The sequence below is a fragment of the Chaetodon auriga genome, chromosome 19 (assembly GCF_051107435.1).
Source record: "Chaetodon auriga isolate fChaAug3 chromosome 19, fChaAug3.hap1, whole genome shotgun sequence".
In the NCBI taxonomy this organism is placed as follows: Eukaryota; Metazoa; Chordata; class Actinopteri; order Chaetodontiformes; family Chaetodontidae; genus Chaetodon; species Chaetodon auriga.
This window is the reverse complement of record NC_135092.1, coordinates 774,249-918,427: the sequence shown is the minus strand read 5'-3', so window position 1 is coordinate 918,427 and position 144,179 is coordinate 774,249. Positions and strand designations below refer to the sequence as shown.

Below are 144,179 nucleotides of genomic sequence, written 5' to 3'. Positions count from 1 at the left end.
CCAGCAGACTGGACCACTGCTCTTCTGTCTGGTGTGTTTAAGAAAGCTATTGGTCAGTTACAGTTCATATAGAATGCAGTAGCACGTTTTGTGATGAAAATCAGACAGACAGCCCAATTGTGAAATCTTTATATTGGTTACCTGTCCAGGATAAATTTTGATATTCTTTTATTGGTTTTTAAATCACTGAATGGCTTTGCCCTGTCCTATCTATCTGACATGGTTGACATATGTGCCTGCTAGTTCACTTAGATCCTCTTAAACCTCTTGATTATTCCTGAGGCCAGAACGAAAAGGTACAGAGAGGCAGCCTTCAATTACGCTTCAAAACTCTGGAACAGTCTCCCTGAAGGTCTTAGGGGTTTTAAATCTGTTGATACCTTTTAATGAAATCTTAAGACATATCTTTTTAACATTACTTTTCTTTTTACGACTGTTTTATTTTGTCTTATCGTTATTATATTTCTTCTTTTATAGTATACTGTCATTGTATTTTATTTTGTTTCTTTAGGAAAGTTCTGTATGCTCTATGCTTAGCAAATACTATGTAAGTAAAATTAATTCATTCATTCATTCATCTTCTGTACCTGCGTATCCCTTTCGGGGTTGCGGGGGGCTGGAGCCTATCCCAGCTGGCAATGGGCGAAAGGCAGGGTACACCCTGAACTGGTCGCCAGCCGATTGCATGGCAACATAGACAGACACACAGACATACAACCATTCACACTCACACTCACACCTATGGACAATTTAGAGTCACCAGTTCACCTAATGAGCATGTTTTTGGTCTGTGGGAGGAAGCCGGAGTGCCCGGAGAGAACCCACGCGTGCACGGGAAGAACATGCAAACTTCACACCAGAGACCTCCTTGCTGTGAGGCACGTGCACCACCTGCTGCGCCACCGTGCCGCCTAAGTAAAATTAATGATTATCATTATTATTCATTTATAAAGTGAATTCCTTTTATCTTGTGAAAAATTTTAACCATTGCTGCCTGAACACCAATAACTTAACAGCCTGAACACTAACAACACAAATAGTAGCCCTTAAAATCCAGGCTGAAATTTACCTCAATGTACATTTGAAGGTTAGAGTCAAGATTTACTGACTCTTCTAAGTTTATCACACAATAGGCTACTTAGCCCTTGTACAAGTAATATTAAGTGGAGTTTTTCATGAGGCTTATCACACACTGTGTGAGGTAGTACAGCAGATGATGTGACAGTCCATTTGAGCTAAAGTTGGTAAATACTGTACCAGTACACAGCTTCTCAGACCAAAATCGCCTCCAAGTGCAGTCTGCCATATTGCTTTTGCAATACTGTGCAGGAGGTCACTCTCATAGTCTCTTTATAAACATGGTGAAGGGACAATAGTTCCACGGGGAAACGAGCAAGCAAACATGTCAACTTTAGCGACTGAACCAAACATGCTAACGAATTGAACATTATTCAATAATTTAGCTGGTAAGAAAGCAATGTTAATCTATAAACCTGATAAAAACTACCACAGTTACCAGCCAGCATTGAGTAACATTTCCATCTGAAGGAACAGCATGTGCTGTCATGTGAAGTGACTTTTGGGTGTGTTCACACAAGATAATTGAAAGCAGCCTATTCAAAGTAACTGCCATTTCAATGTTAATAAGATCCTGAACATAACTTAGTCTATCAGATGTTTACTTTCATATGGTATCCATTTTTGGGAGCTCTGATTTATAGCCTAGTGGTTCATTCTCTGCTACAGAAAGCTAAGCTAAGCTAAGGTTTTAGGCAAGGCCTGCATCTGTTGCAATCAATGCATTTCCCTGTGTATGGCCTGTTAGTAGCTGGGACAACAATAAGACTTAAAAGCCCCAGTAGTTGATGACTGCTAACAAAATAAGCATAGCTTATGTTAAAATTATAAGTTACCAAGCTGGAGCTGTGTAAACCAGTGGACTAGCACTGACAGCCACTGGATGGACAAATCGAAATGTCATTTGTCATTTGTCATTGGCCTTCGTCACAGTCATGAATATAACTTCTGTTCCCTGAAGGAGAGGAACGAGGTACAACACATCTTGTATGGGATATCACACCCCCACGTGGCCTGACTGAAGACACCTCTATTCACGCCTTTTCATAACATTTTGTTCCCTTTCAGTCAATTCACTCGGTACAACACATCTTTTATGGGACATGTATACACGCCCCGCAGAGCAGCCACTGAACTGGAGCCAAACCTCCAATACTCTAGTGCATCGTAGACCCAGCAGAAAGGACAGAGTGAGCCACTGAAGGGGCTGTCACGTCCAAACGATAAAACCGAACAAAAGTATGCGGTAATGACCGACTGGCTGCAGCGCAGATATCACTCACAGAAACCCCTTTAAACAAGGCCCATGAGGCCGCCATGCCTCTGGTTAAATGTGCCCTCACACCTTGGGGCAACGGAAGACCCCTTCTGCTCTATGCTTGGGAGATAGCCTCCACAATCCAGTGGGAAAGCCGCTGTTTAGACAGCGCCTTGCTCTTAGCTAGATTAGCAAAACAGACAAACAACTGGTCACATAAACACACACCTTGGGTGCGGTCTATGTAAGTGCGTAGTGCACGCACAGGGCTCAAGGAATGTAACCTCCTCTGCTCCTCAGATGCAAAAGGAGGGGGGCAGAAGCTCAAGAGCTCAAAAGCCATAGAGCTATAGGCTGCAGGGATAATCTTAGGCAAATACGCCGCATTCTGGCGCAACGTAACCTTAGATCCATCCTGAGTGAACTGGGTACAAGAGGGATGCACACACAAAGCATTAAGGTCACCCACTCGCTTTGCAGAAGTCAAAGCAAGTAGCAATGCAGTCTTGGATGAAAGAAATTTCTTATCTGCAGACTCAATAGGCTCAAATGGGGGTCCACAAAGAGCCTCAAGCACCAACGCTAAATCCCATGAGGGAACGCTGGGTTTAAACACAGGCCTCAGCCTGCGGACTCCCTTCAGGAAGCGCATAGCAAGAGGGTGAGTGCCTGGCATCACTCCATCAAAACCAATGTGGCATGCAAACATCCACAATACAACTGAAATGGGAGTACATTTCGGTGCTGACACCACTGCTCAAATGCCCACCATTTGTAGGCATATAAGCCCCTAGTAGATGATGCCCTCGAACTCTGGATCGTTGCCACCACATTTGGGGGCAGACCATGAGCTATTAAACTGGACCTCTCAACAGGTAGGCTTGTAGACGCCACAGTTCTGGGCATGGGTGAATCACCTCTCCTCCCGTCTGGGAGAGGAGGTCCCTGCAAAGAGGGAGCTGCCAGGGCCTTGCCGCTAGCAGACTGATTATCTCTACGTACCACGGCTTCGCCTGCCAGTGAGGGGCCACCAGGATCAGGGAGAGCCCCTGCTGGTGCACCCTCTCCAGAACAGACAAAATCATTTCCACTGGGGGAGATGCATACGGCAGCGTGTTGGGCCATGTGTGTGCTAGTGCATCTGTTCCCAAGGTAGGAAACCACCGTTGTGTTGTCTGTCCTGATCAGGACATGATGGCCTGTCAGAATGGGATGAAAATGCTTCAGAGCTAAAAGGGTCGCTAATAGCTCCAGGTTGTTGATGTGGAGCCTGTATTGTGTTGGCGTCCAAACCCCTCTCACTGCTATGCCCTCGCACAGCGCCCCCCACGCCCTCAGGGATGCCTCTGTGGACAACCTTGCGGAAAAACACCCTCCCTATAGGAGACCCTCGTTGTGGTAAACCAGGTTCTCTCCACAGGAGAAGAGCCGACATGCAAGACGGAGTGATCATCAGCCTTCTCTGGAGGTGACGTGGCGTGCACAGCTGGTGAGGTAGAGTCCACCATTGAAACGCTTGCATCTTTAACAGCCCGAGTGCACTACAGCGATCATAGATGCCATCATGCCTGTCAGCTGTAAAATCGTCCGGAAACGTAGTTTGCATCCCAACTGAAATTGAGCGAGGCAGCAGTGAAACGCAGCCACCCTGTGCTCTGACAGACGCGCTCGGCTCCGACCGGAGCATATTTCTAAATCGAGGAAAGAAAACCATTGGCTCGGTGTCAGTGAACTTTTCTGTAGATTTACTGAAAAGGCCAACGTTTGGATGTGCGACAGGGTCAGTGACAGCTGAGCTGCTGCTCGCTCTCTGGAGCTCGCAATAAGAGCCCAATCGTCCAGATAGGCTAATATGCGAACGCCTTTCTCCCGCCGCCTCGACACATTTGGTGAATGTTCAGGGGGCAAGTGACAAGCCGAATGGCAGCACCAGGTATTTGTAGGCTATGCCCTCGAATGTGAACCTTAGAAACTGCCTGTGGTCCGGGTGAATCGCTAGGTGAAAGTAAGCGTCTGTCAGATCGACAGTTGTAAACCAATCTCCCCGTCTGATCGCGCTTAGTAGCTGTCTGAGTGTAAGCATCTTGAACTTGTAAGTCCATAGATATTTGTTTAACACTCGCAAATCTAGAATAGGACGGAGCCACCCTCCTTTCTTCAGAACAACAAAATAACGGCTGTTCGTTCCTGAAGCGGGAACAACTCATATCGCTCTTTTGTTCAACAAGCTGTTTATTTCTTCCCTCAGAACAGCTGCCGCTTTGTCTCCTACTACTGTGTCTACTACAGAGTGGAAACGAGGCAGCCGGGCCACGAACTGTAGACGGTAACCCATGGCCACGGTACGCTCTACCTCTATCTAAGGTGAGACTGCGCGTGCGCGCCACCGAGGGAGGTGAACCACCAGCTGACTGACCTGCAGCACTGTGGGGGAGGAGCTGTCGCCCTCTGGCGTGCCGGAGGGGAACAGCATCACTGGTCTGCTCCGGCTCATTTGATTTGCAATGTTTTGAGAACAAAACAAAGTCTTTCTGGAATTCAACAAATGCACATTTACATTCACACAGTGAATAACAGGCACCATTTTTGGGGCACTTGCGTGTGAGAGGGTGTTATGTTTGGGGGGTGCAGCGCCTCATGGGACTGGACGCCTGAGCAGAAAGGTGGCCTCTTTGGCGGCAACAACTGAGGGGCAGCAGTCTCTCCCTGCTGCAGAAGTCCATCTAGAGTCGACCCTGACACTAGGATGACTGCTTCTTCTTCCTCCAGGGCGCTGAACCCGTCTGGAGGCCTGGTGGCGGACCCTTGTTCCAGGCTGATGGGCGTGGGTTCTGGCCGGTTGTTTGCTGCTTCACCGACTGGGGCCCCGAACTCACGGGCAGCACAATCCTCTTGTGAGGAGGCAACGGTGCCGGTTTGTGCAGACTGGCTGGCAGCTTGGGCTTAGCATCACCTCCAGATAGACTGCTCTGTCCCGGTCCAGAACGTCAGAGAGTCAGCCACAGGTGCCTCTGCGCCACCACCGTGGTAGCCATGCCTGTTCCCAGGGAAAGCGCTGCACAGCGGGACACGCAGAGGATGTAATCCGAGTGACCCAAGTTCTGCCAGACACATAGCTTGATATGTCTGCAGCATGGTGACGGAGCTCAGTGCACGGGCCGTGCTCGCCTGTGTACGGTAAATCTTCTCCAGCTGCGACGCGGAGAACCTGCAGTGCTTCGTGCCGGTGGAGGAGAGGGCCAATTTACTTCCAGTTTCTCAGCTGCACAACGGTGCAGTGAGAGGAAGGATGTGTCGACCTGGTCAATCACCACAGCAGCGGTGGCATACTGACCCGACGACAACGGCTCATGTTTGTCCCAGGCTCAGTCAATGCTCTCCTGGTGTGGACAATCCCCAGGCAGACGGGACATGCTTTGTGGAAGTCCTTCTCGTGTAGGGAGAAGCCGCACCCCTCAGGACAGGGGCGAACGGAAGACCTTCCCTTCGCTTAGGTTGTGTGCTCATATTGAGACACAATGAGCCAGAACAAGCAGGCGAAATCAGCGCTCCGCGGGTAGCAGAAGCTAACACCAACAGGGGCAGTTAAGCTAATTTCAAGTCAGCAGTAGCCACAACAAGACCAAGCTAACTAGCAGCAGCTAATTAGCCTGACTTGGTAGAGGTGTTCTTAGCAAGGTGAAGAGCGTAAGAATTGAAGGATGACTGTGGTGGTGCACGTATATATGTGTAGACGGAGCCTCACGTACGTCACCACCGGTCATCTGCCGTAAAGGCGTGAATAGTGGTGTCTTCAGTCAGGCCACAAGGGTGCGTAATATTTCATACAAGATGTGTTGTACCGAGTGAATCGACTGAAAGGGAACTGGGTTTGGCAGATGGCAGAACTCTACCTGTCTGAATGTACTGTGTGCAACGTAAATTTTGGTGGAGGTAGAACGATGGTCTGGGGACCCTTAGTTCCAATGAAGTAAAATCTTGATTCTACAGCATATCGTAATGTTTCATACAATAACGTACCTCAAACTTTGTTTGTTCGATCTTTTCCTGTTGACATAACGATGCACAAAGACAACTCCATAAAGAAATAGTTGATGTTGCCTACAGCTTATTATTTCAGAGGATAATAAAGCATATATATAAAGCATAGCCCTTATTCTCACATTCTTTTGCTGTTCCCTGTACTCTTGTGGCCTAAAAGGTGTGCAACACCAAATACTAATACCGGGAAAAAAACCTGGGTATATCGAGGAAACATAACTTCCCAGCACTAGCCAAAACACATCTTCCCTGACTCGCACACTTTGCCCAAAAATTCGATGAAACCATAACTAAAAATGGACCAGTGATCTGAGTTTTAGTGTCTTTTAATGTGAAGCCATCAGTTTGTGTCAGCCTCAGTACCTTTTTCCAGGAGTGACTCCATTTATGAGCAGGAGACACCCATTCAGACTCTGCTCCATACACTTTTGGTTTATACTTCTTGTTGTTATTCAGCTCTATGGTTGTGAATCTTTGAATCCTGGTTTTCAACTCTTTGGCTTTTAGATAAAGGTACTTTGGAGGCTTCAGGCTCATCCAAGACTCTCTCCAACATAGCCGGAACACATCTACCTCAACTTTGCGTTTTGGCCTGCGAGGTTTGGGCAAAGTTGTCTTCGTGGGAGAAGGTGGAGGAGGAGGCTCTGGTTTTGGCTTGGGAGGAGGTGGAACAATTTTGAATTTGATTTTTGGCTTGTTTTTTCCCTCTTCATCTGTGCTGCTGGTGAGCTTTTTGAAGTCTCCATTGGAAACAAGTGACCAGTGATAATTCCACTTTGAGACAGATCTGCAGATTAAAAAAACAATGAGAAAAAAAAAACATATAAAATCATATGTCACAATGACACTGAGACATGTAGCTCTGACAAGTATAGATGAATCCAGAGGATTATTAATGTTTTGCGCTCTCAAGTGCCACCACCAATATAGTGGTGGCAGAGTTCAACTCTGGCAGTTGTCTCCAGCAGATGAAGGTAGCCTGTGTGAATGTGGAGTTTTAAAGCATACATCTAAACAAGGTTATGTCACAGGCTTTAGAAAAGAATGTCATCAGTTTGCTGCTTTTGTCTGACTTACACAATGTGGGTGTGAAAGTTTTGTGTTCTAATTAGCTAATAAAACCCAACAGGAATTACTTGCTATCTCATTAAAAAAAATAATTCCATGATTTCAGAAATGCATGCTTGAGTCTATTACCATTCTTGTAAAATCAGCCTAAAAAAGCCCATCCAAGGCATACCCAAAGTAAATTGAAAGCAGTTCTTGTACCATTTGGAGTACATGCCAAGTTTTAGTCTCTTTTGAAAGGTAACACTCACAATCACTTTAAGTGCTACTTACATTGAGTAGTAGATGTTTGAACACACTGAAGTAGGTTTTTATTTCCCCTTAACATTTTATTGCAAATAGATGCCTGCAGATAACTGTGCTTTATTAGCTGGAAAATACAATGAAGCCTTAAGTCCAAGTTATACAAAAAAATTATAACAATAACAGAGAAAATGAATATTTTCCAGCTTTCTCCAGAAATTCAAACCCCTTGAAATATATTTATTTGCTCTGAATTCCTTGATTTAACTGTAAATTACCCTCTGAAGAAGCATATCCTCATTGGCTATATGAAGCACCAGTAATCTGCCCTATCAGTTGCAAATGGCTCAATCTTTACACAAATGAATAGAACGAGGCTCTTCTTTTCATTGTGGACTCTCGTTGGCTCTTGTCAGTTGTATAGATGGATAGAATCAGGGTGAAACTTAATCAGTGAGTTGCCTCGATTTTAGAATCGGTTGTTTCCTTTTTTGGTGGCATTGATTGTACCTGCTGTGATTGTGTCTCTAAATGGTTTGCATCAATCAATTCATAGATATCTTAGCTTTCCAGTTATGTATGACATGAGTACAAACTTAAATGCAGCATTTGTGTCAACAGACCTTTCAAAACTCCTGTGTATGTAATGTATGTCTATCTCCAACTTAGTTCAGATGAAACCACACCCACTTCTGTATAACAAGGCCTTGACTACTGCATTCATATACAAACAACACTCATGCTTCTCGGGAACTATGGGATAATGGGAAATGATTGAGTCAAACATAGACGTTATATTATGTGTAGCTGTGGTTGGCTCTGTTTTTATTGCAGGTGGCTTGCAAAACAAACAGCTGGCAGTGACGCTGATACAGAGGATTATACCCTGGTAAACAAATAGACATCTTGCACTGTAAGGGTCCTCCTGTCCAGCCAGCTCCACACCTATTTTGGAGCTACCCTTTGCTGCCAGACTCTCTCTGGGGTAGACAAAGTGGACAGGCTGGGGATTCAGAGTGGGCTGCCACTGGGCTGCCCCATCTGCGAGTACCCCTTCACCTCATTCGCTAGTGGACTGCATCTAGTCCCAGACTGAAACCTGCCAGCGGCTGTGCTGACCAATCTGCCAGGCTGTTCTGCCAAAAATCCAGATTTTTCTATCCTGAAGAATACAGAGCCTGACCTGCTTAAAAACTGCTGAAATTATGGTTTTCCTAGTTATTTCAAGGGTCAAACCAGCTTCCTGAGGGCAAACCTCCAGGGTTATCACCAGGGGTTTGACTGCATTAAATGTCTAACAAACTTGCTTGTTTCTATTTTTTGCACTGAGATGCACTGCATTTACCAAGCGCATTTACCAAGCACATAAAAGTGGTCACATTTTCTCATGATTATGACTTTTGTAGTTTTTGTATGAATTTTGTAGTTTTGAAAAAAGGGTTAGAGTAGCTATGACTTACTGGGGCGCTTAAATGAAATGTAGCCATCATTAACAATATGGCACAGGAACACAGACAATATTAAAACTACTGAGAGTCTATATCCTTGCTGAAGCCAGATACTGATCTGGCCGTTGATGAGCCAGCACTGATAACTTAGAGTTCGTTGGAGTAAAAATGAACCTACTACTCATTCAACCGATGTGGTAACTGATGCATCTAACATAGGAACCCACTGGATCCACTGGTAATTAGCATGCTGAGGCTAGCTGCATTAGCTTATGATTTGGCAGGTAATTCACTAACTGGAGCCAAATGCAGTGTATTACCACCAGCAACTGTAGACAAATAAGATTTATCTAGATTCTATCATTTTTATTTTTGATATTATTATTTTGTCTGAGATGCCCAAGCAGCTGTACCAGTTGTTGACCAGCTCAAGAGACTACCTGTGTTTATTGTGACATCGATTAGCAGTTAAGCAAAGCTGTAGGTTATGTAGCAGGATGAACAAGACCTCTAACTGACCTGTCTCCCTTTGCATTCCTTCAGGAGAAATGGAGTCGTAAAACATCCCAACTTTTAAGAATTATTGACCAATTGGACTGTTTACAGCAGGCATGTCCAAACTATTCCACAAAGGGCTGTGTGGCTGCAGGTTTTTCCTCCAACCAATCAAGAGCACGAAGTCTGACCAATCAGCTTTCTTGAGACTGAGATCAGCTGATGAAATGAGTCAAGTCTGGTATGCTGCTGCTTGGCTGGAAAGAAAACCTTCAGCCACTCGGCCCTTTGTGGAATAGTTTGGACATGCCTGCTTTACAGGGAGGTGTGATTTCAGAGGGGCTGGATGTCTGACCCGGAACACCTTACCCCCATTCTTTCAGGGGACCGGGAAGCACAGACAGTTCAACTTCAAAGGTTACCTTTCACCTAGTGTGTTTTTCATGGAGAGGCTAATTTTTTCTTTACAACTACACCAGATAAAGGTAATAAAACCGTTTCAATGGATTATCGCCAGGCCTCAGAGGGACCTCCAACATGAGATAGTGCTGACAAGTTGTAAATCAGACATTCCTGTAGCAAACTGTTTTTGTGTGTCTGTGTGCTTTCTTTTCTATCACACCAGGATAATGCAGTCAATACATTTGATTCAACTTTGGGTGTTCTTACAGTACTAAACACATAATCTGTATGATATCAATGCTTTTCCTGTGTTTCTTGCTTCTAAAATGACAAAACTATGATCTTAGTTCTCCTAGAAAGTTTTTCTGAGTTTCTACTATGGAACCATACTGCCATCTGTAGTCTGCCTTTCCTGATTTCTTTGTTCTATTAGTTAGTTATACTATTACTTATCATATATGTTAGTATGATTATTGAAGAATGTTGTCATTATTCATTAAAAGGTATCTGACACATGTTGTGAACGATGTTGAAATATCATTGAAAATTGATATTTTAAAATCTATGTGATTGATCATAGTGAGAAGCAGATGAGTCCATTGCACGCAGGCATGGACAGGCCATCGGGCGTACCGGGCAATGCCTGGTGGGCCGACGCACATTTTTGGGCCGGAGCTGTCATAATTTAATTTAAAAAAAAGTTAGAAATAGTTTTTTTTATTGGCTGCAATGGTATTTGAGACATGAAACATGGCCCATTGGTTGATTTTCTTGAAGGACAATGGGTTAGTCCAGTGAAATCTCTCAGCTCTCCCCTCCAGGCAAAGTTATCAAATTATGGCATTGGAGTTAGAGAGAAATGAGTGTCTGGAGCTGCGGGACAAGAGGCTCAAAAGCCTACAAGTGGACGCAGCGAAATGTGTCAAAATCACAAACATGTTTGCGGCCACAAGTTCGATTGCAGCAGCGGGGACATCAAGTGCAGAAGCAGTCCCTGGTGTAAAGGCTGTCGGAGAGGCACACAGCTCTAATGTGCAACAGAGTCGTAAAACAGAGGAAGGACAAGTAGCTAATCAGGTTGATTCAGAGGAGGAGAGAGACATGACCCAGCAGGGACAGATTGAGGAGGTCAGAATAGCTACTGTCAGCCCGGTAAGAAGTAGCCAAAATGTTAGCAGAATGAAGAGGGACTTTTCATGTAGGGAGGGCGGAGGGCTGTGTGTGTGTGTGTGTGTGTGTGTCACTCTCGATTAGCATGCATTTGAGCGTTTGTCTGCAACCTGTACCAGCAGCAAATATAAGCCAACTGCATTTTATATTGCGCGTTTCGATTGTTGTCAATGCGGAGAGACAACTTTAAATAAGTTATCCACAACAAATTAACGACTGGTCAGCATCAGAACACCCTCAGCTTTCTGAGATCTGAAGTCAGTCATGATTGGTCGAAATTGTTGTCAATCTTGAAGCAGTACAACAAATAAACCTATCAAATTTCTTTGCGCAGACAGGCAGGCACACACATAGGCTACACACGCACGCAGTCAGAAAGACACTGACTGGAATGAAACAGAAATGATGTGGAATTAACAATGAACATGTTTTGGGATGTGAGTACATCTTCACTAAATAGTATCTAGGGAAAGTGTAGGCTAAAATTGTGCAAATGCTTAACATAGGAAATTATTACAGGACTCATTTTATTCAGTTAGACTTAAAACATTTAATAGTAGCCTATAGAGTTTTGTTCACAACCTCGTCCTTGCTGGTTTGGAGGTGGTCACCCTAGACTGTGTGAGTGTGTGTGTGTGTGTGTGTGTGTGTCTGTGTGTCTGTGAGAGAGAGAGAAAGAGAGAGAGTTTCTCTCTCTCTCTCTCTCTCTCTCTCTCTCTCTCTCTCTCTCATTCACTCTCTTCCATGTAGGCTACTGTGCTTTATTTTAATTTTTGAAACAACACAATGTGCGCATATATCCTCTGGTATGTCGTGTGCCTTATCAAATAAATAAACATGGTGGGCTGCCATGGCTAAAAATGTCAGGGCCATTTTTTGGTCCCAGTCCAGCCCTGATCGCACGCAATCATTAGTTAATGTTTTCTCTGTATAAGATGAAATCACAGCGTTCACCTGTTAATCATCCCACATGTACAATGGTCTGTTCGTCAGATACCCACCCTGGAGCGCCGGATATCTCGGCCTCTCAGTCTTCTGTTAGTCTTCTGTTCAGTCTTCTGTGAGTCTTCTGTTAGTTATCACTCTGTTCTCTTACTCTCTCTCTTAGTCATTGTTTCCTACTACGTTTTTGTTACTCTCAAATTTTTACTTCGTTTTTGTTTTATACCTCGAGTTGAGTCCATACGCGTCTAGTTGCTTGACTCCTTTTATTCAGAAAAACGTTTTTTTCTAGTTTTTCAATCTTCGTGCAACTTTAATTTTTGCTCACCACATTAAGCCGCAGAACTTTTCAAAGTTAAAGCCGAATCAAGTAACAGTAATTTTGCAGATGCTCTCGAACGGTCATTGAAAGTATTTTCAATTTTATTATTAGCGGAAAGGTTTTGCCGTACGATTGCCAACCTCTTGGGACCTAAGTCCTGCAGCCAGCCTAAGCCCATCTGTCTGGGTCAAACAACCATCGAAAAGACGCTTCTCGCCTGTTGCCGACACAGGAGATCGAAAGCCCTGAAACATCTCTGTCCAGGATTGGCTCAGCACCATGGTTCGACTGGTTTCCCCCGTGGGACCTCAGAGCAGACCGAAGATATGAGCAACAGCCTGGGGCCCCCTTTGCAGCAGTTCGGAGCAGACATCCACTGGAGCGTCACTGGCACAAAAGTAGGCATTTTATGCAGTTTTGAACAAAGAGTTGGTGTCTTATGGCTATAACAATCTAAATTCTCATTAGAATTGTTTAGTCATTCATTCAAGACATTAACTTTACGTTTATGTCCCCATTTTTCCTCAAAATTACTTCTCACTATTGCCAAACTCATGCTACTATTATTTTGCCATAGTTTCTTCATTCAGTTGTTTGTGTTACATCATATCATCCATATTACTTGTCATATTATTAACTGTTCGTATCCATTCTCATCGTTGTGTCAAATAAATAATATGTCTCATTTAAGTCGTTGTCAGATGGTGTCCTTTTGAGCTGGAGATAGACGATCCCTTCAGGATTCAGGACGATCGCTTCAGATTATCAGACTAAACTACCGTTAATTCATTAATAATTATAAAATCAGCATTGAAAAAAATAATAAATAAAATCCTTCTGAGCTGAGGAAGGTTGGTGCCCCTTTCATATTAACGAGTGCAACATTAAACTTAAAGGTTTAGTGATCTGATTCCCCTACAGTTACATGTACTCCAGTGCAGATTTAGACAAACCCTGCTGTACCAGATCTTTCTCAGACACAGTTGAATTGTAGATTACTTATAACCTACAGAGGAAACAAAAGGGCAACTTGACAGCTGGGCTTGAGTGAATCAGAGTCAGAAATACTTGATCCTTGAGGGGAAATTGGGTCACATTACAGTTGTTCCATTCTAGAATAGAAATATGTAACAGCATGGTGTAATTATAACAAAAATAGAAAATTGAGATTGAGAAAAAATTAGAAGATGGAAAAATATTTGTGATGTATCATTGGCCTGATCAGTAGCTGGCTTCAACAAGGATGTAGCCTCCGCTGACTTCTCAGTATTCTTATTTTGTCTGAGAGAGAGAGAATGCCAGGTAGCAAAGGACCAGACTGGAATTGAACCCAGGCTACTGTGGTGAGCACTCAGCCTTAATAAACAGTATGTGCTCTACCAGGTGAGCTATTTAGGCACCCCTATCCCCAATTTTTAATATGATTCTAGCCACAGTCTAGCAAAGGTTTTAAGCTCCTTACTGTGCGGTATTGTGCTAAAGTTATGTTTACTGTAAAAACTGTCACCTAACTATTTTGATAGAAAAACACCTAAAAGCATTACATATTCTCACAGTTTGAGGGAACTTTTCTCCTTCCATTCAGTCTCCTGTTTGCACTGGTCCGCCATGCTCTGAGCTCTCTTCTCCCATTGGTCTCTCAATGGTCCGTTGCTGAATGATCTCCGCTCCTCCTTTTTTGACAACATTCTGTTTCATAAAAATCACCCAAAAATAAACAATAGACATCAGAAACAGTAACAAGCATGCCATTCATGGCCATTAAATTGCATTTCTACACCATAACTTGTGGTGTGTTCAAGTGCTGGTAAAGGATCGGGTCAGTTGTGTTCACAAGCTTGATTAGCACAGGTTTCTTCTGCCACTTAAGGATATTGTTAATTTGTTATTTTGTTATTTATTTGTTTTTCGAACAGGTTAAAAGAAAAACAAAATAAATTAAATATACAATGTGCTTTGGCAAAAAAAAACAAAACAATTAAAGAGACAGCTCTGTAGCAACATAGATAATCATACCTTGTTCGAAAGGGTGTAGGATGACGTTAATAAAATTTAACTAATCCTACCCCTTTATTGTTGTGTTTATATAATTTAATCAGTCAGAGCATGTGTAGGAGCACAGAAGAAAAGAAAATGTATCAGAAAAAAAGGCACATTGCCCATTGTTATAAATTCATGTTTCTGTTTCTCCTTGTATCCGTTCAGAATGTGGTTTATAAAAATTTGTTTGAACTTATTTAGTGATCTGCAGGTTTTCATTTCTTCGCTGCAGCTGTTCCACAGATTAAATCCTTTGACTGATATACAGTGCATTTTTGTGTTGGTACGTACAGGTTGTTTTTTAAAAATGCATATTTGTTTTCTCTTATTTGAAACAACTTTTGGATGCCCTGTGGTAACTGATTCTGATTTGCTTTGTACATGATCTCAATTGTTTTGAGGTTGACCAAATCCTTGAATTTTAGTGCCTTCAGTTTGATGAAGAGTGGGTTTGATGGTTCTCTGTAGGTGCTTTTATTTACAATTTTTATTGCTCTTTTTTTGGAGTTTGTATATTGTTTCCGTATTTGTTTTGTGTTCCCCCACACTTTTACACAGTAGGTGATGTATGCTCTTGAGCTTGTTTACAATGTCAATAATTTCTTTTTTGTTGGTTCCCTTTAGAAACATAGATTCACTTACATTCAAAGTTTTACTTTCCACTTCATTCATATTTCCAGTGTTTGCAATCTCTCCGGCTAGACCAGGACCGACACCAACAAAGAACTCATTAAACTCATTTACAATTTCGGCTGTGGCATTACTAGTTATCTTGTTTTTGGTTATGAAGTAATTTGGGTATCCATTTTTGTTTTTTCTTTTTTTGATAATGTCCTTCAATACCTTCCATGTATTTTTTATGTTGTTTTTATTGTCCTCTAGTAAGTTACTGCAATGCTCCTTTTTGCTGCTTCTCATAATCCTTGTTAGTTTATTTTTATAGGTCTTGTTTCTGCTTCTTTCGTTCTTTTCTTGAGAAATAAACTTTTCTTCTGGCATGCATTTAATATACCTTTAGTTAACAACAGCTTTTTGCAAGTTTGTGTTTCACTTGTTTCTTTACTAAAGGACAATTTTTTTTGTAGAGAGCCATTGTTATTGATATGAATGTGTCATAGGCTTCATCTACATTGTCAACATAGACTTTGTTCCAGTCTTGTTTCATTAAATCATATTTAAATGATTTAACAGATTTTTCGGTTCTTTGTCTTATTGTCTTATATTTTGTATTTTCTTTGTTTGTTCCTGTGTAGCTCTGGATAGTTGCAAACACTGGCAAATGATCACTCGTGTCATTAATTATTATTCCACTCATTATATTCTCATCAATTCCATTAGTGAAGATGTTGACTATTAGTGCCGCACTATGGGTGGTTATCCTGGTTGGGCATGTTATTAATGGATAAAGGCTCATGTTGTACATTGAGTTAATGAATTCCTTAGTGTTATTGTTTTCTTGTGGGTTTAACAAATCAATATTGAAATCCCCGCATGCAAAAAACAATTAGTTTTTATTTATTTTCTCATATATACTCAGTAGCTTTTCTTTAAATACTTCAACACATGATCCTGGTGTTCTGTATACACAGCTTATCAGTATGTTTTTTTATTTCTCTGTTTCTGTTTCTACAGTGATACATTCCATTATCTTGCTTATTGCTTCAGACATGTTTTTAATAGTTTTACTTCTGTATGTTTTTTCAATGTATACAGCAACTCCTCTGCCCTTTTTCTGTTTTCTGTTCATATAATACATCTCATATCCTTCTGTTTCAACCAAAGCTGTTTGTTCTTCACTTTGCCAAGTTTCAGAGATTGCTATTACTGTAAATTTGTTCTTTAGCTGGTTTAGACAATGTTTGATTTTTGACAGGTTTGAGTTTAAGCTTCTGCTGTTGAAGTGTATGATTGAAATTTCTCTTTCCTTTGTAAACTTATTGCTAAACTGTTCTTCAGTGTAATATGTGCTCTGGATGTTTATAAAGAAGTTGTTCTCGGGGTCAATATCGTTTTCAATATCATAGTCTCTGTGTTCAGTGTATTCAAATGTTTTCAGTCCAAGTGTCTCATATTCAGTGATCTTTGCTTGATGTAGCGTCATATCTCCAATCGGAGATGACTGGTTTTTGTCAGGGCTTGTCATGGGTTATTAGTGTCCGAGGTGACAGTTCTTGTTACTTTTCCATGAGTTGTCATTTATTGTACTTGTCCAGCTCTGTGATGTCTTTGATGGCCAGCACTTTGGCTTCCTCTGGTGATCCGTTGAGTTTTTCTATAAGTGTTCGTTCAGGTAGATGTTTGATCCTTTCAGTTTCTTCCCCCTGTTTGAGTAGCGCAGTCTTTTGTTTTCTGCTCACAAGATGCATAATTATGGCAGGTTTGACATTTTTGTCTCTTCGGGGGAGAGGGTGACAGGCCCCTATGTCATTTATGTCCAGAGTTCTCCCCTTGCTGTCCAGGAATACTATCACCTGCTGTTCCAGGGAGTCCTGATCAGCCTCGGTGACCTCTCCCTCTCTTGCTGCCGCGCTGGCGTATAACCAGGGCTTTATGTCCAGGCCGCTGACAATCAGGTCATTTATCCTGGAATATTGTTCCAGGTCTGCCACATGGCGTTCCAGCATGGATATTGTTTTGTCCTTTCAGCATTTTGTCTTTTTAATTCTTTTATTTCTTCCATCAGATTCATAATCACTTTTTGTTGTCAGGAGATGTTTGTTATTTCCTCTGACATAAAGTTCAAAGATCTTTTTATTTCTTCTACTTCTTCTTCTGAGATTGTTGGTTTGACTCTTGGTAGCAGGTTAGTCAAGTCCGTATTTTTAAATCACTGTCTCAATCTCGGCGTGGGTCAAAGCCAATGTATCCGTCAGGTAGTCCAAACCATCAAACTCTGCACCGAAACACAGTAGCTTATTCGTCAGACGTGCATGTCCCTATTTACACGGGCAAGTGGTAGTGAAGTTACCCTAGCCTCCCGGAGGTTAACCCGGTGTGTTGTTATGGGACACCGATCACCAAAGCCACTAGGGCAAGCCACAGCCAGCAACCATCAATCCGCTATATCGACCACATATGAGACAATTTGCAACTTACCTCAGTGAAGTCGACCGCTTAGGAGAGGACCGGCTAGCCGGCGAGTTACAGCTCCCGGAGCCAGCACCGGAGAAAGTGGAAGCTTCCCCCGGGCCACCAACAGGGAGAGCACAGCAACTCGAGCCGGGGCAGGATTAAACCCAGAGGATGAGTCAGATCCGTAGTGTTATCCAAAAAACAAAACAACCAGGGCTTCCCACACAGGTAGGCAACAGGTAGCAAACACAACACCAAACACAACAACAGCGCACTTGTTATTTTTTGACGACGAATTGCCTGCAGTGTCTGCGCTTTCCCGTTCTCGTCTCCAGCAGCAGAAACTTAAATGTGCATGGTCACAACTCCCAATAGCACATTAACACACCATAACACAACAACAAGGGTGCGGTGTTTCAGTAATGACTATACATTTAGGTCATTGCTGACCACATTTCAATAAATACTATTTCCTTCACAGGTTAGTCAGCAGTTTCAGTTGAATTTAGTACAGCACAAATGTCAACTTGTAGAGATATCAGACATATTTAAGTAATCCATCATAATAGGGCAGCAACTATTATTTTCATTAATAGTTAATCCGCTGTTTAGTCTATGAAACCACAGCCCAAAGTGACATCTTTAAATGTCTTGTTTGCTCACCAAAGATATTCAGTTTACAGTGAGATATGTGAAGAAAAGCAAAAAAAAAAAAAAGAAAAGAAAAATTGCCTCACCTGAGAAGCTTGACACAGAGAATATTTCACTTTTTTTTTTCTTTTTCCTTGAAAAATTTGATTAATTGTTTTATCAAAGTGAACATCATGTCTTTCTTATTTGCATTGTTATTAAAGTTATGTTTTGCATGATAATGCAGTGCAGTGTGCTCAAAGAGTTCAAACATTAACATATTTCTAGTAAAGGGACTGAGACACTAAGTTTTTTATTATTATTATTAAAATAATGGCACTGTATACACCTCAAACTAAATATATCAACCTTGACAAAAGTGTTAAGGTTTTGCGGCCGTGCAGAAGGCAAGGTGAGAACCCAAAGATGCAGACTCAACAAAAAAAGGCTTAGCGGAAATGGTCCAAGTGATTTATTTGCCAAAACAAGGGCAAACAAAATTCACTAAGTCCAAAATCCAGAAACAAAGCAAGACCAGGAAAACAACAAACTTTTACCAAACAGAGAAACCAAGGACTAGACCAGAATTACTGATGGGAATAAGGAGGAACAAGGAAAGTCACACAGAAGGGTATGATGCCACAACAACAAAGGATACACACAGACTTAAATAGACAGGGAACTAATCAGACTCAGGTGAACACAATCACACAATCACAAGGGTGGGAAAAATACAGGAAGTAAAGTAAACTAAGACATATGAGGGATGGCTACCAAAATAAAACAGGAACTAACAACAAAAGTCTAGATCCTAACAAAAAGATGTTGAAAAATCCGTATGATCCCTAAAAATTATTTTTTAAGATGCTAGATCATGAAGTAAACAGTAAATTCTCATTGGGCTTAATATATAAATAGTAAGAAATATTATACTTCTCTGGACATGTGTCATGCTCATTTTCTGACCCCCTCCTGTTTCTCCCATCTTGTTTTCAAGATACTCTACACAAATATCCTTATAACAGACATATGAAACCTTAATCATAAATAGGGAGAATTAATCACTGGTATTCATACATACCTACAATACAAGACAGATAATGTATAGTCCAGTTTTGTTGCAGTTCTCAGAGCAATGTCTTGCTGAAGACTGACTGAAAACTAGGACACAAGACGACAGCCATCATTCTAAAATTAAACATAGCTCAACAATGTGCCCCAAGGAGAAACGGCAAGAAAACACTGCTGCTCTGAGTCTATAAAGACGGAGATACTGATTCTATTGGGGAGTTTGACAATGAAAAATTACGATTTGTCATTATTGAATACAACTACTAAATTTTTCTATCAACTCAATTTGAACAAGCCAACAAAAAAACTTCCTCTCATCTGCATTATCATGCAAAGATAAACTAAGTTACACACACACGCACACACACACACACACACACACACACACACACACACACAAAACGTTGACTAAACAGAGATAGATTATCTGTCTCCAATAGGTTTCAGGTCTCTGTCAGTTGATAGAAATGAAGTGAAACCAAAGGAAATCAATTTTAAAGTGATGAAAGATTTGGTAAATTGTCTTTAATTAATGAGCAAAAAAATATTGTTATTATTCTTTAAACAACAACAGTAATATACTCTAGACAAGGCATAGAATCAAAGGTGTTTCAGAGAATTCTGTATAAAACAAATGCCACAGTGTTATCTTAGCACAGAGACTGCTAGCATAATAGCTTGCTCAATTAATAGTTGTAATTGAGCATACAGGATGAGTTATACAGATGGAAGGATTACAGTACATTAACCTGCATGTTTTGAATCAGAGATGAATATGATACATTTTTTGCTTTTGTGGAGAATTTACAGAAGTTTACCAACAATGACGAGCCTCAAATTGCTCTGTATGTGCAGGCTTACACAGGAAAAAAATTAAAAGATGTTTTGATATGCAACACATGTCACCTGTTTGTGTGTGTGTGTGTGTGTGTGTGTGTGTGTGTGTGTGTGCGTGCGTGCGTGTGTGTGTGTGTGCGCACGCGCGCGCACCCATGTATCACTCTCATGTGGGAACATACCTCTGTTACACAGTCAGATTGTGGGGACTTGCTATACTTGTAGGGACAAAATGCAGGTCCCAATAATGTAAATCATTAAATTTTAGGGTGAAGACTTAGGTTAAGGTTAGGGTAAGATAATCCACAGACCTTGTTGTGAGCAGTTCAATGTAGGAAATATCTATGGTACTACACCCACCAACCTTATCAATTCAGAGGGAGGCATGCACTTACTCCCCAAACCCTGGTAAGACATAGCTCGTTGGACATTAGCTTATAGTTAACCAATAATGCTAGCTAAGGTTACACTTTGTGCTGTAAAAGAGCACGAGCCTCTCATCCAGGAGTAGATGCACACTTCCCTCTGTGCAGTGATAGGCTGGCAGCTGCAGTTCACAGAAAACAAAGATACGGTGGTCTTGAGGGTCAAAACACAACATTTCACAAAACACAGTCGCTTTTGACAAAACACAACAACCTCTCACAAAACACACCATCTCAGAAAAAATATCTCAAAAAACACAACTTTCACAAAACACATTTCGCCAAACTCAACATTTCACATAATATGACATTTTACAAAACTCATCTCAAAAAACACAATATTTCACAAAACACATTTCACCAAAGTCAACATTTCACAGAATGTGACATTTCACAAATCACAACAACTAAACACATTTCACAAAAAATAACAGTTCAGATTACAGAAATAGTGAACAGACTTTTTTGTGACACAGTTCAAAAACTTCCTCTGTCTGCTTACTAATTACTATTGCTTACTACTCCCGGCAGCTTCTATTATTTTCCCAGTCTAGTTTAGAAACCAAGCTAGCTAGTGGTGGTGTTATGTCCAATAACTTGTGGGTGCAATTGAGTTCACCCCCCCACCCCCCAATAATAACATTATGCAACACAACATTGAACATATATATATTTTCCCAACAGCAGGAGTGGTTTTTTTTTGTTTTTTTTTTAGTTCTCACTAAGTAAACCGGGCAGACTGCCAGTCACCTGTGTAGCCATGTGGATTATTCTGCCACGTGACAGCCTGCACTCTATGCTACTGTGAGTAGTTAAAAGTCTGTGACATAATCCCTGAGATAATGTGGCCTGACTCGGACCCGGGCCTGAGAGGCTTCTGGTGCACCCAGAGTTGCCAGTAGTGGAGTGTGGTGTTGCCCGGTAGTGCAGCAGGGTGCCGAGCAATGCCACTGAGAAACTGAGACCATCCACCAGGTGTGCTTTGAGCCTGTTTTTTAGTGTCTGGTTGAATCGTTCCACGCCGTCATTGGCCTTCGGATGATAGAAGGCAGTGCGTATGTGTTTGATTCCCTTTTCCTCCACAAAGCTAGCAAACTCAGCCAAAAAACAAACTGCGGGCCGTTATCCCTAGTGATGGTGTCCGGGACACTCCACATGCTCTCAGGGTGCTAGGGACGACTGTGCAGAGTCCCTGGGCCACACAAGCCTCCCAGATGTAAGTGTGGAGATGGGAGAGTGTGGCGTCCTCCCCAGATGTGAGATGGAGTTCCTGAAGGAAGACTGTGCCTTGGAGTGGGGTGTGGAGCATAAGGATCAGCTCCAGTTCTGTAGTGTCTTGGTCTGGGGCAGGAGCTGGGCTGGGGGTGGCTCGGGAGAGGAGGTCAGCCACCACGTTCTCCCTGTCAGGAGTAAACACTGTGGTGAAATTGTACGGCTGGAGCCTCTCCGCCCAGCAATAGATCCTCAGTGGTTTGTGCCCCAACCCTAATGTAGCCATCAGGGCTGTGAGGGCCTGACAGTCTGTCCACAGTGTAAAGTGGTGTCCATATGTACCTGACATGTGCCATCGCTCACATGCCCAGACGCAGACCAGTGCCTCCCGCTCCTCCACTGAGTATTTCTGCTTGGCTGTGTTAAGAGACCGGGGGGCAAATGCCACTGGGCTTTCCAGCCCTTGCAGGTGGGGCTCGCCAGATCAAAGTGTGCGAGCGCCTGACAGCGGCTAAGCAGGCAGAGGTCCATGTCCAGGCTGTGTCCTGTTTCAGCAGGTCACATAGAGGGGTGGTGGTCGTGGAGTATTGGGGAAGGAAGAGCAGATACAAAGCTGTCATCCCCAGGAATGATGACAGCTGGGCGGGGCGGGGCAGGACGGCTCTGAGAGACATTGCACGGCCTCCACGTTACAATGAGTGGGCCGAGGCCATTAGCGGTAAGGCGAAACCCCACAAACTCAATGGTGGGCACAGCGAAAAAAGCACTTCTCCCCGTTCAGCATGAGGTTGTGGCTGGCAAGGACATTGAGGACCCTAGTCAGATGCTCGTCATGAAGGCCTGGTGTCGAGCTGTGCATCACAATGTTGTCCAGGTAGATGACCACGCTGGGGATGCCAGCAAAGATGGTAGCAATTCCCTTCTGAAAACAGCTGGGGGTGGATCTGAGGCTGAAGGGCATGCAGGTGTAGCGAAAACCCCCCATGTGAGTCACGAAAGCCGTGAGGTTGCAGCTGTCTGGGTGCAGCAGGACCTGCAAGGAGCCCTGGGAGATGTCGAGCTTGGAGAAGACAGAGGAGCTGTAGAATTTAGCGGACAGCTCCTCCACTGTGGGCAGCAGATATAGCGGATATTTATCAGGAATCACGGCTTTGTTCACTGGCCTAAGATCAATGCACAGTTGCAGGTCCCCAGACTTCTTTTTCGCCACCACCAGGTTGGAAATCCAAGGGGAGGTGTCCACCTGCTCAATGATGTCCACGTCCAAGAGCTGCTGCAGTTCTGCAGTGACATCACGTAGGGCAGACAGCGCAGGGGCTGGATGACAGGGCACACCTCAGAGGTTCCACATAGGCTGAAGCCCAGTCACCAGGTGGACTCCTCATTAACCTTCTGTCCTCCTCTGGCTACAGTCATTGGGGCTGGTGGTTGAATGCAGTGAGGCAGCCCAAGCCCATGAAGAGGGAGAGGGCCAGCGCTGCTGCCAGGATGAGGCAGAAGTCAAGATAACGGTTCAAGTGTTGTCTGTGACGGAGAAACCCAGGGCGCAAAACAGATCAAAGCACAGGAGGTTGGCACCATGGCGAAACACTTAGAAGGAGAACAATGGGAGAGCTCTAGTCCCATAACACACAGCAAAGTTGATTGTGCCCACCATGGCAGTTTTAGTGTTTCTCTAGCCATAGAGATCCTAAGTGTCGGCGGTGATCATCTGGTATGGGAAGAGTCGCCCGACAATGGACTCGTTTAGAAGGGACTTCAAAGCTGCAGTATCAAGCAGAAGCGGCAGACACACTCCATCTAGTTCCACAGTGAACCACTTCAGCTGCCGGGAGGCGGAGCCCACTGAATGGATTGTCGTTGTGGTCAGAGGGCCAGGTGAGTATGGTTTCAAGTTAGTGGTTGCGGGGGCAGAGCGGCAAACCCTGGCGAAATGGTTCTGTTTGCCACAACGTCGACACTGTTGCCCCTTGGCAGGGAAGGCACGGTTAGCATGAGAGGAGGAGCCGCAATTACCACATGTCGTACCACATGGCGTGCTGTAGCCCCCTGGTGTCCCATGAAATTAATCTGAAGGCAGTCCTGGGAGGGTGCGGGGTCAGGAGGGTCCGTGGCTGGCACCATGGTCTGTGCCAGTAGCATGGGTGTGAAGGGACGGGGCTGGAGGGTGCTAGTTGAGAAGCTAAACTAGCGGCCAATTAGAGCTGGAAAGCCATTGCCATAGCTAGTGTTGTTTTTGGCGGCCTGTTTTAATTTTAGTCTTAGTCTAGTCTTTGTGTCAAACTGTCATTTTAGTTTTTATTAGTTTTAGTCACGGTCATACTCTTTTTAGTCTAGTCAGGTTTCAGTCGACTAAAAATCTGAGCATTTTCGTCTTATTTTAGTCAGAATTATCCGTGACTACTTTCGTCTTGTTTTAGTCAACGAAAACTGATGACATTTTAGTCTAATTTTAGTCAATGAAAACTTTATTTTAGTCTCTTTTTAGTAATGCAATTCTATTTAACCCAGTCAATATAGTATAAGTACCTAAATAGTAAATAGTAGAGACGAAACCAAAATTTTCTTTTAACCAAACCCATTTCACATTTCAAACAAGGTTGTCTTATTATTATATTATTGTTACCTTATAGACTCAAGAATACATCCATTCCAGACACAGAAGACGCTCCTATTTGAATTTACAAAATATTTATTTTATCGACCAAAGCTGGATGGCCAGCCATTGGTCCCGTTCTCTGTGTCAGTTGTCTGTCATAACCTACTGCAGCTGCATCTTCTAAATAATGCCATGAGTGGGGATTGAGGAAGTGACGTCGCCTGGGACTGCGCAGTGCGACTTGATGCAGCCCCTGAAGTGAGACACAGGAAACAAAAATACTGCAAAATAATAATAACAATGTGACTAAATGAGACAAAATAACGTTATAACATTTCGTGTCGTCTCGTTTTTAGTCAATGACAATGAAGAGACATTTTAGGAGAGTTTTTATTTTGTTAACCCTTAGATGCATGACCTACCAGTACCTACACTCTTCCATGAGTGGGGTCAAAAATGACCCCAATTAGAATGAATGCATTTTAAGCTGTAAATTTAAGAAATTTCTTTCCTTTTGGTTAAAGATGATTATTTTAATTATATTTTGGTCAACAAAAGAATTATTTCATGTTTGACATGTTCCTTTATCACTTTTTATTAACATTTTATTCCAAAACAACTTTGAGAAAAGTAAAAAAAAAGTAAACATCCAAAATGATCCCAACATGAGAATGATTTCATATTTTACATGTTAATTTCTTATCATGTCTCATTTGAACACAAACTTGCATCAATACAGCTATCAAAACATTAACATTCAGTGTTTGTGTGTCCCTCTGTCGCACGTCCACACATGGCCTGACAACACCAGGTGAACAATAGTCTGGGTCCTCTATTGGGTCCTCTTCCTCTGAGATGTCAGATCCTGAGTCAAACCCCATGATGGGTTCATCATCTTCCAGGATCATTTCTATGGCAAGGTCCAAAGAAATCTTAGCAGGCATCCTAGCAGCCATGATACTCTAGATGAGAACATAAAAGAAGATTTTTTGATTGGCACACAAAACTATGAATCAGTATGTAGCTACATGCACACACATACACATGCACGCACACACACTTATGATATCATTGAGTAATCAATAATAGTATAATAGGCCACCTAATGGGTTAGATTTTATTACTGGAGGCTTTAAATATCATAGTAAGAGTCTGTTTCTCTACACAACAAATGCAATGTTTGCTATCTTAGTTACCTAGTGTTAGCTTAGTTAGCTTAGTTTGCTTAGTGTTAGCTTAGTGTAGCTAACTACAAAATAGTAGTTTGATGACAAAAATTCATGGATGTGGAAAATAAGTTCATATTTTAAAACAGCACATATATTATGAGGTATAAAAATGATGATTATACTTACAGGTATGCTGCTGTGTAAAAATAACCTTCAGGGTGGTGAGACTGCTGGCATAAGATGTGTGGATTGACAGTAAATGTATACCTGACAGTCACAGTTGATAAAAATCAAAGGTTCCTAGGGTTGAACTTCCCCATATTCCATAGAATTCCATAGAAAATGCTTGGGGTCATTTTTGACCCCACGTATGGAAGAGTGTGGTACTGATACAAAAAATGCAATTACTTCAAAAATATAACAATTAGATACAAATCCAAATGGCTTCATGTCAAAGACAACCTGAGGAATACATGGAAGATCAAATGATAAAAAATTAAAATGACAAAGATATTGCAAAAAAACAACCACTGGGGTCATTTTTGACCCCACTTATGCATCTAAGGGTTAACAATATAGCATTATATATTTAATTATAGTTATCGTCTCATGACCAGTATTTACATCGTATCTTGTCTTGTTTTTATCATGTGATAAAGGTTCGATGACGACAATATTTAGTCACAATTTTCGTTGACGAAAGCAACACTAGCCAAACCTCTCAGGTCGGCTATGTAATGGTGCACTAACTTACCCGTATGTTGTCGACGCTGGTGGAAGACAATCTGACGCTGCCCAGGTTGTGAATGAGCATAGTTTTCCAACGTTCAGCGCTAGCATCGGCTAAGACCACAGCTGTGATGAATGTTTCGAACGATTCATGCCAGCGAACCCATGGGATCAGCGGCTCACCGGGCAAGGAGAGGAACGATTGGAAGCAGTGGGAATGAAAACCACAGCTTCATCGCCAATGTTATATCCGATAACTTGCGGGTGCAACTGAGTTCTTGCTGTTAACTTTTGTTCACACCTGATAAACACAGCACTCTGGCTTCATTTTTCTTACATTCTCAGTTTATGTTAAGCCGTTACACTTGTTGCCTTAACATGAGCCACACCTGTCATGATTCATACACAACAGGTGGCACTTCTGGTGGCAGGCTCAGCTGCCACTGACCTACCACTACTGGTGGACCTTCACCTTGAAGATTGGGGTTTATTTCCCATATGAGTTAGTTCTTATGTTGATGACTTAGTATTGGGTGCCTTTTTTCTCCGCTTTTCTTTTTGTCTGTCTCAACAGCACAGTTGTTCAGTTGGGAGAGGACCTAATTAGAACCTGATCATGTAAAGCTTGATCATCATTCCAGCTATTGTCAGTTGCAGATAAGAAATCACAGAAACAGATGCCAAAACCCCAAACTATGTTTCTTGTTTTTTTGAAAGTGGAATCGTGTCATTTGCCTTGAGTAAAACTTACCTGTGGGCCTTAACGATGCCTTAGGTTTAAAAATACTTCCTGGGGTGAAATTTCCCAGGTGGCATTGTTGGCAACAATTCAATCAGTGCGAATTTGATTAGTTTTACAAAAACCCTCCTATACCGACCAACATCCCCTCGCATCGCCACAAATCAAATGGTAGTCAGAACACACTTTATGTGACTGACTTGACTGAATTTATACCCAAGATTCATTTTCTTCGCACTCGAACACCAAATTTGTAAATAATTGTAGTATAACTGTATTGTAATATTGTGGGTTTTGTATAGGTGTGACAGCAAAGCACTGCTACTAAGTCAGAACCATTAAATAACCACAGAATGTAGATATAGCCAACAAAATACAATGATAATCATTGTTGTGAAAATAGTAATCATTCAACAATTCATAAAAAGGGACAAGGGTTATATCAAGAGAGAATTTGCTCCCAGCCAGACTGCCGCGTCTCCGCTGCCCTGAACCCACCATCCTTTCAATCAGACACACTTGTCGGTGCATTCAATTAGTCTCACAGCACATTCACAGTATAAACTCCTTGCTTAAAAAACAATGATAATGAATGCCAAATAGTTCACCTTCAGATATGCTGACAGATTACTCAAGGAAACATAAATTGATATAAAAATCACATCATGGAAATGCTACGTCGGGTCTAACACAACTTTGATAACTGATAACCAGAGAAGTTTCCTCATGTCACTAGCTGAAACAAATAGTAACAATGATTGTGGTATGCCCTCGGCATCTCCTCCGCAGTGATGGCAGCTGCCCAAAGCAGCAGCAGGTCAGTGGCAGCTGCCTAAAACAGCACCAGCTGCCATAGCAGGTCAGAGGCAGCTGAGTCTGCCACCAGAAGTGCCACTCTTAACTGTCACTGTGTGAGGGGTCTGGAAAGCATCCCCCTCACTAAGGTGAAAACTGAACATTATTGTCAAATAAGAAAGAATGGACTAATGCAGGAAGTTTGTTATTTTGGTTTGGTGCTTTTATTTTGACTAACTTCTCTCTCTTTGAGGTTGACTTCCGGGTGGGGTGTGTTTTCATGGAGTGCACACATGAGAATGCAGCCACAGGACTCCAGCAGTTCCAAATCACCTCGTTAGGGCATACCAAGGTGGAAGGTAGAGAGAGGGAGAAAGGTGTTAAGTTGGGCTTTTGTTTGTTGTTTCTTCAGTTTATTAGGTACTTTAGGTTAACCTGTGTTAGATAAAAGTTCTTTACATTTGGCACAAAGTGGTATTTGACAACACTGAATGAGAACGGTATGGTTTTAAACAAGTTTGTGTCGGGAGGGGGGCCCCTTCACATGAAGAATGGTATGGGAAAAACTTAAGTGATGAGGATAGCTTGCAGGTGAGGAAGAGTCCTTTTGTTTTTAGTCCTATAGGTAGACTGGTATTGTCAGTTATTGCAGGCTGCCCAGTTGGAACCCTCCTTTGTCCAACATTCTGCCAACCTTTGGGGGAGACTGAATTCTTTTTCTTGTTGCATGTTTGTGGTCACCATCAAATAAAAAAAAGAATCAGAGCTCTGAAGGGAAAACCTGGTTGTCTGATGCTGCTTTTTTCCACACCACGCTCGACACCTCAATCCCTCCGGCTCTCATCCTGTTTGTAGAGGTTCACCACCATCAAAACCCTACACACTGCCACTATTTGATCCACATGAGGGCACTTACCATGGGAAGTGGTCATGGTTTCCACAAAACTGCATTGAAAAAATTATAGAAGCTGCTGGGAGTAGTATGCATTAAAAACAAGAAATGACATTGAATTGTTGCTAGGGACTTGAGTCTTGTTCAAGCACAAACAAGTGTTGTTGAATCTTTTCCACAATATGAAATGTTGTGTTTTGTCAGCCAGGGCCACTGTAGAGAGTAGTTCCTACGTGGAACTACTCATAACAAGATCTTTGGATTATCTTGACTAACCAGCTCATGATTTCTGGAAAGAGACATTGTGTTTTTTGTTGCTTGAGGAAGACAATTCAAAAGAAATTAGACATCACTACAGCCAATATCTCCAGAAATTTGCAACTCACACCAAAACAATCTACATGAATAAACAGCATTACGAGTAAGAGGAAAAAATGGGGGGTTTTTTTATATTGGGGTGAACTACCCCTTGAAAAGAGTACTCCACCAATTTATTACTGCATTCCAACATTGTCGCGCTCACAGTAGTAGTTGTCAAAAACTGATCAAAAGCAGCAGAACCACAGATCATCTCTCTTATTCCATACATTCTTCTTCCTTGTCAAAATATTTGACCTATTGTACACAGTGCAATTCCACTGCTGACAGTTCACTTAGAAATAAGATAACTGACACTGACAGTGACATCCCTTGAGGCATTTGACTGACTTCACACAGCTTCCTCTAAAGGCACTTAAGGTTTTATCCAACTACTTTCACATATGCAATCATACTTTATATCACCTGTAAACTGAGTTCCTTTTCAAATTTACTGAACTGCTTTAATTAGTCACATGACCCTCAGCTTGCACTGTATAGCAGTCCGGCTAGAGCTCAGTCTAGCTCTAGCTCAGCACAAAGATTCCTTCAAAATTTAAAAAAATATTCATTGCACTGTTTTGAAATTATAGATTCAAAGCAAAAACAAAAACAAAATTGAATTCTTAATTTTCAGGTTCAGTAAATTCAGAGAAATCACTAAAGTGATACTGACTTACCTGATGTCTCTGTGTGTCTCTCTCACAGTCTGCTGTCTCTCCGTTTACGTCCCCTGCTGTAACCAGTGATAGTATACATTAAACTGAACCACAGTACATGTCCACTTTCTTTCTCTCTCAGCCTGTCTGTCTCTAATCTTTACAGTAGCTAAAAAGGTACTTGTCTGTCTCTGTGTCTGTTTATCTGTCACTCTCTGTCTGTCTTCAGTCTGTCCGCAGGTAACTTTTATTGGCTTACACACACTTGGTTGGGAGCAAGTTTCGCCCTCTTTGCTATTTTTACATCATATGTTGACAGGTCCAGAGCTGCAGCTCTAAATTTAGTGTTGGGGTGAGGCAAACATGAGGAGAGCAGCCAGCAGCCTGGAAATGCAGAGTGATTTGAATTGAGTGAATACGCTTGTGAAATTAATGTATTCAACAGGTGCAACAAAAAGCTAAGCAGAGACGTTATGCATGCTGAAACATAGCATTGAAATACGTTAATTCAGCAAGGATCCAAGAGGCTTTCTCCACCTAACTAACACCAGGTTAGTTGTCTCGGGCCTGGCATCAAGGGAGGGTCCCTCTAAACTTTAAATAATTTGTCAAAAATACAAAAAAGCAAAAAAAAAAAGTGTAGTATTTGTGAGTCACATAGAAAGCTTGTATTTTTAATCTTCCTTATTTTCCATGACAGTGGTTTTACTTTCACACTACGGAAATACAGAACATTTATGGAGACCTATGCATTCTGCTGCACATTTTCCTGTTTCTGCTCATGACTGTGGCTGGAAGCAAGCAGGCCTTCAGTAAAATGAAACTCTTCCACTGCACCAAGTCCCAGGGGAGGTTAAACGGTTGGGCAGTGTTCTCCATAGAGCATCAACTTGCCCAGCAACTGGACTTTAAAGACATGATCAGTGGTATACTGCAGGGTATACACAGGTATACTGTGTGGTGGTATACCACTTATTTGTCAGGCAGCATTGCGTATACACACTTAAAAATCCCCTCTGATGTGCACCATTCAGTATTGTGCTGCAATTATGCAATTATTATTTTTTCCTAGGATGGCAAAGGTATGACCCACCTTACTCTGCCTGCGATTGGCTACTACTTGTTTTTGCCTATACGCCAATGCCATCCTAGGAAAATAAATGTCGCCTGTGGTCTACTTGCTTGCCCTGTTGGATAACAAAGGAAATGAAGCAAATTTGAAGCGAACAACTCAGCTCATCTGCTTTCAGAAAAAACGATGTTGTGATGCTACGTCGGTGCTATTTACCAGCAGCTCAGTTAACGATGATGATGCTAACATTACATCGGTGCTAGCCAGCAGCTCAGCAAACAATAGTTCATTTCCTGCCCCTGCTCATGGATCTGTTGCTGCCCCTCCGTCTTTCTGTTGCTAATGTTAATTTCATAATGATTGTTGCTGTCAAGCAGCAGAAGTTAAGTGGCAATGTGCAAATACTACTGGCCCATTTTTGGGTAAAGTAAATATGCAAAAGTAGTTCTAGTGTTAATAACACAGGGTGTTTATCCTTTGCTGGACTGGTCGCTTTAAGAAAAAAAAAAAAAAAAAGGTGGCATAAATTAAGAGTATACCCAATTCTTCAGGCACCACTATAACACTGGACATCATAAATGATTCTGCAATAAGGAAAGTTTGGCACTTGACTTTTGGAATTCAACACTAAATGTGCCATACCAACAGTAGTCTATAAGACACTGGAACTAATGAGATTATTTGGGTTGTCCTGTGTGGTAAAGAAAAGGTTAGTAATCTATGGGCATATGTAACACAAGTAGTACCTGTTTTACACATACATACGAAAGAGTGACCGTGGTGACTGAAAAAACACAGCAATGAATTATGTGATGTGTGTCATAATAATGTATGTACGTTGTTTGAGCTATTTAAAGTCCCAATATGTTTTCATTCTTTTGCTTTTTTTTCATGTAAATCTGAAGAAAGCATATTCAGATCTTTAAATAAGAAGTTTGCTATCAATTTTTCATAGACCGCTTCAAAGCATTAAACCCAGCTAGCAAAATTTGTTTCTGGGGACATTTTTTGTTTGTGGGAATGTGTATTGGATATTCCTCCACAACATTCCTTACATGTACAAGTTTTTCTGATGTAAATCCAATGTTATTGATATATTGTTATATTGTTATTTTACGGTGGGAAGGTTACTTGAATGTTCCTAAAAGGTTACTGGAATGTTTTCCCCTAACATTCTCTAGATGTTAAAAGGACAGTTTTTTTTTTTTCGTTTTTTTTTTTGACATAGAAGGAACATGAGGCTACATTCTCAGAACATTCTTGACAGCCAGCCTTTCCCTCTCTTTCCGGTATTTATGCTATGCTAAGCTAACCTACTGGTGGCTGTAGCTTCTCATTTACTCTACAGACATGGGAGTGGTACTGACCGCCTTAACTAACTCTTGGCAAGAAAGCATATAAGCATATTTTCCAAAGAGTCAACTTTTTCTTTTAAATGATACAAGGTCAGCTAACAAATGATGTCACTGGACCCTAGCATATCTTTGAAAAAGCGATGAAGGTACCCATTGACTGATGGGTGTTTAAAGTTATTTCCTGTACATCAAAAAGTGGGGGTTGCTGATACAATGCTAATCTGATTTGACTTACAAAATTATGAGTCTGGTACAGGCCCAACTTTTCAACTCTATCTGCTCATTTATACTTTCAAATGGAAACTCCACTCAAATGTTAACATGTTTTTCAGACATTATGGGACTGATTCAACTTTTCATTCCCATTCATACTAATTAGACCTTTTCTCGCTTCTCCAACTCATCAGCTACATCTTCATACAAGGTTAGGATTAGATTCAACTTTATTGTCATTGCCAGAGTGCAACACAGCGACAACGAAATGCAATTTAGCATCTAACCAGAAGTGCAAATAGTCATAACATCCAAAAACATATATAAATCATGTAAGTAGTGCAAAGAGTTGAGGTAGGTGCAGTTAGTGCAAGTAATTTCTATGAAACCATGCCCTAATCGTTCATCATATTTTGCAAATAGTCTAAGAAATGAATACTACTTTAAGAAGTGAATGTTCTGCCTTTAAAACTAGCCTAACTAATGAGTTTTCTCCTGAAATACATACCTTACAAATTTGAAATTAAGAAATACAACATCCCTAGAATGCTGTTCTGTATATGATGTGATCCAAACTTGTAAAACAGGCACTGCGCACTAAACCACGTATTGTTGGCAGATATTAGTATTATTAGGTTGTTAAAAAATTAGTTTTGCATGTGAACTATATAAACACACATTTTAATAACTGAAAAACGAGTAGTAAAAAAAGGCTACCAGCAGAAAACCTTGAGAGAATGTTACAAAAATTACCCCCAAAAAACATTATTATAAGAAGGTTTTAGGAATGTTATGCTGACCAAAAAACATTTGCAAAACATTCTAGGCACACTGTGGGATGGTTACCACCATGGAACCTTAAGGGAATATTGTCAAAAAATACTATCAAAAAACATGACTTCATGTGGTTATTAGAACAATTAAGGAATGCTATGTTGACCAAAAACATTTGCCCAACAATCTTAGAACATTGTGGGAAAGTTACCAAATAGAAACCTGTAAGGAACATTCCAGGAATGTTATTGGAATGTGTTGTGTTAGCTGGGAAGCTTAGAATGACAGAATGTCTCTAACATGATTAATTTTGATGGTGGCGCTGCCCTCTCAGTTATCGCCTTTAGCCAATAGCTTTTTAATGCCGTTGTCCTAGGCATGTGCAAGACCCATGGTGGGCCTGACAGTGAAGACTGTCATAGACTCATATAGAGTTACAGGTGTTCAGGTTTCCTGCTGTAAAAAACTTGTACTTTTTCTCACAGTTTCAGATGACTGCCAGTTGGAGGACCTCAAGGCTCAGATGGACCCGAAACCCTTCTTTGTTTGCATGTGGCCTATGTTATATTATATATTATTATATAACAGTGGGCCTGTTGTGTAATCACATTAAACAAGCATCACAACGGTATCGGACTTCAGGTTTACACCTCTTTGCTTTTTGCTGTAAAAACCTGAACAGGCAGGAACAACAAGACAGTAGTGGATCATTTATGTCATTGCTCTGGACTAACAGTTGTGAACACAAGCTAATGTGACGAACTGAAGTTTCTTGGTGCATATTAAACAGAAGGGCTGTTACTGCTGCTGTTCACAAGTTTTCTATGAGGTCATGCAGCAGCAGGAGACCCCTTGACCTGTAACAGGATCCTCAGGTCACCCTGCTGCTGATTACAGAAAACTGCAGCAGGTCAACTTGAGCTGCAGACCAAGCGGCCTTACGACTATTTTTATAACAAGCACTCTGTGTCAATCTGCAATGACCCTCTGTGAAACCATTAGATTTTCAGGTGCTTATATATCTGAAAACAAGACATGAATTTCATCAATATATTTACATTTATAAGTGTTTGATATCTTTGTTTGGGTGGTTTATTTCCAGCAGCTATCCAGCTATCCTTTTTTTCTGACAAATCCTGTTTTTCTTTCAGTTTGGCAGATGACTCTAAATTCTATAATACCCATGTGCCTCAGCTGCAGCTGGGTCAATGACAGTCCAGCAGTCCAGCACTTTGTACTAGATGAATTGAAATTTTGCACTCACATTCATGCCCCCCTCAGGATAAATTGTAATAATTTTGATGATCCTCTGACTTTTCATCCAGTGCCATCAACCAGTGTCTTGGTTTATAACCATATACCTGCAAAACTAATTATATTCCCATCAACCTCAGCTGTACTTTGTACTTAGTGCTAGTTCACTAATAAGCCTATGTTACAATGCAAACACTTTATTCTAAGATGGCAAACATGTTAAACATTATACATGCTAGTCATCACCATGTCATATTTTTCATTGTGAACATGTTAGCTTGCTGATGTTAGCATTTAGCTAAAACCACTGCTGTGCAGAGCAACCTCACAGAGCTGCTAGCATTGCTATAGACTCTCAAGTCTTGATATCAAAGAACTAAGTACAGTATTTTATAACACATTTGTTCATCTTTTATGATGGTAACACTGACAGCTGTCACCTCCAGAATTTCTCCAATGATACAGCCGTCATGGGACATGTATCACAGGGGGACGAACTGGAATATGGGGAGATCTTCACCAACTTCGTCGACTGGTGTGGACTGAACCACCTGCACATAAACACCAGCAGATGAAGGAGATAGGAGAGAAATTTGTCTTCGGCTCACCAAACACAGTAATAATAATAATTATAATAAAAGAAAATAAGAAAAAAATGAAAATACAATAAAATTAAAAAAAAATGTACACTGATAAAATTAGATACATTATAAACATTAACCATTAAGTATTGAGAGCAGTTCATGTCATGGCTGTGATCCGCATCCCATCAGTCAACTTTACAGAGTTAAGAATACTAATAGCACTAGGGACAAAGGATTTCTTAAATACATTTTTAGTTGCCAGAGGGACTCTGTAGCGTCTCTCGGAATTTAAAGGCTCAAACTGGCTGGAGAGAGGATGACAGCGATCTGACAGGATGCTTCTTGCCTTCTTAGAGTTAATATTAAGATCAGTGAGCCTTTTCAGAAGGATATGTGTCTTCATTTAATTAAGAGCAGAGCTAAAATCTATGAATAAAATCCTGGCATATCCTTTGGGGTGCATAAGGTGTTTTGTCACTGTAGTAAGCAGAGTCAGCACAGCATCATCTGTGTCTCTGTCCCTCTTATATGCAAACTGTAAAGGGTCTAACATAGCGACCACAGTAGTGGTCAAATGACTGGCTAAAACCTGCTCCATAGTTTTACACATTATGGAGATTAATGCAATAGGAGGAAAATCATTGGGTGTGTTTGCACCTGGCTTTTTAGGAATGGGCCTGATTACTGAGAATTTCCACAATTTTGGTACTGTGTGTGTAGCCCATGTGTTCATTTGATAATTATATTTCACCAAAAATCCCCTAGTTCCCATTTTGTTAATGTTTTGCTGGTAAATGGCTATTTTCTGCAAATAATTCATATTAGGGAGCTTTTATATTGATATTGGCATTTTATTTTGGCGGTCCCGATCTTCTGGTCTGACATCGTTTCCTATGAATCCGCGGTACTTTCCTCAGTCGCTAGATGCGCTCTTGAGGAGAGGTGAGACTATGCAATTGTTCTTGTTCTTGCTGTGTAAAATGTGTTAAAAATGCTAAATAGAAGTACAAATATTACTTTCTAAAGTCGCCAACTTTATGCTTTGCAGTAAGAATGTTATTTTGGTGTGTATAAGAATCATTTTTTGTGTGTACAGTACTTTTGATAAACTTGCTGAGTTGCCGTTCTCAAGCTAGGCTGTATGAGCGCGGCTATGGGTTTTCATGCGGTCGCTATTTTCTCCCCCTTTTCTAAGGTATGCATGAGAGAAACCAGAGCTTGTGAAGTGCTGTACTGATATTACTGTGTTTTACACAGGTATGTGAGCTCCCTATTTATTTATTATTTTGTTTTGCTAATTTATTTTGTATTCCTAATTTTGTCCTTTTCCCTTTTTTTGTTCGTTCTCATGCTCAGTGTTTTTGTATGGAGTGTGTTCATGTTCAGTGATCCATATTAATTCATTAAATGTAAACTTGCCGCTAGTCGGTGATAAAAATACTCTCAGTCGCTAGATGCGTTCTTGAGACCATCTGGGCCAGTGGTTTTATTGGGCTTCAGCTTAAAAAGACTTGAGGAGACATCATCCTCACTGATAACTATAGATGTCTCTGCAGGGGGATTTTGGCAGATCTCATCACATTCAGTTCTGTCATCCACAGTATCAAATCTACAATAAAATTTGTTCAGTTCATTAATAAAAAATTGGCTGTTACATACAGGAGAATCACCCTTTTTATTTGACCTTCTCATTAATGTATTTAGTCCATGTATTTAGTCCATCCCACACTTCTTATATTGCCAGTTAAAAATTTTGCCTCTGTCTTATTTTTAAAATTGACAGATTTCTCCCTTTAATTGCCTCCTTTTTTCACACAGTAACTTCATATTACCAGTGCAGAAAGCAATCTTCCTTTCATTAAGGCAGCTTTTCAGCTGCTTGGAAACCCAGAGTTTATTATTTGGGAAAATTTTCACGATTTTAGTTTCAGACACAAAGTCTTCACAAAATTTAATATATGACGTAATAGTGTCTGTGAGTTCATCAACATCCTGGCAGGATTGGAAGAATATGTCCCAAATGGTGTCCTCAAAGCAGTCCCTAAATTGCTCTTTATATCGGTAGGACCACACCTGTATTTGCCTAATGACAGGTTTCACTCTCTTCACCATAGCCTTATATTTAGGCAAGAGATGAATTACATTGTGGTCTGATTTCCCAATAGGGGGTCTACATACCGCTTTGTAAGCATCAGGAATATTGCCATAGCAACAGTCAATAGTCCGACTGAGACGAGTGGGGCAGTCCACATATTGCTGAAGAGTGGGCAAGTGTTTAGATAAGGTGCATGTGCTGAGGGACAGCCTCAGAAGGAGGAATGTGATATTGAGTGGTAGAGCTGCGCCCCCTCGTGACTAAAGATAGTCGCAGCAGAGTGGACCAATGAGTCGGGGGAAGTGTGCTACGGAGAGAAAAGAGACTTTCGCTGGGATTATTATTGCTGTTGTTCCTGTTGGGAGCTAGACGTGTGCGTTCATATACCAGTGAGTGTAATGTTTATGGTTGCCAAATCACGTTATGCTGTTTATTGTGGTCTATTTCTGTGTTGATAACCTGGCTAACCCGGTAGCTCGTTAAAGTTAATAATTGCTAATAGCAAGCAGTTGCTCACACGTGTGTATTCATAGTATTAGCCTAAGCTAAGAGGAGGATATTTACCATATTATTTTATTGGTTAATTACCAGTACAGTGTACAGTTAAAAATAATATGCTGTACTGATCATTTCTTTTCTTATTCTCTGTGTTACAGAACCACACATAAACCTACACACATGCTCCTCAGACACAGTTTCATACTGTACTTTATTAGTGATGGACAATAAAAGAATGAAAGGAACATCATCTGGACTCATGCATTTTAACTGATGCCCCCCAGCGGCCACAAGTGTTTCCGTCCAGCACATATACAGTCCTTAGAATAATCTCCAGAACAAATTGGTCCTTCGAGCCGGATGCAGTGTGGTTACTGTGGGATAAAGCCAAGATGTTCCAGGATCAGCGTAGCACTCCCCGCCCAGCAGATGTTCGGCCTCGTCGCAGAACACGACTCCCAGCCTGGATGGACGACTATGAGGTCTCCCAGCCAGGAGAAAGACACCAGCCCTATCACAGCGTGGAGAGATCATTGGAGAGACACGTCAGGATGACGCCTCTCACACTGCTATCGCTAGATGATGAATATGGTTCAGAGTATGGAGCAGCATCTCCACATCCATATTCCCATCAGTCAGATTACATGGACTCAGATTACCTGTCCCCGAGCAGACCAGTCTCGTCCCAGCGGATGCTTCCTCGAGAAACCCCCCCTGAAGTCATGGAGACTTTGCACAGGCTGTTTGAAGACAATCAGAGGTTACACCAACAAATGAGAGACATGCACAGGAGACTTGACACCCATGTCCCTGTACAGGATCCACCACAATCCACATTCCACGCACTACCAGCAGACGTACCTGAGCAGCGTAGTGGTCATCATCAGCCTGTGGGAGAAGAGGACGACTGGCCACCACCACCTCCCCCTTTGGCAGATGATGATGAGATCTACCAACCAGCGCCAACATCACAGGTCCCAGCGACAGAACTGGCAATGCTCCTGAGAAACATGAGGCCAAAACATAAGGAACCACCTTCGTTTCTGCCAGATTTACATTACCCAGCATCACGAGTGCAGACACCAGAGTACTGTGCACCTCCTACTCCACCCAGAGTTGAGTCACTGCGTAGCCAGCCATCGCCCTCCCTCCTACATGAGTCCATATACCGTGGCCCCCAGCCTACAATCCCCTACTTCACCAAAGGGGATCCAAGAGAATTCGCCAGGCTTAAGGTTGCACTCGACAATCTGCTGCCAGCGGACGCTACAGAGCGCTTCAAATACCAAATCCTGGTGGATCATTTGAAGTATGAGGAGGCATTGCTCGTAGCAGATTCTTACACCAACTCACCACAGCCGTATACTGACACCATGTCCAGCCTCACTGAGCACTACGGGCAACCACACCAACTGGCTCTCAGGAGGATCGCTGAACTGATGGATGCCCCAAACATCACACGTGGAGACACCCGTGGATTCAAGCTGTTTTTTGCCCTCAAAGTGAGAGCTCTGGTTGGAATGTTGGACCGGCTTGGAGACAACAGCCAGACAGAGCTCCACTGCGGGTCACACGTGACACGGCTGTTGTGTAAGCTGCCACAGGACATGAGAGCAGAGTTCAAGAGGTTCTTGTATCCCATGCAGGTCCATGTTCCCAGCCTCTTGCATTTTTCTGACTTGCTCAACTACAAGCTAAAGATCCAAGAGACAGTTTATGAGACATTGCATAATGAAAGCAAGAGCAGGTCTGGATCTAAGGAAGAACATTGACGTGATCATAAAACCGGTAAGAGCACCAACATCCTGCAAACTACAGATCACGTCACAACTACAGCAGAGAAACAGCCCACAAACACCAAGCCGTCAGAGAAGACAGCATACTGCCCCTATTGTGACAACACATATCACTTCCTTGACCACTGCTCTAACTTTGCGCAGCTGACTGTTGACCAGATAACTGCCTGGATTAAAACCAACAAAAGATGCTGGAGAAGTGGTCGCTCACACCAAGCTGCACAGTGCCGCCTAAAGGTTACATGTCAGAAATGCAACGGGAAACATCTTCAAGCTCTACACGAAGTAAATGCAAAACCTGCGACTGTGGACACATCCTGCCTTGTCAGCACCACAAATGAAGTCCTGTATTGGAAAGACGGTCTGGGTGCAGTCAGGTCCTGCTTAAAGTGAGCAAGGTGTTGCTGCGGAACGGTAAGCATACTTAGAGTCGTTCACCATCCTGGATGATGGATCTGAGCGGACTATCATTCTCCCTGCAGCAGCTCAGAGACTACAGCTCACAGGTGAACCAGAGGATCTGCTCCTCAGGACTGTCGGTCAGGATCTTAGGACACTGCATGGGACCGCTGTGTCATTCTCCATATCCCCAGCTGGCCAGCCCCAGAAATCATTCAAGATAAGTAAAGCATTCACCTCAGACCAGCTGGGCCTGGCTGAGCACACATACCCTGTGAAAGCTCTTCAGAGAAAACATAAGCACTTAAAGGGTCTCTCTCTCCCGTCCTTTAACAAAGTGGAGCCCCTGTTGTTGATCGGGTCAGACTACCCCCACCTCATTACTCCAGTAGCACCTGTGCAACTGGGGTCACCTGGGGGACCAGCAGCAGTGAAGACAAGGTTGGGCTGGACGCTTCAGGGCCCAACCAAGCACATCAAGCAGCAGTCAACACAAACACAATGCCTGCACATCTCATTCCACTCACCCACTATGGAGCTCCTGCAGAATGTAGAGAGAATGTGGCAGTTGGATGTCATCCCTTACTGGAATGAGAAGCTGGTAACACGCTCCAGGCAGGATCAGGAGGCAGTCCAACTGTTGGAGACAAAGACTACGCGTGTTGAAGCAGGAGGGATCCAACGCTACGCCACACCTCTTCTCAGAAAAAAGAACATGCCCCATCTTCAGGCGCCAAAGGAGGCTGTGTTAGCCAATCTCCGGAGCACAGAGAGGCGCCTGCTACGTGATCCTGAAAGAGCAGCAGCATACGGTGCAGAGATTGCAAAGCTGGAAAAGGCAGGCTATGCAGTGAAGGTGTCAGAAGAGGAGTTGAACGCATCAGCGGAGTCCTGGTTCATCCCTCATCACATGGTGAGTCACAATGGAAAGAACAGGATTGTTTTCAATTGTTCTTTTTCATACAAGGGAGACAGTCTCAATTGGTTGCTGCTGCCTGGCCCCACCTTGAGTTCCAGTTTGATGGGTGTATTGCTGCACTTCAGAGAGCACTCCATCGCCGTCAGCAGCGATATCAAAGGTATGTTTCATCAGGTGAAGCTGCTTCCAGAGGATAAACCCCTGCTTCGCTTCCTGTGGCGAGAGCTCAAGACAGAGGAACCACCCAGTGTCTACCAGTGTTAATTTTGACAAGAATTTTTAATTTAGTTTTAGTCTTAGTCACTCACTGGACTGGATTTAGTTAAAGTCACATTTTAGTCTTTTAGTTTTGTTTTGTTTTAGTTAAAATTTAGTCAGTGGAAATCACTTTTAGTTTTAGTCTCATTTTTAGTCTTAGTCTTTTAGTCTTTTTAAGTAATTTGACAGTTTTGTTACACTGTAATAGATTTTGCAAAATTATGTTTGTCATGGTAGTGAAAACTCCATTGTAAGCATACCTTTAACTGTGTTTAGTCATTTAAATTAAGACTGTACCATATTACTCTTGTATAATAAAAAATGTCTAAGGCCTGTTAGAAAAAGTGCAATACATAATCATGTTCTTCACAAATTCCTGTTTATTTTTTGTATATTAGCAAAACAACAAACCATTTAACCGTGCAAAACCCATTTTCACTGTTTACAAGAACTTTCTTCACAAATGGACCGTATAAAACAGTGTAGAAAAATATAACAGTAATGAGACAGGAAAAAGGTACATGAGTGTGGCACAGAGGCCTAACAATTAAGCCTATCTGTATCTTTGTTTACTTATCCCAGTTTAGTTTTAGAAAGGCACTTCTCTCCAAGATGACTCTTGCCCTGTTGCGGCGGGCCCTTGTCAAGTCACCCGTAATGCTGAACACTCGTTCAGCAAAAGCCTGAGATGCAGGCATTGCAAGCAAATCAAGGGCCAGAGGCTTCAAAGTCACATACGCCACTGAGTTCTGTGCCAACCAAAAGTCCAAGCCATGCTGAAGATCTGGGATCTGCTGAGACAAAAGCTCATCTGTGTATTTCCTCACTTCCTGTTGAACACTGTTGGCCCTGGGTTGTTTTGACTGTTGGGAGGATGAAAACCTTTTGGCCAAAAACCTAAATCGTGGTCGTTTTGGGGGCATCTCTTCAACATCCCTTGATGGATCCCCATCATCTCTCCCCAACTCACCCTCCCCTCTGTGTTGCTGATGTGGAGGCAGTGGCACTTAGGATGTATTTTTCTGCTTCTTTCAAAAGTTCCTCCTGGACTCCATCATCTGAGTTTTCAATGAGTGTGTCTCCAGCCACAGTTGGATCAAGGAAGCAGGCTGCAGCTGCAAGTGGAGAGAATCTGGCCTCACTAGGATTTAGGAAGCAGCTGAACCTTCGTTCCAGGTCAGCTTTCATTTTGTCTGCCAGACCACGCATGTCTCTGTGACAGGACTCCACAGCAAACTGGGAGAGGTGAGTTATCAAATCCAGTAGAGCTGGCACAATCAAAGACAGCGACATTGTGTCACTCTGAAGTGTTTTTGTGTGGTCAGCAAAGGGCAACAACAGATCTCTGATAGCAGTTATCTTGATCCATTCACTTGGGAGGAGACAATCCCATCCCATCTCATCGGCAACCTGGGCCACAGAATCCTTCACCTGAAGAAGGCGTGAAACCATTTGAAATGTGCTGGACCATCTTGTCACACAACTGGGAATTAGCGCCAGTCCACAGAGGTGGTGAAGTTTCTCCGTTGCAACTGAAGACCTACGAAACTGTTTCACAATGGCTTTCACCTTTTCCAACAGACGTTTAACAGAGGCGTCCTTGTGGATCATGTTGACGACCAGTTGTAGGGTCTGGACAAAGCAGCATGTTCGCGCCATAAAGCCTCCATACCTGAAAAACAGACAGAGTATTTAATTATTTATTCAATGGAAAATGTGTACACATACCTCAAAGTACAACATCTGAGTATTTTGACTAACAAAGGTATACAAAATGTAATTAAATTAGTTAATATAGTTTGTTTTTAAGGTTAGCAACAGATCCAATACTATGAGCTAATACTATGATAGCTGTTCAGGAATATTTTAAGTGACCACATTATTTATAAATATTGCATGAGTAGTCTTGTATTTCTGATTTTATTAAGTTCTGTGTATTTTGTTGTAAAACAAATGTACCCCCATGAAACAATACAATGAACTGAATTAGACTAACTTCATAATGGGTCTTACCTTTCCTCCTCATGCTCTCCATCACTGCTCCCCTCGTGTTCTCCGTCACTGCTCCCCTCGTCTTCGTCTGCAGAGCTGGCCTCCTCTTCCTCCTCTGGTCTGAATGCAGCAACCATGTTGCTCCCATTGTCCGTGATCACTGTAAGGATCTTGTTGTCTGGTATACCCCATCTCTCAGTGCACTTGTCAACACACACTTTGATAGAACTAGCAGTATGTGGATGGGAGATTTGTTCGAGACTTAGTAGTATGTGCTCAAGTTTGTTCAGGACAGTGCAAAAATAAGATGCACTTATAGCAAGGAAGGAGGCATTAAGTCCCTTGGTTGTCCAAATGTCAAGGCCAATTGTAATCTTGCGTGCAGAGGCCAGTCTCTCTTTATACTTCTCTTTTTCATCCTTGTAAATACTCTCAATGAGGTTGTTCATTTTGGTTTTTTTGGGGATTATGAAACTCTTGTCAACCACTTCCATCATTTTAATGAAGTCCTTGTCTTCCACTGTGCGGACTGGCAGACCAGTACGACCTATCCACAAAGCCAGAGCTCTCTCTCTTGTTTTTTGTTCTTTTCCATCTGGATGGTACTTTAATGTAGAAGTGAACGTGCTTGGAATTGTTATCTGTTTTGGCAGTTTCTCCTTTTCACTGTCCATTTTCTGTAGTACAGGTACAGTCTGAGTCTCTGGAATCTGAAGGGAGGAGAGGAAAAAAGATGTTACTTGTACTGACTCTGAATTATTTCATAATCATATCTATGTAGTACACTGTAGCAAGCAGATTTGTAGGCTAAAACATAAAGAATACAGTCATCTCAAATAAGATTACAAACATTAACCATAACACTGGTGCTGGGGAAGCTAAGAATTTTGTAACACAGGCCAAAAAGTTGTAGAGCAAGTAAAAAATATCTAGTACAATGTCTAAAAACCACCCCAGGGAGTGGAGTTAATCACTTTAACATACATTACTGGCAAGGATGTTAATCGTACAGGGAGGGCACACAAAACTGAAAACTTAAATGTTCTTGAGTTCTTAAGATATGTAAACATTACATATTCAGAAATTAAAGAAAAAGAAAATCCTCTGACTGAATTTTTTTCCTGGCCACAGCAATGTGTCTTTTATTATTCCAAATATGAAAAGAAAATCAGAAAAAAGCACTCTTTAATTTCTGCTCATTCCTTTTTCTTTTTGACCGGGAAATAGAAAAAAAGTTTGTAATTAAATTAATTTCAATTCAATTATCATTTCAATTCAAATAACCACTCGTTTTTTTGTGGATTAAATTTTAAGCATTCTTCTTAATTTGTTACTCTGGTAGATTTTATTGCACATACAGTAACATAACAAGTGTAGCTGCCACCTCCAGTTTTCACCTGGTTCACTGTCTGTGTGTGACATACGGCTCTTTAAAGCAGAGATGATAATTTTGCTGCTGTGTTTTAAACAGCACAGCACATTTCAGATTCAGAGGTTTGAGGTGGAGCTGCAGGGTTGGGTGGAGGTGTGTGGGGAAGTTTATTTGTGCTGTTGAACGTAACCACTGTGAAACAATCATTAAATAATATGTTATTGATTTGATGCCTCCACCACAGCTAACACAACAGCATCCTGTAGCCGCTTTTTCTGACCGAGATGTGAGGGCTAACAATATTAGTTAGCTAGCTAAGACTAAAAGTTAGGTGTTGGCTTGCAAGTTAATTGCTAGCACATTCTCAAATAGTGTCAGCAGTAAGCACACCCATATATCAAGTTTCAGCTTCACCGTTAGCTTAACGTTACTTTGGTCTACATGCAATTTAATCCTAAAACTCACTGCACATGCCTTCTTATCAAGCTCCATTTTTACATTTACCTTGTCAGACACTGCAGGATGGCGGGCCTTCAGGTGCCTTTTTAGATTCGTTGTGTTTTTTCCACTGAATTTATATCCACAAGGCTCTCCATTGTCGTTGGGAACGATACACTTAGTCTTTCGTTCGGCCGGAAGGTAACAGAAGTGTGTCCATAAATCCTCTCTTCTTTTTCTTCCCACTTGAAACGCTGCAGCCGCAGATGGAGATAACCCGCTCATCGCGCCTTTCTCACTGTGGAGCTAGGGCGTCTGTGGCAAAACTGGACGTGCACCGCCACCGCGCGGAGGGCGGGGGGAGGTCATCCAAACAGAACGACAGACTGAGAGTTTAAATTTGATTTAAGATAATTAATTGGTTAAAAAGGAAAGCAATCAAGGCATGGTGGATGTCAGTAATCCTGATTGTCCGGCCGGCCAGCGTAATCTTTCTTGTCACGTTTTTACTCGTCAGTTGATAATGAACAGAGATTTCGTTTTAATTTTTGTTGTCAGTGCTTCTTAAATTTACGTTCCTGTCACAAATTAGTCACGGATTAAAGGTTCGTCAACGAAAAGTTTTCGTTTTCGTTTTAGTTGACAAAATTAACACTGGTGTCTACACCTGGCAAGTACTCCCATTTGGCACAACATGTAGCCCCTGCTGTGCTACTTTTGCTTTTCAGAAGCATGTGTTCGATCATAGCCAGCCAGATGAAGATGTCCATGTGTCCATTGAAAGGTCGTTCTATGTAGATAACTGCCTTCAGAGCCTCTCTTCTGTTGATGCAGCCCGTCACCTAGTGAACAAACTAATCTCCCTTCTGGCGACCGGGGGATTTGAGCTACGCCAGTGGGCCAGTAACACCCCTGATGTCATCAGCCACCTACCGAGAGAAGCCAGGTCTGAAAGCAGTGAGTTATGGACCAGCGAGAGCAGCGCTGACCCGCAGGAGCTTGCCTTGGGACTCCGCTGGCTCTGCAACTCAGACACCTTGAGGTATAAATACCAAATGCAGGATCAACCAGTACCCACCATGAGAAACATCTACCGAGTCCTGGCACGCCTGTATGACCCCTTAGGCTTCATCGTTCCCTTCACGACACGAGCCAAGGTGTTAGTACAGCAGATGTGGGTCAAACAAAGAGAGTGGGATGATCCATCACTCCCAAAGGACATGCTTCAGGCGTGGAGGAGCTGGGAAGAGGAGCTGCAGCATCTTTCTCAGGTTTCACTTCCTCGCTGCTACTTAAGCCCCTGAGATGGACAGTTCCAATCCCCACATTGACTTACACATCTTTGCTGATGCATCAGAGAGAGCCTACGGATCAGTAGCCTACTTACGTGCAGAGAGTGAAGATGGTCAAGTTGAAGTGTCTTTCCTGGCCACCAGATCCAGAGTTGCTCCAAAGGAACAGCAGACGATGCCAAGGTTAGAGCTTTGTGCTGCTCTGACCGCTGCACAGTTGGCCTCACTACTACAAAGCGAGCTGACCATGACCATAAGAGATGTCATCCTGTGGACTGATTCCACCACTGTCCTCACATGGATCATGTCAGACTCCTGTAGATAGAAAATCTTCGTTGGAACTCGGGTAGCAGAAGTTCAGGAGCTGACAGATGTGCGGGCCTGGTGGTATGTTGATTCAGTCAACAACCCAGCTGACGACATTACAAGAGGCAAGAAACTGCTGGAGCTGTCTTGCAACAGTAGGTGGCGCCAGGGCCCTGCCTTCCTGCAACAATCACCTGAGCTTTGGCCCACTCCGCCAGTGATGGATAAGGCAGAAGACTCTATGGAACTGCGAAAGCCAGTTGTTTGTTGTTTTGCCACAACTACACAGACTGTTTTGCTGCCAAATGCTGACCAGTTCTCTTCTTTTAGAGCTTTCACAGAGGCTGTTGCACGGTCCTGTCATGGGGCGGCAGGGACCAAAGCATGTCTTTCTGCTGGGGAGATCCAGGAGGCAGAGAGGGAAATGCTGAGCCGAGCACAGCAGGACAGCTTCGCAGAGGAATTCCATCTCCTGAGTTCTGGTAAGCCAGTGCATGCCACCAGCCGACTGCTCTCTCTAGCCCCAGAGTATGATGAGACTGTGGAACTCATTCGTGTTGAAGGAAGGTTGCGGCGGAGCGACCAGCTGGAGCCAGAATCTGTTCACCCGATGATACTGGATCCTCGTCATCGAGTGACTCAGCTCATTATCCAAGACACGGATAAGGATCTTCACCATCCAGGAGCAGAACGACTGTTTGCAGAGCTACGTCGCAAATACTGGATTCTTCAAGGACGTGAAGCAGTTAGACGGCATCAGCGTTGTTGCTCTGACTGTCAGAGGTGGAGAGCAACTCCGACAGTGCCTAAAATGGCAGATCTCCCACCAGCCAGACTGAGACTGATGAAACCCCCCTTCTTTTCAACAGGCATGGACTGTTTCGGGCCCTTTACTGTCACAGTAGGCCGTCGCCGTGAAAAGAGATGGGGGATAGTGTTTAAGTGTCTGACCACTCGTGCAGTGCACTTAGATGTGCTTTCTAGTCTGGATACAGACTCCTTCCTGATGGCCCTCCGTCGCTTTATTGCACCAAGAGGAAAACCAGCTGAGCTCCTGTCTGATCAGGGCACTAATTTTAAAGGAGGAGAGAGAGAACTTCAGGAAGCGTTCCAGGCCATGCACCCCACACTCCAGGCTCATCGGGCTAAACACCAGATAAAGTTCCAGTTCAGTCCCCCCAGTGCACCTCCCTTTGGAGGTGTATGGGAAAGGGAAGTGAGACCTGTTAAAGCTGCACTGTACACCACCATCCAAACTCAGCCCGTTCCAGAGGAGGTATTGAGAACAGTAGTGATCGAAGTGGAAGGGATTCTAAACTCCAAGCCCTTAGGCTATGTGTCAACAGATGTAGCAGATGCTGACCCTGTGACTCCTAACCTGCTTCTCATGGGGCGGCTGGATCCCTCGCTTCCACAGGCTGTATACGGAGAGACTGAGATGCTGAGTCGGCACCGCTGGAGACATATGCAGGTTTTAGCTGACCATTGTTATGACAGTGGACCCCCAGCTGCCAAGAGCACACTGGCCACTCGGCCAGATCACTCAAGTCATTCCATGACAAGATGGTTTAGTCAGAACTGCACTAGTCAAGATCAAAGACAAGACCTACACCAGACCAGTCGCCCATCTTGTTGCCCTGCCTGCCATCCCAGACACTGATACTGTCTGTCCTTCTTAAGGTGACAAATTTGATGGACAAATTTGGGGGCGGCTGTGCTGAGGGACAGCCTCAGAAGGAGGAATGTGATATTGAGTGGTAGAGTTGCGCCCCCTCATGACTAAAGAGAGTCGCAGCAGAGTGGACCAATGAGTCGGGGGAAGCGTGCTACGGAGAGAAAAGAGACTTTCGCTGAGATAATTATTGCTGTTGTTCCTGTCGGGAGCTAGACGTGTGCGTTCATATACCAGTGAGTGTAATGTTTATGGTTGCCAAATCACGTTATGCTGTTTATTGTGGTCTATTTCTGTGTTGATAACCTGGCTAACCCGGTAGCTCGTTAAAGTTAATAATTGCTAATAGCAAGCAGTTGCTCACACGTGTATATTCATAGTATTAGCCTATAACATCGGTTGATGTAAGCTAAGAGGAGGATATTTACCATATTTTATTGGTTAATTACCACTACTGGTAGCCCAGTGTACAGTTAAAAATAATGTGCTGTACTGATCATTTCTTTTCTTATTCTCTGTGTTACAGAACCACACATAAACCTACACACATGCTCCTCAGACACAGTTTCATACTGTACTTTATTAGTGATGGACAATAAAAGAATGAAAGGAACATCATCTGGACTTGTGCATTTTAACTGATGCCCCCCAGCAGCCACAAGTGTTTCCGCCCAGCACATATACAGTCCTTAGAATAATCTCCAGAACATTACAGGAATTAAAATCCCCAAGAATCAAGATGGGTTGATCTGCGGAGTGAGTGAGTGTGTCATAACTTTCCGCTATTCTTGCACCTGCAGCATCATCATCCAGCCCAGGCACATAAATGAGTATGACAGTAATCTGGCCAAATTCTCGCGGAAGATACCCACTCCGTGGGTAAATTAAGAGATGAGGAGCCCACGGTTGAGCGTAATGACAGCAGGTGTTTGTCTTGTCGGCCCATCCAGCCATAATAATATAAGAATAATTTCAGAATAATAATATTGGCAATAGTACTTTCTATGGCAGTATTTTTTATGGCATTTAGTATTTTCATAATCTGTACATAATGTGCATATACATAGCTGTTTTTCTATTCCTGTGCCACTGTTTTGCTTTTTGTGGTACTTGCTGTAACGACTGAATTTCCCCAGTGTGGGATCAAAAAAGTCTTACCTCAATAACATAGTTTTGGTGCGTAATCCAACAGTTTGACAGTTTCACAAAGTTAGCATTGTGCTTATTGTTCTCAGCAGGCTTTATTTTAGAAATCTAACTGGACACTGCTTGCTGACTGGAGCCCTGCAAGCCAAGTCTCATTCCCTAAGTCTCAAATGCCGCCACTTTGTGACGCTCCTCTGTGCATTGAGCTTTCAATTACTCTCAACACACAACCTTCATCCAAGGGACCAGGATTCATGTAACCAGTCATGTAACCAAGTAGTTTTGATGCCTAAACCTAAGTAAGTAGTTTTGGTGCATATACCTAACCAAACTACAACCATTTCACAACATAACCACATTTAGCAATGTTAAACAGGCTTCCTGGTAGGAAGGGATTTGTGTATCGCTGGGAGAGAGAACTTGTCATACGGCCATAGCAGTTGCTCTGGCTAGTCTTTCAAAGATTTTGAAATGTCAGTATTGTGCTTTTGTGATTGCTTGGTCAAGATAATGTGACTTTCATACTGTGTGCTACAGGCTACTAAGTTTCATTTGTTGTCAATGCATATCTGTCATATCCAGACAAGTAGTAAGTAAGGGGGGGGGGAGCAAACGAGACAAATGTTATGATAGCACACATGAAGATTTGAAAAGATGAATCACTGATGGATTTTAAAATTCGTTTTTGTTACAGGTCTCACAGCTGGTGTGGCCGGTGACAGGTGTGGGTCCTGTTATTACAGGTAAAGCAGAGACATTAGACTTCAGCTGCATTCACTCAGCAGCCCATTGTCTGTCTTTATTCACAGAATTCAGATTTTTCTTTTTTTTCTGTTTGTTTCTCTGGGTTTTTTTAATGAATGTACAAATCTGTGTAATACAGGAACACAGGATCAAAACACTCCCGCCATGTTTTATCATGTACACTTTGTTATGAGTTGGTTTTCTTTGTGATTTATTGTTATTGCTTATGCTCATGTTTTCCTTTTTTTTCTCCTCCTGTGTCGGCAGTGGAGGTGTGGCCTGGCGGTGCTGCAGGCAGACAGCGCACCTGAGGCTCGTCTCCCTAATTTCACCTGCTCTTAAGCAGCGTGGCGGCTTCGCCTCGCTGCCAGATTGCCTATGGTCCTTGCCAGACTTTCCAGCCTTTTCTCTTGTCCTAGATCTCTTGTTCGTGCTCTTGTCACCTTGTGCAGGTTTTCTGTTGTTGGTTTTCTTCTCTGTGTTGTAGATTTGATCTGTTATTGTATAGTTCCCTTAGTGGTTCCTACCTTAGTTAGTTTATCCTTAGTGTTTGTCTGTTTTCCTACCCGCTCGCCACTGTGTAGTACAGGGGTGTCAAACATACGGCCCGCGGGCCGGAACCGGCCCCCAAGGAGGTTCGATCAGGCCCGCAGGATAATTTAAAAGTGGAAAAAATGCACAAACGACATGGAATTCATATTTTTAATGAGGTGCAATTCACGGATTGTCCACAGAGTGGTGCTGTTTTGATCAGCGTAGAAGAAAACAGCGGTGTTTTTTTTCAACAGCGGTCTCTGGTCTCTACCAACACCCTCATTAGCCAAAATGTCATTATCCAAACGGAGAAAAGTAGATAAGGAGTGTAGAATTTTCAATGAAAAATGGACCACGTCATATTTTTTTACAGAGATGCGTGGGAAACCTTTGTGCTTGGTGTGTTTTCAACAAGTTTCGGTATTGAAGGAATATAATATTCGACGCCACTACGAGACTCATCACAGCGAAAAATATGACGGCTTGCAAGGACAACTGAGAAGAGACAAGGTCGACGAATTGCTGGCGGGTCTGAGGAAACAGCAGTCAACTTTCACCCAGAGCCGAGAAGTCAGTGAAGCAGCAGTAAAAGCCAGCTATCTAATTGCTAGCGAAATAGCATTAGCATCAAAGCCGTATTCCGACGGTGACTTTGTTAAACGATGCATGTTGAAGGCAGCTGAACTTGTATGTCCCGAGAAGCGACACGCTTTTGCCAATATTAGCCTGACGAGGAATACTATAGCAGAGAGGATTTCTGACCTATCAGCAGATTTAGACAGCCAATTGAAACAGAGAGTCAAGTCATTTATTGCATTTTCCGTTGCAATTGACGAGAGCACTGATATCACAGACGTGGCACAACTGGCCTTATTTATTCGTGGACTTGATGAGACATTGACTGTTACTGAGGAGTTTCTTGAGTTGGTGCCAATGATGGACACCACAACAGCTGAGGACATTTTCGGCTCTGTCGTTGCTGCGCTGGACAGAGTTGGAGTGGACTGGTCCCGTGCTGTCAGCCTGGCTACAGACGGCGCGCCATCCATGGTAGGAAAGAAAGCAGGTGTCGCGACAAAGTTCAGAGAGAAAGTACAAGCCCTTAATGGAGGAGATCGTTTCTGGACGTTTCACTGTATTTTGCACCAGGAGGCATTGTGTTGTAAGTCCTTGAAGATGGACCACGTCATGGAGGTGGTTGTTCGCACTGTAAATTTCATTCGATCCAGAGGTCTGAACCATCGTCAGTTTGACAAACTTCTCAGTGACAGCAACATTACCCACAGCCTGCCATACCACACTGAGGTGAGATGGCTAAGCAGAGGCGCTGTGCTGAGGCATTTCTTTGATCTACGAGAGGAAATCGGACAGTTCATGAAAAACAAAGGAAAACTGGTGTTGGAATTACAATCTCAGGAATGGCTACAGGACCTTGCATTTTTGGTGGATATTACTGAACACTTGAACAATCTGAACAAAATGTTGCAAGGCCGCAAAAAAGTTGTCACACAGTTTTCTGACAACATACATGCATTTAAGTTGAAGCTGACTTTGTGGGAGACGCAACTGGCAAGTGGCAACCCCGCTCATTTCCCCTGTCTGAGAGATGTGTGTGTGACCAGACCTGATGCGGACGTGAAGCGGTACAAAGACAAGATTGCAGGATTACTGTGGGAGTTTGAGAAACGTTTTCAGGTATTTGGTGAACTTGAGACAGAATTTTCAGTTTTTCGCTCACCTTTCACAGTTAAAGCTTCTGATCTGCCGGTCGAAATCCAGCTAGAAATAATTGATTTGCAATGTGATGCAGATTTGAAGGGCAAATTTGCCTCCGTAGGTCTGGACAAATTTTATCAGTATCTACTACCAGGGTACCCCAAATTAACAGCCCTGGCTGCTAAAGTTTTGTGCATGTTTGGAACAACCTACCTTTGTGAACAAATCTTCTCAGTAATGAATATCAATAAAACAAAAATGCGTTCAAAGCTCACAAACAAGCACTTAAATGACATTCTGAAAGTGTCAGCTAGTCAGGACATGACACCTGGTATTGATGCACTTGTACAGGCCAAAAGATGCCAAATATCAGGAACAAAAACAAGTCCAGACTAGACTAAGGCCTTTAAAATGCTGCCTTAGAATGAAGAATACAGCTCTATGAATATGAATCCTTACTGTGGTGATTTAAAAAATGGGCAATTTAATGTTAGTCAGCAGCTTCACTACATAAAAGTATGGTGGAATTCTACTGTTCATGCAACTCCATACATTTTCAGTATGTATTGTATTATGTATTGTATGTGTATGTACTTTTCATGTATGAAGTTTACACATTTACAGGAGATGTGAATACTTTCTTCTTTACACATTTAACATCACTCTCCTTAGTTTGTAAGGTGTAGGCAGGGATTAAATATAGATTTTATAGGCACATGTGCAAATGGTTTAAAAATTCCTTTCTTTATAAATCTCATTTAATCTTAAAGTGCATTACTATATTTTTCGATACCAATTTATTGTTAAAGTTTTGTGCCTTTGTAGAATCGTTGGGATCAGTTGCAATGCATATATGTGAATGATAAAAGTAAATTGCACATTTGTCCATGAAATGAAATGTTTTGTAAAAGGAATGTTCATTAAATTTCATCATTTTCCTAATGTTCTTGTGCTTCTTTACACCAAAACAAATGAAAGACATGATATTTTGGTTATTTATAGCATGTATGGTATAATTTTAATGGTCCGGCCCACTTGACATCTACCGAGGCCATATGTGGCCCACGATGTGAAATGAGTTTGACACCCCTGGTGTAGTAGATAGTTTAGTTCAGGGCTGAATTTGTGTTTGTTTAGATTCGGGATTGTTTGGTTGTATTTGTTATTTTCTTGGTGGATTATAATAAACCGTTTGTTGTTCAACAGCTCCTTTTGTTCAAGTGCTTTGTTTCTGCCATTTTTGGGTCCAAACAAAAACAACTAGATTACTAGTCATAACACACTTCCTGCTGCTCCCTAGCTTTACAGGTATAGAGTAGCATTAACATTGTTAATTAAGACTGCTTCACACATTTTACTACTTTTAGAAACACTTAAGAAAAAGATGAACAATGATAAACATATGTAGAGAGAGATTCGTCTGGTCATTTAACATTAGTATAAATGCAGCATATTTACAGTACATTCCTGAATGAGCAACAACACCATGAATTTCTCTCATTTAGCAGCATTATTATTTCACTTAAACTATGTTTAAACAACTCTAACAAGGTACATATATTTAGGAGCCTCAGTTGAAAATGAAGACAAAACAGAAAGTAAGGCCAGCTGCCATCTTGTTATACTGTCTACCTGCCGTTACCATGGGCAAAAAACTCATATGTTTCAAACGTTACAAAAACTACTATTTTCAACATCAAATGTTATCTGATTAACACAAAAAGGTTTCACAAGTCCTTATGTGTTGTATCCAAGTGTTTTGTGATAAGTTGTCACACCTTACTGACCTGTTATTACAGGAAAAGCAGGAGTGCATTCAAGTAACTGCACCTTAAAGAACAACATTAAACACATTCACATTCAATTTTGGCCCATGTCCTAGTGAAATAATTAAAAAAAACATTGCAATTGTGACCATTCATTTATAGGTGTCACACTTTCATGACCACAGTGAATGTAGAAAATGCCCGTTCCTTCTTCTGAAAATGAATCCACTGATATATTTTACATCAACTTCATTTGACATTATCAGAGTGAATTCTGTATTCTGGAAAAAAATTGTTTTTGTTGACTCATCTGAGAAGAATCTACTCAACAACTTATAACCTGCTCTGTAGTTGTATTTAATCATTTGGAACCGATTTTATTTGTTTGTGCACAGGAGATGAAGGTTGAGATAATAGCTGTATTACAGTGATGCAAGATTTCACCTTGTGCTGCTACTGCCTTTGCGTTCATCGGACAGTATTCAATTCAGACTTGTGCTGTTTTAGTCTAATGGAAATGTTACAGGTATGACTTCGTAAGATTGTGTTTGAGAGGAGCTAAACTAAAAGAGAACTCCCATTTTACTCTCAGTGGGTTCATTTAAACTACATCTACCATACATTAAGCTTGTTAAATCTGAAAATGATTTTACATGACAAAATGACCACACTACCATTCAGAACTTAACTGAAAGACCTGAACAACAGGACAACAATTCTAACCATTCTTCGTTGTCCATTTTAAGCTAGCAAAAACAAATAAAAAATGGTTGATGAGATTCACCATGTGTTGAGCAGTGGGACTGACATATGGTTCCTCTATTTCAGGGGCGCAGTAGTGTAGGTAGATCGTATGGCATTCTAAAAAAAAAAAAAATAGATGCTGCTATCCTATCATCCATCCTCGCTATGGCATTTGTCACTTGATTGACAAACAGGGCAGCCAATCTGAGATTTCATCTTTTCTAACACACAGGCACAATACACAGTTGTATTGTGCCATATGAGTTCATGCAGTTATGCAAGGTACACCGACGTATATTGTATACACACACACACACACACACACACACACACACACACACACATATATATATATATATATATATATATATATATATATATATATATATATATATATATATATATAAGCAAAAACAAAGAAAATCCCCTTCTCGCCCCGCCTGGAGCGATACTGTGCCTCCTTCAAGCTCGGGTCCTCTACCGGAGGCCTGGGAGATTGAGGGTTCTGTGCAGGATCTTTGCTGTTCCCAGGAGTGCACTCTTCTGGACAGACACCTCAGATGTTTTTCCTGGTATCTGCTGGAGCCATTCTCCCAGCTTCGGGGGTTACCTCTCCAAGTGCCCTGATCACGACTGGGACCACTTTTGCCTTTGTGCCCCACATCTTCTGCTACTCCTCCTTGAGACCCTGGTATTTCTCCAGGTTCTCGTGCTCTTTCTTCCTGATGTTACTGTCACTTGGGATCGCTCCATCCACCACTGTGACTGTCTTCTGTTCTTTGTCTACCACCACTATGTCTGGTTGGTTCACCAACACCAGTTTATCTGTCTGGAACTGGAAGTCCCACAGGATCTTGGCTCGGTCGTTCTGGATCACCTTTGGAGGCGTCTTCCACCTTGATCCTGGGACCTTCAGCCCATACTCAGTACAGATGTTCCTGTATATGATGCTAGCCACCTGGTTATGATGCTCCATGTATGCCTTCCCTGCCAGCATCTTACATACCGCTGTTGTGTGTTGGATTGTCTCAGGGGCATCTTTGCACAGTCTGCACCTGGGGTCTTGTCTGCTGTGGTAGATCCTGGCCTCTATTGACCTTGTGTTCAAGGCTTGCTCTTGTGCGGCCATGATCAGTGCCTCTGTGCAGTCTTTCAGTCCAGCCTTTTCCAGCCACTGGTATGTTTTCTCTATGTCAGCCACTTCCTCAAGCTGTCAATGGTACATGCCATGCAGGGGCTTGTCTGTCCATGCCAACCCTTCTGACTCCTCCTTACTGGGTTTCTGCTGCCTGAGGCATTCACTCAGCAGGTCATCATTGGGGGCCATCTTCCTGATGTACTCCCAGAGGCTTGCTGTTTCCTCCTGGATAGTGGTTCACTAGTCCGCGGCCTCCTGTCTTCCGCTTAGTCTATAGCCTCAGGATGCTGGACTTAGGGTGAAACCTTCCATGCATCTTAAGGAGCTTCCTTGTCTTGATATCAGTGGTTTCCATTTCTTCCAGTGGCCAGGATATTATACCAGCAGGGTATCTGATTATTGGCAGGGCGTAGGTGTTTATTGCCTGGATCTTGTTCTTGCCATTCAGCTGACTCTTCAGGACCTGCCTCACCCTCTGAAGGTATTTGGCTGCTGATCTCCGTGTTGCCTCCTCATGATTGCCATTTGCCTGTAGGGTCCCTAGGTATTTGTAGCTGTCCTGAACATCTGCTATGTTGCCTTCAGGTAGTTCAACCCCATCCACACTTATCCAGTCCGACTGACATCCCGATGTCATTGCTGTATATCCTGGTGAGGTGAGTCAATGTCACGCTCACTCTTGGCATACAACCTGATGTCACCCATGTAGAGGAGGTGGCTGATTGTTGTATCACTTCGGAATCAGTATCCAAAGCCACTGGTGATGAGATCAGTATCCATGTGTGTGGCATTCTTGTAGTCAACCCAGGCAGTGCACAGGTTGGTACTTCTGGTCTTACAGTCCTGGGTGACTGCCCTGTCAACTAGTAGTTGGTGTTTGGCTCCTCTGGTTGTTGCCAATTCCTTCCTGTGCTCTACTCATGTACTGATCCATGTGTCTGCTCATTTTAGCCGCTATGATGCCTGACAGGAGCTTCCATGTTGTACTCAGGCAGGTTATAGGCCGGTAGTTGGATGGTACTGGGCCCTTCTGTGGGTCCTTCATGATGACGACTGTACGGCCTTGGGTCAGCCACTCTGAGTGAGTTCCCGATCTTAGCAGCTGATTCATCTGTCCTGCCAGTCATTCATGGAGTGCGGTTAGCTTTTTGAGCCAGTAGGCATGGATCATGTCGGGCCCAGGTGCTGTCCAGCTCTTCCTCTTAGACACTCTTTCTTGGATGTCGGCAGTGGGAATTTCTACTGGTCCCTGTTCTGGGGAATACTGTGGTCTGTTTTCAATTTGAGTAACCACTGGGCATAACAACACAACAACACAACATAACTATGTTATGCGATGCCTCCTTCTCCCAGATACTCTTCCAGTAGAGCTCAGGTTCAGACTTTGGTGGGTCTATCTTGGTCTTCTTAATACCCTGCCATTGAGAGTAGACCTTAGCTGGGTTGTTGGAGAACAGTCTACTTATTCTCCTGGTCTTGGCTTCTCTGTTGTATCTCTTAAGGCGGGTAGCCAGAGCTGTGAGCCTCTGCTTGGCAGTTTCCAGAGCTTCATCTATGGACAGCTTGTTGTATCTCCTTGGCACTTCCTTCCTGATCTTTAGACCTTTCTGTAGCTCAGTTAGCAAGCTAACTAAGTGATCTTGCTCTCCAGTCTCCACTCTCATGGAGGGTTCCCCTGCTCCTTCCAGCTACTGCTGTTCATCTTGTAGCCTAGCATGCGCAGGATGACTGTTGCCGCTGCATACATCAGCTGATTGTTCTCGGTGATGGTTTCTGTGGATATAATCATCAGTGCCATGTTCACATCTTCCAGCAGAGATTCATCTGGTACTTGTCCCTTAGTCTTGGCACGTAGGTAGTTGTGTTCCCCCAGTATTCTGTTATCTGTTCTCTCAGGTCAGCTGCCCTTGTGTTCAGGGTGTCTGTGCTTCTTGGGGCTTGGTACCCAATCTCGTTATTCAGGGATGCAGATGTCATCCCTGCAGTGCATAATACATTTGTAATGTAGGTAGATCATTTTGACTTGCTCATTTTAAAAGTAGCTTGCAAGAATATTAAGCTGTTATCAACTATAATTTATTGATCTATTTAACCAGTGCATTTTACAAATCATTGCTTTAAATGATCCACAGTTAGCGAAAGACTATTTTTCATCTATCCTCTTGGGACTCATAATCACATAAATGGCGATTTAAATTTTAACCTTTAATCAAATTCTTAAACATAAAACCTTGAAGAAGTGAGGACTGGCCTATTGGACAACAAATGTCCTCACAAAAATGGATTATGACCAACTTGAACCACAGTTGTTTATATATATATATATATTAATACCCTTGGCATCATCAGAGTATACCAAATTAGCAATAAACTGTTTACAATCTACTCATGGATGTACAAAGAACTGTCAATGGATTACTTAAAGATAGTGAACAAATTTTATAAAACATGAAAATTCTCAGGCAAATTGTTAGGGCTGTGGTCCTGAGTTGTTTTTTCCCCTGTTGACATGCTTTTTTCTTTCCTTTTCTCAGCAGGTCAGAGCGAGAGAGAGAGGCGGGGCCAAGTCACTCTGGATGCGAGTTTCATGAGACGCACCTGCACCTCATCACCTAATCGACTGGGCTTCATAAGACAGCTCATGCTCTGCCCCGGTGCCGGACTATTACCTAAGCTCCAGGTCGCATGCAGCTTGCATAGAGTTCCTTGTGCTACTCTCGTCTCGCTCCTCCCGCCTCCTGTAAACCTCTTGTCTCAGATTATTCCCGCTGTGGTTTTTTCACAGTCGCCTTTTGTTTAGCGTTATAGATTGCTCATCCCAGCGTTGGTGTGTTTTGACTTATTATTTTGTTACTTTCCTGCTACGCCTAGTTTTTTCTTGTCTTGCTTTTTGGTGCCTTTTTCCCCATTTTGGTGATTTTCAGTTCTGCTTGCAAGCAGTACTTCCCTGGTTCAGGTGATTTTTTGGTTGAACTTTTCATCAATAAACCTTGTTTTGACATCTCTGCCTTTGGGTCCTGGCCTCCTCAAGCCGTAACACAAATTCTGGATTTGTAAGAAGTCTCTTTTTTCTGTTTATCCATTCTAAGAAGAAGAAGAATCGGGGAGACATTCCCCTTTATTGTCACACACATGCAGCACGGCACACAGAGGTGAAATTTGACTTCCGCCTTCGTCCCTCCTCCGCGGCAGACCAGGAGCGGTGGGCAGCCAGACCGGCGCCCGGGGACCATTCTTCTGTGTCACCATTGGTCAGGTGGTGATCTTCTTGCATGTTTTTAGTGGGGGTATATTTTTACGGAGGATACCCCAGGTGAACACGGGGAGAACATGCAAACTCCACACAGAAAGGCCCTCCTCAAGCAGCAGGCACCGAAGCATGGTGGAGGACACACCCGGTGCCCGCAGCGAGATTCGAACCCGGGACCTTCTTGCTGTGAGGCGACAGTGTTGCCACTGTGCCACCTTGCCACCGTGCAACCACCATTCTGTTTTCTAAGTGGATTTATGGGTGTTTATTTGCCATGGACACATAATGGACATGTTCCTATAGAGTTTTGTTCACAACCTCGTCTTTGCTGGTTTGGAGGTGGTCACCTTAGACTGTGTGTGTGTGTGTGTGTGTGTGTGTGTGTGTGTGTGTGAGAGAGAGAGAGAGAGAGAGAGAGAGAGAAATTCTCTCTCACACACACACTCTCTCTGTCTCTCTTTCATTCTCTGTGTTTTTCACACTTAAAGGTGCCACCATGAGGAGCTCTTTATTTTACATGGATGTATGGTCTTACTGTAGTGTATTTGTATTTGTAAACAGGAAATTTCATTAAACACTAGTCTAAAAACATCTCTAGCAGTGTTTCTTTGACAACCACTTTCACTTCAAAATGGTAATTGTGGCATCTCTCCCAAGATGAAAGTCTCTGTGAGTAGTGAAAGAACATAGAATTTTTTAAGCATGGTAACTCTCTTCCATGTAGGCTACTGTGCTTTATTTTAATTTTTGAAACAACACAATGTGTGCATATATCCTCTGGTATGTCGTGTGCCTCCGCATATCGTATAAATAATCATGGTGGGCCGCCATGGCCAAAAATGCCAGGGCTATTTTTTGGTCCCTGTCCAGCCCTGCTCCAGGGCGTGTCTTAACTTTTTTTGAACCCAGGGTGTTTCCATGGAAACTGCCCTCATGTGGGTCTCTCCTCCATCAAAGCTGCAATAGGACATGTTGCACTGAATTTGGTGAATTTAAGCTTACAATCTGCTGAATGACAGTTCTGTTACAGTTCTGCATGGTATGTCCAAATAGCACCGCCGTACCTACCTGTCAGATGGCGGACACGCTGGCGCATGCGTTACTCAGAGGTGGTAGTGTTGAGTCTAGCTGCAGTCACGCAGACTACATGATACACCTACTTCAGTACATGACACACCCACTTCACTGCACGACACACCCCCTTAGAGGTTGTCCTAAATTTTATCTAAGAACTTGTAGTGCGTAACGTTAACCCTAACCATTTGTGGGGCGTGTCATGTACCTTAGTAGGCGTGTCTAATAGCAACTGTATGTCCGCAAATGGACGTAACTTCACGTCCCGGTTTGGCAGTAGCGGCAGACAAACAGAAATGGCTGCGCCCACGGAGGGGTGCTGCGGCGGTAGCGGAGGGTTTACTTTGTGTCCGCGGACGGTAAAGTCTTGGTGGCGGTATGCGGTGCTCGTATTGTCCTTGTTATCCCTGCAGACGGTTACTGCGCTGGTGGAAGGCCTGTACTGCGGCACCGAGGTTTGCTACGATGTGCTCGGCGTCACCCGGGAGGCCGCCAAGACGGAGATCGCCCGTGCTTACCGGCAGCTGGCGCGCCGGTATCACCCTGACCGATTCAGGCCGGGTGAGCCCGGCTTAGAGGGAGAGACCCAGGAATCCTCCCAGAAGAAGTTCCTGCTCATTGCGACCGCGTACGAGACGCTAAAGGTCGGTCCAAGTGTCTGTGACACGTAGCCATGTCTCTCATTCTCTTTTAGAATATGTGTATCTCTCACATTCAGAATGTGCCCAATAATATCCTCATAACCTAAGTCCTTTAATAGTCTTTCCTTGCTATACCCCTATAGAACTCTTATAGGAAGTTACAGTGTGTTTACACCCTTGAATGTATGTTCATGTCGGGACTGTCTGATGTTCTCATCCGTATTATTTATAATGTATCCTTTCTTTCAATATGTTTTATTTCATGGTCTTCGTCTTGCGTCCTAATAGTCATAACATAACATAACCTGAATATTCTATAGGGATTATTAGCATGTGTTTAGATCCCTTGATCCCTTTCAATCTTTATAGTAATCCATGATGTCTATTGGCCTACTATATTATATGTATAATATTCTTGAAAATTCATGTGTTGCGCTATGGTACCAATATAAGACAGCACTCCCCATTTTGCCCTTGATGAAATTGTCCTCCTCTTACGAAGTTCTACAGTTTTCCTAAAAGGAGTCTTAATGTCCTATAATATTTTATACTATCTGTGAACTGTCTGGTGTTGTGTATTTGCATTTCTATAACTAATATTTAATCTTTTTTATTGGTCTGTTTTACGTTTTTTCATAGCGTGTCATCACCCATATAATGGTGTCTGTAATATTTCTCACTTATGATAATAAGTAATGAATATAATTAATATTCCCCTAAAGATTCATAGTCTGTTTTTGCATTCTATAGTATTCTTATGTTATCAGTGTAAAAACTGGAGCCTTTCTTTTTCTTGACTTTCTTGACAGTTTTATTCTTCAGTGTGTAAGGCTGCAACAACTGCAAGCACAAGGTGATGTCTTCAAATGTCATGTCTAACCAATGGTCTAAACCCCAAACGTATTCAGTTTGCTGTCATAGAAGTCCCCTGATAACTGAAAATATTCACATTTCAAAAACTGGAATGAGTTAAGTTTGACTCAATACAATTAATCGCTTTTTAAAATAGTTGTTTCCTAATTTTCTGTCAATCAACCAGTTAATTAATCAGTTGGTCAGTGCAGCTCTTGTAGGGTGTCATCAGCCTCCTGTGGTATTTCTCTAATATTCTGACAACAGTGCCATACTGTGTGTTGTATCCTTGTTGAACTTCTGTCTGTCTCCTTTATGCTCCATTTGGTATCCCTTCCATTTTCTCTTAGGGACTTGTTTCTCTTATATATATATATATTTCTGATTTCTCAGGTTGTTTTATAAGGATTTGAACATGTCAGGTCACGTTCAGATGGTATTATTACACTGTTGTAAGGATCTTAGTGCCATCTCTGTAATATTCCAAAAGCTGCTTTATAATGGCCCAGATAAGGCAGCAAGGTCAAAAATCACAATCAACAAAAACACTAAGAAAATAGTACTTACAGTCTTTTACCTCAGAAAATGAGCTTTCTTTACTCATGCTCTGAGCCCCTCCTGCAGGTCTTCAATATTCAAGCAAAAACAGAAATCATGCGTCTTTGTCTTTGTGTGTAGGATGAAGACACTCGGCGCGACTATGACTACATGCTTGACCATCCAGAGGAGTACTATCAGCACTACTACGCCTATTATCGCCGACAGCTCACCCCCAAAGTGGACGTCAGGATTGTTATCCTGGTCACAATCTGTGCCATCTCCATCTTCCAGGTATGACTGCAGCCTCCAGCAGGACCAGAAACTACCAACAGGTTCTAAAGCGAATAATTTAAGGAGTACATAAGATGCTATAAAATGAGGTAGACTGGTGTAGTGATAAAAAGTGTAATTTTTACAAGTTGTGCAGTAATGTTGTAATGCCTTATTATGCTTGAATCAAACCAGTTATGGACAGGTTTAGAACAGGATGTAGACAGGTAATGCACATAAATATATATGCTGTGGCTGTTTAACAGCTTGTAAACAGCAGTAAAATCAACATATATGTATACTATGACGTGTATGTGTATAAACAGGTAATGGGTGCACACACACACATGTAAAACAGGTTAACATAAAAGTATTATTAAGTATTGTGCAGTAAGACTAACAGTGATAGTGATCAGCTTGAGAGTTCAAGAATTCGTTGGTTTTGTAGTCTGTGGGATAAAGCTTTCGCTGAGCCTGATTGTGGGGTACAGGATGCTGTGATACTGTCTGCCAGATGGCAGCATGCAGAGCAGTTTGTTGCAGGGATGATTATTGGTCTTCTTTCTGTACCTCTGGATGTAGAAGTCCTCCATGGATTGCATCTTCGTCCTGATGATGCGCTGAGCAGTTTTCACCACCCTCTATAGAGCCTTTGGGTTGAGGGCAGTGCGACTGCCAGTGATGCAGCCAGTGAGGATACTCTCAATGGTGCATCTGTAGAAGTTGCAGAGTATTCTGGAGTACATGTTGAGCCTCCTTAGCTTGCTGAAGAAGAGCTGTTGTCTTGCTGTTTTTCTGATTGTGTCAGCGTGGTGAGTCCAGTCCTAAAGCTCCTGGCTGTCACCGTAGTCCCATTGATTGTGATGGGAGTGTGTCCCTCCCTCTGTTGCTTCCTGTAGTCCACAGTCAGCTCCTTTGTTTTGCTGACATCGAGAGAGATTTGCTGACAGTAATAACAATTATTGTTATTCTAGGTATTTATTTTGACACACCTTTTCTTCTATTTCATGGTGGATTAAACCAGATAAAGATAAAGCTATAGTGACGTGGCAAATGTACACAAAATTGTGTAATAAAACAGTAAAATTGATGTTCAAAGTAATAAACAGCATTCACTTTTATACATTAAATGACAAAATGCTTCATCTGTGCAAAGCAAAAACTTAAATCACTAGTTCTAATGGTTTTAATTACAGCTTGTTCAGAACTCTTTACCTTGGACAGCAAAAATCTGTAGAATGATGACTTAAGATCAGTATCAGCCTTGGGGCTGGACGAGAGGATTTGCAATCACAGTAGTATTTTTGTGATTTTTGCCAATAAAAATAGACACTGGAAATGTAACAAATTTTTTATTTTAGAATGTTAATAGTACATTACACTTCCTTTCTCATGCTGGCTTGTTTTTGTATATTTGTTTGTATTATTTCAGTATGACAAATTCAAGATTCTAGACAGGCAGACAAAAGCCCATTAGCACATACCTCTCATACCTCTTATCTCCCTGTCTTTACAAAGTACTACAGCTGGCACAGTAGCTACAACGAGGCCATCAACTACCTGGTGACAGTCCCGAAATACCGAATCCAGGCCACAGAGATTGCCAAGCAGCAAGGCCTTCTCAACCGCACCAAGGAGAAGGGCAAGAACCGCCGCTCCAAAGAGGAGATCCGGGAGCAGGAGGAGGATGTGATCCGTGACATAATCAAAAACAAGATTGACATCAAAGGAGGCTACCAGAAGCCCATCTTGTCAGACATCCTGCTCTGTCAGATCGTGCTCTTCCCCTACTACCTGACCAACTATGTGGCCTGGTACACATCCTGGGTTTACCGCTTCACCATCTGCAGGGAGGAGTACGGAGACAAGGAGAAGTTTTACATCATCAGGTCAGTTCTTGTGAAAAGTTAGACGCAATGTAGTGTTGTACTAACTGGATGAATGAGGTGAATCTAGAAACCTTTTTGTGTTTCTGACCTCAGCATCCTCTCAGTGTCAGGTTATCTCACAACAGACTGTGTTTTAATTCTCAGGAGGTACATGAAGATGTCACAGTCACAGTTTGACAGTCTGGATGAAAACACCAGACAGTCCTTCCTTGTGAAACAGCTCTGGATTAAAGAAAACTATGAGGTTTGTCGTTTTAAATCCTCTCTCTGTATCATTTGTTCCATCTTCCCTCCTTTACCTTCATCTGTCTTCTGAAAGTCTTCCATTATTTCCTTTTCAGAATCACAATCAGAATATTTTATTGGTCCCAGAGGGAAAATGGGTCAGTTGCAGTTGCTCCAACAGTAACAGCAATAGAAAGGAAATAAAAAGCTCTTAGAATGTAGTAAAATATAATAAGTATTATAACATATGTACACTATACAACAAGTAAGGGATAATGCCCGACAAGGTGTCCATTATCAGAAATGAATGGACGACGCGGAGGCGTGAACTGCTTCCGTGAAGTCCATTCATTTCTGATAAAGGACACCTCGAAGGGCATTATCCCACTTATACCATGGTCACTTACGAAAGAAATAAATATTAAATCAATTATTAATACATTAATCTTGTTTTTTACCGTTAAAAGTTTCACAAGAAACAGCTGAGTGGACTTTAGTATCTCTCGTTGTGACGCGTTGCTAAGGTAACTGGCTCTGGCCACAGAACCTGCAGCTCAGTTGGCTGCAACTGTTATATTAGGCCTAATCAGTGGAGGGAAGTGAGATGATTGCTTAACGTTATGTTACGTGATACAAAGCATCATTTCAGAGGGCAAGTGCACTTTTTACCACTTGTGTGTGCCCAGAGGATGATGCGAAATTTTGTTTCAAAGAATCTAAGTCCACAGATAGTTTCCTAAATCATTTTTATTGCAAGAAATATTATCCACCATTCACTCTCATCATTAAATGTTTATCAAGCAAGTAAGTCTATCCTAAATTGTTTTTATAAATATTATCCACCATTCACTCTGTATCAAGCAAGTAAGTAAGTAAGCTAAGCAAGACGGAAAGACAGGCGACAAACTATTTAAAATTAAATGCAACATTGCTGTTGATCATGAAATTTGACAGAGATACTGGCATGTCCATCAAATACACTGTGAAATAACGTATGTTAACGTATGTTCTGAGTTTCTGTTGCCACGGTTACCAACTAGCGTTTGAGCCAGAGCAATAATTTAGAACAATCAGGCTATTTGACTGGAACTTTTTTATAGGTGTCCTACAACACTTTTTAACGGACACCATGCGGACACCAATCAGAATCGAGTATTCACCCAGACCATGGTATAATATAAATCAACCATAAATAGTAAGCAATATGGAATTTTCTCCTCTCTATCTCCCTTCTTCCTCCTTTTTATTCATCTTTATGGGTCTTCCACTGTCCCCTGTTTACTTTCTTGTTTTTTCTGATATCTTCCTTTTAGTTTGTGTTCCCTCTTTTCCTTCATCCATTTACTCATCTCAAGGCAAAAGCAACCACAACCCTCATTCTTGCTATGAGTCGAAAAGTTAGCAAACATTTTTGTCCGTAAGAGCTGTATTGATCCTGTCAGAGATGAAGAAGACATTAACAGGACTAAGAATCTGCTTTGAGCAAAAAGCTAATATTAGGAACACGTTAACATGCTCACAATGACCCTACAAACATGCTGATGTTTAACAGCTATAATATGTCAGTATAAATTAATAGTCAGTTTTATTTTTTTCTTGATATTATCTATGTGTATCCTGATTTAAGTATCTGGCTTTCTATGTGACATTCTGTGACATTGAGACAAACTATCTTACACTAATAAACAGATCCCTGAGAGAAATCTCTTGTATTGTGAGGAGAACCAGGCCGGCCACGCCTTAACTATTAGCAGAACCCTTCTTGTCCCAGAATCGCAGCCACTCTACCTTTTGGTATTTTTGTCATTACAATAACAATCATGTCAAAGTATTGAATCAACTCACAATTTTCTTTATGAAACAGATGTGTATTTAGCCTTTGTGAATCTGCTTAGACTTGTGAGTTGAGTCTTTCAGCCTTATAATGAATTCATGCCATGTTTCCTTTTGCAGAGAATCTTAACCCAGCCTACACCTTTTGTTGACCTGCTGTTTCCTGTAACCCTGTATATCATCCTGGCCATAACTTACTATTATCAGAAAGAATTTAATGTTTATGTGTGTTTATGGCTGTACTAGCAGATTTACTGTCTTTGTCTTTCTGTAAAGTTTTGGTTTACAGTCTTTTCAATGTGACAAAGCCTGTAGGCAGGTCGTTCAGTAATTAAATGGCCAATAACCAATCTGTGACTTTGGCTATGGTATTGTACAGTGAATGATCTCCTATCTGAGTTTTTCCCCAAACTGTTTGAGTTTTTCTCTATACAAAAGTTATTATATGATAATACTGTGCCCTAAGGTGGATAATTTAGTGGAGAAACCATTGTGCCACTTCTATTATTGTCATACCTGTACTGAAACAGGAGGTTTGCAGATTCCCCTTGGTGGACTGTATTCTTAGAGTGTTTTATCTCAGAAGAGGCCTATTGACTTGGAATTGGAAATTGGTGCTGAAATACATCAAGATATTCCAGTCCTAACTCCCAGTTTGCAAGACAATTTCTGTAACCGGTCCTTTCCTTAACCGGTTGTTATGTGGTTGTGTTTGTTTTTGTTTTCGTCAGATAAATGAGTATTTTCTGAGCTCATTGCAATGATATTTTGTTTCTTCTCCTAAACTTTTTTAAAATTTATTTTTATTTATTTATTCATGTAATTTTGTCTCATTGTGTTATTTTATGAGAATAAGTATGTGTATTGTTTTATTCATTTTCCCCAGGCCTGTAATATGCCTTGGGAAAACTTGGACTGGCTGTCAGCAGTCAAGTGTCCTCCAGCCTTCGATGTAGCGCTGTAAACTCGAATTTGCTAGTACAAACATCCCTGATGTGTCTTTCAGGTGTACAGAAAGGAGCAGGAGGAGGAAATGAAGGTGAAGATGGCAACTGACCCGAGGATGAAGAGGTACCGCCGCTGGATGAGGAACGAGGGACCGGGCAGGCTGACATTCATTGACGACTGACAGCCAAAAGTTCCATCTATAATATACACACCTGCCTCAGTGCCAATGGACAGTACACACTGTGCTGTGTGGAGAAATACCTGAACAGAAAGATGGACAATGCCTGTTTATATAGTGAGAGATAGCGAGAGATAGCTGTCATAGCTGTCAGGCCTCATAACGGAAATGACTTAAGTGGAACAAACTGTAAGCTGGCGCTTCAGATTTTGAGTAATTTTTTACAATATGCTATTTCTTTTTCAAACCAACATACATGATTTCATTTTCAAGAAGTTTAATGATTAATACCATTGATTCTGTCATTTTCTCACCCAGGTGCAAGGTGATTAGCATACCACCTTGTAACTAGGCTACCAGTTTGATTCCTGCAGCAGCCAACAGTACTGTCTAGGCACGACATCGGACTGTCACCTGCTCACTCTGTATGCTGCTCCAGAGCAGCAGCTAAAAGTTTATCAGCATTTTTGCTTTGATGATGAATAAACCTGGTCAAGAGTATTAAACTGAAACCCATCTTCTTATCTGACTGGTGTGGGTTCCTTTGTTTACCAGGACATGTCAGTTGTTCAAACATTGAGAGAATACTGATTAACTGTTAGGTACATAATACATTTGCTTAAAGAGATGATTTCCTCCAGGGATTTTCTCTTCTGATCTGATCTGTGTTGTTGAAGCTTTTCTGTACAAAAAGAAAGGAAACCAAAGTTGCAAGTGTCTGTAAACTGTACATTGTAAGAAGTTTCACGGAGTTTATCGTGGTTCCTCCTCCATCTCTTCAGAAGTTCAGGTGACCACTTACTGTTTATTGCATTTGAAATAAGTGCATTTTACTTAATATTTTTTATTGTTTCACATTTCACTGGTCTATCTGATGTCATTTTGGTGTTGAGGCAGCACTAAATGCATACTGTAACAGTCATACAGTCTTTGTTGTGAACACAACAATATAGCTTTTTTTAAGTTCACCCTACATCTGGACTGTTTAAGGCAAAAAAGACACAAGGGACAGCATCTCAGCCAGCTCGTGGACTTAATGTTATCTTATAAATCTACAAATAACAGTTGTCATTTCATAACTGATGCTCACCGTAGAAAGAAGCTGCTATTTCGTTACGTTAAAATTTGTGTTACATGAATGAATGGAAAGTAATCTGGATGAAAACAGAGAGGGCCATGACACAGAGCATGTCATACAAAATGGGGATAATGGACTGTATCCTTAAAGACAATCATACTGGTGCACTCCATTGCTCAGAAATAAAATTGAGGAATTAGGTGTGTGAAGACAGAAAAAGAACTTAAAAGACTCAGTTCACACACCTGTGTGTCTTACACCTGGCAAATCGTACTGTGATAATGGGTAAGGTCACAAAATCATATCCTTTGTTTGCTGTCACATCAGATAATGTTGCATAGCCTACAGCTCATGCTCTTTCTTTTGATGTTAGCTTCTATTACCTTCCTTTGTTTTGACCATAGAAATAACTCTATGATTGGAAAGATTGCTTGGATTTGATATTTGCCATGTCACAAATGTTGATCTGCCTTATAAGAAGAACTGAAAAAAGATGAGTGACAAATTGGTCATGCTGAACTGCCTTATGAAGAACATGCAGAGTGATGTTTAAGTTCCAAATTATTGGCATAACCATGAAGTAAGAAGTATGATTGTTAAGCCCATTTTCTTTTCAGTAAACATATATCCAAACATGTTGATTTGTTTTGTCGTAACTCTTTGAAAAAAGAAAGCAATAAGGCTGCACAATTGTTGGTAATGGTGTTTTAATTAATGTTTTTCAGCACATATGACGTGTTTTCAAACGTAACAAACTAAAACTTAAAAACCATATTTTGATGAAAACCTCTGACCGTTACCAGCTATTTAGTTGAAAAAATTGGGATGCTGTGTAAAACAGTAATAAAAAAGAATGCAATTTTTTTTTGACATATATTCAGTGGAATACAGTACACAGACAAGATATTTAATGTTTAAAACTTTATTGTTTTTTTGTTTTGTTTTGTTGTCAATATATGCTCATTCTGACTCTGATGCTTGCAGCATGCTCCAAAAGTTGGGATAGTACTGTCTTTACCACCTTTTTAACAACACTGTAAGTGTTTTGGAACTGAGGAAATAGTTTTGTGTTTTGAAGTTTTGAAAGAGAATTTCTCTCCCATTTTTGCCTGATATATGATATGAATTGCTCAATTGCTGGTCTCCATTGTCATATTTTGTGCTTCATAATGTGCCACACATTCTCAATGGGGAACAAATCTGGAATGCAGGCAGGCCAGGTTAGTACCCACACTCTTTTACGACAAAGCCACGCTGTTAGTGGCTTGACATTGTCTTTGTGGAATAAGCAGGGTTGTCCCTAAAAAGATGTCATCTGTATGGCAGCATAATTCTTGTAAAACCTGTATATACCTTTCAGCAGTAATGGTTCCTTCACAGATGTACAAGTTGCCCATGCCATAGACATGGATCGGTGCCATTTCTGAATGTTGTTGATATATGATTTTTGCTTTGCATGATGGAGTCTTAACTTATGTTTGTAGATACAGCAGTGAACTGTTATTACTGATAGCGGGTGAACTCATGGAAGCCAATGAGGTATGCTAGGTGAGCGGTCATGTTGGAAGCTTCAGAGTGGGGAGATACAGTTCTGGAACAAATTCAGAGACCATTAAAAAATGATCAGTTTCTCTGATTTTATTATTTATAGGTATGTATTTGAGTAAAAAGAACATTTTTGTTTTATTCTGTCAACTACTGACAACATTTCTCCCAAATTCCAAATAAAAACATTGTCATTTAGAGCATTTACTTGCAGAAAATGACAAATGGTCAAAAGATGCAGTCTTTTCAGACCTGAAATAACACAAAGAAAACAAGTTCATATTCATTTTTAAACAACACAATGCTAATGTTTTAACGTAAGTAGAGTTCAAAAATCAATATTTGGTGGAAAAACCCTGATTTGTAATCACAGCTTTCATGTGTCTTGGCACGCTTTCCACTAGTCTTTCACATTGCTGTTAAGTGACTTCATGCCACTCCTGGTGCAAAAATTCAAGCAACTCAGCTATGTTTGATGGCTTGTGGCCATCCTTCTTCCTCTTGATCACATTCCAGAGGATTTCAATGGGGTTCAGGTCTGGACATTGGGCTGGTCATAACAGGGTCTTGATATGGTGGTCCTTCATCCACAACTTGATTGACCTAGCTGTGTGGCATGGAGCATTGCCCTGGTGGAAAAACCAATCCTCAGAGCTGGGGAACATTGTCAGGGCAGAAAGAAGCAAGTTTTCTTCAAGGATAACCTTTTATGTGGCTTGATTCATGCGTCCTTCGCAAAGATGAATCTGCCCGATTCCAGGCTTGCTGAAGCACCCCCAGATCATCACCAATCTTCCACATAAATTCACAGTGGGTGCAAGACACTGTGGCTTGTAAGCCTCTCCTGGTCTCTGTCTAGCCATTAGACGAGCTGGTGTTGGGCAAAGCTGAAAACTGGACTCATCAGAGAAGATGACCTTACCCCAGTCCTCTGTGGTCCAATCCTTATGGTCTTTTGCAAACCTCAGCCTAGCTCTTCTTTGCTTCTCATTGATGCTTTTTTCTAGCTTTACACAGCCTGAGCCCTGCCTCTAGGAGCCTGTATCAAACCATTCTCGCTGTGCACCTCACCCCAGCTGCCATTTGCCATTCGTTTTGTAGGTCACTTGATGTCATCCTATGGTTGCTGAGTGACATTCGAATGAGTTGACGGTCATCCCAGTCAGTGGAGAGTCATTTTCGCCCTCTGCCGGTCTGTAGTTTTGTTGTCCCCAATGTCTGCCGCTTGACCTTGTTCTTATGAACCGCTGTCTTAGACATTTTAAGGATGGAAGCAACCTGACACTCGCTATATCCCTCTGCCAATAAAGTCAGAATTTAACCCTTCTTTTCCTCACTCAAAACTTTTTTTTTTTTTTCAACTCTTTTGGCATGGTCAACAGTTATTTTTTGATTCGAATTACTTTTGAGGTACAACTAGCACTGACCATCTAGCTGGTCCTATTGCAAAAGGAAAGTCGTGACCACAGCCGTGACCACAGCAGTGGCAATTTTCCTTGTTAAATAAGATTTGGTTCAGGTGATCAAATAATCAATACCTCATTAAGTGGGATGAGGTGTGTTGTATTGGAATTCAACAGACACTGGAATGGAACGGCTGTCGTACATGTAGAGATGGTGATTTCATAAAAATTTGCAGTGGTCTCTTAATTTTTTCCAGAGCCGTATGTTTTCTCATTAGTATGCAGATATGCAAGTCTCACTTTCTTTGTTCCTCTCCTCAAACCACTCCTGTACACCTAAACAGTTACAGAAAATTGAAACTGAAAACCAGTGACACTGAAAAAAAACCTTGAAGCATAAATATTTGAAAAAAAGACAGTGATGAAGAATATGAAGGTAACAGAAGATTGTGATTGAAAAACATCCAAATAAAAAATATCAAAATAATTGAATGTTCATGTTCTATTTTTTGGATGACATTTTTCAGTGGTAATACTTGTTTCAGTGCCAATACAACTTTTTCCAACACAAGTGTTTCATTGGCAATGTTTCCTTTTTCAATGCCAAATTCTATTTTCAATGCCACAATTTACAGTCACTGTTCTAGCCCCATAGTTTTCCAGCTTTGCCTCTTATGTGCAGAGATTTCTCCAGATTCCCTGAATACTTTGATAACATTGTGGTTTGGAGATGGTGAAATTCCAAATTCCTTGTAATTGTGCCTTCACAAATGTTGTTCTTAAACTATTGGACTAATTGCCTACACAGTTTTTCACAAAGAGGTCCTTCTTGCTTGTGAATGACTGAGCCTTTCAAGGATGCCCCTTTCATGATACTATCATGGGTTAATTGTTAACAGTATCATGAAAAGGGTTGTGGAATGCTCAAAAAATACCAGTTGGAACATTCCACAACTTTCCCAATCTTTTGTTGCCCCTGTCCCAACTTTCTTTAAATGTATTGCAAGCATCAAAGTCAGACTGAGTGTATATTTACAAAAAAACAATACAATGTATCAGTTTTAACTTTAAATATGTTGTCTTTGTACTGTATTCAATTGAATATAGGTCAAAAAGGACTTGTAAATCATTGCATCCTGTTTTTATTTAAATTTACAAAGTTTTAGGAATTAGGATTGTATTGGTCACAAGGAGCAAGAAAAAAAGTTGATTTTATTTGTTGAGCCTAAAAATGGCTTTATTGGTATGGAAATTGGAACATATTTAATGAGTCCTAAATACAGGCATTGTCGGTTACAACCACTTTTGAGCACTGTGTCCGCTATATTCATCACTTTCTCTTGCTTGCCAGCTCTTGTTGCTGACAGTCTGGTGCCTAGTCGCTTCCTTTTTATATAGTTCCAACCTCACATGTGTGCTGTTATTGGCTGGGGGCCCACACCAACTGCCCAAACACTGCAGCCCAGGAATGTCCCGACCAAAGCAGGGGCTTTGAAGGAATTTAATAAAAGGTATTAAGTGTATTTTTTTTTTGGCGAAAAACACACATTTCACTATACTGACATGTATCATTCCAGTGAGAAATATGTTGTCTTCACTAGAGATGATTTTAGAGAATATTCTAGAAAAGTGTACATTATAATGTCACAGTGAAGTTGACATTTTGGATATTAAATGTTATAATTTCATCATTTTGTCCAATGAGACCTGTCCTATTTATGTGAAATTTTTGTTGTGTCTTGAGTTATGTGTTGTGTGTGTGTGGTCACAATGACATTTCACTCTTCATCACCAAAATCTAATCAGTTCATCCTTGAGTCCAAGTGGACATTTGTGCCAGATGGAATAAAAGTTCATGCTGGAATTCCTGAGACATAGCATAGCACAAACAAGAGGAAAAGGGACCTTTGACCACAAAAATCTTATCAAGTTTGTTCTTGAGTCCAAGTGAACATTTGTGCCAAATTTGAAGAAATTACCTCAAGGCCTGGGATGTTACGTTCATGAGAATGAGACGTATATACAGACAACCCAAAAATATAATACCACTGGCCAAGGCTGTCACCAGCTCAAAATTATGATAATAAAATATAGGCAGACTGCAGGTTTTCTGCAGATAAATACACCACCACCCACCTCTAGTAAGATAATTGAGAGAGATTACTGTTTTAAGAGTCTATACATTGTTTATTAGGACATTCAAGTCTTTTCATAGTAATAGTGCTGGGTTAGACTGGTAGTTGTGAGCAACTACTGGCCCCAATCTGCAATGTGCACTTGGCATGCTGTACCAAAACAAAAATACACAGATAAGCACCAAGGTCAGCCAGCACAGCCAGAGACCCTTACCAACCCTCTGCCTCATATCACCCATGGCATTTTGAGGATGTCTCTGTCCATGTCATCAATCCATTGCCCCTCTTCCTCACATTCTCCAGGGACCCACCCTTCTTTCCCACAATCACCAATCATGGAGATAGTAAAAGCTGCAACACTTAAGCTCAGTCAAACTGGTGAACTATTAAACAACAATAACCACAGATATCAACACTCAGGTGTCCATCAGAAATGAGACAGAACTAATGCTGCTTCTTTAACCATCCTGGTGATCTTAAACAGCTGGTGGCATGGTCAAACACATCATAGCAATCACAGACCATCTTGTACCTGTCTAAGCAATTTGTCAATATTCAGCCACAGTCCGTCTCCTCTCCTGTCCCTAAAGTTGAAATGACCTCTTTTTTATGTCAGATCATTGGTTAACAAATCCTTCTTCGTTAATGATCTGATAAATAAATGGAGACCTCAATATCCATATAAACAAAGAGAATGACTCCAAAGCTATGGAGCTTGGGAATGTACTGGACAGCTTTGAACTTGTAACATGTAAATGAAGCCACTCATGAGCGTGGTAACACTCTGGACTTGGTAACAAAAACAGGGTGAAACATTGACAATGTTTCAGTATTAGTATTACCAATTACTGACCATCACTGTGTGTTTGATGTTTCAAAAGAGATTCCTTGGTGGCAAGGCTGAAAGTTCTGTAACAGTATGAGATCATTTGAGTCACACAGCTATGACTCTTTAAATAACATGGTTGAACATTTCAGCAATACCATGTTATCTTGTTGCTCCTCTACAGGTTAAAAAAAGGTCTCAATTCTTGTCCCTTTAGACCTTAGTGCAGCTGACAATGATATCTTAATCAATCATCTTGAACAATTGGTTGGTCTTTCTGACTGTGCGTTAAATTGGTAAAAAAATACATCGAAAGGGAGATGAGAAGTTTCAGGTAAGTCTTGGAGATCATGTATCTGAGAAACATCTGTTTTGAGGTTACACAAGGCAGTTGCCTGGTCCATTACCATTCTCACTATGGTCACGATGCCACTTGGTAACATCATTATAGAGCACAGTGTATGTATCCATATTATGTAGATGACATACAACTGTACATCTGTGCTGAACCAAACAATTCTGCAGCTTTTGACTCCATTACTGTCTTTTGGCAATAAATAAATGGATGAGCAAAATGAGGAAAAAACTGAAATCCTACTAAACCATGAAACAAATAGAAATTGTCAGGATTGACAGTATCCTCCTGCCTGTTTCCTTGTGTTTTTCTTGTGTGTTCTCTCTCTCTCTCTCCCTGTCATTGTGTCTCTGTCTGTGCCTGAGCTGAACTGGGCATGGTTCACCTGCTCTCTTCCTGCTTACAGCCCACTTGGCAATTAGCACTCACTGTATATAAACCCCAGTCCTACACTCTAGTCTTCGCCAAATCGTCAGTTATCCTATGTGAGAGACTTCAGCTCACTTAAAACTCTGCGGCTCAGATGTTAACCAGAACTGAGAGGGCACACTGGTCCAGTTTTAGCTGTTCTGCACTGGCTTCATAACATAACATTCAGAATTAATTTTAAGGTCCTCCATGGAATACAAAGCCCTTAAAAGGCTAGGACCAAGCTACATTACTAAATCCCTTGTTTATTATTTGCCTTCAAGAACACTGCAAAAAACGGGGATGCAGCCTTTGTCAATTATGCCCCAGAACTAAATATTTTTAAAGGAGAACTAAAAACTTATCTCTCCACTTTGGCCTTTTACTTGCTATGACTTCCTGGTACAGGCCTGAAACTTGTGCGCTTTGCCTTTTGCTTATGCATTGCTGTACTTCTTTTAAATTGTTCTATTTTACTTGATTTCATTCTTTGTAATTCTATTTGTAGCTTCCTTATTCTGTTGTTTTCCATCTCATGTTATGTATTTTCATCCTTATTCTCTTACTATCAAGTGGGCCTTTATTTGTTATTATTATTATTATTATTATTATTATTATTATTATTATTATTATTTCCACACCCTGGCTGATATTCAATTTTGAGAGTTTAACAAATACAATAATGACTTATCAGCTAATTTTAAGACATACACATTTTTGAGAAAGTTCCCTTTAATATAGTTATCAAAGAACTGTGATCAAGATATGCACTGGGCTGAGTTTCTTCGCTGAAGTAAAAATCTCCCTCCACTCCTACCTTCTCACATCCACAGAAGTTTCAGATGTCAAATATCTGAAAGTATACCAAGCTGAAAAAGAAACAAAGCACACCAAACATGTCAATTTTTCCATTAACAATGAAACTAACATACATTTTAAAACATATAAAAACAAACAATACAAGGCAGAGAATGATGGAAGGGCCTGTCATTCCAACATTAACAACAATAAACAGTAAAATATACTGACTACACATAACCTTGCTGTGAAGTCTTACTAATGACGCCTTATCTCATTAAAAAAAATGCCTGTTTAGATGATCAATCATACTTCTCTTTTAATGAAAACCAAACAGAAATACAAGTGCAGAAACCGACAGATCTCTGGGAGAGTGTCTTTGTGTGTGTGTGTGTGTGTGTGTGTGTGTGTGTGTGTGTGTGTGTGTGTGTGTGTGTGTGTTTCTTTTTGAAGTGTGGTTACAGTATGGTAAGAGCTGTAATCTGTCTTGGCACCTAAGTACATTACTCTGCTCTGTGTGCTGAATTCAGTCGCACCATGTGATTGGTCAAGTATGTCATGCGTGTCTAATCATCCTTTACTGGTTTCTCTTCTCAGTTATCATTCCCATGTTCACTGGGTTTGGGAGTAAAACAAAAAGACAGTGAACACTAGTGATTGCAGTAAGGGTTCAAAAGTCCAATGCATACATTTTCAAACCTGAAAAAAAGGCATATACCAGACATGTACTTAAATACTGGTGAATTTTTTAGTTCTGTTATAATAAACCAGAATTATACTTTAAGGAATCAACAAGCTATCAAACTGCTGTTATTTTCAGTGGTCTTTTGATTTGATAAAGGCTCTATTAGGATTATTTTCTAGTATAAAAATGTAGCAGGAGTAGCAACTATATTTACAATCAGTCACTGGCCAGTGAAAAAACAGCTTGATGCTAACCTTTTAAGTAAATTCAAACACTTAAGATTAAACTGTAAGTTCATATCAGTACAGAACATGTGTTTATGGAAAACCTTCAGTCTCAAGTAAATCCAAATAAAATAAAATGCACATTTATGAAAAAGGAAATTTAAACCTTCAATAGTTGTTAATCTCTTTATACACCAAACACAACTGAGTGTGTCCTCTCTTACTGCATAAATGCTGTGGCACAGGCTGAATCATCTTATGAACTCTGGACAGATATTTGTGTTTTCTTCAGTCGGCCAAGAGAGCATCTGATCTACATCCAGAGGAGTCTGTAATCTTTTGGTTTGTGTGTAAATAACAAGGTGTGTAAAAACAGGGATACTGTTGTTTCGGCAATATTTTTATCAACTGAGACATGGAAGTGAGGAGGAACCATGCTTCCAATGGCTAAAATCTTGACAACTAATGAAAAGACTTGTTTTTCTTGTTTCTTTTCTAGATTCTGGTGGTGAATTTAAGTCCAAAATACTAATGACATGTCATGGGAAAATTCTTATCTCCTTCTTGGGATTTAAGGTGCATCAAACCATGTTTTCCACTACTGAAATCAACAATGTGTCACATTTAGAATCATCAATGTATTTGAAGTTTAAATTGAGGAACCCAAGAACCCCAACAACACCAACATTAAAACAAACTGCCAAGGGCAGAATGGGGTTTGACCAGGTCTCAGTTTCCTTTCTCTGTCCTCTTACTACTTTACCGATAATTTCGAAAAGACAGCACAAAAGCAGATCCAAAGGCTTTAGTGAAATCACAGGAAAAAGCTGTCCAATCATCTTTAACATCAAACAACTTCACAGTGGGAAACAAAAACCTTTTTTTTTTTTTTTTTGTAACAATTTTTAACTGCAGATATCTTCATGAATACTCAGTTGAAGTTGTAAAATTGAGCCTGTGAAAGCAGCACACTATATGATGAATAAAAATAAGGGTTTTTATTTTTTTTTTTGTTCTGTACAACAGGAAAAGAAATTCCACTTGTGTATGCAAACCATCAAGTCTGGTTGAAAGTTGTCGTTGTTTTTTTATTTTTATTCTTCTTCTTTTTTTTTTTTTTTTTTTTTAACTCTTACAGAAAGACTAAGTCCAACTTCCAAGTTAGACTGGGACAACTTTCTTTTCTTTGCCATCTTATGGATCTCAGTTTTATGGAAGTGCACTTCAGCCAAAAAAAGTTGCGCTTTTAAATCAAAATTATGACGAAACTAAAAATGTTGACATACTTACTAAGTAAATATTCTGACACAAGTAAAATTATTCTGAGAGTCAATCAAAATTCAAAAGTCAAATCATGTGACTTAGTAAATCTAAATAATTATTTTTGAGATTATATATATTATCATATTATATATTTGAGCTATTTTTTACTTTTGAGATGTTTAGTCAAAATTCAAATTAATCAAAATTATGAAATGAGTCAAAATTCTTTAGATTGGTAGCTGATCAATTTGATTTACAAAGTCAGATATAGACTGAGTATCTCGTATTTTGACTTTTGTGTTTTTATCACTTCTATCTCATAGGATAAACATTTATTTTTTTGTATCAGAAAAAGTTTTGATGCCAGTCATTACTGGATGAGACAAATGATGAGGGTTACAGAATTAATCAATGACACTGAGCTGCACTGCGTTTGTTACCGAAAACATATTCAAGCTCTTTCTCCATCATGATTGCAATTGTTTGTCTATTTGGTCCAAGTATTTTCCTCCTTCTAGTCATAATTACTAATTTCATAAGAAGCATGGCGTGTGCATGTAGTGTGCATTGTGATGTGATGTGATAAATAAAGTATGTCTCCTCCTTTTTTGAGGCTCCTTCCACCAACCAATTCCAGATTTCATTTCTTTGCTGAGAGTCCACTTATTTTTCTTTTTCATGTAATAAATGATGTAGGAAACATGACAAAGAGTCTTTGAGGTTTTGTCATGTTTTCACACTAAAGTGGTGAACACAGACAATTGGCTACTATCAAACTTTACACTGACATGTTCACTAGGAGATAATCTCAAATTACCTCTACCACATATAACCACAACCAAATATTTTCCTCTGCAACCAGCCCACCTGAAGAAATCAGACACTGAAAATTAATTTGAAGGTTTTGTTTCTCTTTGTGAAGCAGAATTTTTGGACGCCTTTGCCATTTTCACAAAGATATTAAGGGGTAGTAAAAATGTGTTTGGACCAATTAATGGTAACGTAAAACCATGGCCAATTTGTCTGTAGTAAGGGTCTAAGAAGGTCATAGATGAGAGTCTTCAATATCACCTGTTTTTTTTTTTTTGCCCGCCTTGAAAATTCCCAGACACAAAAACAAGGCAGTTCTCAAGATCTAAATTGTCTTTTTCCTTTGTGAGAATTCTCTTTTCAAGTCTTTATTTTTGTCTTTGATGGTCTTCAACATGTGCTGCATTTTCTTTTTGTCATGTGGGAGTGGCTCAGGACATCCACAATGTCTTATGAAGTTTTGACAAGGTCGTAAACATAAATGAGGAAGTCGTCATCAAACTTGATAAAGTAGACAGAGGGCTTGGCCTCCACCTGGTGTATGACCATTCCCGTTCGTTTGCCACCATCCTCTTTGGCGTACTCAACCTGTTTACCCACCAGGCTATCAACCACCTCACCAGGTTCCCTCTCCGCCGGGACGCTGTCGTCTACAGAGGGACACAGAGAGAGATGTAAGCACCACTTGGTGTTAACATGTCCTCTATCTTACTTGGTTTTCACTCTTCCAATCTGTTCGACTGGGAGTACACACATAGCTTTAGTCTCTATTGAAAGGGAACACTGAACTTTCATCCCCAGCAGTCAGAATCACTGTAAGTGTTCCTGGCATTGAGTAATAGAAGTTTGAACAAACTGCAGTAGGTTTTTTTTTTCTACCTAGATAATTTTTTTTTGCAAATAGATGCTTAAAAATTACTATATCTGGGCCTAATTAGCTGGAAAACACAATGGGACCACAGCATGGAGCTGTAACATAGTCCAAATTCAATAAAAACTGATAAAAATACCACAGACACTTAATATTGTTTGTATTGTATTTGTATAATTGTATTCTTTTCTCTAATGGTATATTAAGACGTTCTCCAAAAAACAGCAATTTATCTTGGATTTAACTACATGAAAATTTATATTATATATATTCATGAAATCTAAATTTTGGCCATCTATATTCATGTTTGAGGTATTTATACCTCAATTTTGGCTATGTCGGCATATATCGGCATGTACTCAAACTGTTATTGGCTTTACTGGTTGCTAGGCTTCATGTGGCAGATCGTGATTGGTCAAGTGAGGTATTATTTGAAATGTGACACTCCTGAGAATAACTGGAGGCAAGATAATGCCCTTCTACATTTGTTTCAGGAAGTTGTAACTGAAAAACACAGAGAACAAGTCGAAGATGAATACACTGTCTGCTAATTTGAAAGGAGAAAACATCTTAAAATGGATTACTATCTTGTTTTGGGCTAAATATATTTACTGCAGTGGATTGTGTGCACCTTTATCGATGTTAGCAGACTGTTATTGTCAGATTATTACTGATCTGTGGACCACTGACACTGACAAATGTAATCAGAGTTGCCTCAATGTTGCTTCAATTCTAAAAATGGTTGTTTATCTGCTGTTGCAGTTTATTGTGCCTCCTGTTGTGATTGCATCTTGAAGTTCTTTGTATCAATCGATTTATGAGAATCGAGGCTATCAATCCTAATAAAAAATCATATACAAACATGAAATGGAAATAGATAAATTGCAAATTAAATTTTTAAAAAATGTAGCATGCTAGAAAATACAATTCAGTTGTGTCCCTTGCTGTATTCCCCTACCCTCACTGCTACTTTCCGATCACATGACTGGGTGATAAGGCTTAAACTGATATTGATAACAAATAAGAAGAAACATGTCCAATATACTGTATAAGGATAATGCAAATGTATGCAAAATCACATATAAAATAATTAAACCGATGTTTAGTGCAGTGAGATCTATTGTTACACATTACATTAGAAATAAACAAAATTTGTTATCTTTTAATTACAATTAGCTTGGAATAAGTAATTTAAACATTAGATTTTGCATTTACACCTCCATTTAAAGTGGATAAATTGCCTTTTCAGATCAGATCGGTCAGATCGAAATACTTAAAACACAGTGAAGGGACAAAGTGGGTTCTGGTAAATTCCTTTGTAAAATTTCCACCACTTTAGAATTCCCAACAGTCTAAATAAAAGCTGAATAAGATTACTTTACGCACTGGAGTCTGGCATAATGCGGAGGTCCCCCTCTTTGTAGTCATCTAGCAGCTGGTACATGTAGAGGACAGGGTCTTTCTCGTAGGTTATGTAGAACCAGGTGGTCATGATAGGAGCCCGGGCCAGCACCATCCCCCTCCATTCTTCCTTTGGTCCCTCCTCTGTCTCAAACATGTGCTCCACTGCTTTACCTATCATGGTGTCCGCTAGGTTTACGTCTGTTAGACGGGATTTAGCTGTGGGGATAAAAATTCAAATAAGGCTAACAGTTATACAGCACGTACATTTTATAACTAACAACAACTCCACAACCTGGGAACTTGTTAAAATGATCTTAAAAAGTCCACAGCCATGTTTGCCGTGAATGAGTGGAAAACAGAGAGACAACTTGTCATTTCAAACTCATGTTAACATAAATGTTCTATTAAATGTATGTATCTATTAAACCTTACCATGCTGAATTTTAGCATGTAACATTTGGAATTTGAGCGTGTTAATATCGTAAATGTGAACATGTTGTCATTCATTCATTCATCTTCTTTACCCGCGCATCGGGGTTGCGGGGGGCTGGAGCCTATCCCAGCTAGCAATGGGCGAGAGGCGGTCGCCAGCCAATCGCAGGGCTACATATACAGACACCTCACACACTCACACTCACACCTATGGACAATTTGGAGACCAATTAACCTAACGAGCATGTTTTTGGTCTGTGGGAGGAAGCCGGAGTGCCCGGAGAGCACGCACGCATGCACGGGAAGAACATGCAAACTTCACACAGAAGTTGTTCGACCCAGGGTTCGAACCAGCAACCTCCTTGCTGTGAGGCACGCGCACTACCTGCTGCGCCACCGTGCCGCCCAACATGTTGTCATGTTTGAAAAATATGATGACATCAATAAACATTATAGGGGCATATTAAACCCCTTTCCACAAGTTAATGCACTCCCCTGTGGTCTTTTATGAAATGTCTTTGATATACTTTGGTCAAAATACCACAAGGACCAAGCATCACATCCCCGTCCCTATCTGAACAGCCTTATTCAATGCCTGTTCCTTTAAATGAGAATGAGAGTCATTGCTCACACCGGCCCCCTCTTCTGCCAATGTGAAAAAGGCGCTACTTTGGAAACAGCTGAGCGTGAATGGCTGCCAGAGGAAGCACAGCGGTACTACCATATATATTTGAACCATTCAGACCCTCAGCAGCAAGAGTCTAGTGAATAAATTCAAGAATCAACGATACAACAGGATATTTCTGGTTGGATAGGTATTAACTTGATGTCATTTTGACATTTCCTTTACTACGTTTGTATGTTGGTTAAGGTCATACAATCTTCCAGGCTGTGTCGCAGATACCCCCTGCTACAGACTTGAGTGTATGAATGTTCTGTTAATGCACTGGTTATCAAAAGCTAGGTATCTGGCATTTAAATAAAGGTAAGTAACATAAGCATCATACACCAGACAAACTTAAGCTTAAACATTGCAGGTAACAGCCAGCAATGTCTTCACCTCAGTATATTTCAATGAGCCAAGCAAGGAGTGTAGGATTGTCTGCCAACGCCTAATGACTTGTAGTCATTAGGCGTTACAGAGCCTACGGATCACTACAGAATGCCTGCTTGGCAAATTCAATTTTTATTATGCAGTCATTATCTTCTCCTTTCTTTTATTTCTCTATAGAGCAGACTATAAGTTGAAGGCCTGGTTCAGACTACACAATTTCTTTTGTCTTAAACAATGGCCACAGTGTCAAATTTAATGACCTTACTGCCATAAACATAATAAGCTGTGTCTTGGTCGGGTGACTGTCAAGACTACATGTATGACCCTGATCGATTGTGGTATGTCTTATGTCACAACAACGCACAAGTTTAGATGTCATCGGGGAGGCGTATGAAGCAGCTATCAAACTGACAGAAGTGTTGTGTGACACTGGCAGACTTGTGTACCAAAAAAAAAGAAAGCAAACACGGCCCATTCCATCATTATTTATTCTTCTACCGTGTAGCATCTGGGTAACATTTAAGACAGGTATAACAAGGTTCACATATAGTAATTTTATTTCCATAGTTATTTATTCTACAGGGAGCAGGCTTGGCTGTGTTGGCTGCATCAAACTGACCAGGTTTGATCTGGAATTAGTAAAGATATGCATATTCCTGCAGTTAAGACCGGGGATGATATGATCGCATAGCAGCTCCTTGCCTGGCTGATGAAGCGGTTCTGTTATTTCTCTCCAACATTTGTCTTTTTTGACTCGGTCTTCCTCCCTCCAGGAAACATCAAATAGGCAGGGGTACTGTTGCCACAGCTCAACCAACTTTTCCTCTCTTTCATTGTCCCACCTGACAGCAACAACCTCTGCATCCCTCCTCATCCCCATGGTTACCTGACTGCGCTCTGGAAAGTGCACCTGATTGGTAAACGCTCAGGAACATGTCGTGGGAGATGTCACACTAGACGTGTCAAGACAAAAAAAACTTCTGACTTGCTAGAGTTTATGTCGACGTGCCATGGGCCGTCCCAGATGCTGCACGACAGGTTGTTTAGCATGTCACGCTACATGAGTACAGATGCCTGATTGTCGCTCACAATCGGCCACGACACGGGTAATTCATTGGCCACAACAAAATGGTCTTAAAACCAGGCTAGAATCATGCAGTCTGAACCAAGCATTAGGGGAATAAAGCAGTAAGTTTCTTTTATTCTTAGAAATTACAGGTTTCTATTGTAATATAAATGAGTAAGGAAGAAAATATGTTATACAATAAAATACTGTTCCCTTGATCTTAGACAGCTTACGTTCCACTTTCATGTCATTAATATGTTACATATCAAACTCTGAAAGAACACATTAACAGTTTATATAGACTTGACTTTTATTGTCAGAAAGTCTGCAACAGCAAATGCCATACAAATTTTGAATAAAACAGTCCTGATTGTGTAATAATAGGCACAAAGGATAAAAAATATTTACAACAATAACAAAATTTGTTATCACTCGCCTGCTAGACAATATAAAAAAGAAGGACACACTAAAAAATGTTTGTCACCTTTTCCTGACTAAATATCATGTTCACTTTGCTCAACCCGCCAGCATGGTGCCACATGTGCGGGCACAGTTCCCTGAAGGTATATGTGTTTCAGATAAGATAAAACTTAATTGATCCCTACTGGGAATATTTAGACCTGTCCTTGATTAAACCTCGACATGTAGCCAGCTTTCACTTCCTGCTTCTTCTTCTCTGGTCTTTAACACTGGGCAGGGAGATCATCATGGGGATCTTCAGCACCTCATTGACATATGGGGCAAGGTCCTGGAAAACCTTCTCAAAGATGAGGTCAAACATTTCATTTATGTAATCTGTAATTCATGAAAGAAAAAGATTATGTATAGTTTGTGAAATTGTTCAACAACCCATAGTCATTGCCATTGCAGTATTATACATTTGTTCGTTACTATATTTTTTCAGTATTATTCCATTTATTTAGACTACAGTTACTTTGCCATTTATTTCTTGAAAATTGTATACTGCCTTTTGCACATTTTTTACTTTGATTTTTACAATACCAGTCAAAAGTTTGGACAGACCTTCTCATTCAATGGTTTTTCTTTCTTTTTTTTTTCTTTTTTTTTTTTTTACAGTGAAGATAAATACTGAAGACATCAAAACTATGAAAAAACACATATGGAATTATGCAGTAAACAAAAAAGTGTTAAACAAACCAGAATATGTTTATATTTTAGATTCTTTAAAGGTGCCACCATTTGCTTTGATGACAGCTTTGCACATTCTTGGCATGTGTGTGTGTGTGTGTGTATATGTACACACACATATATATGTATATATGTATATACATGTATATATATGTGTGTGTGTGTATATATACACACATATACACACACGTGTATGTGTGTATATATACACACACACACATATATATACATATATATGTATGTATATATATCAAAATCAATTAGAAGAAAAATTAATTAGTAGAAACATCTACAATTAGAACATATAACTCTAATAAAAAAGCACAGTCAGTTGGAAAATGGTTCTTCCTCCTGTGCTCTGTCTTCTTGAATTGACTGAAGATTGACTGAAGTCCTCCTTTGCAATGTCAGGCTCCTTCACATACTCCTTCTCCTGAGTTGGCTTGCGGTTGAACAGACGAAGGAAGAAGGACCAAGTTCTCTCCTTTTTTGGCTATTTTATACCCTTCTCTCTTAATCCCTCCTCTCTATTGCACATATCCTTTTGCACACCAAATTGTTAGATTGCATGTGCAACTTTTATGTGTGCATGGTAATTTTTGGCAATTTTCCACTGAGCTTTTGGCCCCTGGCATGGTTTGGTTCAGCCCACTGGTCACAGCCTACATGACTTCCTCATTTAGGTGTGTACATGACTTCCTCATTTGGGTGTTTCTTAGTGGAAAATTACTCACTTGATACCACACCCAAGATCATAAATTGTTTTTCATTAACTTAGCTCACCAAACCTTGTACTTGATTCTATCACTCTTATTCTTGTGATTTCATTATAGGGTTACAATAACAGCATCTTAAATTCAATAATTGTCATAACTTATTCTATAACAAAGGCTTATGTGTATTACATTATCATACTAGGACTGGGTGATAAAAGTCCTTTTACTCACAGTTCTTATATGTGTTACAGGAATAGGGATCTCAACCTCTTTTGACATTCCTTCTTAGAGTATATAGCAGGTCACCAGCAGAAGTTGATGCTTGGGGATGTCTTAGGGACAAAGCTGGAAGATTAAAAAAAAAAAAAAGCTGACAAAAAAATATCAGATTTCATAGTGCTAGAGCTAAAATAACTACAGTAACAAAATTAAATGGATTAGTAAATATAGAGTAACTTTGGTCATATATGCTGACTCAGTAAAGGCTGTGACAGCACCTGCTGGATCATATGTAGAGTGCAGTGAATCTGCAATGTCCACAGATGAGCTGCCTTCTAAAGGGTTCTCCTCTTCCTCCTCCAGTTCCGAGGGAGGTCTCTTACATGGCCTCTTTATTGGTGTTGATGTCAGGAATGGTTGTGAAGCTGTGAAGCCAACAGTTGAAGTGCCAACACCAATACTGCAGGATACCTTTGGCTGTGTGCCTTTGAAACATAAAAACAGACATTTCATGTTAATAATGCCAAATTCCAAAATAATAATTTCAACTTATAAAAACGACAGGCTACATCATGTACCACAGTCAACTGTCCAAATGTGCTTGCCTGAACACCAAGAGCAGTTAAATGTCACAAAAAGCTATTAAATACTGTATAGGTAAAAGGAGATAAGACTGATCACTAGGGTATGCACACGACTAATCATAATACTTGCAAACCTATTCCAACAACATCAAGTAAAAGCAAATGAATCTCTCATAAGCAGCTATTGAGAAAGCTATTGAATAAGACTTTTACTGTACATGTGAGAAATAACATTTCAAGCAATCCATGAGAAACAATACTAATGACCAAGTTGCATCAGAGCAATTTTAAAACTTTCAACTTGCTTATAATTCAGCCTACAAGCCTGTATGTACAGTTCAACAGGCAGCACAGCTGGTGAGATGTGCTGGATCCGAAGTAAATCAGAGATTGCCTAGCTGTAGCTATTCAACCCACAGTTTACAACGTGATGAGGTCTCTGATCATTCCAGTAGCGACAAACACAATATGTACAGTACTGTGCAAATGTTTTAGGCAGGTGTGGAAAAATGCTTTAAACTAAGAATTTACTTTCATCAGTTAACAAAATGAGAAGAGGGATAGGAGAACTAACCACAGATCTTCCATGGATGTAGGCTTCCTCAAATCCTTCTGTCTTCATGTAACCCAGACAGACTCGATGATGTTGAGATCAGGGCTCTGTGGGGGCCATACCATCGCTTCCAGGGCTTCTTGCTCATTACGCTGAAGACAGTTCATAATGACATTGGCTGTATGTTTGGAGTTATTGTCCTGCTGCAGAATCAATTTGGGGCCAATCATACACCTCCCTGATGGTATTTCATGTATTTTTCAGCATTGAGGACACCATTAATCCTGACTAAATCTCCAACTCCATTTGCAGAAATGCAGCCCCAAATTTGCAAGAAACCTCCACCATGCTTCACTGTTACCTTCAGAGACTCATTATTGTACCACTCTCCAGTCCTTCGGCGAACAAACTGCCTTTTGCTACAGCCAAATATTTCAAATTTTGACTCAATCCGCAACTCGTGCTGCCATTTTTTCTGCACCCCAGTTCCTATGTTTTTGTGCATAGTTGAGTCACTTGACCTTGTTTCCATGTCGGAGGTATGGCTTTTTGGCTGCAACTCTTCCATGTAGACCACTTCTGACCAAACTTCTCCAGACAGTAGATGGGTGTACCTGGGTGCCACTGGTTTCTGCCAGTTCTGAGCTGATGGCACTGCTGGACATCTTCCAATTTCAGAGGGAAATAAACTTGTGTTTTGCATCTGCTTCACTAAGTTTCTTTGCCCGACCACTGCATCAATGATCCTCAATTACATCTCGAAATCCCAGTCTGCTTTGAAATCTTTGTCTGGGAGAGACCTTGCTGATGTAGTATAACTACCTTGTGTCTGGTTGCTGTGCTCAGTCTTACCAGGATGTATGGCCTGTGACATTGTCTTCCACAACCTCACCTTGGTGCAGGGTTTGGCTGTTCCTCACACAATTTTAAGCCTCCTACACAGCTGTTTGTTTCAGTCAATGACTGTGTTTCAACCTACATGTGAACTTGATGATCATTAGCACATGGTATAATTGGTTGATCATACACCTGAATCTAATCCTATGAAATCCCTGACTTCGTGCAAGTGTACCTATAAGAATTGATGCTGGTTTGAAGGCAAAGGGTAGTAACACCAAATATTGATTTGATTTAGATTTTTCTTGTTTGATAAAAATAAACAATTATCATTTAGGTTTTTGAAAACATTCATAGTTTACAGCATTTTTTTCACACCTGCCTAAAACTTTGCACAGTACTATATGTCAACACACTGAAAAGTATGCCCGCTTGCCAAGTTAAAGATAGACATAAAGGACATTTCCCCATAGCACAACATGCTAGTGTTGCAATCCCCTGAGTACCTGAGTCTACCACAACTGTAACTTTGTCTGCAGACCACCAACACCCAGGACAGGGGGATGGGGATGAAAAGACCCCGGTGATTCATGGCAAATTATAAACGTCTTGTGAAATGCTATAACATCAGCAACAAGAAATGTTTTGGATACATCTAAGCTACACCAATGCGCTCATTTTACGCTCATGTTATTTAAAAGCATCAATAAGATGAAGTTTATTTTACATACATGCAGCTAATAAAGTAACAACATCAATGATATTGTGAATCCTGCAGCAACTAACCAAAAACTTTACATCTAATATTTATCTCAGCTGTTAGTGTTAACTAGTGTTACATGGCCAAAGACACACATAGTATAATTATTTATTTAGATACTTACATTTCCCTCTTCTGCATTGTTGCCAGAGAGTTGGTGTGGATCCCACCTTCAGGAAAAGTTTTGTTGCCAGTCCAGCGTGGTACTGACCAAGGTTGGAAAAGCAGTCAGACTCAAAGTGGTTATCACACACAGTTTTTTGCGACTGTAGCCGGGACGTTGCCACCAAAAATATGTTAATCCACACAGCTGCTCTGTCCTTTGAAGTTAGAGGATGATGTAGCGATATGTGTTGTTCTGTGCTACCAACAACAGAGCAGTTCCTGTGATTAGCTCTCAACTTTGACATGCTAGCTGTCCAGCACTTGTAAGAGAAACAATATCATTGCTTCACAAAGGCCCTTCTCAGGCTGTCGGCAAAGATACTCAGATGGAGGGCTGGTTTATGCAAATGAGCCCCCTCTTCACATAGGAAGGAGAACCAAATTTGATTGGATTGCAGAGTCCCATGCTTTCTGACCCAGGCCAGCCCACAAAAAACTGACTGATTGTCTGATTTCACATTTTGTGGGCTGGTAGAAACTGCTGACACCCAAGCGTATGTGCATGAGCACTGAAAAAGTGAGTTTTTCATTATATGTCCCCTTTAACATGTTACACTAACCCGCTAAATGTTAGCATGTTATCCTGTTATGCCAATACATAAATGCAAATATACAAAACATTTGTGTATTACATGCTACATATTAGCATGTATAGGATGTGCTCTACAAGTATTAACATACTACTCCTATTCCCATTATTACACTAACATGCTAAATGCAATGCAATACATTTTGTTGGTACTAAAAAAAAACTAATTGTGCAGCCTTTTATCACCACAGTGGTCAGTCAGTGTGATCCTGTTTCTCAGTTCATTCTTACCCAGTCTGTCAGGCAGCACTTCCAGCCCTTGAACCCTCTCGTCTTTATGAAGCTCCAGACCATAAACACAGTCAAAACCATCGTACTTTATCAGGTAGAGAGACGGGTTCACTGGCACCTGGTGGACACACATACATTTGAAATATTGTTGTTCCATTGATTTGGTGCTTCTTTTCACACATCCTTTAACACTGACAAAAGTCAGGACATTCACATAAACAGCAATACATGTTATTTTGCTGAAAGCAGGTAGCAGTGAGGATGCAGAATTCAGCAGTGGTGCATGCAGATAGAATTATTATTATGGACTGTCTATGGCAGGAGTAGGGAGCCTCCAGCCTCTGAACCATACACAACCCGTGCGACTGTTTGATGCAGCCCACAAGGCAAATCATCAATACAAAAAAGCAACTCAAAAATACAAACAATTCTCTAGACAGCAATTAGTTTTTTTCAATGATAAAAGAAAATAACATAAAATAGTAAAATAGTAGAACAGTATGTACTTCTGAGTGGTCCCTGAACACAATACACTTTGAGCAGTTGATGTCACATCATGCATCTTGGCAACTTCCAAGAAAAGTAGATATGGAGTGTGGCGCTTTTCATGAAAAATTGACAAATGGCTATTTTTTTTTTTTTTTTTGAAAAGGCAAGCCAGTGTGCGTAAGTTAGTTTATGGAGACATCCTCCCAGGCATGAAAATGGCCAAACTCAAGTGTTATTGGGTGAGCTGCATGGTTCAAGCTCCAGCCAGCTTCTGGCAAGTGCAAGTGGAAAGGGGTAAAACTGGGCATTTTCCTACTCTGCACCAACAAAACCCTGCTATGACAACTGAATATACTGGTGAGTGTGTATAACTCCTTCAGACATTTGACAAGAGGTTTGAAGACATGAAAAGTAAACAAAAGGCATTTAACATAATTGCTACACTGTTTAATGTGGAACCAGCTGATGTGCCTGGCAACCTGCAACATGACATCAGTGACTATGTTTACATGCAGTCAATATTCAGGTTATGGTCAATATTCCGGTTTCTGAAACATTCGGAATAACCTGTTTACATGCGTGAGCAAACAGGGTTATTCCTGTATACATGGTAATTATAATCAATTGGGATATCCCGATCAAAACAGCGACGCACGGACAACGTGTCGACGCACCCTCACTCCAAAAGTGTGGTGTCCTCCGTTTCGCCATGTTTTCAACAAGTAGTTCCTGCACTCAAAAGACCAAGATTCCTTGCGAATAGAACATGCGCAGAACACAAATTAATGTTCCGTTCGATGGGGATATTCCGATAGGCGTATACATGACCAAATATTCGTGTTAGAAAAGGAGTAACCCAGGGGTCATGTTTGGGATTTTAAAAACTGGAAAATGAGCATATTCCGGTTATTCAAGGTGTTTACATGGCCGTGCGCAACCGGGTTATTGCTGATATTCTGGTTATGAAAGGGTTTTTGACTGCATGTAAACGTAGTGATTGAGCTGCAAAGCAAAGACCCACTACTGTGAGGAGTTATTTTCAAAACTGAATCTTGCAAAGCCTCACCTCCACACAAGACTGACAAACCCAAACCTGGAAAACCAAATGCAAATTGCATCATCACCACTTATATCTGACATCAGACGCCTCATCAAAGAGAAGCAGGTCCAGCCATCACAAAGGTGAGTGTGATTAGTGTATGTGTTCAATAATTTAGCAATAACAATTTAGTCCTTAAAGAGTGTTATAAAAACTGGAATGGCCCTTGATAGGAAAAAGGTTATCCACCACTTGTGTATGGTATTAGAAATAAATATTCACACATTATTTGACATTATATGAGACTTGAGACAATGAAACAACTTTGGTGCCTGCCTGAACTACTGCTAGGCTCCATTAATCCTTCACTCACTGATTACTTGACCCTCTACTTACTTGGTCAAGCACTGTTCCTTTCCAGACCACGTGTCCTCCACCTTCCTTCCAGACATGTTGGATCCTGCAGCCAACAATGTTGCGTCGAGGCTGTGACAGAACCTTGGTGGTCTGACCCAGACTGCTCTTATGTTTCCTTTCAGGAGACATGAAACAACACAGTTATCATTATCTGCTTTGAGATTGTGTTTACTGGCTGTACTTTGAGTTGCATCTGTGGAATTCCCTAATGTGGGAACAAAAACATTAACTCATATTATGAGTTTTGTATTATATTGTTTTTTTGAGTCCAATTATTTTGACCATAACAAAATATAAAAAAGTTGCAAAGCAGCTTAACTCACTTATGGGGATTCTTTTTCTTCATCATATTTGCAGAAACACCCGCATGCCCTGAGGAGAAAAATAAATCACAGCACATTCATCTAACACTTTGTAAATCGCAACTTAAAGATCTAAACTGAGAACATCAAATGTTGGTAAAATGGTTTTGTGTGTTCCAGTGCGTTTACTACAGATCCTGCATACTTTATATGAAAGACGATCACTTTCAGAAACCTCAATAAAAGTGAAAATCTGCTGCTGTACGTATATAGATATATGGATTGATGTATCAATACATAGAAGCTAAACAGATTTTAAGATCAGAAAACAAAAGTTTACAAAAGAATTACCACTTCTGTGGTCAAGCTTTTGACAAAGTGATATAATTATTTTAAAAATGCCTTTCTGATCTATTTACCTGGATGGCATTTTCTGTTTCCAAAAAAAGATGTCCCATACAACCTCATACATCAACGTCCAGAAGCTTAAGACTTGCTACTAATATATTATCCACCACAGTTAACGTTTAGTCAACACTGGTCTTTCTGTCAAAGTTATCAGGCTACCAGGAAGCGCATCAATGCTGCTTTGCCTCCTCTCATGGCTGAGTCACTGGCACACAGGAGCCCTTCCACATTCATCATAGGGGACTCCGTGGTGAGGTGTATGTTATCCTATCCAGCCAGGTGTCTGTTAAGTGTTTCCTAGGAGTACACATGGCTGACACTGATGGGAAAATATCCCTCTCTGAGTAATGTTGTTTGTGATGCTGACAGCTACGATGTTTCAGCTCAACTATGGAACTGAGTAAGTTACAGAATGATTTAACTCAGTTGCTCAGTCTTTAGCATTCTTGAAATGCAGTGTTCATTTCTTTCATCCCATATCATCTCCCTGCAGTGTCAATCAGAGATTTTCAGATGCATGTTTGCTCTAGACATTTGGTTGTGTAAATGGTCCCAATTCCAACCACTTTAGATATGTACACATGTTTGATTTCTTCTGGCTGCTTGATGCCTTCTATATTTCCAGGCTTAGAAAATGCCTTTAATTGTGAGGTCATCCACTATCACCCGTTAAGGCTACACCCACAGTCGCAGCCACACAATGAATACTAGTCAATCTGGTCTCTATCAACCTTGCTGCCTCACCTAATGCTTCATTGCCCGTTCCAGTTCCACATCCACATCTCACGCAGTTGTGTTTGGGTTTGCTGAATGTCAGATCACTCACAATTTTTCTTCCATGATTCCACTTTGTGCAATCAGTTAGATTTCTTTATATTTTATGAGATTCTTTACTGAGTCTTAGTTAAGTCCAGGTGACTGCGCTGTACTCAAAGAAACACGTTCTCCTGGTTTTAATAATTTATGCCAGCCTAGGATTTTGTGGAGGTGGACTGGCTGTGATTCAGAGATAATTTTAAATTGTCCCATACTCTTTCTAAAACTTTTACCTGTTTTTCTGCTAAACAGCAAGACCTCTTTACTTTGTATTTTAATATACAGACCCCCCCAAATCTGACTGGTCTTATTCAGAAATCTTTTCTTTTAGCCTCGCTTTGACAGAGTCTTGATTTTCAGGTGATTTTAACATACATGTAAGCTGCCTCTGGTTTCTCTTACACAAAGGATTTTATTGAATAGTGAAATCTTTTAATCTTGCCCAGTCATTTGAGAGTCCAATTCACCTAAAGGGACACACCTGGACATTGCTTTCTCTTCTGGTTTTATTCTTTAAAGTGTTGATACCTGTGGGGGAAGCCTATGTGTTTCTAATGGCAGAGCTATTATTTTTAAGGCCTTCCTTACACCTGCTACTCCCACAGTGTCTTCTTGGGTTTCTCGCCATGTCCTCAATACAAACCCTGCTGAAAACTGTCATAAGGCTTTCACCATCGCACTTGGAAATATCCCAAAATCAAATATGTGATTTTCCTGCTCATGGTATTGCATCACAACCAACTTTCAGCTTAGTGAATACCTTCAACAATACATGTAAAGTTGCACTTGATTACATCACTTTTCAAAACAGCATTAAAAGAGGCCTTGACTGTCAGAATTAAAAAACTTTTAATTATTTTACTTCTTCTCAACCTCAGCTCAGCATTTGACACAGCTGATCATTTTATTGAAAAGTGGGTTTGCATCTGGGATACTGCCATGGACTAGTTCAAGCTCACTTGTCAAACAAAACTTTTTCAGTAGTGGTTGGTGATGCCTCTTCCTCTGTGGCTCCTCTGACCTCAGATATAGACTTAGACTTGGTGCTGCTGACCGCCTCCACAGCCGTGTTGTTGAGGAGAAGTGGAGCACGACTGGGCTGGTGCTTCCTGAAGTCGAAAAATTAGCTCTTTTGTTTTATCCACGTTCAGAATCAGGTTATTGTCTTTGCACCAGCCCACCAGCTGCTCCAACTCTTCTCTGTAGGCCAGGTCGTTGTCGTCCTTGATGAGGCCCACCACTGTTGAGTCATTTGCAAACTTCACAAAGTTGTTGGTAGCAGCCTTGGGGACGCAGTCAAGTGTCATCTGGGTGAACAGCAGAGGGCTTAGGACACAGCCTTGAGGGGAGCCTGTGCTGAGGGTGATGACAAGGGAGGTGTTCTGTCCGACCCGCACCGACTGAGGTCTTTCAGTGAGGAAGTCAAGCAGCCAGTTACACAGGGGGGTGCTGAAGCCCAGGGGTCCCAGCTTGTCTACCAGGTGCTGTGGAATGATGGTGGTGAATGCTGAACTGAAGTCCAGAAACAGCATCCACACAAGTGTTTTTTTGCTCCAGGTGAGCAAGGCTCAGGTGGAGAGCAGAGGGGATGGCATCCTCGGTGGAGCGGTTAGGCCGGGAGGCAAACTGGAAGGGGTTAAACGTGGGGGGGAGTCTGGAGATGATATGCTCCTTTACCAGCCTCTCAAAGCACTTCATCATGATGGGAGTGAGAGCGACGGGCCGGAAGTCGTTAAGTGTTGTGGTCTGAGGTTTCTTTGGCACTGGGATGATGGTGGCAGACTTGAAATATGATGGGACTTTGGCTTGATGCAATGAGGTGTTAAAAATGTCTGTTGGAACGTGAGCCAACTAATCAGCACATTCTCTGAGCACCCGTCCAGGAATGTTGTCAGGGCACGGGGCCTTCCGTGAGTTGACTCTCCTCAGAGATCTCTGCACATCAGCTGTGTCAAGTGAGTGAGAGTGAGAAGAGTGCCTCTTCATCCTCCTGGGGAACAGCTTTCACTGCAGGAGTGTATCAAACTTTCCAAAGAAGATGTTGAGATCATAGGCAGCACGGTGGCGCAGCAGGTAGTACGCGTGCCTCACAGCAAGGAGGTCGCCGGTTCGATCGAAAGGCAGGGCCTTTCTGTGTGAAGTTTGCATGCGTGGGTTCTCTCCAAGCACTCCGGCTTCCTCCCACAGACCACCATCATTAGGTTAATTGGTGACTCTTAATTGTTCATAGGTGTGAGTGTGAATGGTTGTACGTATGTCTATGTTGCCCTGCAATCGGCTGGCGACCGGTTCAGGGTGTACCCCGCCTCTCGGCCACTGCTAGCTGGGATAGGCTCCAGCCCCCTGCAACCCCGAAAGGGATACGCAGGTATAGAAGATGAATGAATGTTGAGATCATTGAGGAAGTCTGCATCATCGTCACACGCAGGAGGGGCTATCTTGTAGTCTTGTAGTTTGTGATAGCCCGTATGTCTTGCCACATATTCCTGGTATTGGAGGTGTCCTGGAAAAAATCCTGGATTTTTGGGTGATGGCACGGTTCTAGTTGTCTCTCACTGTCCGCAGTGCTACCGCATCTCCAGACTTGAAGGCTGAGTTCCGTGCCTTTAGTATTTTCTGTACATCCACAGTCATCCAGGGTTTTCAGTTGGCCCGGGTGATGATGTTCTTCAAGGTGCCGACGTCATCCATGCATTTGTTGATGTAGGCTGACACAGACATGGCATATTCATCTATATTGGTGTGATTGAAAGAGGCAGCTTCCTTAAACATGTCCCAGTCAATGCACTCAAAACAGTCCTATAGTGCCTCCATAGCCCCCTCAAACCACACCCTCACCTGCCTCACTGAAGGTTTTTCTCTGATCAGCAGGGGCTTGTATGCAGGAATTAGCATAACAGACAGATGGTCTGAAGAGCCATGGTGGGGGCCGGGGGCTGCTCATATGTTTACCTGGTGTCATCTTTGGCCCTCTGTTAGGCTCTATATACATGCTGCCACTGGGAGATATCATGCATGAATACAATTCGGTACCACTGTTATGCAGATGACACACAAAAGTATGTTGCATTAAAAATCAATGAGGAAATCAATTTTCATCAGTTATTATCTTATCTGTGAGAGACAAAGTGCTGGATGCTGCAGAACTTTCTCTAGCAAAATGAAAAAAAGAATCACAAATCATTCTTTTTGGTCCACCAACATCCATCCCTACCGTACAAAAACATCTTGGCTCCCTGTCTACAAATGTTACACCTGCAGCCAGAAACCTGGGTGTAATATTTACCAGTAACATTTCATTTGAAAAACAAATTGAACAAGTTCAATCTTGTTTTTTATCAATTGAGGAGCATCTCAAAAATATGGTCTTTTCTCTCTCAGCCTGATCTCAAGAAGGTCAATCATGCTTTTATTTTTTTTTTTTCAGTTTCATAAATGTAATTGAATTCAGGGTTAAGACACAAAGCCATTTTACACCTTTAGCAGGTATAAAATGCAGGTGCTGAGCTTTCAATAAATTCCAGGACACAAAATCATATCAGGCTGGTTTCAGTCTCTCATCACTGGTTTCCAGTAAGTTTTACAAATGATTTTACTTAGTTACTTTAAAGCACTACATAGTTTAGCTCCTAGTTCTATAGCCAAATGCCTGTCCTCTTAGAGCAGAGCACAGTCTCAGATCTTTAGTCAGGTCTCTGTTAACTGTTTTTAAGTCATGACTCAAGGTGACCAAGCTTTAGCAGTCAAATCCCCAAACCCCTGGAACTGCCAGCCTGAGGATCTGAGACTAGTAGAATCAGTAGCATCTTTTAAATCACTTCTCTAGAATGATCTTTTTAGAAAGTATTTTAATAATGCTACCACCACTCAGGTTCATTTCGAACATGCCATATCGGTTTTATTGTTATTGTTGTGCTCATCTTTTTGCTTTCTAGCTTTGTTTGGAAAAGTTCTGTATGAATAAAGTTTACTATTATTATTGTCATTATTGTTATTGTTGTCATTATTGTAATGACAGTAATAACCTGTGAGCAGAGACAGTAATGAAAAGACAAGTACACTCTAACTTCTACATTTAAGAGTCACCTCTTAAAATACATGACTACCTGACAAGCTCTGTTGTGTGAAAATCAACCCAAAAGATAAACAATCTTCAAACATGGTCATTTGGTTATTAGTTGCTTTGAAAATCTCACTGTTCAGAAGCTGACTCTCAAACTGTTAACGCTGTTGTACTCAGCCATACTCATCCACAGGGCTTTTCAACCACTCCTTCCTCTCAGTCTGCACCACCACATGATGATAAGAAATCTCTGACTAAACATGGACTGTGATGGATTTTCTCTATGCAGCAAGTGCAAGTCGATTTTCATAGAAATTAACTGAATCTGGTGGGAATCAATCAGAAAACAAATGCTACCACCATGGAGTGTCTGCAAGTTCAATGTTAATAGCTGTGTTAATCCTGGCAATGAGGGTGACCTCTGACCTGCATCAGCTGTGTCTCTGTGTCCCGGAGTGCTCTTCATTCATCTGGAGGCAGGAAGGCAGTCTGGCTGCCTGGCCACACAGCTTCAACACAAAACTGCCCAGGGCTTAAACAAAAGGAGAAAAACAGGGAACATTAAAAAACAACATTGATTGCTAGCCAAAAACGCCAATATCTGTTACGGTGGCCGGGAAGTGCAAACCAACATTACAAACTGTGAGACAAAATTACGTTTGGAAAACATTTTTTCATATCATAAAACAACATTACATTACCATAACACATTTACAATTCCCGAAACAAATTTACATTTCAGAAAACAAATTAACAAGACACGAAACACTTTTACAAGTGCCGAGACAAATTTACAAGTGACGAAACAAATTTACATTTCAGAAAACAAATTAACAAATACAATCTACCGGAAAGGGAACGTCCCAAATACCGGGTTGACCCGGAAGTGATAACGGAAGCGGGTCAATTCGAGTTGTTGACATTTTCAATGGACGGAGATGGACAGAGACCGAGTCATGTTTTGCCCGTTTTGTGGACAACATATGAGCCGATTAACGCGGTTTTGTTTTTCGTGTGGTCGGTCGTTACAGTGTTTAAGAGGCATGGACCAGACCGGCGGACCAGATATGTTAGGGCAGTGCATACAGTACATGAAAAACAAAACCGTGTTAATTGGCTCATGTGTTTGCCACAAAACAGGCAAAACATGACTCGGTCTCTGTCCATCTCCGTCTATTGAAAACATCAACAAATCGAACTGACCCGCTCCCGTTATCACTTCCGGGTCAACCCCGTATTTGGGACGTTCCCTTTCCGGTAGATTGTATTTGTTAATTTGTTTTCTGAAATGTAAATTTGTTTCGCCACTTGTAAATTTGTCTCGGCACTTGTAAATGTGTTTCACGTCTTGTTAATTTGTTTTCCAAAATGTAAATTTGTTTCGCCACTTGTAAATTTGTCTCGGCACTTGTAAATGTGTTTCACGTCTTGTTAATTTGTTTTCCAAAATGTTAAATTGTCTCAGATTTTGTAATGTTGGTTTGCACCTCCCGGCCACCGTAATCTGTCCATGGATCCACACACTATCCTACTAAACTGAAATCAGATTATAAATGATCTTTACTGACATCTACAGGTGACAAGCAGGATATACAGCAACACCAATAGACCTTATCTCTGTCAAACGGCTGCCAAGTGCTGACACAGATCATCATTTTATATTGTCTGGATTATGAATTATGACAAACTGACCACATTCATTCTGCTTGATATTAAATATCATGATGTCTTGATGATGTTGATTTGTGTGAAGCTGCATGCTGGAAAATCTGAGCTAAAAAGTTAGCTCTATTAAAGGTGAAAAAAAAACACTTTCCAAACCCAGAAGTGTCTAATTTGGGGCTTTTGTATGGAAACCTTAAAAATATTATACATATTGCACCCCAACACTTTCTCTGCACCAACTAAAATGTATCTGTAGCACACATTCAGAAAGTGTTAAGTACAGATACAGTACAGTACAGCACAGTTGCCATCAATTGTCTGGTCAAATTGAAAAAAGTTTTCCAATTCAGCTGCGAAAATTAAGTGTCTCTGTGAGATATGTTTTCGTTAAATAGTAAGATCTTTTTGTTTAACCAGAAACAGCCTCTACATTGCTCTCACCAAAGCTACCAGACTTACAGAAACAGTAATTTTATCATTGTAAAATAGACTTCATTCAGACTCGACAGACACAAAATAAAACTCACCAAAACCTTCTTGATTTGTCTTTACACTGTTCCAACAATCACCACCAACTCTGGTTTGGTTGAAAAAAACCCTGAATTCACAGAATTGAGAGAAGAGCAAGAGAGGGGGCAGGCATCAGAGCAACAGCTCGGAAACCAGTCTGTAGAGGCAAAATCCTTTCACATCTAATTCAAGACATATTTTTACCTGACATTATGACTGGAGAGACTTAAACAGACTTACATGTAGCACTTTTCCCAGAAAAAAAAGTGGATGGTACTTATTGGAGAACAGAAACCCTGCTCCTAGTCAGCATTGATAAAGTGGCAGGTAGTTGTGATGTAGCTTTCATTTTTGATAGCTGTCCAGCAGTTGGTGGACAGAACTAGCTTGTCTGCCTTAGCAAGCTTGACATTTAGCTCATACTTCTTCTCCTCAAAGTGTTTTCCAATGAGTTTAGTCACAATAGCTCTTGATGGCATAACATACTTGAGCTCAAGGTAGCGAACAAGCTCTTTGAATCCCTCACCTTTTAACACACTGACTGGCAGCATATAGGTCTCAATCATACGGCAAATTAAGTGGGTGACATCCTCGGACTGGAGTGCATCACAACTGGTCAAACATTCTTGTCGGTTAACCAATTAACAGTTAACATTGGTATAACTAGTCAGGATGTAAAAAGAATTTCAACAAATCTAACAAAAAATACTTCAAAAATACATTACCGTTAATGTACATTACCTACTCTAGCTTTAATTGGTAGCATATTTTCCTGTTTTGCCAAAGATAAAATGCTGAGATACCAAACATTGGCATGCTCAATTTAAGAATGTAAGGTATCAAAAAATCTAGCTGTAATAAAATTCAGGTATGATATTGGAACCCCAGTGCTTCTCTTCAGGGTAGTGACCCTATGGCCATTTCTAATAACTTAAACATAATGTCTAGTTTTACAAATTACATAAACACATTATTTGATTACCTTGAAATGGCACACTGTCTCTCAGTCACTCTGTCTATCCACTGCACAATTTACAGACAAACTAAAGAAAGCAAAAGACTGTACATGTTTAGCTGTGTTTACCCTGTCTTCAGTATTCAGGAGTGTTGAGATGAGATGTAGAGCAGTTTTATGGGTTTTTAGGATTCAGAATTGTCATCTGCAGAGCAGAATCGGGATCAAATCTGTGACAGGAAATAATAATATTAAATGTCAACATTTTAACAAAATTGTAAGATGACAAATCTTAAAATAGACTCTGACCTTGAGTGAATGATAACACATTTGTAGTTATATTAGTGACATATACAACCCCATCCAAGATCACCAGTCATTGTGAAGTTTATACTTGTGCTGACAACTGAGCTAACATGACACTAAGGGAGATATTAAATAGAGAGTGATATTATAGTAGGCTTGTAGTGCATAAACCCCTCATTACGAGATGAGGGAAAAGGTCGACAAGTGGGGAAATGCATGTGTGGTGTAGAGGCCTGAACAGGCCTGAATACTTGACCCCTACAGTGACAGGATATGGTGGCAGTTATGTTGTGGGGGCCATTTTGCTGGCATGGTTTAGGTCCGCTGCTCCTCTTTAGGTAAATGTCACTGCAAATCAATACAAAGATGTTTTGATGATGTTTAGATTAGACTCAACTTTATTGTCATCTTCAGAGTGCAACACAGAGACAACGAAATGCACTTTCAGCTGTGCAGCTGCCGTACCATACTGACATGCAGTTAGTCAGGATTTCAGCCATTTGGCAGACACTTGGGCCATACATTGTGCAATATAGTTTTCCCTAATTGTTTTTTGTTAAGAGCTTGTGAAAGTTGAGCGCTTTATTTTTTTTTCTTCTATCAGACCAAGAAAGCTTAAAGAAATAGTTTGCCTTTTTAGAGGCCCTGTTGAGCCTTCTTTATCAAGGTGGAGTAGTTGAGGGTCCAGGAGAGGACCTCAGAGATGTGGACACCCAGGAACTTCAAGCTGGAGACATGTTCAACCTCAGCCCTGTCCATGTGAATGGGGGTGTGACTGCAGCCTTTTGTTTTCCTGTAGTCCACGATGAGCTCCTTGGTCTTCTTGGTGTTGAGGGTCAGGTTGTTGTTGGCGCTCCACATCACCAGCTGCTGAATCTCATCCCTGTAGGCTGACTCATCGTTGTTGTTGATAGGGCCTATCACTGTGGTGTCATCTGCGAACTTGATGATGGAGTTGGAGCCATGCACAGGCACACAGTTGTGGGTGAAGAGGGAGTAGAGGAGAGGGCCCAGCACACAGCCCTGTGGGATGCCGGTGTTCAGGGTCAGGGTGGCGGAGGTGTGGTTGTCTAACCTAACAGACTGGGGTCTATTGGTCAGGAAGTCCAGGGTCCAGTTGCAGAGGGAGGTGCTGATGCTGAGGTCACTGAGTTTGCTGACCAGCTTGGAGGGGATGACTGTGTTGTACATGTACATTAGAAGTTGACACCATAGTCTTGCCCTAAATTTGCCTGGCATGTATTTTTTTTTTTTTTTTTTTACTGAAGATAAAATGTGACTATTTTAAAAACCAGTATAAAACAGTGAATGTACTCTCTAATGAAAAATAACTAAATAAAGGTAATGTGGATTTGAGGGGTTAATCAGAGAAGTACAAGTTCAGCTCACAGTGAATCAGCCTGCAAAAGGTTTCATGTCCTGACTTTAATTATTGATAATTGGAGCCTGTGAGGAAAGCTTGCAGTGTATTACTCATCTGCAGTCAGATTGTTATGTAACACACATCTGACCCTCTAACTGCTCAGTGCCCCCTTCACTGTGTGCTCTGCTCAAGACTTTTCACCAAAGAAATCTCTAAACATTTTGTATCTGGATCATATCAAGTCAAGTTTTAAGACATTTGGACTTGGACAGCTCTGTGATTCAACAAGAGCAACAAAGCTATAGTTTTCCTAACATGTTTTTAAAGACTAGCTGTAATACACTCTACTCTGCCAAGAACTTAATTTCAGTAGGTTTCTGTATCTAAAAGATACAACTTTTAAGTATTCAGTGTTTCCAACCCAGTCTCTTTTTTCTGATTTTTGGCCAATTATTCATATTTTCAAGAGAAGACACATCTCAACTTTAACTTTGTGGATGCTACTTGACCTTGACAGACTTTCCAAAATCTGTAAGAAGTATTTTCAAGGTTTCAATTCAGCCAGATGAAGACTATTTCAGTAATCATCAATCACTGTTAGTCCTCAGCTGTGTATCAGAGGTATTAATCATTTCTCTTACCATTTCAAGCAAACTGAAGCTAGCAGACTTAACAAGACATACTGTATTGACAGTATTGTTTTCTGTTGCAACTTAGTGGAGTCTGAACAATAAATATAGGCCATCAGTACGTCAGTACAGAAATATCAAAGATATTCTTATCCAAAATGTTTATCTCATGTGTTTATGTAAATAATAATAATAATAATAATAATAATAATAATAATAATAATAATAATAATAATAATAATAATAATAATAAACAGTATATCATTTTTAGACTTTTCAAACTCTCAATGATACCTGCATCAGTCTCAAAAATCCAGCATTAGTCAGCCTATATGTTTTAGGTTCCATTACTTTTGCGCACACATAAAGATTTGATTTGAGCAGACATTGGAACACCGAGAGTGCAGCCTTATGGCCTTCACGGAGTCGTGGTTGCATTCAGATGTCCCGGACCAGAGCATAGAGGTACCCGGCTTCAGCTGTGTTCAGGCAGACAGAGACGTGGCTCAGAGGGTAGAAGAAGGGAGGAGGGATTGCGCTGTTTGTGAATGAGAAGTGGTGTAATCCTGGACATGTTACCATTAAGGAACGTTTCTGTAGCCCGGACATTGAGCTGCTAGCTGTGGGGATGTGGCCTTATTATTTGCCTCGGGAGTTCACGTCCGCCATCGTGATCATTGTCTACATCCCTCCGAAGGCTGACGGGGAAGCAGCGCATGATGTCATCAACTCCACCGTAGCAGAGCTAGAAACGCAGCAACCAAATGCATTTGTCGTCATTACTGGAGACTTTAACCACAATACTTTGGACAACTTTGAACCAGTTTATTAACTGTCCCACCAGAGACAACGCCACACTAGACTTACTGTATGCCAATGCAAAGGATGCATACAGTGCCACTGCTCAGCAACCCATTGGTTAATTTTGATGATCGACACCTCTATCAACTAGTCAGAGTCAAGAGATTCGAGGGGCAGTGCCCAAATTCACGATAGTAACACCAATGATGATCCAGAAGGAAGTAACCCCAGAGATAGGTTATTGCATGAAGAGCGCTCCCTCCACTCGAGAAACCCCCTCCTCTTTATGTAAACAACCAGGACCTTCGTGATTGATTTCAAACTAACGCAGAGTCATAGGAGGAGACATTAGCGTATTTTTCAAGCTGGAATATAACGTTTGACCACAAAACAGCAAAGGTAAGACATACTTTATGATTTACCAAAGTTTTTTTCTGCTACTCTTTGCTAGCTTGCCAAGTTTCTGTCGCACAGTGAGGAGGCAGACATCTTCGTGATCAGCAGACTCTCTGCTTTCATATGACACCAGGCTTGTGTGGTTTGCGTGACGTGATGAAATCAGCAGACGCTCTAAAGTGGACATACACTATTTTCGCCTTTTTGTTACATGTGCATATAATTTATTGCTGTATGAATATGTTTCGTTTTGGTGGCAATGCTTGGTCGAGGGTTTTAGCTGAGTTTCTCCCTGTCATTCTGATATGCTACAAGTTAAGATTAGTGCTTCCGAGCATGAGCACTGATGATTTGAACTGCGGGCGTCTCACACTGCCCCCTGTACAGGTGGCGCTCGGATTGAACTGGATTGAATTGGTACAAGTCGGGGACTGCACCTTGGCTGAAGTATTTTCTGCTCGGTATTTCATACCTGGGATCCACTGTCTTGATCATTTGCCTGAAGCCTTCTTTTTCTGCAGTGTTAAGCGGGCCCATGTCTTTGGCTAGGTCGAGAGTGATAGTGTTTATAATCTTGATCCACTGTTTGCTTTTTCTGTTGTAGGGAGTCCCTCTAGCAAACGCGCCTTGAAGAGACATTTGGCTCGGTTTTTCTTTTTTTTTTTTTCCTGTGTTACTTGCTAATGTGGAGGGCGCTGATCTTAACTTCATACATTCTTGATATTCCAAGACATGCTTGCGGCTTAGGTGGTGGAGCAAATTGCTCGTATTGCCGCCTCCAGCGACAACACTGGCTTTTTTCTTTTTCCTTTTTTTGGGGGGAAACCAAAAAAACCCCAAACAACAGACACAGCTCCTCTTTTTGGCACAAGTTCTTCTGTGTCATCATGTTCTACTAGTTCTGCAGCTTCGATTTCGGATCTTTCAATGTCTATCCCATCCATCTTCACCGTAACGTAACACCAGAGCACTACAGTTTACCCTCACCACGCCCCACACCATGCATGTTTAGAAGCGCAACAATGAAAACGGTCCTGCCTGAAACAGTGTCACGCGGCGCAGCGTTCCGAACATTATGTGATTACATACACCAGTGTGGCAATATATTAAAAATTCATATCATAACAAAAATATACACCGGTATTCGGTGTGAACCCGTATACCACCCAACCCTACACCTCGGTATGTCCCTATTGTATATACCATAATTATTCTGCTGTTTAATATTCTTTAAGAAATTGTACTTATTTTTCACTACATACCCATCATTTATATATATATATACATATATTGTACATATTTCTATATACTTTTTAACTGTTTTCAACCCTGTGCTGAGCCTGCTGCAATAGAAATTTCGTTCAGTGTACACCTGCTGTTACTGAATGACAATAAAGTTTGTCTATGTCTATCTATGTCTATTGTCCAGAGGCAGCCTGTGTCCATGAGAACAGTGAAGAGGTGGACTCAGGAGGCTAATGAGTCACTGCAGGACTGCTTTGAGACAACAGACTGGAATGTGTTGTGTGAGCCACATGGGGAGGACATCAACAGCCTGATAGTGTATCACAGTGTAACCACTTTTTCAACAGGTTTAGCTCACAGCCAGGAGTGGCCCTACATTCTCCCACCCCATCACACCTCACCACTACGACATCCACAACCCCCCTCTGCCCAAGCTTTCTCCTTGGACAGTTCAGTTTTAAGAAGGCCTGTCCATCTACCGGCGCAGCCTTGAGCCGGACACTCATTTGTCCCCCTTTTGAGATAATCCTTATTTATTGTTTCATCTAATTGTATCTAATGAAAAAGTAAATAGACCTAAATAAAAATAAATCAATAAACAATAAATAATAAATAGGCTACATGAAATTATGCATCCCCTTAAGACGTTTGTTCTAACAGATTATGGGATGAAAGCGGTGTCAAATAAATATCAGACATTTTATTGGTCAACGGCACTGAACGTAACCAAATTAGCCATGTGGTTGATGTGAGGTCACACCAGGCTAAGTGAACACACCCAGTCCACCTGCAGTGGTAGCAACCCGCAGAAATGCCGAAATGAAAGACTTCATTTAATCCCAAGTGGTTGAAAGAGCATGGATTCATCTCCAAAAGCAGAAAGGACAACTTCCATGCTTATTGCATGTTGTGTCGTTGTGATGTGGAGGTAAGGAGCAAAGGTAAAGGTGCCATCGACCGACATGCTAGCACTGAGAAGCACAAGAGAAACTATCAAAGCGCAGGCGCATCTTCACTTCTTTCTTTTTTCCGTGATGCTACATCTCCCCAAGATGACAAAATTTCTGCTGCAGAATTTTGTAAAGTTTATCATGCCGTCATGCATCACCACTCATACAGGAGTGTAGACTGTGGAATAAAAGCTGACCGAGAGATGTACAATGACTCGTCAATAGCTAAAGGGCTAACCTGCGGAAAAACAAAAGCTAAAGCTTTGTGTGAAAATGACCTAGCACCCTACTCCATCCAGACCCATGTGGACATGAAAAAAATGAACTGCATTATTCACTGGCAACTGATGCATCAAACAAAGGTCCGACCAAGTGTTGTCCTATAGTATTGAGATATTTTCACTTTGAGGAGGGCGTGCAGCATGCACTGCTAGATTTTTACCGTGACAGTAATGAGACGTCGGAAGCTATAACCAATCAGCTGCTGGCAAAACTCGAGATGTCTGGTATGGATGTGCAAAAAATGTCAGCATATACAGCAGACAACACCAGCGTTAACTATGGAAAACACAGCAGTGTTTATCAGAAGCTAAAACTAGCTCAAAATGACGTGCTTGGTGCAAACTGTTTAGCACACATTTTGCTCAATGTCACAAGATACATGGCTGGCAACTTGGATCTGGACATTGAAAATGCTGTGTTAATGGTGTACAGCCATTTTAGCCTTGCCTTGCCTTGCCTTGCTTGCCTTGCCTCAGCCAGCAAAACGGCGCAGCTGAGGAAATTTTGCGAGTTTGCAGAGGTGGATGAGTGCAACCTGCTGCGGCACATCATCACAAGGTGGCTGTCTCTGCTGCCATCCATCGACTAAATGCTGAAGTACTGGAAGCCCCTGACCAGCTATTTTCAGAGCCTTGGTGAGGAAGAATGTCCCCAAGATTTTGTGGAAGTGCTTTGTAGAGGACAGCACTGAAGTGTCTGAGATGTACTTCTTCTTCCTCAGTCACATTCTGAAGGTGTTCTCACACTGCTTTGAAGCACTTGAGGCCAAATCATTCAGCATAACCTCTATGTTTAAAGTAACAACTGAACTGAAAGGGAAACTTGAAAGGAGGCTGAAGGACAATTTTTTTTTTGGCTTTGCTGTGAACACACTTAAACAGCTAACTCCTGATTTGGCAAAGAAATGTAAGGCTGATTTCATTCTATGAAAGCGCGAAGGAATATGTGAGTGAAAGGGATGACTCCTCTGAGAACAGCTTTCACAGCAAAGTGTCAAAGCTCAGCCTCACAACTGCTGTGTCTTATGAAGAGTACAGTGATGCAGTCCAGGCCTGCAATCTGAAAAACATTGATATGGATGGACTCTATGAGGAATATGGCAATGGTGGAAGCTATTCTCAGCTCTCAAGAAATGGAATGTTGCCACAGTGAGGAGCAGTATCTGAAGCTGTTTTCCAAAGCAGATGTCCCACTGGTGAACCTGAGGAAGGTCAGCGCCTACATCTTCTCCATTCCATGCAGCAATGCACATACTGAACGAGTCTTTTCCTCGTGACCTCAGCATGGAGAAATGAGAGAAATCATCATGTGGACAGTGTCAAGGCAGAGCTGCAAATTTGTGTGAACTTCACATTTGAGTGCACAGACATGTACTGGAAATTCCTTGCTAACAAAAAACTCTTGGAAGCAGCCAGGAAAGGCCAAAAATATCGAAAATAGACATTCACCTCTGTGGTGAGTACACCAGAATGTTATGGGCTTGACATTATTTTTCAGTTTTTATCCTGGCTTTGTTGAATCTTGAAAAATGTCCTCCTTTTTGGTGTTATGGAAATGGCCATCCTACCTACCAACCCCATCTGAGTGTGGACGATGCCATTATACACCTGCCGTAGTGTGCTCACTCCCACCTGGATTGTAGCGGCAGTACTGTGAGGATCACTTTCTTTGATTTCTCCAGTGCATTTAATACCATTCAGCCGCTGCTCCTGGGTGAGAAGCTGCAAGTGATGGGAGTTGACGCGCCCACTATCTCCTGGATTACTGACTACCTGACAGACAGACCGCATTTTGTACGACTGGACAACTTCTGTCGGAGACTGTGGAAAGTAGTACAGGAGCACCACTGGGGACCGTGCTGTCTCTTTTTCTCTTCACCTTGTACACCTCAGACTTTTAGTACAACTCTTCATCATGCCACCTACAGAAGATTTCAGACGACTCAGCGGTGGTGGGGTGTATAAAGGATGGACGAGAGGAGGAATACAGAGCAGTGGTGAATGATTTTGTCTAACACGTGGAAATCTGAAAATATTTGAAGATGTGGCCATTTGAATGCAGGCACCCCTCAAACTACTTTAGTGAGAAATCCAGCTTGAAAGATTCTCACCTACCAGGGGAGCCAGGTAACACAATGCTGCTCATTGCATCTCATCTACATAAGTCCAACCCCCTACTGGTCTAGCTATCAGTGACATCTGGTATCTGTTAGCCCGCAGGACAGAAAGTATTGTAGTAGTTTGAACAATGGTTATCAAATGGAAATGGAATTTTTTTTGTTACAAAAAGTCCCTGAATAAAAATGAAAAACAAGAAAGGTAATATACTTAAGAGTCAGAAGGAGCAAATGTAGATACTTAATTCTAATATTAAATAAAATAAAATAAATTCTGTCACTCTGTGGTGCAGTGGGATGGATCAGTCTGTGTTTGATTATGTCAGTCAGAGTGTTTTTGCCACTTCTGAAAAAGGAAAACAAAGAAAACCCTTGTTTCAGATCATGGGTCATGCTAACAGGCACATTAGCATCACAGTCAATACTTTACTCATGCACCCAAAGGTGTGTCATTCACCTGTGGGTGTGTTATTCATGCACCCAAAGGTGTGTTATTCACCCACAGGTGTGTTATTCACACATTATTCAAGCACATCATCAGGTTAGTGTGTTATTCAAGTTAATAGCAGATGCTCACATTACCATATCTAAACCTCTCATTACAGCTTATAATATGATCATCTGATCTAAGTTTCGATGTGCATATAATTTGCATTTTAAAACGACAATACTGAGCTAGCTAAAAACAATGTAAGGTATAGTCATAGCATCTAGCATGAAGAAAGTTTGTAATCCCTGTCTGTGACTTTGAATAAACACTAACATAACATTCAACAGTGTATTAATCAACCAGTGAGCAATATACAGGAATGTATGTGTGTGGCCGCCCACAGTTCAGTTCAATCCAGTGCAGCTGATTGGCCGAAAAAAGAACAGAAGCACGTGAATAGCCAAAGAAAGCCAGTATGCTAATTTACTGTTGAATCGCCACACCCCCAACTAGGACCGAGAATTTCCTCTAAAACAACCCAAATTCAAATACAAAGTTTATGGTTTTAAGGCCCCCAATACTGTTATTTGAAACATGGAGTGGCGTCTTCGTGATTTCAACTAACACATTCTGCAAAAAAACAAAAATCAGTCATTTAAAAAAAAAAAAAACACAACTTGTGCCGGGCCAACTTGTTGCTGGTGATCTCGCAGCAGGTCACAAATATCTCAGAGTGAACCTCGACAACAGACTGAACTGGAAAACTGTGTATAAGAAGGGGATGAGCAGACCCTACTTCCTGAGGAGGCTTAGATCATTCAACGTGTGCAGCAAGATGTTGGAGATCTTCTACCAGTCTGTTGTTGCCAGTGCACTCTTCTTTGCTGCAGTGTGCTGGGGGAGACAGACTGAACAAACGGATCAGGATTATCCATCACTGATAACCCCGAACATCCTCTTCACCACCTCATGGACAGACAGTGGAGCTCCTTCTCCAATAGACTGCTCCAGCACCACTGTCACAAGGACCACTTCAGGAAATCATTCCTGCCACGATCCATCACACTTTACAATAGCAACTTAAACAGTTAATCCACAAACCTCACAAACCTCAATATTTTACTTATTATCTGCACTACTGCAATACTGCATAGACAGTCTAAGGTTTACATTTTATTTATCATATGAAACTGCACAATTTTTGCTGTAAATACTTGTTTATATACTTAGTTATATTGTATTTCTTATTATATTATTATTATGTAATATGTATTATACATGATTATACATATTATACAACTATATATTCTTCAATTTCCCAAATTGGGATCAATAAAGAAGCAGTCTAAGTCTAAAGCCTGGTTTACGCTTCTGCGTCGCGTCCCCTACGCGGATCCTACGCCGTAGTCTGACGCGCACCTCGCGTCGACGCGTAGTGACGTGAACGTCGAGGACTGTGATTGGTCCGTTCAGAACGTAATTTTCGGTTCAGTCGCAGTCCTATGGTCGCAGCACAACAACACCGCCATTTTCAAAGTTTCTGTGGTGAGAGCTACAAGAAAAACTGGACCAAGCCGAAGAAAGAATTATCAAGGAGGTACGCAAGTACGACCACCTCTACAACTCCTCTTCGCGGCAGCAAGAGCCCCCCGAAACCATACAAAGACACAGCCGCACCCCCCTAGCGGCTTGGCGGTGAATTGCGGAGCAACGCGTTCCCTCGACGCAGAACTACGAATGCTCAGTGACGGCGTAGGGTGTACGCCGTAGGTACGGCGTCGCCGCGACGCCGAAGCCTAAACCAAGCTTAAACAATACACTAGAATATGTTTCTGCAAACATCTGAGGTGACAGAAAGTCAATGCAGTAACAGAATGTTGACTCATATTTGATCAACACTGCCTAGTTTGACAGTGTGACCTGAGTTTCATGCAATGAGAAGGGTGGCTCTCTCTCTCAATCAGACTCCTATACTCTTTCTTTCCGTGGAGAAAGGTATAAAAAAAATGTAGAAGTACGGACAACAATTCTACAGCTAGAAAAACAGCTTTTGCTGACAAATGAGCAGGGACCGCTGGGGCCAGCCCACATGGAGGGAGGTTTAACATTGTTCCTTTGCATATACTACCCACACTGTTATGATACAAAACTGAATGAAAATGAAAGTTTGCCTGTAACACTGTTAAAAGAGACACTGTAACCACAGCACCCCTGGTGTCCACTTTACACTGTACAGCAGTAACTTTAATCACTTTGTGAGCATGCTTGCTGAACTATGACACATTGCAATCCACCGTGGTTGACAGGAACCTCAGAGAATAGGGGGAGAGGAGGGGGACCGCTACAACCTTCAAGACTAAGGTCACATGACAGGCACCTTTAGGCTACTTTCATTAGACCTTCATTCCAGGCTACCATTAATTAAATTATCGCAACCAAAATCTAATCTTTGGATGACTTTGGCTCTCCTCTGTTTGTCATGTGACCCTCACCTTGTACCATCTTTCAAGCATGTATTGAGAGGAGGGGATGAGACTGGTAACAACAGTGTTGACATGATCAAGAAAGGGAGAGTTTGGTTAGCTGGTAAGTCAAATGATCAGTCAAGCACTCTCACAACTAGTCCAGAGAACGACCTCTTACCACAACACATATGCCAAAGCTGTTGATGAAAAAAGATTTCAACGGTAATCTATTCCAAATGGTTTTCTTTTTTCAGTGCTGTGTTCATCACAAACAAAACTCCATTCATGTCCATTTAATGGGGTTAGGTAGTGGCAGATATTTCAAAACCTGTTAAGATAAAAAAAAACAAAAAAACAATCTGCATCGAAAGATGCCACTTAAGTGATTGTATGATTTTATTGTGATTTGGGTGAACTGCGCCTTTGAAGAAAATAAAGCCGCTAGTGGCACATTGTCTTCCTCACATGGGAAAACAGATGTCCTGCAGATGTGTTGTGATGATTCAGTTTTGGGTACTGCAGGTAGATGAAAACACACAACTATTATCTTTTACTACTCTAAACACAACTTGTTATTCTTTGGGAGATAAGCATCAGCAGGTGGGTTTAAGTTCAATCTGCATGATCAAGATCATGCAGTTAGTAAAGGGGTCACAGACATCTGCAGAGTGGAGCATTTTCAAAACAGCTACTTCAGAAAAAAGTTTAAAAAAAACATGGCTGTACACACTTTTACTTCATTGAATGCATTAGAATGAGAAAATGCAGCAAATGTGTACGCTGAAGCCGTTACTGCTTTCAGTCTGCACTTTGGCAGCTGTTTTAGCCATGCCTCTTGCTGCTTTCAGTATCACTGCGTTTGCTAAGTGTGTGTGTGTGTGTGTGTGTGTGTGTGGACAGATAGATAGATAGATAGATAGATAGATAGATAGATAGATAGATCACACTCATCATCTGCAGTGACAAACGAACAAGCAGCTTCTGCACGTTCAGCGTCAGCCATGTTGTTCGCCTTTTCACTATTTTAAGAACCCGACATCAGAAAAAGGGGCGTATAGGCTTCAGACAAGGAGAGAAATGAAGGACTGTCCGACTGCATTTCTGTGGAAAAGGCAGAAATATTCCACAGAGAAAGACAGCAATACACTGCGTTTGGTCTCCCACTGTCCGCTGCTGCTTCTCCCGCCCCTCCCCTCCCCCGCAAGAGCAACTGTCGGCGGGAGAATGCCACTGACACAAGGAGCGCTCAGTGTGTGTGCTTTTTGGCTGTTTACCTGCGGGCTGACTAGCATGCTAAATGACAAGTGCGTGTTTGTTTCTGTCTTACCGTTATTGTTTTTTATAATTGATGGCCGAAGGAGACTACGGCGGGTTTGCTCGCCTCCTCCTGTCTGTCCACAAACCCCGTTTCGACTTCACAGTAACCACAAACAATCCACGACCAATCGGCCATCTCACCACGGAAAGACAAGCCAGACACGATGAACGGCAGGATGTCCGGTTAAACCTTTCATAATAATTTTGCTGGAGACTGAGATTAGACAATGGCAAGAGATTAATGTGTATTTTACAAATTGTATTTAATAATATGAACAAAAAATGCTACTTTAGGTTTCTGTAAAGCAACATTAATCAACTGTCTTCCCCATTGTCAGATGGATATCAGTTTTATCTTCAGAGGTCTTGGACTTGTTTTGCCTATCTTAATCAATATGTGAAAAACATACTTTCCAACAACTCCAAAACTGTCTGATTTAAGCATCGTATCCTGACTACTCTACAGGTGTAGAAACAGACATGTAAAAATGTGATACTGTGTTTTAGCTGGGTCAAACCCCCAGCCCTACAGTTAGGGTTGGGTTATATGACCCAAACACAGTAGGAGGGTTAATGTGTGTTAGCAGAATATTGAACTGGGGAACCTAGAAACACAGGACCATGACAGCTTAGGACCCTGGGAACATAGACCCCTGGAAGCATTGATGTGCCCCCATTTTAGCAGCAGTTAGAGTAGTAGCTAACTGTTTGTTAACATAACTTCCTGTCAATAAAACCACGTGAGGCTTGAGTGGATTGGGTAAATAAGTTGTTATCTTACACGATATAACTGGGACATCACATAATCTAACGTTAGCTTCTAGACTGTAAAACTAATATTAGCAATCTCATTAAGACTTTTTACCTTCTTTGTATAGATAAGGAGAGACAATATGGTGGCAAATAGTAGAAATACAGCAATGACAATAGGGAATGTAGAACGCTTGGAGTAAAATGTCTTCCTTCCATTACTTGTCCTCTTTCTATTTTTAAAACCACCTTTGTTTTATTTTCAAATACACATTACCTAACATAATTTCTTTAATGCTTTTCAATTATGATCTCAAGTGAAATTTTATTTTATACCATCACTGCCAACTTTTTCGCTGAAAGTCTACAGATAACATATAAACGTAAATAAACACTTAACAAATGTAGCCTATGAAACACCTTTAAAGCTCATGCAGCTCTTATTTTTCGCTATGGCCTCACTTCCGGCTATAATGCTGCGAACGTGACACTTCTTACTCTCTCTCCCCGCATCTCGCTCGTTCTGCCAAATAATGCAACCGAGAACAAATACACAGGCACAGACTGGCGCATTACGCTGTTTTCCTTGCCTAATACTGATCGTCCTGCTGTTGAATGCGACAGTGGAGACAGAGAGTGAGCCAGACAGAGAGACACGGACAGCGAGACAAATAGAGATACAAAAACAGAAATGGCTATTAGACAGACAGATGTAACAGCTCAGCCAGTTGCGATCATTTCTGTAACGTGTCACTTATTCAAACAAAATTTTCTTATTCGATTCCTCCTGTTCCTCCTGAACCAAACAATGTTTGGGGGAATTATGACTTCTTTTAATGACAAGAAATGATAACAGGTATTCTGTGAGCCATCAGATTCTGGCATCTGCATTTGGAATTTCAGCCACAGTTTTGCCACTGCCACATTTTTATGCTTTATTGTATGCTTTATTTTGATAGCCGTCACCAAGCAGTGTTAGTACCATAGTATTTAGATATGGTCACACATTTCAAAAGCGCTAATTTCTGTGGACTGAAATTTGTCACGAGTCTCAGAGGATCAATTGCCATATGAAATAATGCTCATCTGTTTGTTGAGGTTCTATGCAATTTGATAGGTTGCTTAAGTGGTATAAAGTCTATAGCTCTACAGTTATGATGATTTGCGGATTCTAAAGACTTTGACTCTTGTGGGGTCATATTCACAAAGGATCTTACATAACCACTGGGATTTCTCCTAAAAAGCATCAAACGTTCCTAGCAAAGATTTTCTTTTTAAGAGAGGCCTCAAGGGCAATGGATAATGGTCCTGTTCCATTGTCCATTCTAAATCCTGGCACTGAACCCTCAGATTTAAAATGGTCTTCAGTGTGGTCACATGGGCTTGAGTGCATGAGGGTTCACATGCTATATGTGGAGTGTGACAGTACACCACAAGTTTGAGGAATTTGAGGCTCATATATTATTTCATATATAATCTAATGCGTATGCAGATGACAACTGGGTAGTTATGTCAGGCAGTTATGGGGCAGCTGTGGCTCAGGAGGTAAAGCAGGTTGTCCACTCATCAGGTTGGTGGTTTGATCCCTGGCTCCTCCAGTCTGCATGTATCCTTGGGCATACTGAACCCCAAATTGCTCCCACGTCATTGGTGTGAATGGGTGCATGTGGCATGTGTTGTAAAGCACTTTGAGTGGTCAGTAGAAAAGTGCTACATCAATGCAGTCCATTAAAATGTTTTCACTTCTGTATTTTCTGTATCATTATTGCCTTTTTTAATCTCCTGTTTTTCCTTTTTTGTTTTTGTTTTGAGGTTATAGGATGGAGGTATGGAGATTATGAAATGTCACCATGGTGAGAATGGTGAAAGAATGGGGTTAAGTTCTGTGGTGTGGGTACATGCAATACTCATCTTTGCTGCACCTTCACAATCTGTACGAGTCACATTGTTAATACTTTTTTGAAGCGGAGAGCTTCTGTGCTGTTTGGAAACTTGTCCCAGGAATGCATATCAAAATATCTTTGCACAAATTACTTCAAATTCTATAGTGTGAAGGCATGACAGTGGCAGAAATGTGCATTATATCTAAATCCATTTATTGTTTTCATGATAATGATTACTGATGGAAAAAATAATCATACACACACCATATATATTGAATGTCCATTTATTCTGAATCTACACATTTGAACATTTAAAATTCACTCCATTCATTTATATCTACACAGCATAAATTATCTTTCAGTGTGTACTGTACTTTACCATCAACACTGGTAAAAATCATGAGACCTCTCAGACAGGCCTTACAAACATACACCATACAGATGTTACAGCCACAGCAACCTTGTGTGTGTTTGTGATGCTGGTGTGAGCAAGGCCTAACTCCAGAAAACCAATTCTGACTATACAATTAAAAAGACTACCTGTACATTATTAGAAGAAAAGCTTTGTTTACAGTTCATACATGCTTAATGTAAGGCTTCTCAAGAACATAGTCACCTTGACATCAATTGTCCCAACTCTTCTGATTCCTGCGTGCCAAGTCAGTGAGCCAGTCCAACCATCAACAGGTACAGAATTCCTGACACAAGTTTAAGGCTGATGTTTTCTGCCTGAGCTGTATCTGTCTCAACATTTGCTTTCTTGCTGTTGACAGTGCTAATGTCAAATCAATGTTAAACAGGAAACATTAATTTGAAATAAAACACACTGACAGAACAAGAATTTGCTGACATAAGACATGACCCTGTTCAGTTCTGTGTGTTGCATTTAAATGTCCTGACCTATAACTTCATGGATCAAAGCCCTTTTACATTAAGGCTTTAATTTGAATTAATATGTTACACTATAACTAAATGAAAACTGAGGCAATCACTGTCTGACAATGTGATTTCACATGGGCTGCATGAAGGTCTATAATTAATTGTCTGATATAGTGTACAGTATAGTATACTTTTCCTCAGAATTTTTTTTTGCACAAAAATAAACACAATACATCACTGTACTGTTGCTGCTTAAGTGACTGCTTTCAAGCCTTTAATGAGGCAGAGCCAGCACAGCTCACTGCAATGCTCCAGAATCCCCAGACACCCTAAAAGCAGAGTAAAAACTGGGGCAAACACCAACATTACATTTGTTGAATGGACAAGCAACCGACGATGCCTTGCTCATCATCTGTCAGTTTATACAGAAATAAAATACACAAATGAAAGATAATGTCAGATGTTGTTTCCAGATTTTAGAGGTTTAGAGAGGTAGACCAACAAATGTAGTCTAATCTAACATCCCTACAATAAATTCTACTTTCAACAAAGGTCTATGGCTCCATTTGGGTTTGGTTTTGGAGGCGATGTTTAGTTGTTGCTGGATAAGAAAACACAAAACCGACAAGCATTGGGCACATTAAACTGCATGTTCTACTGCTGAGCAACATTAAAATAAGAAGAGGTCACAGGTAAGCTGCAGCATGACTATTGCAATTGATAACGTAATGACAATATTTTTCAAATAATTTACTGGATAATTTCCTCTCTCCATTATGTTGAACTGAACTGTTTCAGTGCATTTTACTATAGGTGAGGTGGCAGTAAAAACTTGTGGCATTGCAGTGGTTTGGAAAGAATTTGGGCTGCAACTGATAATTATCCAACTGTGTTAATCATCTAGTCTGCTAAAACATAACACAAATAGTCAAACTGTCCAGCTCCGGTTCCCAGAGTCCCATGTTCTGTATACAAAAAAGTCCAAAACCCAAAGATTTTCAGTTTACATTTTTCAAAAATAGCAGATTTTTTTGAATATACTGAGTATTAAATATATAAATGCTGAAACCAGAGAATATTTTACATTTTGCTTGGCAAATTGGTTAAACAATTAATGCCTTATCAAACATTTTCTGACAATCAGCTAATCGATTTATCAACTAATTGTCCATCAACAGAAAGATGTATTGCAAAGTATGTTTTAACACGTTGCAGTACATCTCCTGCAGTTTGTTATGAAATTTAGAAAAAAAAAAAGCAGAGCTGATGACTTTGAAAGGTTAAAGATGGAGTTAGCAATTCTTGAAGCTCTGCCCGCCAAATTCGCTACACACTAACAAGTGCGTGAGCTGACGAAAACAGAAATATAGTGGAATCCATAGCATCTTCTGCTCAAGGATGTTTCACAGGTAAAGACGTGTTATGCCAAGGGATTGGCACGTCATGTCTGTGGTGGAAAGTAAAATATTTTCATACCAAGATGGCAAGGTATTATCTTCAATGTTATTGATGTTCCCTTCCTATCATGGAGTAATTCAGCTCCTCAAGGGCAAGAACGTGAAGAAGGAAAGTAGCCTGTAGAGGAAGGGGCAGAGGTAAGGGTGCAGTGGACTGTCTGGCTAGAATACTGTTGTGTGGCTTGGCTGGGGCCACTTTGTTTGCTTCCCATTTACAGAGCCAGGTTTGTCTCCGAACACCGGATTTTTTTCACATAAGTAGAACAGACTAAGAGACCCTGAGAAGATATTTGCTGAATTTGACAAAAACCATATTGGAATTAGAATCACTGACTGCACCTTTAAGTTAACCTGATGCATGATTTTAGAGATTTCATGGCAATGAAAAGCAAACAAAAAACCTAAACAACATACTTTAACATTTATCTATGCAGCAGAACCATCTTTTTTCTGTTTGAGAATTATCACAAAGTATGAGACAGCTGACATTTTCTATGTTTCTGTCCAGGTTAACGTGTTGACTATATTAGCTCAGCTACTGCAGAAAACAACAGTATATAATAGGACTCCATTCACTGTGTGTATTTACATGATGAAACTGCAAAGTGTACAAAAATCACACACATCGTTTCAAAGAACACAGGTATTGAATACAAACAGCAGAATGGGGTATGAGCATTATCTTGCACTGGGTTGCCATGACAGTAGCAGCACTATTTTGATAGATTAACACAGTAGAGCCCCACTTCTCTATTTTCTTTTAACCAGCGCAGTCTGAAGCCAAATTAATTATGTCAATGTCCTCCTCCTGTCACTGGGTGCCAGCTGCCAGCAGGAAATCTGCTTTTTAGACTTGATATCAGCAACACTCCATGTAAACATCTGCCAGTGTTCCTCCCAAACTTGCAATGCAAAAGTAAAGTATGCAAAAATGTTACCTTTGAAAGAAAGGATTGCAGAAACAAATAATTATTGTGATCAAAATATACCCCGTGGTCAAATATAGAGTAGAATTTACTGTCCAACAGTATTATAAATAAAATGTATTATTATTAAATGTGGGGGACAGGGGGAAGATGGGAAGGGTTTAGGCAGTGTCTACAGCTGTCATGCCTCATGTGCCTCCACTCAACACTTCAACCAAAGTTTAAGTTTAACGTGTATTGATTTTGAGGTGACATGGTCATCTCCTGCTAGCCTTCTGACCTCTAGTGTTGTATAGTTATTAGAGTTGCCAAACTGTTGTATCTTAATACCTCTCAGAGGTAAGCCGAGTACCTTCAGTTGCTGATGGCAGCCTCAGCACCAGCAGGGGCTGCCGGAATGCGAGGCATCTTCTTGGCTGGACTGGGGATGTGCTGGAGGAGGAAAACAAACCATAAACATACTGAATGAACTGTTGGTTTACAAAGCACTGAGCTTGTGAACAACAACCAAGCTTGTGAACAACTCAACTTTTCAAGGATGTCCCTTTCATACCCAATCATAATGCTACCACCTGCTACAGTTAACCTATTTATCTGTGTAATGTTCCAAATAGGTGTTTCTTGAACATTGCACAGCTGTCCCAGTTTCTTTGAAATTTGTCAAACTCAGAAAAAGCTTTCATTTACAAAATTAAGTTGTTGAGGTAAAATATCTTTGTACTGTTTTCAACTGTACAAATTGGATTAGCAAGTTATCACGTTCCGTTCTAGTAATGTTTTACACAGCATCCCAATATTTTTTGGAATCAGGGATGCAATTTCACCGGTTTTATATTTCTTTTTTTCCGCATTTTCGTTAGAAGCCTCCCCTGTTTTCTAAACTGTACCTGTTTTAATTTGCTGTTGATGACTTACAAATATGTCCCCCATGTTTACCTGATGTCTTGATAAAATCTTCAGAATTTACATTTTTGTAATCACCACTCTGTTGCTCTCATCTCCTCATCTCTCACAGTTCCCATTTACTAATTATTTCCAGTCATTTCTAAGTTACAGTTTTTGTTTTTAAGCCACCGTTAATGAAACTCAACATTTCCTGCCTGCAGACATTTTACATTAAAAGTCTTCTGGCAGCTCAAAGGGCTCCCTCCCATTTCTGGCAGGCTTTTAATTTGAAACATTCTTCAGTGTTTCAACTTATATTAACAGAAACTTAAAGGGGAACTCCAACGGTTTTCCACATCAGTGCTCGTTTCCAGGTGCTGGGTAGTACTACTATGTATCTAAAAAAAGTTGTATGAGATTTTTGGGGCTTCAACAGGAGCCATATGTAGTCTGTAAATTGAATCAGCATTGGTTGGGGCTGAAGACCACAAGTTTAAAAACTACATTTTAAAAAAAAGTGATCTCAATCTCTGACTATACTATCAGCAGTTGAGTTACACTGTGGGTAGTGTAAGCCCCAGGGTCCTCTCCAAGTAAACAGAGTACTCTTTGAATGGCACTTGAAAAAGCGTCAAAGTAGAAACAACTCAAAATAATCGGTGAATGAACAGAATTTGTGTTAAAAAAGAAAATTGTGAGCAGCAGAATAGTGAGTATGACATGGCTCTTGTACTGATGGAGTTACTGTTATCCATTAATGTATGATGTTGTCTTGAAGGAAAGCTCATGTTTATTAAAGCTTGGGTCTAATTTTTTTTGTTTCGTCCATCATTTCTATCAATCATAATAACTGATCGCCAGGCTGCTTGTGTTTCTTGACCCACTTGTCACTGTCTTCCCAGATTTCAGGTTGTAACTTGTTGAGTAAAATACTGATAATAATAACAGAAATGATGGGCAAAACTGAAACATACAAGAACTTAATTGTAATAAACCAGAACTATCCTTAACTCAACCCAACAACATCTAACCCATACAATATCAGATTAGACACATTCTCGACATGGACTCCCATATGTTCTCCATTTCATCAACAGTTTCTACCACCTGCTAGCCAAGTATATGGCTATGGCTTTGCAGATAAAAGGCTGTGTTTTAATTTCCTTTATCAACATTATATCCAATGTTAAAAGTAGAAAACTCTGCCCTAATGTTTATTCATCATGTACCTCAGTGGCAGTGCTGGAGTGAACAAGTTCTTGCTCTGCTGACAGGTCATTGTCCAGAGGTCTTCGGGCATATTCCCTGCGGTGTTTGTCATCCACTCTTGTCATGTACCATGTCCCTGGGAACAGATCCTCCACTGCGCCTTGAGGGACATAGCTGGCTGTAGAGACAGATTGGAAAAAAAAAAAAAAAGGATCACAGTAATAGCAGGCAGTGAGACATGCATCATCATCATCATCATCAACATCAAGTCCTGATTGTGAGAAGCCAGTGAGTGCAGACACCATGTCAAGTTGTTGTGCTTCTAATGTTTCCAGTTACTTCAATTTCTTTATTGAGAAACTGCACATCATGTTTTTGCTGGTTAATATCCCATTGTAAAGGGAACAAAAATAGATTGCAAATTGTCATTAACCTGTAGTATTACTGGTATAACTCAGATCTCTTGCGCATCTTGATATGAAACAAATGTGTATGAGATTATCAATGATCCCACATGTCATTGATAAGAGGGAGAAGGGGATGCAGAGCTGAGTGTGCTAGATAAAGTGCAATGAAACAATTATGTTTCCTCACAGGTCATCATATTCATTTTCTGCATACATGGCAGTGTGACTGAACTGAACAGTAAAAAGTGAAGCAGACCCTGTAGACATGGCAAACTGCCCTCTTCATTTGCACACAACCTGGAGAAATACAAATACTATGAAATTATTTGGTCCAACTTCTCTCCTCTTCCTTCCCACCTGACATGCTGTGGAAGATGAGGCACTCATCTTTGAGTGGCAAGCAGCAGCTAAAATAGTTTCTTTCTGCTTTAAGCTAGCTAGCTTGAATGACACATGAACATTAGCTTGCCTTGTTGTTATCAGCAGGCACCCAAAATGCACCTGGCATGCACCACGCAGGAGGGAAAAGATTAGATAAGATAACATAAGATGGGACTTTATTGATCCCACACCGGGGCAATGTAGCTGTTACAGCAAGCAGGTTACAAAAAGCAGGCACAGTGGCATAAGAGGTCAAAAAAATATATGTATTAAAAAAAAAAAAAAAATCCAATGAGATGAGGCAGTGAGAGAATTTGACTTGCGCTTGCAAAGCGTTGGTTGAAAATGAAAACAACAACCAGGTTGTCCGCCCAAACACAGACAACTTTTTCGTCTTATCTTCAGTCGTGAGCATGATGAACAGAGATTTCGCTGTCATTTTTGTTATCAATATTTTTTTCATTTATGTTGTTGTTACAATTTAGTCATGCAATAAAATGACCTCAAATGAACTGAATCTGAATACAACAGATTTAATTCTAACCCCCTCTACCCCCTCTGGACTGCTGCATCCACTGTGTAAGAAGGAACACAACCACAGGTCCTTCATTCCATCTGCAGTCAGGCTGTTCAACTCTAGCACTGTTTAATGTAGCACTGCGTTTACCACTGTTTTCACTACTGTGTGATTTTATGTGTCAAGATGTTGCTAATTACATCCATGCAATATCTTGTGCAATATTACATATTTTCTATCTTTCGTACCTAGCCTATGTATATAGATTTTTTTTTGTACACTGTGTTACATATATTTATCTACGGTGCAATAGTGCACAACATGGTAATTATCTTACCATATGCAATTTTCAATTTTTTCCCCATCAGCAATATTATTTTGTAATATTAATATTATAATATATAATTTGTATAAAATGTGTGAATGTAGAATATATGTGTGTGTGTGTGTATATATATACATATATATGTACACACATACACACACACACACATACATATATATATAGCTGATATTTAATTTTCTATTTTGTATTTTTTATTTCCTTCTGTCTCCTTTTAATATTCCTGCCCTATTGCTGCTGCCTGTAGTTTGCCCAGAGGTGCAAACTCAAGATGGCCCAGAAAGTTGATAACATTTTGTTTTACAGATGGGCATCAACCCAGAGCCTGGTTCTGCTTAAGTTTTCTGGCTGTAAGTGCTTTTCCATGAGGGAACTGTTGGATCTCTGTAGATAGAGTATGGTCTGTACAAGCTCTATATGGAAAGTGTCCTGAGATAACCTCTGTTGTGTTTTGGCGCTATACAAATAAAACTGAATCAATTATGAGATCTTAATAAAAACTGCAAAATCACACGACATTAAGCAAATCATTTGCACTTAAACATAGAAGTATTAAATAATGAAAATATTATTACATTTAAGAGTAGGCTTAAAACTTTCCTTTTCGATAAAGCTATAGTTAGGGCTGGCTCAGGCTTGTCCTGGACCAGCCCATCGGGGGACCTCCAAAGATACACCGAGCTCCTCTGTCCTTCTCTCCGTCTCCATCTGCATGTTTTCATGTCCTACCACAGTGTGTTACTAACTTAGCTTCTTCCCCGGAGTCTCTGTGCTTTGTCGTCTCACAGGTTCCCATGAATAGTGGCTGAACCTGGATTGTGGATTATAGCTACGTCTCCTGCCTGGCCCTGCCTGACATCCACTACAACTGATACTACTGTTATTACATCCACTGTCGTTCTCTCTCTCTCTCTCTCTCGCTCTCCCTCTCTCACCCAACCGGTTGAGGCAGATGGCCGCCCACCGAGAGCCTGGTTCTGCCTGAGGTTTCTGCCTGTTAAAAGGAAGTTTTTCCTTGCCACTGTTGCCAAGTGCTTGCTCATGAGGAAATTGTTGGGTCTCTGTAGATAAAAGAGCTTGGCCTGTACCAGCTCTATATGGAAAGTGTCCTGAGACAACTTTTGTTGTGATTTGGTGCTATACAAATGAAACTGAATTGAATTGAAAACTGAATTATTCCAGGATAAGTCTCTTACAAAAACAAAAGGCTATGATATGATTGAGCGCTTTTCTATCTTATTTGTATTATTTTTTGGCTCTGTGCAGAATGATTATCCCTAAGGCTCTGTGGTGGCATTTGCAGTTTTCTATGCAGTGATCTGCTGGGGTTGTGGAAGCTCAGAGAGGGACAGAAAAATACTGAACAAATGGCCAGGAAAACTGGCTCTGTCCTGGACTGTCCTCTGGACACCATCAAGGAGGTGGGTGAAAGGAGGATGTTAGCCAGGCTGGCATCAATCATGGACAACCCATCCCACCCCCTGCATGAGACAGTAGGGGGCTTAAGCAGCTCCTTCAGTAACAGACTGCTGCATCCAGTGTGCAAGAAAGAACCTTCATCCCAACAGCAATCAGACTGTTTAACGCCAGCATCATGTAATGTAGCACTGTGTTGATGCTGTCTTTCCCAATTCTACATCATAAACCTCCTGTTTTTTGCACTACCGTTATTAATGTTAATATACGCTCACATTATCCATTTCATCTGGTGCAATAACATCTTGTGTATTTTTTGTTTTATATTTTTTTTCCTCAACTGTGCAATAACACTACTTATTATCCATACTGGCAACAGTATTTTTATAAGCTGTACATATTGTACATAATACATAGACTCGTGAAATTCAATGTCCTTTCTGTGCAACAGTGTATCTCAAGTGCAATACAACATATGACACTGGTAGTTTTCTCATAAGATTATTGGCAATAGTTTTTTATCGGCAGTGGTATTTTTATGGCATTTAGTGTTTTCACAATCTGTACATACACATAGTTGATTTTACATTCTAAACCCTGTATTCTTTCTTATTTTGACCCTTCTGTGCCACTGTTTTTTTTTGCTTTTGTAATACTTGCTGGCTGTAAAGACTTAATTTCCCCAGTGTGGGATCAATAAAGTCTTATCTTATCTTCCATAAGTTCACTGTGTGTGAGCATGTGTGTACACAGTAAGTGCACTTGCTGTGCGCACTCACATGCCATTTAATCGTACTTTTGTATTTCAATAAGTTATTTTGTTCTCCTGTTCCTACTTTGCTTGTGTTTTGGGACTGTGGCTGTATAAAACATATAGGCAGTGGATGAAAGACTGAAGAATAGAAAAGAACATTTTTTTTTATTTTGTTTTTCTCCTTTTTCTGATATAATTATTGAATTGCATTATTGTTGATGCTTTTGCACTATTGCTCACCTGACATTCATGCCAATATGCTTACTGAATTCAACTGAGTTGACTATGGGCAAAGTAGATGAAAATATTGCTTTCTACACAATTTGTCATTACAATTGACAATTAGTCATTTGACAGACACTTTTATCAAAAGCGACACACATACACACCAGTATGTGTCAGTCAGTATCTTGCCCAAGGATACTCCGGCATGTGGACTACCGAGGGCAGGGATTGAACCACCAACCTTCTGATAGGTGCACGACTGCTCTACCTTCTGAGCCTCTACACTTAACCTGTTTGGATACAGTACTCTTACTGGATTTTTACTCATAATGGTTTTATAGTGCTTACAGTAACAAGCGCAGTTGGTTTCACCTGATTCACTGTGTCCACCACTCTCACCACTCTGCTCTGCTGTCCACTGAAGTCATGACCCTGCCTACTCTGCCTCCAATTGTTGCCTTTGTTGGTTGAGTGGTTCGCTTTAGGCATGAGGAGCACGACTAGGGTTAAGATGAGAATATTAGGGTAAACAAAACAGAGGGAGAATAGGGCGGGTCATGCCTTCCCAATCTTACAAAAGAAATATGCCCACAGGGTGAAGTAGATTCACAACATGAATCCCAGATCTTCAGATCTATGCAATTCACGTGGATGACCAATTTTGCAACCATGTTAAGCTAATGCCATGAGGAATATGTTTCAGATTGCCTGTATGCCATTTTTTTTTATCTACCCCAATATCCTCCTGACAACCAGGAAAAAAAAATATTGTCCAATCACATTTTTTTTTTTAAGTCCCCAATATTTGTAAGGTAATTAGAATACTGAAACTTCTTTTTATTTTAGGACATTTTTTAAACACTTAAATGCTATGCTAAAATACAGTTAAAATAATTCAGACAATGTTTTAATGTGTTGTTAAGAGAGCTATCTAATATATGCCAACAACATTTCAAGCCAAATTTTGCTCAATAAAAAGTATTGTGCACTATAGGGCTGCAACTAACGATTATTTTGATAATCGATTAATCTGTCGATTATTTCTTTGATTAATCGATTAATTGGATTTTTAAAAAATGCACTTGCCTTGTTGTTTTAGTTAATTATTATTGCTTATGCACAGGCCATAAGGGCAAGTACAGACTAGACTTTTGACAACACACACACGCGCGCGCGCACGCACACACACACACGCGCGCACGCACGCACACAATAAATAAGTGACAGGAGTCAAGACTAAATACAGAATTAAATGAGAACAGACTGAAAACTTAGTGGGCCAGCTAAACGTTCGTTTCACAGCAAGTAGATCGTTTCGTTTATCTAACGGTAATACACCACACTGTTTGCTTGCCATCCAGCTTGACAAGCATAGCTTAGCCGCTAACGTTAGCCTTGTAATGCGTTACGTTAGCCGGGTAATCTTGTCGAGATGGATGCCGAGCAAACAGCGGCTATTACACCTAGATAAACAAAACGAACTACCTGCTGTGATATGAACGTTTCCTCACCGCTACGCACATGAATCTAATCTCTTGTTTAATGAAAATCAAGATGAAGATTTTGTAGTAACGTTAGCTAACTTACCCAGCCGAGCTGCCTTCCCCGGCGGCGTCATCCATAGCACCAACATGCTTCCTTTTTAAATGCTCCCGCATTACGGTTGTGCTTCCATGCCAAGCCAGGCTCATTTTGCATAATTTGCAGTTAACACTTTTTTCGTTTTTGTTAAAGTGAAGTGCTCCCACACTTTTGATGACTTTTTAAGCCAGTGACAGGCTGCGACCAGACTGATCTGATCAGCAAAACAAACGGCTCTGCGGGCCAAGTTAATCACTACCCAACGAATCGATAATCAAATTCGTTGCCAACGAATTTAATAATCGATTATTATCGATTTTATCGATTAGTTGTTGCAGCCCTAGTGCACTATCTGTTCTTCTTCCCATAAAATGCACTTGCACTGATGGATACCATTTTCCTTAATGAGAAAGAGAAAGGTACCAAAGCCCCACCCATTCACATGTGGTATGATTGAAAAGCCCTAAATGTTCTCTGTAAATAGCAAAAGAAGCTAATTCAGTAGTATGCAGTGGGTGGGAGATATTCAGCTTTAAATGTCCTCCACAGAGGACAAATTTGAACTACTGGTAGTCAGGAGGATATATGTTGTATTGATGTATTTGAGTATGTTTTTATGTTTATGTGTTTTCATGCTGAAATTGCTCTTTGGGGGATAAATACAGTATTCTGAATTTGATTATTTTGGTCAGACAGTGATCATAATCAAGACAGCCATTGTCAGTCATGGTTCTTGTTGCAGTAGACTAAAAACAACAGGCAGTCCTTTCTATTTTAGCTCACAGCTTACTACAATGGTAGGTAGCCAGCAGTCTCACAGATAGACGGTTGTGACTACCCCCCCCCCCCCCCCCCCCCAAAAAAAAAAAAACTTGTTTTAGAGAGTTAGTAAGTGCTTTACTTCCTGACAGACTTCCATGATTGGTTTACAGTGACAACCACAAGCCTATTAGAATGGCTCCTCCAGAATTAGACATGTGCAGCGACTGAAGGGTCATACCTAAGTGGTGTGTCTCCTCTCTCAGCTTCATGTTCTCAGAGAAGACAGCAGGTGATATCTTCTTTCTTGAGTCCAGTCTGACCTTCAAGTCACTCAGGCTGGACACAAGTTTGTCCAGAACAGATCCTGAAACAAACAATGAACATATCAGTATTGATGAACACATTACCATTTTGTCCTAGGATTTTATAATGACTACATGGCAATTTCATCCACATCACACAACTGAAATGACTCAAAGCCGACTTACCGGGTGTATGGTCCTGTGTGACTCTAAGAGAATACAGAGTAGCAGCAAATCCTGAACCATAGGAGAAAACACCAATCCTCTGTCCTGCTATTTGTGAAGGCACCTGTCTGCAACACAGAGGCAACAAAGATTCTCTTTACAGAATACAGTAATGACATTCAATTGCCTGTGCAAAGGGTTAGGGTTGTAAAAGCTAGCCATGAATGTCAGTGTTCTCCAGCGATTTTTGTTCCCTGATTGTGACCTGTCAGACTATGCTTCCTCTCAAGTTGTGCTGCACTGCCTGAAAACATGACTATGGGGGAAACAGAGTTCCTTGTATACCAAAGTATCAACAAGGAAGCTAGTATTAAAGAGGTCTAATATGACTTTGGCCTGGACATCCATGGCTCTGGTCTCTGCCATGTTCAATTTTCATGGGAAGTATTTCAGAATGACAGTGTTTAAAGCATATACAGTTTGTGTTGTTTGGTTTATTTTTTTCTTTTTGTCTGCTTCAAGAGAAAATAGAATTTAGTGATTAAATACAGTAGATGAATGAATGAAACTCAAAAGTCAGACACTGAGACGTACTGTGCAATGAGTGAGGCCAGGCAGCCATAGACAGAGGGGGTGTACATGTTTCCATTCTGGTTGGAGATCAGCAGGGAGCACTTGGTCTTCTTCTCAAATAGATCTGCACTGGCCTTCATGAAGGCCTTTTCCACATCCCGGTCAAAGTAAGTGTCTTCTGGGCATACATCTCTGCAATCCAAACACACACACGACTAGAAACAGATTCACCCAGATTGATGGTGTGCCAACTGTTATTGTCAAAGGACTGGGATTAATACATACAGCATTTATAGCCTAGGTCATGGTGCCACATGGTGGAGTTCTCAATACACTACAAAAACAGCCAAACTGACCTTTAATACTACGTCAGCTACTATAACAAAACAAAAAAAATTGACGGTCTGCAATCAGTATCAGTGGCTGATCACAGCATCACTACTGTTAGGGGGTGATAAACATGAAATAATTACCTAGAATTATCAATTAGAATATAATTACATATAAAACATCTAAGGGGAATTAAGACCATATTTTGTGAGGCTTTTGTGCTGGATAGTCGCTGGCCCAATACTGAGCCCATGTAAATAGGAAGTACAGAGGCTCTTGAACTTCTTGAGAAGAGCAGGTTTTCAGTGTCTGAGGGAGACTGTATCACCATCATTCATCAACAAGCATTAGATACTGACAGGCCACATCAATGTGGAAGTTACACTTGTGACTATAGGCCTTACTTCAGCTATCTCTTCACTTTACACACAGAGAGGAAAAATCTATTTTAAGGGAGCCTACTTTCAAAAATGTGGATGTGCTCCATTAATGAAGAGAACCTTCATTAGTCCTTTAATCAAGAGCCTCAGTTTAATGAAGGACCAAAACCTTGTCTGCTGTCAAGCTGTTTTTTTTTTTTGTTTTTGAGTGTACCGGAAGGGGTCGAGGCCTGTGAAGGGTCCTGTCTCAGTGTTGGGGTTGGGGTGGCTCAGAAAGTCATTCAGCATCAGTCTGGCCAATGACTTCTGCACCAGCTTGCAGTATGGAGAATGGAAGACTAGATAGCCAAAGTCGTCCAGGCTGAAGAGCTTATCTGAACCCTCTGTCAAGAAGAAGAATGATTTTACCACATAAGCCTGGAAAATAACGAGATGCACCTTAGTAAAAACTCAGGTCAAGAAAAGTCAACAGGCAGCAGTCACAAAATGTTTTTAACAAAATTTCTTATGTGTTTCTGATAGTCTTCTTTGCAACTTTCCAAAGTTACCCAACATTTGACAAATTGGCAAGAAGCCATAAGGCATGCATGCACTGACCATAACTTCACTGGCTTATTAATAACTCCACGTCAAAATCTGGCCAATTGCCATGTCATGCTCTCATATTCTGTTTTTATCCTGTGTTCCTCCTTCACAGTACATCTGTACATCAGTACATCTTGCCTCACTTGGTGGGGCCTCTTTAACAGGTCACTGTGACACAGAAAATAGAGTAAGTGAATACACAGACCTGAGTAAAATAATAACTAATGATTCTACTTTCACGTGGTACAGTTGCAAGAGCAGTGATAACAGTTTTTACCCAAATACCAACCCTTTTCCTTATTGTCATTTATCTGCATACAAGTCTCATCTTGTTGCACCTCTCCTCCCAGCTCTGCAACATGCACACTGTACTAGGTACAAAAATACCAACGTGACCAACCTCATTTCAAGGTCAGGAACTCACCCACGGCTTTAAGAGCTGAAGTGTCTTTGCACTGACTTCGACACACAGCCATTATTTCAAGTCCAGAGAGGGGGGACGGAAATGTTGTGTCGCTTATGAATGGTTTATAAAGGGTCTTCAATAACACTGTGTTCTCAGATATTGTAGATGTTGAGATATCAGGTCAAAGACCCATCTTATTTAGCTGCTTTTTTGGTCACTGAACTTAGGCAAACTTCTTAGCATAACAAGCAGGTAATGTTCTAAACCCTCTTAACCAATTAGTCTATTATCTGACCAGTCCCTCCATTACACTCCCCTGTACATGTTTAATAGCAACAGCACCTTTCCAGCAGAAAGCTATTTTGATGCATGGTGAAGAAGATGCACCACAGCCGTAATATTACAACTGGTCTTATTATGTGGCTGTATTGCATGTTTTTTTCTGCTGGAACCTTAGATCTAGGTTTAAAAAAATTTCTTGAGATATATGATATTAAACATGGAACAACGATAAAACTGCATGTGTAATTTACCAGTGATATCGCTGCACCTGATGAAGAGCCGATTTGGCCTTGAAATGTCTTATAACAGCAAGAAGAGTAAAAAAACAAGCCTACATGGAACACTTTGAACCGTTAAAAGATCTGTCTGTATTGATTATAGGTAACCGTTTTAACCCACCTCTTTGCCACTGTGCGTGGATCTTGTTACGATACACAGAGTAGCAGCGATCCAAGGCACTCAGGTAGCACTGTATCGACAGCTTGCCATCCACCACAGGGTACTCTGACACCAGGTCTGGCTTGTAGAAGTCATATGCATGCTGCATGTGGGTTCCTCTAAGACCTGCACCACAGCCACAGTAGTTATCAGCACCACACTCACACTGTATTTTCAAGGATACATTTTTTTTTTATGGTCACCATAAATAGAATTTCCCACAATGACAAAGCTAGTTTCTGGTATTCAGTTCAACACCTAATAATACAATAACTCATCTTACCAGTGTACACTGTAAAAAGCCCTCAATTGTCAAAAAAGTCAGAGGAAAATAGAAGACAGAAACAGAAACAGAACAGTAGAAAGCCTGGCTCTCATAGACAGGTTCCTTCCAAGTGACAATAGCAATGTCAAATCAAAACTTCAGAGACTCAGTATATAGGTTAAGTGATCGGTAAACACTCCAATTATGGGAACAGCTAAATAACAGTGAGGTCTTGTCACTAAGTCAGCCATTGAAAAGTGCTGCCTGACAAATTGAGTATGACTAACAGATACCGCTTAACTGACCTCGTTCAAAGGCCAGAGGAGCATTAGGCCCAACAAGCATTGCCACTGCCCCAGCACCACCCGTAGGCCGAGCACTTCCTGTAGCATACACAGCAATGTCCCCAGCTACAACCAAAGCATAACGTCCTGCAGAGAAGAAACATAAAAAGAGAAATGACAAGACTGATTCTAAAAACATTCACATACACACACACACACACATCTCTTCTCTAAAATGAAATCATCAGCACAGTGCCTTTTTTAACTTGAAACAAGAGTGTTGTAGCAACCCACTGTATGGTGTAAGAAGTAATTTCTTGCAACGATTAACTTAAGTGTATAGTCATTGAACCAAATAAAAAATTCACACTCTCTGTCAAAACCCAAACTAAAACTGGTACTGTCAGCATGACTGCTGCTCCCACTGCTGAGTGGGAACGCGTAGTGAACTTTGCTCAGGCTGACTGTGAGACAGTAACGCTTTGAATGCTATTTAATCAATTGCTTTTGATCATGAAGGAAGATTCCATCTTTAGATGTCTAAAGAGTCAGTTCATCACAAAAAAATTAAAGAAAAATTAAAAATCATTCTTCAGTATGACACTGTTAAGGGAGGTCTCAAGTCTTTGGTGTTTCGCATATCGTAATGGAGTACTATTAGAACCAGGGCTGTACAGTGCAACAGATATGTTGCATGTGCTACAACAATGGTTCTCAACCTTTTTTGGATGAACACCCCTCTACTCAATGCCCACACCTCTTGCTGCCCCCCATCAACGAGAAAGCAGTTGGAATCCCTGTATATTGATATCTTTGATTGAAATTGTGTATTTCACTGGCCTATTTGAAACGTAGGTCTACCCTCTGTATTCATAGCCACTGTAGCCCTGTCATTTAACACAGTTTGATAATTATTATAATTCTTTGATCAAATAATGTAAAACCATTGTAAAATGTAAAATTAATAAAGGTTACGCTTCTTTGTTGGTTGAACATATATTTATTATCAAATTCCAACATTAATTAGGTTCCTTCACTGATCTAACTTGAGGGACCAATCACAGTTCAAAATAATAATTTTAAAAAATCCTGGCCAATCAAAAAATACCATGAGCTTGCACAACTGAGAGTACAGAGAGAACAATAAACAATAATAGTAAATTGGCTTAACTGACATTAATGGTAGCCTAACTGCTAAGCTGACAAAAAAGGCTTTTTAACATGTGCAAACTATTTCTGCATGTTATTTGCGTCAGGTCAGAGATCTGCACTTTTAGTGCGAGCCCTGTGCTTGGTGGTGTTCAGCCAGCTTCTTCACCAAGGAATGAAGAGAAGTTCATTTCAAAATTTGGTGAAGGCCCTATTTATACACTCACAGACATAACCAGGTGTGACCAGGAGAGACCAGAAACTGAAAAAGTGTGCGATGCGGGCACTGATGTCGGGCAGGCTGTTGCTGGACACGCTGCCTGCTACGCCTGCCCTCAAGCCAGTGCGTTAGCATGTCTCCTCTCCCGGAACACACTGCTGGCGTGAGCAGCACCTGTGCGTGGCAGAATCTGTCGGCTGCAGCTTGCACGCCAGTGGTGCCACACCGGCTGCATTGCTGCTGCGGTGCTGCCTAGGCTGTACCAAACAGGAGTCAAGCCATGCTGCAGTCTGCAGTCTGTATATTTTGCTGGGAACCACACGCGGCTCAAAGTATGACTAGGCAAGCCTCCTGAGCTCTACATGAGATGGAGCTGAGCTGCGCTGCTCACGCGGCCAGTATGGCAGCTCTAACCTGTGAACACCGGCGCTGAAATAAAAAGCGACAGGTTCCGCCACCCACACGCGCCGTAGATGCGTCCCGCATAATCCGAGCCTACTCTTGCTGTAAATTCGTAAACACTGCGTGATATTGTGAGACAAGGCATGGAAGACTACTAAAAATACTGTGGTGGTGAATGACTGTTATTGTTATAGAAACACCACCAATTTGCAGCAAAATGCTCCCTTCTCAGCTATTTTGCTCCTACTGCCCCCAACGTTCTCTGAACGCCCACTGGGCGTTGAGAAACCCTGTGCTACAAGAATAAAACAGTGAAAATAAATAAACTTAATGCATGTGTGTGAACCAATCTGAAATGGTGCTAAAATGCTCATCTGGACAGAGGCTGTTTTCATTTTAAACTGAACACATATAAATGTGGACGTATCAGAGCCACTTGCCACTTGTTATAGTCAATTGTGGGAGTAAAATCATTTCCCTGGCTGTTTAAAGGCCATACATCGATCACCAATTCCCACATTTCCTAGGGAAGGGCTGCCATATTGGTACAGGAAAGCTGTGCCTTCTCATGCATGTAAGTACAACAAGGCAGGAGGACCATTCACAATTAAAATCATCATTATTCACTGAATTTTCAACCAATTTTCAAATATTTTGTTTTGCAAGAGGTGTTTTGTTCCTGCAAAACAAAATGCTAGTCTGAAAATTTGTTCTTCTTAAGGCTTGGATCATGTCCTGTATGCAACATTAATGTCCTTTGCCAGTCACATGCCTGTTTAAGTGATGAACTGTACTAATTGTGGTTGATTTTGGAGATGGTGGCAGATGTTTTATACATGTAAAATTTTGTGGCCTCCAAGCTTTGTAACACCATTTGTATGTGCAAAAAAAAAAGTTAATGTACATCTCTTTTTGTGTTGCAGGAGAGTTGCAGCTATGGCTCAGGAGACAGTGTGGTCATCGGAGGGTCAGCAGTTTGATCCCTGGCCCCTGCAGTCCACATATCGAGGTGTCCTTGGGCAACACACTGAACCTCAAATTGTCCCTGATGCTGTTTCATTGGGGTGTGACTGTGAGTGTGAATGGTTATCGCTTGCAATGAGAAAGGGGAACCTTGCCATCGGTGTGTTTGTGAATGGGTGAATGCTGGCTCATGTTGTAAAGCGCTTTGAGTGTTTGGTGAGACTAGAAAAGTGCTACATAAAGACAGTCAATTTAAAAATAATTCCAGATTATTGTGCCTTGGGGATGAATAAAGTATCTATCTATCTATGTTTTTTTTTTTTTAGAACAATATTGTTCCTGAATCAAATTGTTTTCCAAAAAAGAAAAACAATTGATAAAAAAAATAATTACCATGATTGTACAGTCTAGAGCTAAACCAATTTATCAGTTAATCAATCAACAGAAAATTAAGTGACTGAACAACAATACTTAAATCATTTTTGAACCAAAAACAGCAACCAGTCTCAGGTTCCAGGATCTCAGATGTTAGTATTTGCTGCCTCTCTCTGGCTTGAATAATTGTTAACTACATATTTTTAGGTTTGAAGAGGTCACTTTTGTTTCTGGGAAAAGCATGACAGACATTTGTCATCATTTTCTGAGATTTTATATACTAAGCAATTCATTAATTGATGAAAAAAAAGAAAAAAGAAAAACTAATACTGAAAAGCCATCAACATACATTAACACAAGTTTGTTCACTCACCATCCCATGAGCTGGACTCCACCCAATTGACAGCATTGAAGAGTGCTGCTGTACCGCCATAGCATGCATTTGTGGTGTCAATGCCTTCCACATCTGTATTGCCAGACTCCTCAAACAGCTGCATGATGACTGTCTTGACGGACTTCGACTTGTCAATGATAGTCTCAGTGCCGACCTCTAGTCGACCCACGCTGTCATAGGACAGGCCATTCCTTTCCATTAGCCTCTGGACCACCGTCAGGCACAAAGAATTGATGTCCTCACGGTCAGAGCAGAAGCCCATGCGAGCTTGGCCCAGCCCAACAGTGTATTTACCTGCTGGCACACCATCAAACTGTTCCAGCTCAGCCTGGTCCACAAACTGCGATGGGAAGTATACTTCTATGGCAATGATACCCACATCTTTGGGCCATGGTCCCAGGCAACTGACTGGGGCTGATCCAGGCATCTTGAACAGGTTGAGAAGGAATTTCATGTTCACCATTGTATTAATTTGCTTAATATGTGTTGTTAGTGTTGGAGAACGACAGCTTTGCAAAGACCTTAGTACTTAACTGGGTGCCTGCAATGCCTCGTACCTGCTAGTGTTGATGTGGGTAAATAAAAAAGCAGTAATACATACAGCACTACAAAAAGCTACACAGGCAAACTTTCACATTTGTAATTGCATTAAGTGCTTCTTGAGAAATACTAACGATCACAGAGCAATACTTAGGAGAGCACCATCTGGCACGTTAGCTTTTTCATCCACTGGACGTGTTTTTAAAGAGCGCAGATCCATAACTTCTCAGTAAAGAAAAACCAAGTAAATAACTTGTATGTCAGCAATATCAGATGTTAGGTAACATTAGAAACAAGACGTCATTATTGTCTCGGTGTTCCAACGTTAGCTTAAAGGTCTTCCAGCTAACTGTATTTAGCTAATGAAAGGTTAGCTAACGTTACCTGAGAAGGTCACGGAGAAGATCAACTAGCATGTTAGCTAACATCGCTGCACTAGCAGACACTTATTTGGGTGGTTAAGATACTGTTACCTGTCTTTACTTGGCGTTTATATAATAACCAAACTAACGTCAGTCCTGTTGCACATGCTACCAGCTAATAAAAATGACTCATAACCACATACAAAGTTGCTAGCGTTAGCTAATTAAAAAGGATTTAAGTAAGGCACTTTCAAAACCGATGCTCACAAGGTTAACATAGTGAAACATTTGTTAGATCTGTGCTTGTAACAGGCACAGGCAACATTTACAACATCTACAAAAAGCTTGTGTTTAGGAGACAGAGACCAGGTAAGGACAGAGGAGAGAAAAACTGGGTGAAAGTGCAACGGGATTTCCAGGAACTTAAGTCGTTTACGTCCGGTAGATGTGCAACCCGTTAGACGCACTGACGGGTTCATTATTTAAGAAAATACTGGTTTGTTGCCTAAAGAGGTACATGACTACTGTTTTAAAAAAAAAAAAAAAAACTCATGGTTGGGCAAAACCTCTACTCAAGACACCGACTTTGACTGGTCAGGACGGAGTGAAATGAGTACGACCAGCTAACGTTGGATTGCCACCCGGACCAAGTAACTGACGGACCCGCGACTAATACAACACATGGGACTAGATTTTGCCTACAACAGCTTCATAAACTTTAACCGACTTGTGTCTAATGCTATTTGTATAGTGTACTTCAAATATGCTAAATAAGTGAGTTACTCGGCGAAACCCAGACTCAACATTTCTACTTCAATCTTAAAATTCCACACTGAAACTGGAGACGATAGTCATCCGTCGGAATTTATAGTACAGAGCAGCAGACTGTACATAAAGCTTCTCACCTGTGTCTGAGGTTAACTCCAGCGATGAAAAGAGTCACTACTCCGATACTTGTTTGAAGGCCAACAGTAATCGCTTATCCGGTACAGTGTGTTTATATATGACGATGACAGAGCACCGTACACCCTGCACTACAGCACCTGGCTTCCTGTCCAATCACAGCTCACGGACGACATGCGGCGCTACCAAGTCTTGAAGGTTTATGGCCAATCGGAGATTAGGAATCACAACCACGCGCCAGAGCTGTATCGGCGGTCCAATGGTTGAGATGTACGATGTCTGGTGAGATAGAAGGAGCCAATCATAACTGGAAAGTAATTCCTGGCGCGGTAGACACCGCAGTGGACGGCGCTTGAATTACGGCACCGCGTGTCCATGGCAACAAGCATCGATTCATACAGTGGGTGCACTGCCCTGCCTTTTGTACAATTTTCATACAATTTCCGGTGATGACCATCAGTGTTCAATAACTAATACTCCCACTCTATTCCACAAATGAATTCCTAAATTTATACCGTATTGTTATACATAATTACACTGATTGCAAATGTTTTGTGCAATATATTAAAGTCGACCTATTGCTTGACCAATTTATAATTTCTGAAATCGTGTCAGGCCATTTAAATTCATACATTGTACCCAACAAAACAATTTAGCAATATTTAAAACAGACATCAACATAAGTCATGTACCTTTTACACTAGTCCCCAAGTTATTTTAGTCCTGCCTATCTGTAATATTCACACAAAGCCTTTTTGTCTTCTTTTAGAGCCTGGCTTTTTAAATTTTACAAGATTAAGTATTGGCTACAAAATATATTTTATTATCATTAAGTATCAAAAGTTAAAGTGACAGAATATCATCATTTATATAAAATTACAGGATTCTAATGCATTAATGTATAATGTGTAAACAACTGATGTAGTCAGGTAGTTTGATAGGCATTATATTTTAGAAACTTATTAGGTGTTTAATGTGTAAAATGGGAATCTGCAGATAGATCAGTGTAGTAAAATGTGACACACAGTAATGAATACCAGCTGCAGGATCTTTAGATCAGAGTACACAACTGTTTTTAAGGGAACTTCAAAAGCTGTGCAGAACGAGTTACTGGGTTGTATGTTGTCTGTTGTGAAGAAACACATTACCAAAGAATCCCAGACCAGTCTTTTTTTAAACTAATCTAGGCAGGTGAGACAATGGATATTGCCAAACAGTCCCAATTTGTGAATCGGCGCCACCACTTAATTGACTGACAAATTACAGTATTCAGTAAAGAATTTTTTAGTTCATCCCTCCGCAGTCACCTAAAGCTGAATCTGTTGTTACAGCACTACAAGTGAGTGTCTTCCTGCCAGTCCTTCTGATCAGAAAAGTAAGCTCATCTGCTTGCCATATGATAGAGATATATCATCAAAGAAGAAATACAGATGACTTTAGGATTTAAAGATGAAAATTAGTTGTGCAGTCACACATCCTGCATTCTCTCTAATGGGAACATGGTTTTGAGGGATAATATTATGTAATGGCACAAATTAACTTTGGGAAAGAATTAACTTGAATTGATTGCATTTGATTGACTGATTGATTGCACTTGGAGTGCAAAACCCCAAAATCCAGTGAGTATTTTCCAATAAAAATAAAAAGGTAGCACATTCCATGCTATCAAGTCAAGAAGGACAAATACTCACATTTCACTTGTTTATTTGGCTCACATCACAATAGAAAAATGCTTATGCTAAATTTCACTTGCATTATGGCACAGAGCCTTCATCAGAGAATTTTAGTATACATGTTCAATCTAGTAATATAAACAAGGACAAGGTTAGTAAACTGCTGGGAATTGGACACAATTATTTAGGAACCAATCACTTTCCTTTGTCTTCTATATATAGGAACCAATCACCAATATGTAGTTCAATCCAATTTAAACCCCATCATATACTATATGAAACACTGCTTCACAAAACACTGTTTCTAGCCATTATTGATTCACTATCTGGACCACACACCAGATGGCAATAAAGGGACATGTGAAGGAAACATGTTCATTTCCAATTGTAGGATGATCTTAAGGATGATCCTATATCCTCCAATGGTCAGTATATTCATAGGTGCTGGGTTTCAAAAGATTATTAACAGTCCTAATCTAAAAAGCAATTTAACATGAAATCATCATGAAGTCCATTTGGTATCATAGATGGTGTTTATCCAAAACATTTTTCTCCATGCCAGTTTCTTCAGAACGTCACTACCTCTAGCAGACTTTTAATGAAGAGGGTGAACTGTGGTTTGCCTCAGCATAATGTTTGGCAATAGCATAATAGCATATTTGTTGTATACAAGGTAATTTGGTTTCTCCAACATATGGTAGACCACAGTGACATAATAACATATAAATCACATGACTTGATTTAGTTTGAGGAATTTTCAACGAGGAATTTTCCTCCCAGTGTAGAGACGATTGAATGATTTTGTATTTGTTGTATTATTGCAACAGGCACAGTTTCTACGTATATATATGGCAGATATTGGCAGCCATATGGTCTTGTTTTGAGTCCTATTCCTCACCATGATAATATTCTTAATTGTGGGTGCTCTCCTGAATGAAAAAGAGGTGGGGATTTGCAAATTGCTTTGGTATTTACCTTAAAATGGCATAAACCATGTGAGTTCACATTCTGAACAGAGGTAACTTGTACAAACTTCTTACCCAAATCTGCCTAGCATTGTGGGTTTTTAGCAAATATCTTAACTCACAATTAATGATTAGTGTTATGGCTGGAGAAAAAGGAAGGCCAGGACCCAGGAGCAGAGGTGTAGGAGAACCAAGGTTTATTTTTCAAAGCGCAAATACTAAGTAGTTAGTTAGTGAGTTAGAAGCTAAGTTAGTAACATGCCCTCGTAGGACATAAAAGCTTGCAGATAAAAAAGATAAAACTGAAAGACATGACTATGAGCAGCTCTCCAGGGTCCGACTGGCAGCAAGCTCTCCTCACATAGAGGCCTCTTATACTCTGCCACAAGTACTTACACTGGAAGCTATCAACTATAGGGTAAGCATTATCCAATACTGACCAATCATGGATGCAGGACCACCCTTAAGGTCAATGGGAAATGAATGCATTTCATTCAAATGTCCCATAATTGCTTCATATTGTATGTAGATGGGTTTGAATTAGATTTAACTACATACTGGTGATTGGTCCTTGTCTCTAGAACAATGAATGGATGTATGTTGCCAACTCCAGTCTATAAACTTCAAATGCTCTGATGAAAACTTTGCGTCGAAACACTTAAGCATTTTTCTATTGTGATGTGAGCCAAATAAGCAAGTGAGATGTGAGCAAAAAAGGTAAAGTACGCAAACCCACATTTGCAGCTGCAGCAGTTCCTTGGCTTTGCCAATTTCTACTGCTGCTATATCAGTACTACAGGGGAGTGGCTTAAGGGTTGGGAAGCTGGTGACCCCTACAAGTGGAGGAAGAGAGGACATTGCACACCAGTCATGGCCATCTGCATATCAAGCATGCTCTCTCTCTGCAATAAAATGCATGAACAAAGACTTTCAAAAGAGCTCTGCCTTATTCTTCTGTAAAACCTGGCTGTATGACGACATTACTGATAATATTTATTTACTTGGATACAAACTTATTAGAGCTGACTGGGACACTGCAGCATCGAAAATCAAAGGTAGGACATAAATTAGATTAGATTCAACTTTATTGTCATCGTGAGAGTGCAACACAGAGACAACAAAATGCAGTATGAGAATTTTAAATGATAATATTTCTAATAATAGTCTAGTGCATATACTACTATAGTAATAGTGCCAGGAAGCAGCAAAAACATATCAACATTGTTATCCTAGAATCAGTTTTTTATAGAACGCAAACCATATTTCAGTCAGGAGAGACAAGTGAGAGATATTATGACAGATAATATGTGTTAATTAAGTCTTATGTAATTGGGCGGTAAAAACTAATTATAACTTAGTACCATAAGTTACCACCTAGGTCTGCAAAGTATTTCCCCATTCTTTGTTTTGTTTCTTTTGAGTGCAGTCTTGCTGTAAATCTATGCTAATGTTAATCTCAAGTGAGATGCCAGTTCCACCTTTTGTTACAAATGTTGGCCACCAGGTGGCAGTGCTATGTTAGACTAGTTATGGCGCCATACCTCAAAGATTTTCATATAAAGTAAACCACAAAATGCATGTTAAATCAAGAAATGGAAAGATTCATGTGTCTTTGCATTATAGCACACTAACATATTCTAAAAATTATGTTTTGAAAAATGTTATGGGTTGCTGAGGCGTAGAGGTCAGCCAAATGGGCATGTCCCCACTGAACAAAGTTATTGTTTCACTGAATATAAAACAAATAAAAAGAGCCAGTAATCTCAAGATTTTTCTGCTATTATAATCATTTCCCTGTCTACTTTCACCTAAATCAAAGATATATAAGAAAAATACATGAATTATTTATAAAATAGCACTATTTAAGCATGTCCCCCAGTTTTGTTCAACCCCGTAACAGCATACCAATCCTCCCATTTTTTAAAATAATGGTTCAGTCCAACTTCCTCAGCACCCAGAAAGTGACATCACTCAAGTCTTTTCCCACTCAAATTGTAAAGAGAGGTAAGTGTTAGCATACTTTCTTGCCTATATTTCATTATATTTATCGTCAGATTGGCATCGTCAAGCTCAACCTTTCAACACTGTTACATGCATAAATGATATTTACTATTGTTTTGGAAAAAGTAAACAATTGTCTTGGAAAAATATATCAATTTCTTGTTTTCCTCATGCCCATATGTTGCTCCATACCCTAGCTTATGTGGACTTATGGCTACTTTTAGCTAAAATCTTCAACTCCGTAACATTCAACCCCGTAACAAAAAACACTGTTACGGGGTTGAATCATTGTTATGGTGACAGTGAGATTCAAGATGCAGAACAAGCCAGACCAGGGTCCTCACGGTGAGGGAAATATGTGGTTAGAAATAATGTCTGGTTTAAAAAACACTGCTATATACACAGCTTTATACATGATCAATCTGATTTTATAGTAGCTCCTAAGTAATGCACATTTATAGGAGGGGAGCCATGGTTTACTGTTTTGAATAGTGAATTCAGACATGGTGTGTGCTCACTTATGATAAAGCACTGTACCCAGGAATAATCCTTGCCACAGATGAAACCGACGTTCAAGTGAAATGCATGCACCATGCCGGAATAACCAAAAACAGGTTCTTTTGGCGCCTACAAGAGGATGCACTGTGGTATCCATTTGATGATGTGCTTGAGCTCATCCCGCCTCCTCAGCCTGTGACAGGACGTGATTCACGTCACATGCAAATTCAGAAAGACATCTGAGCAAGACTGTTTGACGAAATGATGAAAGAACCATAAATAGCAGGAACAACAGATCAGATAAACAAGAGACCATCAACATTCATATTCATTCATCAAACTTATTAGTTCAGAGTTTAGTGAACACTCAATTTCCAGATTTTAGAGCAGACAGGAATGTACTTTTTTTTACTGCTAATATTTTAATGAATTAAAATCAATTTCAATTTGATTAAATGTTGTCATTCATTCAGCCCTGTTACAGTGTGTTCAACCCTGTTACAGTTTGTTCAACCCTGTTATAGTGTGTTCAACCCTGTTACTTGATACAATATCATACATTTTTTGATAATAATAACAAATATTAGATAAATGTTTATTGAACTGTATGCAAAGTTTAGAGGACAAGTAGAAAATATACGAAAACCTAATCTAATGTTCATTTTTAATTATATTTTCATGATTTATGAAGACAGCTTGTACATTAAGTTGCAATATGTTCCTTGACAGTCAAATTATTATTATTTAGAATCAATTAAAATATACTTACAATAAGTTATCTTACAAAAGGGACGGGTGATTACCAAGACACTAGAAGAATAACTTTGAAAATGTTTTGGAATTATACTTATACAGGGATCAAACTGCTACAAATTGTCCTCCATAACGCTGACTCCCACAGGTGATGTTGGGAGCTCCATCGTTGTGTAGTTTCCGGTTCTACGCAGTTCACTTTGCGAGATGTTGCAATTATTTTTGCGCGATTTCGCAAAACAATTTTTTTTTCTCCCCCATGTCCCTTAGGGGCTCCATGTCCAACGTGGAGTAGTGAGACTACTGTGAAATGTAAGTGTCTGCAAAGTTGTGTTTTCAGCATTTCACTGTGAATACATTTTTTGTCTAAGTGTTTCTTGTGTTTCTTTCTCTTTTCTTTCAGTGTATAGCTGTATTGTGTTAGCATATTTTTCAAAACATTCCTTACAGATTTTATTAACATTAAAGCTGCCATTAAAATGCTGCAAAATCCCTAGTATTGTGTCCTGTGTGGCAACTTATCAGATGATACAGCCATCATTGGATGTGTACCACAGGGGAACAAACTGGAATACAGGGAGGTCATTACCAAATTTGTCAAATGGTGTGAACTGAACCGCCTGCACGTGAACGCCAGCAAGACAAAGGAGATGGTGATAGATTTCTGCAGGAAGGTGGCACAACTACACTGGTGAACATCCAGAGTTTCAACATTGATATTGTGGGCAAGTACAATATCTGGGTGTGGGGGCCTTCAGCAGCTCCTTCAGTAACAGACTGCTACATCTACTCTGTAAGAAAGAACAATACTGCAGATCCTTCATTCCAGTGGCTGTCAGACTGTTTAACTCCAATATTAACATTTAACTGTCAACATCATTTAACATAGCGCTGTCTTGATGTTGTTTCACATCACAACATCACAAACCTACTGTTTGCACACCTGGGTTATTTATGTTTGACATTTGTTAATATGTATTTCATCTGTGCAAGTATCTTGTACAATATTAAATTTTTTGCTGGACCTATGTATTCTTTTTCCATTGTGTTATATATTTTCTATTGTGCAATAGTAAACACTATTTTATTGTCCATATCCTACCATGTGCAACTGTGCTACTACTCAGGACTACCAGGACCACATTCTCACACTGAGAGCCCGGGCCACCAGGCTCATTCAGACGGTACGGGACTCTGTGAGTGGGCGTGTGAGCAATGCGAGATCAAACCCAGTTTCATCAACAAGTAAACAGACTATTAATCTGCCTAAGCTGGTGATACAGAAATAAAGTGGAAAAATAAGCCAGTGGCAAGAATTCTGGTCCCAGTATGAAACGGCTATTCATGACAATGATGCACTGTGCAAGAGGGAAAAATTCACTTACCTGAGATCCTATCTGACTGGAGCAACAGCAAGAGCTGTAGCGGGACTTCGCATGACTGATAGTAATTATGATGCAGCAGTGGAACTGCTTTTGGGAGAAGACATTGTAATCAGTGCACATATGTCCAAACTACTGAACTTGACTCCTGTGAAAAAAATCATCAGATGTTGCAGCTCTCAGGCATCTGTATAATGAATGTGAAATTCAAATTCGCAGTCTAGAATCCATTGGGGTTCACAGTGACACCTATGGTTGCCTGCTATGCCCAGTACTACTCCAGCTCATACCAGAAGACATAGCACTGGCCTACACACGCAAGTCAGACCCTAGTGGTGAATGGAAAGTGCCTGAGCTCATCCAGTTCCTGCAAAATGAGGTCCAAAGCAGAGAGCGAGCACTTCAGCTTACCAGACCCTGTGACACACAAGGGGACATTCCGTCAAATAATAGATCATTTAGTAAGCCAGCACCCTTTTATGAAAACAAACCTAAAAAATGTGCCTTCAGCAATTGCACTGCACACAGCGAGTAATGCACCTCAGACCTGCATATATTGTGACAATGGTAACCACAAACCAGAACATCGCCCCGAACACTGTGTCTGCTCGCAAAGAAAAA

At 40.9% G+C, this 144,179-nt stretch overlaps 3 protein-coding genes across 7 annotated transcripts; 1 reads left to right on the top strand and 2 right to left on the bottom strand.

Moving 5' to 3' along the window:
* Nucleotides 1-60,330: 60,330 nt before the first annotated feature.
* Nucleotides 60,331-69,184, top strand: dnajc25 (DnaJ (Hsp40) homolog, subfamily C, member 25). Its single transcript, XM_076758097.1, has 5 exons — nt 60,331-60,737; nt 62,265-62,417; nt 63,915-64,285; nt 64,430-64,529; nt 67,350-69,184. The coding sequence occupies exons 1-5, from the start codon at nt 60,390-60,392 to the stop codon at nt 67,470-67,472; spliced, it is 1,095 nt and encodes a 364-aa protein (XP_076614212.1). The 5' UTR covers nt 60,331-60,389; the 3' UTR covers nt 67,473-69,184.
* An 8,695-nt stretch (nt 69,185-77,879) lies between these two features.
* On the bottom strand, nt 77,880-112,761 carry LOC143338015 (spindlin-1-like). Of its 2 annotated transcripts, XM_076758098.1 has the most exons (9): nt 112,604-112,761; nt 100,423-100,523; nt 99,356-99,426; nt 97,590-97,695; nt 91,898-91,946; nt 91,554-91,689; nt 89,630-89,747; nt 81,257-81,490; nt 77,880-79,649 (listed from the first exon to the last, which is right to left on the bottom strand). In XM_076758098.1, exons 4-9 carry the CDS (start codon nt 97,627-97,629, stop codon nt 79,450-79,452), a joined length of 777 nt encoding a protein of 258 aa, XP_076614213.1. In that variant the 5' UTR covers nt 97,630-97,695; nt 99,356-99,426; nt 100,423-100,523; nt 112,604-112,761; the 3' UTR covers nt 77,880-79,449. The 2 variants fall into 2 exon arrangements, with proteins under 2 accessions (XP_076614213.1, XP_076614214.1); XM_076758099.1 differs by lacking the exons at nt 99,356-99,426; nt 100,423-100,523 and having other exon boundaries at nt 112,604-112,759.
* Nucleotides 112,762-115,494: 2,733 nt separating this feature from the next.
* hmgcs1 (3-hydroxy-3-methylglutaryl-CoA synthase 1 (soluble)) lies at nt 115,495-136,419 on the bottom strand. Of its 4 annotated transcripts, none has more exons than XM_076757439.1 (10): nt 136,289-136,419; nt 134,461-134,908; nt 131,000-131,125; nt 130,391-130,555; nt 128,933-129,101; nt 128,030-128,200; nt 127,457-127,563; nt 127,207-127,332; nt 120,603-120,760; nt 115,495-118,920 (listed from the first exon to the last, which is right to left on the bottom strand). In XM_076757439.1, exons 2-10 carry the CDS (start codon nt 134,906-134,908, stop codon nt 118,843-118,845), a joined length of 1,548 nt encoding a protein of 515 aa, XP_076613554.1. In that variant the 5' UTR covers nt 136,289-136,419; the 3' UTR covers nt 115,495-118,842. The 4 variants fall into 4 exon arrangements, with proteins under 4 accessions (XP_076613554.1, XP_076613552.1, XP_076613553.1 ...); XM_076757437.1 differs by lacking the exon at nt 136,289-136,419 and having other exon boundaries at nt 115,495-117,680; nt 118,819-118,920; nt 134,461-135,785; XM_076757438.1 differs by lacking the exon at nt 136,289-136,419 and having other exon boundaries at nt 115,495-117,680; nt 118,841-118,920; nt 134,461-135,785.
* Nucleotides 136,420-144,179: the final 7,760 nt, after the last annotated feature.

Bases quoted from the DNA above. Each gene is read 5' to 3' on its own strand.
- LOC143338015 (XM_076758098.1), bottom strand. From the start codon at position 97,629: ATGAAGAGCACTCCGGGACACAGAGACACAGCTGATGCAG. The intron at 89,748-91,553 runs GTAAGTAGAGGG...TGTGTCCACCAG, and splicing joins AAGGAACAGTGCTTGACCAA to GTGCCAGTGAACCCGTCTCT. The intron at 79,650-81,256 runs GTGCGTAAAGTA...GTCCCTCTGTAG, and splicing joins CCGCATTATGCCAGACTCCA to ACGACAGCGTCCCGGCGGAG.
- hmgcs1 (XM_076757436.1), bottom strand. From the start codon at position 134,944: ATGGTGAACATGAAATTCCTTCTCAACCTGTTCAAGATGCCTGGATCA. The intron at 130,556-130,999 runs GTCAGTTAAGCG...GCTGTGGTGCAG, and splicing joins TCCTCTGGCCTTTGAACGAG to GTCTTAGAGGAACCCACATG. The intron at 127,333-127,456 runs GTAAGTCGGCTT...TGTTTGTTTCAG, and splicing joins CACACAGGACCATACACCCG to GATCTGTTCTGGACAAACTT.
- dnajc25 (XM_076758097.1), top strand. From the start codon at position 60,390: ATGGCTGCGCCCACGGAGGGGTGCTGCGGCGGTAGCGGAGGGTTTACT. The intron at 60,738-62,264 runs GTCGGTCCAAGT...CTTTGTGTGTAG, and splicing joins CCGCGTACGAGACGCTAAAG to GATGAAGACACTCGGCGCGA. The intron at 64,286-64,429 runs GTCAGTTCTTGT...TTTAATTCTCAG, and splicing joins GAGAAGTTTTACATCATCAG to GAGGTACATGAAGATGTCAC.